Source organism: Mytilus californianus, unplaced genomic scaffold, assembly GCF_021869535.1.
Source record: "Mytilus californianus isolate M0D057914Y unplaced genomic scaffold, xbMytCali1.0.p SCAF_20, whole genome shotgun sequence".
In the NCBI taxonomy this organism is placed as follows: domain Eukaryota; kingdom Metazoa; phylum Mollusca; class Bivalvia; order Mytilida; family Mytilidae; genus Mytilus; species Mytilus californianus.
Window position 1 is genome coordinate 1927055 of NW_026262669.1, and position 121980 is coordinate 2049034.

Sequence of the window (121980 nt, forward strand, 5' to 3'; positions counted from 1 at the left end):
ACAAAAATGCAATTAAAACTTATTTACAAACAAATTAAATTGTTATATATACAATGTCACACTTTTGTGGATAATTTATTTACAAATAACGGTTAATTTAACTTATTTATGTTCACATTGTGGTTAAACTAAATACTTTGTTTTAATTGTAATAAATGACAACATTTGAACAAAGGTGATATTGGCTTTAGGTCGATTAGACATCGATGTTGGTTTATATACATTCAGACTTAAAAGTCCTCTACTATAACCAAACACTTAAAAGTCCTCTACTATAACCAAACACTTAAAAGTCCTCTACTATAACCAAACACTTAAAAGTCCTCTACTATAACCAAACACTTAAAAGTCCTCTACTATAACCAAACACTTAAAAGTCCTCTACTATAACCAAACATTACGTTCAGTTTATCCTGTATTGCATGGTCTTAATGGCTATTATATCTATGGTCTTACACATAGACTGAAATAAGATTGATAAAATATAGTTGTCGGTATATACCTGAGATGAATGTGTAATATACTCTTAAATATGGAGTTTTAAACATGTTTAAACTATTTGTACTTTAAAATTTATTATTTTTCTCTCTAAAATAAAGTCTAATAGTGTACGATGTCCCTTTGGTATCTATTGCTTCTTTTCTATTTATATTATCTTTTTCTCTTATGATAATGACAAAACATGTATCTTGTCTTTCCATAACTAATATACAATCCTTGTTTATTACTCCTCGATATATTCTAGTTTGCTATGAATGTCACGGTATCTGCTCGATAAAAAAGCATTTCAAGAAATCTTTGAGGGCTGGTCTTTAAATATCTGTTGGAAGGCAAAATTTCTGCCATTTCTGTAATCATTTTAGCATGAAGACAATTATGATAGAACAAAAGCAAATAGTGCAACTAATGCTCTTAGTTTTATTCGTATTGTTTGTATGTGAAACCCGTATGATGACCTGCAATTGTTTAATATCTTTTGACATAAAATTGAGAATGGAAATGGGGAATGTGTCAAAGAGACAACAACCCGACCATAGAGCAGACAACAGCCGAAGGCCACCAATGGGTCTTCAATGCAGCGAGAAACTCCCGCACCCGGAGGCGTCCTTCAGCTAGCCCCTAAACAAATATGTATACTAGTTCAGTGATAATGGACGTCATACTAAACTCCAAATTATACACAAGAAACTAAAATTAAAAATGATACAAGACTAACAAAGGCCAGAGGCTCCTGACTTGGGACAGGCGCAAAAATGCGGCGGGGTTAAACATGTTTTTTTGAGATCTCAACCCATATTTGTGTCATTGGTAATCATACCAAATCTGATCTGATTTATTTGATGTGAAGTGTTTTATAATAGTTTGGGAATTTGTAAATCATCGCGGCTATGGCCGCCATTTTTTTATTACCTGGTTGGCATTCTGCACAATTCTGTGATGAAATGCTTTCGATTTTAACAAATTTGAAGTGACAGAATACAAGTTTGATACACTAGCATCACTGTAAAACTAGTTTGAATGACATTTTATTGATAACATCAGAAATTATTAGGATAATAGCGAGTCCGTTTTTAACACATGTCCGTTTCTGTATCGTATCTTTATTAACTATGGCACGACGATAAAATCTACTACATTCAGGTAGTGTCAAGTCCCGTCAATATATATGTTCCTGATCATATGCAGGTTCTTGTAAGACGTCCTCTTCTAATCTTTGAACGGCAATATCAGTTGCGATGTTACAGTTGGCCAATCAAAAGCCTGCATGAAGTTAGAGGTCAAGGGTCATTAAACCTAACAATGTAAACATGAGCACATGTAATTGATAAATTACGAGGTTTATGGCAGGTCTTCATCACTCATGATGGTATCGTACGTTTTATAGGAAGAATTTATGTGATATAAACAATTGTAAAATTCTTCGATTTTAAAATCAGAACACATATTATTGATCATCAAAAATGGAAAGTAAGTCGGAATTTTTTATAATTTTTTCTTCAAATAGTAAGAATTTGTATAGTGACTTTCCCTATGTATTCTGTTTTCTGCTTGGGCGAACTATAATGAGAATTTAATTTAAAGAAAATGGGATTATGGCATCGATACACACTTTATAGGATATAGAACTGAATATTAAACAGGAAATAAACTACATGCACACTACCTCAGAATAATGCATACTTTTAACAACAAAAGTCCGGGTCTTTTATTATTCGTATGTTAATATTTTACTCAATTTTATGATAATTTTCACCAATGATAAAACCATAAGACATTTATATTTGATATAACACATGTTTTACTATAAATGTCAATATTTGACTATAAAGTTGTACAACATGTTACCACAGAAACAAGAAGACATCAATACCTTGTCATCGTCTGTTGTCCATCATGTTTATAAATCTTATTATTCCTTTGTTATTAGAGATGATAATAACTCCAGTTTATTGGGTATAAACATCATTATTTTTTTCTTCTTTTAAAGATATCAGAAGATTTTTTTTAATAGACATGTTTTTTTTTAATCAAAACGTTGTTTTGTATGGTCCAATATTTGACTTGTAATTAACCTAGTTCTGAAGGCACCACGAGAATGTCGGTACTACGATTTCACGAGAACCCCCAAAAACTGAATAAGACATACAAAATCGAATTTTTAAAGTGAAATTATTCTTATATTTTTTATAGTAAAAATGACTTATATTTCAAAATTAAATATTTTAATATCTATAAAAGCAGTATAAAACCATATAAAATAAAGTTTTCGGGTAACATTTATCGGTTCTCGGGTCATTATTCGGTTCTTGGGAGTTCTTGGGAAATCGTGGTACCCCTATTTTTTATGTGACTCGATGTTATATATCGTCTACTAAGTTAGTTCAGCATACAGAAACATATAACTAATTGCATTGCTGATGCATTGAAGCCTTAGTTGTTTGACTTTAAAATATAATCGCATGCAAGCTATTAAAGCATAGTCTTTGGAGACAGATTAAAATAAGAAATGTTGCTTGTTTCTGAATCCCATCGTTTATACTGTTCTATATAGCATGATTTCACTTATCGAATAAAATATTGTTTAAACCAAAGCATAATCATAGCGCGGAGTCGTTTAGTGTTTTGCCTTTAATTTTCTACCATTTGTCAGCTCTGTTATATTTTGGTTTGTTTGGCTAGTCTGATGAATGCTGGATGCTTTTAATAGTTCAATATTAAATAGAACGTGCATATTCGGGTCGAAAACATGTACCCTGCTTGTTTAAGGCCGATACCCGGCGAGTCGTATTTTTAACGTGCTAAGTCGCAAGGTTACACTTGTCCTGAACTCGGATGAAATATTTGCCATTGGACGTTAAGTCACCAACAATCAATCAAAATGTAAATTTCGCATGAAGATAAGTTACCCAAACCCGGACACATTGTACTGACTTTGACCGGAACAGTCTTATAAGTACCTATCGAGGTCAGAAGCACCATAAACTGTTTTAATTCTATGACTTAAAGCGAGCACGTTACCAAGATTCCAGCGATACAATTCATTTTAGTTAGGAGTTTGTACATTTTCATATGTTATAAATATATATATATTAGAATCACCTGAATTCTATGTGATAGTTTTGATAGTACAAGTTCCTACTATTGCCCTCAGCAATAAAATAATAATCTGTTATCACCAGTCATAAAATTTCAATAAAATAAAGATTACACACACAATAATGGACCCCATGCAATCTATTTGTTTAACATGTCCTGTTAGCCCTCAGGCTCCAATAAAATTATGTACCTTGAGAAGAAATAGTTCACCCTTCCTCGTCCTCCCTGTGTTTTATGGTTTTTTTATTTTGTTAATTTATGTATATAAATCATTTACACGGTATTTGTACATTTAAATCAAAACTGACATAAAATTTTGTAGTATCCATGAAAAACGAAAAATTGACTCATTTTTTGTGATGTCTTTCGTGTTTTTTATTTTGAACTTTATCACGAAAGGTCATTTAAAGGACATTGATAGATTGGGGAATTTATGATGATGATGAAGTAAATGCAATTCGTGTCCTAGAACTCATTGGACGTATGAATTTGGCGGGAAAGACTTCTTTTTATACTTACCAAACCCTAAAGCTATAAAAAATAATATAAACTAGACTAAATTGTTTAACATTTCATACCGATATAACATGTTACTTTTATTATTCTTCCCTTAGTTTATTTATTTTGTATTTACATTGTATCATAGGTCAAATTTATTTGTTCAGTGTTTGTTCACTGGTGTTAATATGTCCTTTGATTGAGTTAAGCTATTTCAGTTGATATTTTATAGTGTGTCTATCTATGTTGTGATGTTACACTATTGTTTCAGAAAAAGGGTGAAGGTTTGGTACCATTAAAACGTTAAAACCGCTGCATTTGTTTGCACCTGTCCTAAGTCAGGAATCTGATGTTTAGTAGTTGTCGTTTGCTGATGTGGTTCATAAGTGTTTCTCGTTTCTCGTTTTTTATATAGATTAAACCGTTGGTTTTCCCGTTTGAATGGTTTTACACTAGTAATTTTTGGGGCCCTTTATATATATATATATAGCTTACTGTTCGGTGTGAACCAAGGCTCCGTGTTAAAGACCGTACTGTGACCTATAATGGTTTACTTTTATAAATTTTGACTTGGATGGAGAGTTGTCTCATTGGCACTCATACCACATCTTCTTATATCTATAAACTAAGAAGTCACAAAATTCGTAAAATTCGTGTCTGACGTACGAGGAGGTAGGGAAAAGCAATAAAGTTAACCTTGCATTTTTATATTAATGTACCTATTCTTAATCAAGAAGTATTCTTCTCACAGCAATAACAATTTAAAAGAAAATATTATATAAACGGGCATAAAGTCACAGGACAGAAAGTCACAAAAGAACTATTAGAAACTGGATTTGGCTCACGAGCAATCCAGTCTTGGTATTTCCATGGAAGTAAAATGAGACAATATAATACTTAATTCCATGGTATTTCGAAGAGCATGTCTTGAATAGATATATCCATCAAAAGACAGTTGAGGCCATAAATGAAGATATCACAGACAGTGGACGTGAAGGAACTATAAATCGCATCAATTTGATAAGGAAATTGTAAGGTTTCAGTTTAGAGGGGAATTTTTATATTGTTATCGATTAATTTACTTCTGACTTACTACTAAGACCTAACGTCTCGTCAATTACAAAAACTAAATGTTTTAATTGCAGTTAGAGGGGGTAGATAAAATTGAGAACGGAAACGGGGAATGCGTCAAAGAGACAACAACCCGACCAAAGAGCAGAAAATATTTGTTGGCACAATGAAGCCATTTAAGTACCAAGCCACTTTGACAAATTGTTTACTTAACAATTATGTTATCATAATTGATTTTTTTTTGAAAAATTTTATTCACAAATTTGCTTTATATACAATAGTTCAAGAAAAAGGCAAAAATGTTTTTTTTTATAAAGAAGTGTTTTCTTATCCAAAGAAAAATAATCTTAAATCTGAACTGTGACTTTTTGTCAGTGACTTTTTGTCCTGTGGTTTTCAGTCCTACATTCTAAACAATGTAGTGTTTTCTGCTCTTTGGTAGGGTTGTTGTCTCTTTGACATTTGACACATTCCCTATTTCCATTCTCAATTTTAGTATTGCTTTTCAATACTTTGAAATTAATTTACCATTCCAGTACCACGAATTCATTGTATATACTGGATTTTATGTATAGTAAATTTTATGTACCAAGCTATTTTTTACCAGTTCAGTTCTTTAAAATTATTGCACTTTTGGCAAATGTTCCAAAATAGCAATAGAGAAGTACTACATATTATACAACGGAGTTAAAAACTAGTTCTTCAAACGTATAGTACAAATCTATTACTGTAAAATCATGGTACTAAATTGGTGCAATGGTTTGGAAGTACTACAATAACATCAATACTATATTATGTAGGTTCATTTTCAGTATTGTAAAATTGTAGTATTAAGAAGTACATATATAAGTAGATGTGTTGAGTTTTAGCATACATTAGCCTGTTGGTTTTCTCTGTCGACTTGTTTCTAATTTTGTAATGCCGAAGCCTTTGAAAGCGACTTTACGAGAAGCTGGGATTGGGCGAGGGGTATCAGGCTAGGGCCTTTTGTAGCTCACAATACGATGTAAGTTTTGTTCGTTGCTGTAGACCGCAGAATGCCCTATGGTTGTTGACCTCCACATCCTTCAGTTTGGTTTTCCGTTTGATAGTTGTCTCATTAGTTTATAACCTGTAATGGATGCTTTGAATACAAAAAAAAAATCAGAAACAATATTAGCTTCAGTCTGCTTTACTTCTTTTTCTAATTTTGTAGAAGATTTCATATAGCCTTGTATTTTGAAAGTGATGCCATCCATTTTCCCCATTCTCCGTAAAAAAATATAACATTGTATGACCAAGACGATTAACAACTTTTTTCTCAGATGCAAAACCTAATAAAATGTGTAAATTTGTCTTCTAGGGTTTCAAGTATGCCATTATAGATGATTTTTCGTCTGAATCAGAAATGTCACTTTATAATGGTCTAATCTCCCGCCCTCATTGTTAGAACTAATTGGTTGTTATTCATGTTCGATTTAAGCGGGATGTATAATTACCATCTGGCGAATTAGATGGAGCTAAGACCATTTTTCTTCAACAATGAAAATTTAAATGTCGATTGTATAGGGACAGATGATGTCATTGTCGCCTGCTGAAAAACCGCACGTGGCTGTCGCGTGAGCTCTCAACAATGCAGCTGGATATTCTGTGTTTTTTTTAATGTCAAATGAGTTGAACTTCAAGTTCAATTTATTTTTTGCAGAAATTTAGATTGTATAGTTGAAAGACTTTAAAAAATCTATATATAACTTATTTTAAACGTTGTAATGAAAGGTTGGTAGTGTATTGAATTGTCCTAGCTAACCAATTTTGCCCTTATAATAATGATTAACGACCCTTAGTTAATTAGCTACATACCGGTACATCTCTCTTTACCTTAATCAGAAATTATGAATGAAATGAATTTTACCTGTGATAATAAAATACCGTTACCTGGCCAGGTGTAATATCATTATCGTATTCCAACAGGTAGCAATATTTATCAGGTTTTGATTACAATAAAACAGCGATACCTGTTTATTGTCAATCACAATGGGAAGCCTTTCTGAAGTCTGATGTCGGATTACCCACGAATGACACAATTACGACCTGATATTAACTATGTAATCATATTGTATTAATTGATTACAATTATGACAGAGATGAAATATGATTGACAAGTAATTTAGATCGAGAAAAATATAGCGCACATGCAGTCCTCGTAAAAGAGCAACACAAATACGTGGATAGAAAAGTATTATTTTTCGTTGTGGTTTAATATTCTAATTTCTCCTAAACAGTAATCGACCTGAAATATTTTCTGCTGAACGTAAAGCAAACGGTAAACGGACAAAAAGTCCCAGGACAGAAAGTCACAAATTTGATGGGACAAAAAGTCAAAAATAATGGTTTGACAATTGTTAAAATATATGAGAGAAAGATCTTGAAATATTTTTGTTTTATTACACATTTTCATTTTACAGTTAGGAAATTATTCTTTAGCATTGATAAATGACAATTTATTAAATTTTTATCATGCAAATTATCTATTTCTTGGCACCATGAAGCCGTTTAAGTACCAAGCCACTTTAAAATTGACATTTTGTTTTCTTAACAATTATATGATCATTATTGATATCTATTACATAAATTTTAATTACAAAGTTGCTTTATATATAATATTTCAAGAAAAATACAAAAACTTTTTTTTAATAAGTATTTTCTTATTCAAAGAAAAATAGTCTCAAAACTGAATTGTGACTTTTTGTCCTGTGACTTTCTGTCCTACATTCAAAGCAAACAACCACTGGTCAATCTGTTATTCTATTATTTCCTACCAATTCTTTATTTTTTTAAATATTTGTACAAGCATGGACTTCCATGTTACAAGCACCCAGAGGTTTTACCAAGTTAATCTTTGAAATTGAAAACCAATTCTTCTACGGTCCTTTGTATATGACAGACAATTCCGTGGTGACAGCACGAACCTACAGCTTAAAGCAATGTAATAGATGGCCTTTTGAAATAATTTGTTATTATAAAATCTAATTATATTAGGTTTGAATTTCCACTGATATGCTTCCATGTTAGATATAATAAAGGATCGATAGAATGACAAAGATAGAACAAAGAAGAAATGAAAAGACAAACATCGACATGTTTAACAAATGTTACTGATACTCATAATTACAAAATTAAATTGACGGAAGAGAACACGTAAACTTGACCATCTGTATAGAAAGTTATTAGTCAGAATTTGTTGTTTGATAAATGAGGGGGTCCTTTAGTTTTATTGAAAATTGTTTGCACATCATGCAAAGTTTCATTATTTATTTATGCAATAAATTGCAAATTGTTCGATTCTTCACTTGTATGATGATTCATGATGACAACCTCCAAATTGTTCCTAAAAAAAGGGAATGAATTTCGCTAGAACTATAAGAAAAGGGAATGAGGTATTCACTTAATTGATTTTTAAATTCCGCTAGAACTATTTGAAAAAGTTATACCAAGAAATTTTGAGAAATTTTGACATGGAAAAATGTTCTGGAAAGAACTGGATAATGAATTTTTTCCCCATTGTTTTAAATGGAAATAATTCAATTTCACTCTTCCTTTCTTAAACGAACAATATTTTTTTTAAAAGAAATCTAAAATCGATTACACCAAAAAAAAGTTATTAGTCAATGTCTTAGTGGTGTTGTCAATCACAGTGAAGAACCTTGAAATGGAAATAAAATATAGGATGTTAAGAAAGTATCTTAAAGCAGACATGTATATTTACAAATAGAAGTGCTTTGATGTGTGTCCTGTAAGCACCATCACTCCCATGAGATTACTCTTTCATCGATAAGGCTGTGTAAATACCGGATCTCCCACAGGCCTCTGTTCCGGCTAAACAAGATCCCAAGAGGGAACACACGAATTATCATATCTGCATCAAATAAATCCGATTAGCATCCGTCAGTTGACATGCTGTGTACAATAGAAGTTGTTTATCTAATTAGAGGCGTGTAATATTTCCGCGAGTGAGTCGGGTAGATGATAAAATCAATAATCTGACTTCTTTAGAATTAGTATTATTTGATTTGCGAGAGGAGGAAGATGTGTGTAACATAATAAGGAGTTTATATTTTTACGTATTTTCGTATTTTTTCAACGACTGCTTTTGACATTACAAAAATGAAAGCTTTCACGGGTAAGAGTTTAATATTTACTTAATTGTATTAAGTTTAATGTTTCAAATGTAAATCAACTATATTGGTACTTTGTAATGAACATTACTGATTTATAAGTTAAACAGTTAATTTTATTGTATAGAAAACCTTAAAACACCATCTTCTAAACTATTTCCATGTTTATCTTGAAATTAAACAAATAATAAATAATAAAGAGGAAATAATTCACAAAGCCACGTCATTTGGACTGTGATGGACAGTTGTTTTATTGGCAATCATGAAACCACAAATTATTATTATATATAATAGACCATATAATCCTTTATGTAAGACATGTGTATTGTTATAATTTTATTAATATTTTAGAAGTGAAATTTGACTTATTACTTTATTTGGGAAAGACGTCCCTTTGAAACATTTTTTGACGGAATAACAGGGGGTTCTTGAGGGACAGTTGTCTTTATTTGGCCATTGCTATACAAAATTGGTAAAAGATAAGATTAGATGGACTCTTTTATGGCGAGTTGGTTTACTGTTCTATCTTCTCTATGTGTGAACTGTTACCGTAGTATACAATGAGACGTGTAGATTTACAGGTTCCTTTATCAGTATTATGTTTGATAACATTTTATTCTTCGAGCATTAGAAATCCTCGCTATCCATTCGTAGAAGCGATAACGTAATCCTAAGTCAATCTTAATGCCCTGGCCCCGAGCATTATTTAAGAAACATTAATTGTCGAAATGCGTATCTGGTGCAGAAAGATTGGCATGCCGTTAATGTTATTGGCTAGCCTATTCTCACTAACGGTTACCTTATTTTAACTACCTAACACCAAGTACCTAGTACAATCTAAGCAGGTATAAACACCAATTACCCAGTATAAGTAACCAGTATTTGTACTATGATATATTGTGTATCAAATTCACAACAATGGACTCGATTCTGTCTTTGACGTACTATCGCTAGCTTGATACACCTTATTGTTCGCTGGCTTATTGTTCGCTAGCTTGAGTCTGGTCACACGACCAGCAAATACGGGGAGGGGGCAATACCAGTTTTGTGCAGGCATTATTTTGTCCTGAAAAATATAGCTTATCACTATACATGCTATACTATTCAATAGTATAAACATAGTAATAATTCTGCATTCTGTATTTTGAGCAAAATTCAGAACATAAAATACTGAAATTCAAAAGTGAACCCAAGTCTATGTTATAGGATAAGACGACATTGCGACTATAACACGGTGGGAAAACATCAATAAAACCCATGTTTACAGGAATATACAACCGTGTCATAGTTATTCATTATGTCGGCCTATACTTACATTCTACATCCATTTGTCTTAAAAAAAATTTGTTACTTAAAATGTCAATTCAACACGACTCAGCTTAAAAATGATCTGAATTAATTGTCCTCGTGATTTTAATGTTTTTCTTTCTGAAAATGGCTGAAGACTAATGTAAGTACTACAATGCTCAATTTACCATAGAATGATTGATTGACTGTTGGCTTAGGGACGACATCAAAAGATCAATGTAGGATAAAAAACTTAAATCAAATAGTTTGGGGGTGGGGGTTAAAATTGCTGCAAGTTTTGTTTATCCAAAATCGATTTTACATATATCCATATTGGTCAATCAACTTTTCCCAAATTAAGTTAAGAGGGGGGTGGGGGGTCAGTGAAAAAACTACGTGAATTAAGTTTTTTATCCTACATTGAACTTTTGATGTCGTCCCTTAACGTCCAATGAATTTACCATAAACAAAAGACAAAATGCCTGCAACGCTTTAATAAAAAAAAGAAATTGTCAATGATGAATCAAATAGATCATTTTGCATAGCTTTTTGTCTTTTTTTGTAAAATAAATTGAAGGGAAATATAGTATTAAGTAACCTATTTGAGAGTGATTATTTTAGTGAGGGAAATGCTAGAATTTCTGCGAGAAACATGTACTCTATCAATATGATAAACCTGTCTGGTGATTTTGTAATATTTACATTAATAATTAAATACACTAATCATTTGAGTATGTTAACATGTTGGTCTGTGTAATCATGTTGATTTGTGTAATCAGGATTTATTGATGTAACATATGGGATAACGTGTATTGACGTTAGATATAGATTTCCTATGGATCGACAAAGATACGTATATGTTACCCACGACAAATCAAGGCTAAGATACATGTAAATCTTTCAACAACGTTCAATAAATATGTTCGAACAAGTTTTAAAATGTATTGAATCTGTACATGATGTAGAATAGAGATTGCATATATTTTCATATGTTAAATGCATGAACAATAAAGACAGTTTTGTATTAGGAAAATGTCGACTTAAGGAACAAATTATTGTAAAAAAGTTTTAGACAATCTAGTGAAAAAGTGTCTGATATAATTTTTAAAATTTTCATGAAGAAAAAATGTGCAAGAGGGAAATGATGGTTTAAAACTTAAAAAGCTCGCTACCATATATATGAAATAAAACAATTGAACAGGTGCCACACGTGGATCTAGAACTGCTAACCCTTAATTCCTAAGCATCTGAGCTCACCTTCGGTTTTACTCTGTTGTTTTGTATAACAAGTATTGTAGTTCGTCTTTAGGTCGATATTCGTTGTTTTGCCATGGCGTTGTCAGTTTATCGTCGACAGAGTTTTGAATATGTCCTCGGTATCTTCCGGCTCTAATTTGAAAAGTTTTGAATGTGTCCTCGGTATCTTCCGGCTCTAATTTGAAGAGTTTTGAATATGTCCTCGGTATCTTCCGCCTTTAATTTGAAGAGTTTTGAATGTGTCCTCGGTATCTTCCGGCTCTAATTTGAAGAGTTTTGAATGTGTCCTCGGTATCTTCCGGCTCTAATTTGAAGAGTTTTGAATGTGTCCTCGGTATCTTCCGCCTCTAAGTTGAAGAGTTTTGAATGTGTCCTCGGTATCTTCCGCCTCTAAGTTGAAGAGTTTTGAATGTGTCCTCGGTATCTTCCGCCTCTAATTTAAAGAGTTTTGAATGTGTCCTCGGTATCTTCTGCCTCTAATTTGTAACATATGTAAACCGCACTATAATGCAGTGATTTGTTATGAACTTCCGATATTTCGTGTTCATTTTCCCAAATTAAAATTACTCATTCAGAGGTACAGGAAAGATTTGAGGAGCTTTTGAGTCTCAAAATATATTCAATACATATCATACATAAAAATTTAAAATCTGTATTGCGACATATAGAAATGATTCACAGAAATTGATATTTATTAAAATGTTATTACTTTTGCTATGAATTTACGCATAATGGCGTCACACAAAAAAACATCGCACGATTAAAAAGTATTGCAATTAGTTGTCCTTATTTCAACCATCTGTCATATTTTTACAGACAACTTCTGTTCAAGCGAGAGATAAATGGCATAGTATGTATATTGCAGTTCCCTAAAAATGTCGGCGAGCATTGCGAGTTATTTGATTTCTATCGTGTTAATTAAATGCAATGTACATGTTTATAACTTATTCCGTAACCTTCAACCTAATTTGTGGTCTAATTTAAAATTATTAATGACAATAATTTGTGTTCTTAAGAAATGTAATGTGAAAACTATCATGGACATTAATTAGATTTTATCGACTGACCAATTTGTGGAAAGATTGGTGGAGATATCCATCTGGAGTGTGACAGATGGCGGATTGTACAGATGATTTTAAAATTATAAATTCAAACACGAGTATCTAAAAATGTAGTGGAAAATTAAATGTTATTAAACACATTTTCTGCGTCCAAAGCGCTTTTCTGGATTAACCTTCTTCAGAAACGCCCAAACTCCAAAAGTTGATACCCAAGGATGTTAAAATACCGAAACACGTCAAAAAATATATGACCAAAAGAAATTGTCAAATCAAACTTTTCAGAGGGAGTTAAAACCGTAGTTTCTTAACAATTTATAAATTTATTATCGAAGAATTTAGAAATAATTTTCTATATCAAAATAAATCATTCAAACTCCTCAAAATTTATTGCCGTGTTTAAACTGTCATCAGATCAACCCACTTAAAAATAGCCTGAGATAAATTATTTTTCATTGAAATATATCTGAACTTATTAATAAGTTTGCTAATTTTGCCTCGTTTTCATAACAATATTTGAACGCTTTGAGGCTAAAACATTGGTCTGATGTTGATTTATTATCAGTGTATAAACTCTTATGCAATATTATGATTTTAAACCGATTAAGGTACAGATAAAGGCCGACAAATTCCAGATGATCGAACGTTCGGACCCCTCCGGCTATTGAGGGTGTATACGATTTTAAACTTGATGACAGGATGATATGCGAGATTTATCTGTTTTTGTACAAATTCCCCAGGATCCAATCATAAAGTACATATTTTTTGTGCGGGAGGGTGCATTTTACTAAAGTTAAATTAGAACGGTCGGGTGTTGTTTTCAAAGCGACAGCTCGCCATATTTGAGGAAAAGGATATACTAATTTTTCATAGAGAAAAACCGTTTATCAGGTTTCTAAACATTACGGCACTATACATTGAACATAATGACTGTGTCCATCATATGACAAAACACGGCGTACCTTGAAAGTGAACTAAAAAACCACCTCTTTGCGACGACTACAGCTACTCGCTGTTAGGTTGATAAATATCTGCATATATATCGTTAAATCTTCAATACCAGTAGCTAGGTACATTTAATCATCTATTGGTATAAAAATACATCTATATAATACATGTGCTGAGGTTATTTCATATTCTCATCTGTGCTGATGTTCTATTAATGTGGGAAAATTAATTAAGAAAATGGCATCATTAAATGTTATAGGACTGACCACCACAATGTTGCCTAGCAACGGTACAGACATTATGGTAAACAAAGAGATGCAGGTTGAAACAGTGATCGTGATTCTTTGGATATCCGGTGGAGTATTACTGATAGCCCTGATTATACTGTTGGCATGTATCCTGAGGACAAACAAGAAAGGCAGAAGACGTTCTAATCCTCTAAGGTATGGATAACATATCTCTCTCTCTCTCTCCCTCTCCCTGATTATACTGTTGGCATGTATCCTGAGGACAAACAAGAAAGGCAGAAATCGTTCTAATCCTCTAAGGTATGGGTTAACTCTCTCTCTCTCTCTCTCTTTGAACTGTTATTACTGTTAGACTTTATACTGAAAACTATCAAGAAAGACGGAAACGTTTTAATTCACTAAGATATGGATACGATTTCTCTCTCTCACCCAAACCGTTTTACTCTCCAGCATTGCTGCAGGTGAATTAAAGTTTGGTAATGCTGTTAATGAAATATAAAAGTTGAAAATTACGAGATTATTTTCTAGTTCTAGTTTCTTGTAGCAAATTGCTTATGTTAGGATGCAATAATTTGCTGTCAAAATATTTTAAACGTTACGTTAAATGACAACCGCCAAGATAAGACCAATCGCCTTTTTAAAAATATTCACTTAATAGGGTTTATATGAAGTATGACATCCCGGATATTATTTCCCTTCCGGATACATTTATTTACTTCTTTTAAAATTTTGATGACACGCCGGTCTAAAGCAAACAAATGAGGTTCTGTTAGTAAAGGGGTTAACAAATCTTTGGCGAGTGACTTCCGCATGATGTCACTTCATAGCTATACTAGTTTTTAAGATGTTTCATAACTGATTTGACAACATTGGTATAATGACGCTAAAATTGACTTTTCATCATGTTTAGTCTTTCCGAATCCTCGGTCATTATATTAATGAAAGTTAAATGTGTTATATCCGAACTCCTTGTACGTTTCGTAATGATGACGGTCCATTTCCTGTTTAAAAGTCAAAAATTCTAGTAATCGTCTGTAGTTATTGTATATCATGTTTATTGGCTCCTGTTTAACTTCATCGCAATAATCACTGTTAGTTTTCCATGATGCCTTTTTTACGTTTGCTATAAGACCGTCGGCATAGATTCAACCACTTTATCCTGTCTGCCTGTAGCAAACGATCCTTCAATCAGATCAGGTTTCCCACATATAGTGTGATTTCATAATTTCAGAAGTCACATTTATTGTACGTCTAACCCGAATAATTCAGTCTCTCCCCGTAATAGATCTTTCCTACTTGCGAGAAAGTAATCGTAGATCAGCGCAATATAACGACTGAATTATTCGGGTTAGTCCTGCTGCTGGTGGAACGCGGTAAAATCCCATCACCCAATCAAGATGGAAAGCCGCTATCTCTGCATGGTGGCGTTCATAACCACTAAAATAATAATGGTCCGGGATCGTTTCGACATCCCTTGCACATCTCATAGGTTTAAATAATGCACTTCAGCCGTTTTGAAATGATAAAACAAGTTTAATCTGAGTCCCTTCGTATATGTAAGAGAATGATAATCCCTTTCTTCATGATTAAGTACGAGCGTCAGCGAGTACTTATCATGAAGTAAGGGATTATTATTCTCTTACAAACTTAGAATATTGTAAAGTGCTCAAGGCTTAAATGATCTCTTGATTGGTTGTATTTAAGAATTAGTTTCATTGTCAGTGCAATGTTTGAAATTAATGCATGACTTCCTTTTTAGGCATGATTTCATTTATGGATTAGTTTTAATGATGTAAGGACCTTCTGATAATTTTGGAAAATATAATAAATTATGTTTTATACATTAGATGACACAACAGTACAATGAAATAGTAAGAAATGTTTCCTGGTTGTGAGTATGAATGTAAATCATGTAATATTTTAGCGAGGAATTATCTTTTTGTTTATTTCCATTTCAAATCAATAAATTCAAAATTTGAGTTACAAATAAATTTTATTTTACAGCCAATATTTTAGTCCAGTCCTTTACATCAAATGCTACTTCATTATGTCAGGGAAATGTTCAAATACAATGCCTTTAGAATAGTTTGAAATATATTCAAAAGTTAAACTAAATTTCCTTTTTTAGAATTTTATCAGAATATTGGAAATTACTATTCTCACCAACCGCGGATCCAGTAACCAATGTTACTGCACCAGTAAACTTCATCTAATTTTGATTTTTTTGTTTTTGTTTCAAAATTCAACTTTTAGTCAGTTTTAATCACAAGTTCTTTCAAGCTGATAAATGTGCTTCGGAGCATTTGTAACTCATTTATAGAAACTCTTTGTTTTGAACTGTAAGTAGGCCTAAACAATAGGATAACCCCTTACTAAGAACATGATTTCATTCATTCTTCACAATTAAGAAACACCAAATCCTACAATTTTATTGGTCGAGAGCACTTTGCTATCTTCTAAGTTCTTTAATTTTGTCCCTACAGTACGTTTGTTTGATATCGTTCAGTAAACCTTTTATGTCCGTCTCCATGGGTTCATATAACGCCGTCTGGTGGATATTTCTTTGAAACTGTAGCCAATTCTTGTTTGAGTGTTTTTACATCACATTACTAAAATTGAATAGTTCGTTTAATAAATAGTCGACGTCAGGGGAGCTATAATAACCAAATTTGACGAGTAACTAGTTTTGACAGTAGGTTACACTTTCAAAGTAAAACTGTCTTTACTCACCGCTTACAAACCGCTCGCCCCGCTACTATAATTTCTTTCATTAAGGTTTGTCCGTCTCACAGACATATGAACACTTTGTGTTCCATTGTTTTTAACGTATTGTGTTCCATTGTTTTTGACGTATTGCGTTCCATTGTTTTTAACGTATTGCGTTCCTTTGTTTTTAACGTATTGTGTTCCATTGTTTTTGACGTATTGTGTTCCATTGTTTTTTGACGTATTGTGTTCCATTGTTTTTTGACGTATTGTGTTCCATTGTTTTTAACGTATTGCGTTTCATTGTTTTTAACGCATTGTGTTCCATTGATTTTTGCGTATTGTGTTCCATTGTTTTTAACGTATTGCGTTCCATTGTTTTCAACCTATACATACTTGTTAAAATAAAATTAACAATTTGCCTTGTAATATGGTAAAAATACTGTACAAAAATACTGTATGACTGAAAACACAAAAAAAACAACAGTACTTTTATACTGCTAACCGACAAACGAAAAAAATGTATAGTATAAAATTTGAAAATACTACTTGCGAGCGACAATGGTATTGTAGTTTGGACAAGTTAGGCCTTTAATGGCCTAATATTAACCGTATTTCGAGGATTAGTGGCCCTCAATGTCCTAATATTACCCGTAATCCGGGAGTTAGTGGCCTTTAATGTCCTAATATTACCCGTATTTCGGGATGCCTTATTGGTAAAGCCAAAGTTTGGGAGTGTATTTTAAGAACTTGTAGAGAAACTTATAATCTTTTTTGGGCTGCGTCAGGGCTGTACAAATCTGGAAGCTGAACTTTAAGACACTGGCAAAGTTTTACTAAATGTAACGAATCATTGTTGTGTGTTAGAGATAATAATAAAACTATTCAATGTATTATTTCAGGCCTGGTGTCTTTAGAGTACTGGAAAGTGCAAATGGTGGAGTCAATCCAAGCTACACGAGTTACGACGAGATTTGGACATGGATTCCAGTTGTCAGGGGCGACGAAGCTTCATGTCCTCCACGCCAGGAAACGTCACGTAACGTAACCATATCACCAGCATCTACGTCACTGGCGTCTAATCTAGAACCACCACCATATAGTGTGGCCATTTCAACGCCATCTAGACCTCACAGCATTCCACGCTATTCATCTGCAGCTATGGCTGTATCCACGGCAACTACCTCGTCATACGGAAATCCGGTTAGTAATATAGCATCTACAGTCTCGATAAGTGCTGATAGGTCAGGTCAAACAATTGTCAATTCATGCTCTCCGGTAATTAGCTCACATGCCCAAAGAGGTAGGCATCACACATCACACAATGCACAAATTACATCAACTTCCGGTCACATATTCACTAGCACTCCTATATCGAGTCCTCGAATTAACCAAAGAGTAATGGGAAGAAACGAACCAATCAGAAACCCTGTGATAAATTCAAACCATGGGAATTCCACTTGTTCTCAGTTTGAAAGAAACCAACGACCCCAAAGTTGTTATGAGCATCCTAACGATGATGTAAGGAGTCCCCTTCCTAACAGACGATCACTTTTTGGGGAAGACCCAACAAGATTATATAGCAATCGGGATAGAATACACAGAAATGATATACCAACTGCTTCCCCTTGCCAGGGAAATACTCAGGTTGAAACGCCACCTTTCACCTATGACCCCGAAGAGGGTGTTTACTCATACCTTGCAGGAAGCATTGGACGACGGATATGGTGTGATATTCCCCCGAGTCTGTTAGACGAGGACGGACCACCACCATACACCCGCAATGCAGATCTTCGTAGTAGGGAATACTACCAGAGAAGACCCCGAACAGATAGACCTGCGCCATTAGTTAGGTACAAGTGCATGCCAAATGTCTGTTGTATGCGCATGTCACAGTCTGAATGTAGCTCGCTGAGTAAATTGCACACCATGTCCTCGATTCTAAATAATTGTTCTGCTGCATGGTTGTTGTTTGTATGTTGATATATTTATGCTTCTTCAACTTCATCCCTAAACACATACCAACAAATCCCATTTGTGATTCTGAGTCCGGACCGATTTATCACCCACAGAATCCCTTATCAAGCCCTAATCTATAAATTCGATTTGGGAAAGTTTTTTGTCAACTACTGAGTTACTCATCTCGAACCGGCACCTTCACGTCTGCAGCAAAAATCCGTACACCGGAAGCAGAGAAAACATATATTTAGCAAAAATAATCCGTTTACAGTTTAAGATACCATACCTTAACGGTAGTATTATTATGTCACATGATTTACTTTAAAATCCGCCATGTAACCAACTTTTAAGTATTTTGTCACATGATGAGGTGTGGTAACTGGTAAAAAGTAAAATAACAAAAATACCGAACTCCAAGGAAAATTTAAAACAGAAAGTTCTTTATCAAACGGCAAAATCAAAAGGTCAAACACACCAAACGAACGGAAAACAACTTCAAGGGGGTACAGGCATTTCCTTATGTAGAAAATGGTGGATTAAACCTAGTTTTATAACTAGCTAAACCTCTCACTTATATGACAGTCGCATACAAAAGATTTCCCAATAAGGAATTATTTAAGAAAATTGATCCTAACTCAGAATCCCAAAAGGTGTTAACATACCAACTAGTCATTGTTTGATCCCATTTTTATTTGCAACAGAAAAAACGTACCACTTACACTCTTATATAGTTGTGTTGTTGGATTGCCGTCTCATTAACATCTTCTTTAATTATACCAACCAATAAAAACAGTATCACCGTAACTCCTGTTCTTTCACAACTAATAACTGTATGACTCTTCCCTGAATCTCACCTAATGAACAGTGAATCTATCTCTTAAGATTATAGTGTAAAGCACTAGCTGTAACGCACCTGTTGAGAGAGTCCAGTGATGGTGTGAATGTAATATTAACAGTTTTCATCCCTCTTTAATTTGCATGAAGCATTGAATTTGTATCATATGATATATTTACTTCAAATCAAACTACCTAGAAATGTTTGGCTTTTGCGTATAAAAGAAATGCGTGTCCTTCTATGTTGTAAAATTGACCCGAAAGTTTTACGAGAACGTAAAGTTAAACCTTAACTGCAGTCAACATCTTTTAAAGACTGAACAATGAAATACATGTACTATGAAATACTAAATTTGGTATTCAAAATTTAAATTAATCACGATTGAACGCATTACAGTGTAGGTCAAGTGTACAGCAAGTGGAAGGTAACCGCGTCATTCAAAATATAATATAAAAATAAGAAGATGTGGTGTGAATGCCAATGAGACAACTCTCCAAAAGAGACCAAATGACATAGGAATTAACAACTATAGGTCACCGTACGGCCGTCAACAATGAGCAAAGCCCATACCACATAATGTTTGTATTGCATACGTTGTTGTAGTATATCCTATTAACCATAAGGTGCCTTAATTGATACAATGCAATATGAAATTATTTATCCATTATTCGAATACTAGTATCATAATATGATATATCTGTTAAACGCATGATTAAACCCCTATTAGGGGCTTATTTAATTTGAACAAAAATATCATATGTTAATTATATATATAACCCTTCCTTTTCAGGCTTGAATATGATTACTTCTGACAACGACCGTATCACGTGACTTACGTGTGATGCATAACATCAGAAGACGCCATTAGTGCCAAAGAATTCCGAATGGTGCCCAGACTATGACACAATACTCAAATATATGTGTTCAGATATTGCTTTAGTGCCTTAAATCGTAGTGCAATTGTGTTTACATATATGTTTAAATGCTGTTTTAAGCTGTAATATGCTTTAGTAAGCTTATTGTTTAGGCTACTAATCGCAATCTTTTTTGTGTGCAATCTTGCCAGGACTATGATATTATATGTGTATAGACAGTGTCGAGAGGAGAAAAAAAATCAAGTCATGTGCCAATGGTATGTTTGTATGTGTTTGCGTATGTATGTGTGTGTGTGTATGGCAGAAAATGTTTGCGAGGCTGTAGCCACTTTACTAAGTGTATTATCCTAATAAAACAGTGATTGTGCATTCTCCTGTTTCGTCAATACTGGTAATGTTTGCAGTATAACTGAATAACTTGTGCCTGTATCTAAACAGTACACTAGAATATTAATCTATTTCTGTTGCTAAAAGGGTTTCTGGAAGGGACATGCATGCAAGTTGGTGTACCTTTTTTTTTGTATGTGAAAATCAAAGACTTCATTTTTTGTATTCATGTAAAAGGTAACTGTGAAATTTGTTAAAACTGATCAACGTCAGTATTTCTTTCTATCTATAATTGTAATTCACGCTTCATTAGATACGTCTAAAGAAGCAACCAGTATTTGACTTACACAGAATTTATACGTCATCCCACACTATACTGTATGGGTTTTTTTCATTGTCGAAGGCCGCACGATTGCCTTGAATTGCTTACTTTTACTTCATTTGAACTCTGGTGGATAATTGTCTCTTGGCAATCATACCACATCTTCTTAGTTTTATATTAACCGTTTATACATCTGTTATGGTCAGGATTATCTTCCGTTTCCCGTGTAATACATCTGTAATGGTCTGGATTATCTCTCGTTTCCCTCGTAATATATCTGTTATGGTCTGGATTATCTCTCGTTTCCCGCTTAATCCATCTGTAATGGCCAATGAAAAAAATTCGACGTTGATTATGTCCCATTTATTAGAACAAATCTTAACTTCAAACTTACTCAGAATGCTCCAGACTCAGAAATTACATGTTATAAATTCAATGGTAACCCATTACCATCTTCAGACAAGTTAGTTGTCCTAGACATTATCCCTATGGTGAATTGTAAGGAATGATTTGGCGAGCGTGGGAGAGACTGAGCGATACTGATTAGATGGTGCTGATTGTATATATAACATAACTGTTTAGTATGTATTTATTTTTATGTTTATTCTTATTAAGCTTGTTCAGAGAAACGTTCACCTGTTGTGATATTCGCGAATTTAGAATCCAAAGGACACTGGGTTAATGCATTGTTCGTGCTACAAAATGATAAAAACGTCATATATTTTGTTGAACTTTAATTGTGTATGACGTTGTTAGGTGGGGTACGCTTTTGGAAATAGTACCCATATTACAATAGATTCTGAAACGGTTGAGTGTGCAGAAAAGATAAAGCTATGTTTTTTAAAATAGTTACTATAGTAATGTTTTAGAAACAAATTCTCATCTTGTCAAATGTAATTTACTTGAATTATTTTATACTAGAAGGAAAATTGTAATCTCGGGGTAATGGATTATCTTGTAAAAATTCTGTTAATTAAAATTTTAAACTAGATGGAAAGTCCCAAAGTTTGGGGTAAGGGTTAATACAAATCTAGCCGAAATTTCTTAATCAAATTTTAAACTAAAACGAAAGTCGTAGATTGGGGTAATAACAAATCTAGTCAAATTTTTTTTGATAAACAAATTTTAAACTTGATGGGAAGTCGTAAGTTTGGGGTAATTGAAAATCTAGTCGATTGTTTTAACCAAATGTTGAAATACATGGAATGTCATTAGTTTTGGGGTAATTGGAAATTTCTTTTAATTAAAACATGTGATACGCATACATGACGTATGTTTTAAGACGCCATTACTGGCAAACTACAGTAAGAAAATACAGTGAGCAATATAAAGATACAAGTATCTAGTCAATTATATTTATAATAAAGCCGTGTCAGTATTAACCCTGTCCATAAAGGTCCACGCCTTGTTGTTATGAAAACTATAAAAAAACGTTTTGTTTTTTTTTATAAACAAAGATGAAGACCTCCCCACCTACCGAGACCCTCACGTTCATGCTATTTTGTTAGGTACATGTTTAGAGAGCATCGAAATAAGAACGTATAGTTTTAAACTATTTAACAACGAGAGATTTAAGTATCATTCTATACAATTAAATTCATGATTGCCTCTAAACAACCTGATTGTCGGTATTAAATTACTAATAAAAACCAATGGTTTTCTGGTAACAACTTGACGTGGATCACGTGATTATGTTGTGTGGATCACGTGACTATGTTCTGTGGATCACTTGACTATTATCAGTATTAGACAATAAGTTATCTATGTAAATATATATAAATTATGTTGCCATATTATGTAGTTTATAATGAATTTCTATGTTGCATTATTTAGCTGTTAGATAAGTTATATTATTTGTATCTGATTTGTGTTTTCGCGTTACTTATATGAATTTTGATATGTTATTGTATGCTGTATATTTTATTAGGGAACGACCAATTAACTTTGAAAAGGGGTAAATGTTTTTCTTTATCATTCTGAAAAAAATCAAACAGCAAATTGTTTATATTATTGTCGCGAATTGTTTTTACTGAACCTTAACTTGAATGGCAAATACTTTCAATCAATTTTTTACCCTTCTCCCTAGGCCTGATCAAAATATTTTATTCTTCAATGTTGGAAATCGGAATAGTTCTAAGAGAAAAAAAATAATCACAACCCCCAGTCTCAGTGGTTATTCCCTTACACCTGACAGAAATTTCAAAATGGAACCATTTCAATCTGTTATAATGTATGACATAATTAATCTTAATAGCCATTTTATAATACTGTTTTATATAATTTGTATTTTGCCAGGCATTTTGATAATTTGTATTTTGCCAGGCATTTTGCCTCAGTGCTTATTTAATAAAACAATTTTATTAATACTGTATTGTTCGAAATTACAATTGATTTGATAACAGAAATACACTTACAATACGCCATCTTTTTACCAACATGTACAAATCATATAAACATACTGCTATCATGTCCCACATACACATACAAAACCTAACAATATTTGTAAATATAGCACTTTGATAATAATTACAACATGCACAATGTGCACCAAGTATACATTATTTACGTTTCTTCCAGTGCTCTCATATGGTATCGCACCGTATATTCCGGCCGAAATATTTCATTTAAATAATAATTAATGCAAGCCATAGATTAGTTGGACATTTTCACATGGTCTGGACCGTTATATTTTAATTTTATCTCGAGCTGTAGAAAAATAACAAACAGCACTTTTGTTAATGGAAAAACAACAAATAAATAAACAACCAGAAAACGTAAAGATTAAGCATCTGAAAAATGCGAGAGAAGGTGAAGGGATGCTGCGGTATAGGGTAGACAGTTTCATCAATGCAGTCTTGTTAATTTTGTTTAAATTCGAAATCTAGTTAAAAAATCTTGTTTGACTCATACATCATAGCGGTTGGTACAAGGCATTTTGTTTATAACTCTGTATACCTGACAGAGTGTCTCAGTTGAACACAGCTTATCTGGACAAAAGATGGACAAGGATATCTGGACAAAAGATGGACAAGGCTATCTGGAAAAACGATGGACAAGGCTATCTGGAAAAACGATGGAAAAGGCTATCTGGACAAAAGATGGACAAGGCTATCTGGACAAAAGATAGACAAGGCTATCTGGAAAAACGATGGAAAAGGCTATCTGGACAAAAGATGGACAAGGCTATCTGGACAAAAGATGGACAAGGCTATTGTTGTTGTTTGTTGTTTGTACTTGTTTGTTCGTCTGTGTTTTCCCGAGAAGTCATGTGTTAGTGACGGCGGTGTATTCTTTCGTACTATCCACAACTTTCGGTACTAGTAACTTGTTTATCCTTTTTGAGTATTACTAAATAACTACACAAATACTGAAAAAAATGTAATATACAAAACACAATAAAAAAAGCAATACGAATACAACTAAACATTGGAATGAACTAGCAATCTAGAAGTTTACAACAACAAAAAAGGGGGGGAAGGAAGTATTCACTGAAAATGGACAATTGAGGATCTGGATGGGTCAATATTAATAAGAATAATGGACAAAAAATGAAATAAAGTAAGTGGGGTGGGATAATGTCAAGAATTGAGAGTAGATGGCCTAAAAATATTTAGAAAAGAGAAAGTAGCCTAACATACTTCATAACTGAATGGAAAGACCAAATCAATATATCTGAATATATAATTAAAGGGGTTTGCTTCCTGTCTTTAGGCAAGTTTTGAATAAAGTTAAACAAAACCATATCGAATAGCAGGGAAGCACAGATAACACTCATTGGAATACCGAGTAAGGGGAAACAAAACCATATCGAATAGCAGGGGAGCACAGGTAATACCCATTGGAATACCGAGTAAGGGGAAACAAAACCATATCGAATAGCAGGGGAGCACAGATAACACCCATAGGAATACCGAGTAATGAAAACAAAACCATATCGAATAGCAGGGGAGAACAGATAACACCCATTGGAATACCGAGTAATGGAAACAAAACTATATCGAATAGCAGGGGATCACAGATAACACCCATTGGAATACCGAGTAATGGAATATCAATCTTAAAAAATAACAAATATGTGCATAAGACTTGGATGGAGAGTTGTCTCACTGGCAATCATACCACATCTTCTTATTTATATAAGAGAAAAGGTTTAAATAAAAAAAAAAAGAAAAATGAATAGGATAGTACAATTAAGTTGAGCAACATTTCATAAATTCTATCCCTTTTTTCACAATAGGAAAACCAATATCATTTCCTGTGTTTCAACAGCTTCATAACAACAGCTTCTATTAACTCTTTAAATTACTTCTGAAACTAATATGGAAATAATATGAATTTGTTTACTGTTTCCTTGTGCTGAATACATGATCAAATGACAATCTGAAGTCTTTTACACTGAGGGTTGTAAAAAGGGAAGCAAATGCTAAGAGGGACATGACAGGTGAAAATAACCGACACCACCGTGAACCATGAGAAAAAACAAACAGACAGACACCAATCAACAAAACGCTACACGGAAAACTAATGTTTAAACAACTTCAATCTGAAAATAAACGGTGGATCAGGTCAGGTGCTCCGGAATGGTTATCAATTCATTCGTCAGACGTGTCAACCGCAATGTTGCTCGCGGCAAGCTAGAATCCATTCATAAGTCGCATTCAGTAAAACGTACGCAGAAGAACGGGATTGTGGCTAATGCTATTACAATGTATATTTTATCATTTGTAAAGCAGAATGAGATCAAAATTACATTAAACAAGAGATTTTTCATTTCAATGAAGTTAAAACCTGTAAATATAATAAATCTGTTGATATCACATGTACTTTTAAAATACATGTAGCAAAGGATTATGAAGAAAGAAAAAAAAAACACGCATTACATATAGGAAGTTGTAGAAAAGATATATATAATAAAATATAATGACCTTTCACACGTTAGTTGTGTACTGTATGTAAATGCTGCATAATACAATGTAATCCTATAATAGAAATGTTGAATACACAATACACGTGTAACAACATGATGTACACAGTGCACTGTACTAACTTGGAATTTTTCAGACGTAATGGTGTTGACTTCAATAGAAATTAAATTAACTACAGCGTAGATCAAGAATATTTACCGGACATGAATGCAAGGGTAACGTAAGCTTCAAAGTCCTGACACCCGAAACAAACAAATAAATAAAATGATAACATAAGTTCCAAATCCTGCCAACCGCGAGGAATACAAATAATTCGAAGGTTAACGTCAGCACGGGGGGGGGGGGGGGGGGGGGGGGGGTTACTTCGATATGTTTTTTGGTAGGGTTGTACCATCTTTGCCTCATGAAACGTACCCATTTTAATATAACATTCACTGAAATTCAGTACCTATAGTTATATAAATATTTAAGAAAGAATGACCTTTACTTATATACAATATTTAAAATATGACCCATGCTTATATAAGCACTAAATCTATATCATCACTCATAATTCATAAATATACAGCTACCCTTAAGTTTTTATATATGAATTGACATCCGGGTTCATTTGGGAACTTATTTGAAAGTTGAACTTTCAAATGAATTGATTTGATTTAATATAATAATTGACCATTAATAACGTAAGATTCTCAATAGCATATTCAAACTTATTCGTTTAGTTTATGTTTACTTGTTTTTGTTTTAATGTCTTTTTGATCGAGTTAAGCCATTTCAATTGATATTTTATAGTGCGTCTTTTTATGTTGTAATGTTATACTACTGTATCAGGTTAGGGCGAAGGTTGGCGCCTGTTAAAACGTTTAAACCCGCTGCATTGTTATTTACCTATCCTAAGTCAGGAGTCTGTTTTTCAGTGGTTGTTGTGTGTTGGTGTGGTTCATAGGTGTTTCTCGTTTCTCGTTTTTTTATATAGATTAGACCGTTGGTTTTCCTGTTTGAATAGTTTTACACTAGTCATTTTGGGGCCCTTTATAGCTTGCTGTTCGTTCGTTGTGAGCCAAGGCTCCGTGTTGAAGGCCGTACTTTAACCTATAATTGTTAACTTTTTTTATACATTGCGATTTGGATGGAGAGTTGTCTCATTGGCACTCATACAACATCTTCTTATTTATATTATATATGATATGTAGATCATACCCAAATCAATATACAGCTATCAAACGTAAATGCATTTTAACATAGGATGTCTTAAAAAGGAGGGTAATTTTTATATAAAATCGCGCAAAATTATGACCCATATTTTTGGCACATTCCCGTATACCAAATAATAGGAAGTAATCACTCCCCGTGAACGTGAGCTACAAATTCCTGACCCTCGCGGTTCAAACAAATAAAATTTAGGGTAATGTAAGCTTCAAAGCCCTGACCCATCGCGTGACAAAAATAAATAAAATGGTAAAGGAAGCTACAATGTCCTGACCCTCGCGGGACACACTAATAAATGAAATGGTAAAGTTAGCTAGAAAGTCCTGACCCTCGCGGGACACACTAATAAATGAAAAGGTAAAGTAACCTAGAAAGTCCTGACCCTCGCGGGACAAACTTATAAATGAAACGGTAAAGTAAGCTAAAAAGCCCTGACCCCCGCTGGACAAACTAATAATTGAAATGGTAAAGTAAGCTACAAAGCCCTGACCCCGCGGGACAAACTAATAATTGAAATGGTAAAGTAAGCTACAAAGCCCTGACTCCCGCGGGACAAACTAATAAATGAAATGATAAAGTAAGCTACAAAGCCCTTACCACCGCTGGACAAACTAATGAGTTAAATGGTCAAGTAAGCTACAAAGCCCTGACCCCCGCTGGACAAACTAATAAATGAAATGGTAAAGTAAGCTACAAAGCCCTGACCCTCGCGGGACAAACTAATAAATGAAATGGCAAAGTAAGCTACAAACCCCTGACCCATCGCGTGACAAAAATAAATAAAATGGTAAAGTAAGCTACAATGTCCTGACCCTCGCGGGACAAACTACTAAATGAAATGGTAAAGTAAGCTAGAAAGTCCTGACCCTTGCGGGACAAACTAATAAATGAAATGGTAAAGGAAGCTAGAAAGCCCTGACCCTCGCGGGACAAACTAATAAATGAAATGGTAAAGTAAGCTACAAAGCCCTGACCCCCGCGGGACAAACTAATAATTGAAATGGTAAAGTAAGCTACAAAGCCCTGACTCCCGCGGGACAAACTAATAAATGAAATGGTAAACTACAAAGCCCTGACCCTCGCGGGACAAACTAATAAATGAAATGGTAAAGTAAGCTACAAAGTCCTGACCCCCCCGGGACAAACTAATAAATGATATGGTAAAGTAAGCTATAAAGCCCTTACCCCTCAATGACAATCGATAACCCTCATTTATACATATATATATATATATATATTAGACCTGTTAGTCAAATGCGTTTTGTTAAAATATACTTTTTCTTTCACTTTTTTGGTCTTTTGGAAAATGTTGTTTGTGCTGTATTTAGACCCCTCTAACAAGAAATTTGTTTTGCATGTTCACGTATAAAAATTGCGGTTTTTATCCAACGCAATCATAGGTTTGAACGTTGTTTTCAATTTATACTTGTTTATATTTTTTCGTTTGGGCTTGTATTATATTTGCCTTCGGGTTTATATGATCCGTTCATCCTATTTTGACTCCTCAAAATTCAAGAATCTATCCTAAATTGAGGTAAATTGTATGGCTTTCCAAATACCGTTTCGATTCCTAACATCACTGAAGAGACATTAATTGTCGAAATCCGGATATGGTGTACAAAAACCTTTGCACCTTTTGTTTGCGGTATACCATCTTTTCCGCAAGTTTATTGTTTTCTGTTTAGTATTAAATTTATAATTAAGATCCATTTATTACATCAGTGATCCGTTTATTTGGCAATCGCCAATGGTAGTCAGCAGGGTTTAAGAACATTTGTTGTTCGACCTGTTAGTCAAATGCGTTTTGTTAAAATATACTTTTTCACTTTTTTGGTCTTTTGGAAAATGTTGTTTGTGCTGTATTTAGACCCCTCTAACAAGAAATTTGTTTTGCATGCACACGTATAAAAATTGCCGTTTTTATCCAACGCAATCATAGGTTTGAACGCTGTTTTCAATTTAGACTTGTTTATATTTTTTCGTTTGGGCTTGTATTATATTTGCCTTCGGGTTTATATGATCCGTTCATCCTATTTTGACTCCTCAAAATTCAAGAATCTATCCTAAATTGAGGTAAATTGTATGGCTTTCCAAATATATATATCAGAATTACACAAAGATTCAGAACATACAATTAAAATTCTGAATTCCTACTTTCTCACACTTCACTCTAGTCCAGTCCTTCCACGGTTTGTTTTGTTTATCATTCCCATTGTCCTACTGCACGATCAAGATTGATGGGGGTTTTCGATTGTCATTGAGGAAATCGTTGTCGATAGTCGATGATGGTTTTCGATTGTCATTGAGGAAATCGTTGTCGATAGTCAATGAGTAAATCGTTGTCGATAATCGATGAGTGTTTTCGATATTAATTGAGGAAATCGTTGTCAATAGTTGATGAGGGTTTTCGATTGTCATTGAAATCTTTGTCGATAGTCGATGATGGTTTTCGATTGTCATTGAGGAAATCAGTGTCGATAGTCGATGAGGGTTTTCGATAATCAATGAGGAAATCGTTGTCGATAGTCGATGAGTGTTTTCGATATAAATTGAGGAAATCGTTGTCGATAGTTGATGAGGTTTTTCGATAGTCGGTGAGGATTTTCGATAGTCGATGAGGGTTTTCGATAGTCGGTGAGGGTTTTTGATAGTAGATGAGGGTTTCAGATAGTCAATTACTTAGGGTTTTCGATAGTCGGATTAGGATCTTCGATAGTCGATGAGGATTGTCGAAAGTTGATGAGAGTTTTCGTTAGTTTTCTGTCACCGTTTTACGCAAACTCGGCGTATGCTCTTATATATAATCAGCGGTGTACGTAGAATAATTTAAAAGGAGAGCATGGACGGTCACACCGGAAATCTATGACTTAAAGGAGGCGTTAATTAAAACTTATATCACAAATATTCGGTCATAACGGATCCGCCCTTATTATATATATAACTAGCGCTTGTGTGTCTGTGTGTCTGTGTGTCTGTGTTTCTGTTTTTATATGTGTCTGATTATGCCTCGCCTATGGTAGTAAAGGGGGGGTATAAAGTTTTCCGGGCTTTGCGTCCGTCCGTCAATTAGCCTGTCCATCCCATACAAAGTAAAAGTTTTTTTTGATAGGGTGGTCAGATCAACTTAAAACGTAGCCCTCGTGTTCATAATGATTTGAACTGTTTAAGTTGTAAACCAATTAACGATATTGACCCGCTGTCATGGTTTACTGAACATAGCAAATTAGTTAATTCTTAGATTAACGTTTTTGGTTAAGGTAGTTCGCATTGAAGTTGTGGTCACATCGATTAGAAACCTATTACTCGTGTTAAACTTTTAAAATTTTATGTAAAATTTTGATTTTCACCCTGATGCCACTGTTCAGGGAACATGTGGACCTATAGACACCTATTCCTGTCTTTTTTGTTGATTTAGTTTGTTGCCAATAACACAATGTTATAGAAATATGATTGATTGATTGTTGATTGCTTGACGTCTAGTGGCAATTATAGAAATATGACATAGGTATAAATAATAGTAAATAATACACACATAATACCAGATTTCCAACTAATTTATTTCCCGGTTCGTCAAAGAACAGATGATGCTTCGTCGTTACGAGTGCGTATATCACGTGATCCCACATTGAACTTTTTACCAAACGGGAATCGTCCTGTTCTTTCTATCAGACGCTTAACTCTGATATGATTATCTGGTTCCAGTATATCAGTGAAGGCGATACCAGTCGGTGTCAAAGTAGCTGTTGTAGTCATTACATATTTATCTTTCTCTTCCCGTTCTTTTGAAACACATAGTTGTCTACTGGCGTCGCAGTATAAATCCTCACTGTTCATACAATCAGGACAAACAGGTCCATAACTATACTTTGTCAATGCTGCTAGCTCGTGGCCATATCCCTGGCGATTTGTCAAATGTTCTACATCCGGGAAAATTGGGACCCATATCATTTTGTGGTCCGGACCATGGTTTTTAATTGATTTTGTTGGATAATTTTCTGCTGGGTCGATGCCTTTTGAAATTAATTTTTGCCTATAAATTTCAAATATTTTATCGATAAACGCGTGAATTGGGAAGAAAATAGGATCAAAAGTAGTTGTATTTGAAGGTCCAATCGTACCACTTATCCAATCATGAATCCCTTTATGAAAACATTCCCAACTATATTGTGTCCTGTCTTCTTTAGTACACGGGGAAGATTCGGTGAATTCGTATAGTGTTGGCTTTTCTAACGCCATTTTGATGTCATCTTTGGATACAAGCCATGCGGCATTGTTTATGTTCCGAATGATCGGAAGTAAAGTGGGCAGGTTTTTCATAATTCCATTTTGAACTATGCCGTAACCATTGCCAAAGTACTTGTCTGACCAGACGACAGATTCCGTGGGATCGTTCATTGCATGGTCTGGTGTAGTATCCCAATATGGGATAGGACAACCTAAAGCAGTCTCCATTCTGAAATATATTTTTCGAATTATTTAGTAATCACGGGTTAAAACTTAAGTTTGTGAATGAATTCAAACATTGACGACCAACTTTCCATAAATGATCGAAGCTAGCTAATTCGGCTAAGTTCGGTGAGCAGCCGACGTTGCTTCGAAAGTTTTGAGACACGAATACGGATTTTGCAAGTTACCATGTTCCGAGTACACCTCTTTATTTTCCTGATCAGAAGCAGGACAAAAGATGTAATTCAAACAATAGTTAGAAAAGAGGTGGAAGATATATATGGGAAAATAATAAAAAAATCCTAATTCAAAAGAAAAAGCGACAATACAATAGCCAAAGGCAAAATGACAAAGACAAACTGCTGTTACAATATACAGAATATTATACAGAAAACTTAAGAATGAGCAACATGAACCCCACAAACAAACCGGGAACGGTCTCAGATAATCCGAAAGAGTGAGCAGATTCCGCTCAACTAGAGGCAATCGTCGAATGTACAGATGGCAAATTAAAACATCTGCATCCGTTAAATATGAAAGCATGCCTTCTTCTACTCAAATATTGCATATAATACGTGTTTATAGATTCCATATACACCAAGTCACACAAATATAATTTACATATTTTTACGTTGATTTGGCTTACCTTCTTAATTTAAACTTTCCAAATTTTCTTATTGAGAGAAACTATTATGCTTATATTCGTAAATATTCTCGGTGCCATACAAAGATACCTGGTCCCTCATGCGCTGTGGGAATGACATAATCTGCAGTGTGTAGACTTACTACACCATTATACTTACATTCGTAAATATTCTCGATGCCATGCAAAGAAACCCGGTCCGTCATGAGCTGTAGGAATGACCTTATCTGCAGTGTGTAGATTGGCTACGACGTCATATGTGTTCATGTCTGGTCTAATATCCTATAAAGTGGATGAAGACAATCAGATTTAATAAAAAAATTTCTAAATACAACTGGATATACTTTTCTTTAGTGTTTTATAAATAGGACATAATACCGACAAATTAAAAAAAGAGAATGTTACAGCAGTTTATACACGACATAATGATCAGTGTTTTAAAAATCAGCGAGCTAGACAAAATTATGTTTTTTCTATAAAAAGACAAGTGCCAACATAACACTGCAGGTAAGACACATGTCAGCATTGCACTACAGGTCAGACGAATATCAGCATTACAGTGATGGTAAAACACATATCAACATTATAGTGCTTGTAAGACACATATCGACATTACAGTGCGATGAGATACGTGTCAAAGCACACTGCTTGTAAGACACATGTCAACAATACACTAATTAGACACATGTCAACAATATACTGCCGGTAAGACAAATATCAGAAATACACTGCATTAAAACATGTCAACATTACACTGCTGGTAAGACTCGTGTCAACTGCTGGTAAGACACGTGTCAATATTACACTGCGGTAAGACATACGTCAACACCACAATGCGATAAGACACAAGGGAATAGTATAGGACAGATCAGACTCATTTGCATTTTACACTGCAGTAAATATACTGCCAACCTTATTATCTGTTGGTGTATGCTTTTGCATTGATACTTAATTATTTCCTTACAACTTCAGAGTTCACACTTGAAGCTGCCATACTTTTGGGGTAATTGACAATAACATACTTTTTTTTAAAATTCCGCTGGTCTGAAATTAATTCAGGTGAAATTATGTTTACCTCTTTTATCGAAGAAAGATTCATTATTGAGTTATATGTTTATACATGCAGAAATTTAATCTAATAAAAAGTGTTTTCAGCTTTTTATTGATATAATGGCAATAAACGTATTTGTTTTATAATTGTCTTTTTGATCTTTCAATTTGGTTTAATACATTTATTGATAAAGTTATTATTAAACTATTTATTGTTTTATTGTCGCGTCTAAATTGTTATTGTTTGACGATTAGTATAGATTATATAATACCCTTCCTTTATAGGAATTAAATGCAAAAATCTTAAAGAGGCATTTAATATAAAGTTTTATTTTTATTAGAATTCACACACATGATATCTCATAATGTGCTCATTAAGCATGGTAAAACTTTCAAATTTGACCAAAGTTTTTTTTGTTATTCTATGTCTGTTTGCTGTGTGTTTTTTCAATGAAGTTTTAGATGAAAAAAGAAAGACCAAAAACAGATTAAAAAATCAGTAGAAATTAATATTTTTAAGGGGACATTTGAACTTATAAATCAGTTTGTTCTAAATCAGATTATTAGGTTTAGAAAAATGCTTAATGATAATGTGTAGTTTTCTACATTTTTTTTGTATACATGTTTCAGAAAAATGGAATCAAATTATATGGCAGATTAAGTTGACGTGTGTCTTTATTTTGTTTGTCTTCTTCTTTGTGACTGGTTGGTAGGTTTTGAAAATAACATAAAGCAAAACATAGAAGAATCAGACATGCATGGCTTAAACAAATTCTCGCATGCAGTTCCAGGCAATATTTGTTAACTGTCCTATAATAAGGAATAAAAAAATTGAAAACAACATGTTTAATAATTTCATGCGTCCGAAGCGCTGCACCGAAGAAAGAATCTTTATGTAACTGCAAAACTTACATAGCTCTGTTTCAGACGTCTAACGGCTTTGACATACCGACCCCAGTTATCTTCATATGGGGGCTCTCTTATTTCCTTCCGGGTCAAAACTCCAATGCCAAATATACTCCTCTTCTTCCGCTTCTGGTAATCAGCTATCCCAGAATGCACTCCTCTTAATAAATGGCCGACATAGTTGGCTACGTTGTTGTCCTCCATATTAGTTTTCCATATTTGTGTCTGTTGTATAAATAAATCGTTACAGTTCTGACGGATTTCAGTTAAAGACAAATTTCTCATTTCTGCTTCTACTAAATCGTAAATAATACAGTCAGCGTAGTTACGTATCTGTGGCAAGTCGCCATTACTCTCCACAGAATTATTTCTTTTTAGCAAGTCATTATCCGTTTTCATAAACAATAATTTTTCATTTTTGGATATCCATACCAAATTCATTAAGAGGGTCCAACGTAGAAATAGGGTCCACATCGTCTAAAAGTATAAAAGTGATGTAGTAAGTTAGGCACCATACATTTAAGTTCCAAGGGGTTTAATTTTTTAGAGGAGACAGAAAGGCAGGGATGAAGGAATGAGGAGGCGGAAAGGCAGGGATAAAGGAATGAGGAGACGGAAAGGCAGGGATGAAGGAATGAGGAGGCGGAAAGGCAGGGATGAAGGAATGAGGAGGCGGAAAGGCAGGGATGAAGGAATGAGGAGGCGGAAAGGCAGGGATGAAGGAATGAAGAGACGGAATGAGGAGACGGAAAGGTGGGGATGAAGGAATGAGGGGACGGAAAGGCGGGGACGAAGGAATGAGGAGACGGAAAGGTGGGGATGAAGGAATGAGGAGACGGAAAAGCATGGAAGAAGGAATGAGGAGACGGAAAGGCAGGGATGAAGGAATGAGGAGACTGAAAATCAGGGATAAAGGAATGAGGAGACGGAAAGGCAGGGATGAAGGAATGAGGAGGCGGAAAGGCAGGGATGAAGGAATGAGGAGACTGAAAATCAGGGATAAAGGAATGAGAAGACGGAAAGGCAGGGATGAATGAATGAGGAGGCGGAAAGGCAGGGATGAAGGAATGAAGAGACGGAATGAGGAGATGGAAAGGTGGGGATGAAGGAAAATAGGGGACGGAAAGGCGGGGACAAAGGAATGAGGAGACGGAAAGGTGGGGATGAAGGAATGAGGAGACGGAAAAGCATGGAAGAAGGAATGAGGAGACGGAAAGGCATGGATGAATGAATGAGGAGACTGAAAATCAGGGATAAAGGAATGAGGAGACGGAAAGGCAGGGATGAAGGAATGAGGAGACGGAAAGGCAGGGATGAAGGAATGCCACATTCTCACTACTAGATTGTTTTTTTTTTTTTAAATCTATCAAAATGTATAAAGAGATTGTTCATAACGCTGATTCGTTTATTTTAGCCCACTGTCTGAGATCTGAGGTCTTTATTTTTGGGGGTATTTAACGCCACTTTCATGGAATTTTGCTAAATCAATGCGGCCAGTTTTTATTGGTGGTTAAAACAGCAGTACCCGGAGAAAATCATCTACCTTCAGCCGGAATACTGACAGTCCTTGTGAATTAAGTTTGGAGTCGAGCACAACTCGCTACTAGCATGGTTCGAACTCAAAACCTCAGAATTGACGGGCTAGTGATAACTGTAGATGAACTATTTAGACCACTCTGCCACCAATGTCTCTTGGGTTTTATCGCTTTTCAAGAATATTTCATAACTGCATTGTTAAGGTTTCGTGGTCCTCAACCCCCCAAAACACACACGCACACACATGCACAAACGTTTCTAGCACCTACCTAAAACTGAACTCTGGTTTGTCATCAAATTGTATTGGAATAGTGTTCAGGAACAACGGTAAACTTATCATAATTCTTATAATTAAATCCTTTCAATAGACATATTAAAAGTTGAACCAATACTTACACAAATCGCTTTCAATTATCCATGTCATGCGCACAAAAAAATCTTTTATTTATTGAGAAATGTATTATTATTTTAAAGGTAAATATTCGTTAAGACCAAAAATTATATGTCCCTTAACCAACATGCCAATATTTATGACACGAGGAAAAATTTGTATTCAATTGAAGTAATGTATGGGCAACTTCACTTAAATATTATTTACTAGTGTAACAGGTCGGTGAGGAAAAAAGGGGGGGGGGATAAGTGTTCGACATCTACATGACGTAACTTTGTTTACCTTCGTCGGTAATCGGGAGAGAGGTAAATCAATTATAAATGAACCATTATTATATATCGAATAATCAAGTAACAAGCCAAACATAATCAAATGACATCACGAACAAGAGTATTATCAAAAGAAGCGTTAAACAATGTAGGAATTCAGTAATTCGCGTTGTGTTTTATAATTTAGCAACTCGAGTGAACACTATAGTATTTCTACAAGAACACATGCACTTGTCTCTGAAAAAATATTCCTATATACCTTAATATAACAGGAAGTTTTTTTTATTTAAAGACATGTGCTTGTGTACAAGAAGTTTTTTTTTTTTATTGAAACTGAATATATTATGCATGAGAGTGTCAGCATATCAGTGGACTCATACATGTAGAGAGCATGCGCAGTAACATTAAAGTGGTGTAAGAGTCAAATACGTTAAAAGTTAAATCAACGGAGCTTCTTTACATTCTAATATGTTTAAATAAAATTAGACATAAAATGAACATTTTATTAAGAAAACAATGAACCGAATATAAAAAAGAGACTATATCCAGTTCACGTCCATTACAATTCTAACTACTTATTAACAAATGTTAATGAAGTTGATATATATATAAAGACCTAATAGTTTAACCAAACAATATATAAGTTGAAAGGCATTTTACAAAATGCCTGAAATTATTTTATAGAATGAAAATGTGCATAGCCGTTGAAAGTAGTGAACAACAGAGAAGTTTTATTTATAATAATTACTGAATTTTAATGCTTTCATTTTAAGAGTTTTAATAATAAAAAATAAACCCTTCTGAAATATTTAATATTCTCAAAAGAACTGAAATATTTATTATTCACAAAAGAACTGAATTATGTGTTATTTCATGAAATTTGTGGATGGCAAATCTAGTCTTAGCACTTTGTTTTCGGATTCTAAATGATCAACTGACGGGATGTTGTTGTTGTTCTGTATCTTTCCTCCACTGTCTGGAGAACTGTAGTGTTGTATATGGTTACACAACACTTCATAACATATATATGCACTGTCCCACTTTTACTACAATACTAAAGAGAAGTCTATGTACACATTAAGAGCGGGGTGGTCCCTACTATGTTTCAATCACTCAATCATGAAAGTATGATAAATGTCAAATGAGATTTAGCACATTATTACCCAGCAAACACAAAAACATCTTTAAAATGTTTTTAAAATGTTGTGTCTAATGTCATGAAAATATCACAAAAAAACGTGAGAAAAACATTAAATGTATGGTAGAATATATATCGCTAAAACGTTTTCTAATATATTTTCTAAAATATTTGCATAATATAATTAAAATGTTGTAAAGAAATATCATGATAATGTGAAAAACAATGGCGTATAAAACATTTTGATAATCTTTTAAAAAATATTTTCTACAAATATTTTCTGAACGTTTGAAAAACATCATGAACATCAAATAATGTTATAAAAATGTTTTTTGGATGTTTTCTTGCAAGTGAGACTGTGCCTAAAAAATGTTTTCAAAATGTTTTAAGGAGATGTTTTTGGTTGATATCTAGATTATATCAATATAAAATTTTCTCTCCTTTTGATTGAGTTTCCTGCTTTTTTAAATAACAAATCATTAGTTAAATTTATTTATACACAGTGATTAATTCTATATACAAACAAGAATAAATCAGTTGTTTTGCTAAGCATATGAAATTCACAATTCAAAGTCTCTAAAAACAAGAAGTATCTACAAATTTTGACACATCCAAAATGGCAGACACAACTCATCATGGTCAAGCCACTTACCAAATATGAAGTCATTCTGTTCATCAACATTACTAATTAAAGTAATGAAAAATTTGAGAACATTCAACATTTTGAAATACAATGTATAAGCGAACAGGAAACGGGTGCTAGATACAAAAATGTTCACACATCACAGTTCATCACTATCAAGCAGCTCATTAAATATGAACTCATCTTTATCAGCAGTTTTGGGAAAAACAGTGATGAAAATATTTGTTGGACAAAATCCGACAAATATAGGTGGACAGACAATTGACAGTGCAAGAATGCCCACATTCCAACCACAATGGTATAATGTTTAGTTTTTCACTCTCAACTTTTATTACCTATCTTATACACATCATGCATATGTCAACCTGAACATGCATGACATATATGCCATTGGACATTATGCAAACATTATACACATTTTTAAGTTCAAGTTACATTGACTAAAACTTGTGTCCCAAATTCAGATTTTTCAATACAACTTCTCTTTCTAAACTAAAACGCTACACTTCTAATAGGGTTACATCTTAAGTCAATAATCATTGATAATTGGCTGAAGAGATGAGAACAAAACACCATTTTACATCAACTACATGTATTTGATTTATTTAAGAATACATTGAAAAGTCAATCAATTGTGTTATTCAAAATCACTTGGAATGTCTTGTAGTGTCTTATATCTTTTTCTTGCTGTGCCATGCTTCTGAAAAAAAAATTAATCTTACATTCATATATAAACTTCTTACACATTCCTTTATCATAGAACGATTCACGTTGCCTGAAGGATATACATCCCCTCCCCTTTAAAGTTTTGAAACAAATAACGATGATAGTCTGTCGGAAGGGGAAAATAAATGGCTGACCGTGTTAAGAGAGAGCAATATGCCACGCTGAACTTCATTTAGTTATTTAAACAAGAGTGCACACGCTGAAATGTCTCGCCTTCTTTACTAATCATTGATATTATGTTGATAGTCTTAAATATAAAGCTTTACTACAACTATCACATACACTTAACATGATCCAAGAAAATGAGGTCAAGGTCATATAAACCAAACAAGAAATACATGTACACCTTACAATCATTCAATACACTAAATATAGTTGACCTATTGTCTATAGTTTCTAAGATACAGACTAAATCAAGAAAACTAAACATTGACCAATGAACCATGAAAATGAGGTCAAGGTCAGATGAACCATGCCAGGCAGACATGTACAGCTTGCAATCCTTCCATACAACAAATATAGTTGACCTATTGCTTATAGTATTAGAAAAACAGACCAAAACACAAAAACTTTACACTGAGCAATGAACCGTGAAAATGAGGTCAAGGTCAAATAAAACATGCAAGACTGACATGTACATCATAAAATATTTCCATACACCAAATATAGATGACCTATTGCATATAGTATTAGAAAAAAAGACCAAAACTCAAAAACTTAACTTTGACCACTGAACCATGAAAATGAGGTCAAGGTCAGAAGACACCTGCCAGCTAGACATGTACACCTTACAATCATTCCATACACTAAATATAGTAGACCTATTGCATACAGTATAAGAAAAACAGACCAAAACACAAAAACTTAACTATAACCACTGAACCATGAAAATGAGGTCAAGGTCAGATGACACCTGCCAGTTGGACATGTACACCTTACAGTCCTTCCATACACAGAATATGCTAGACCTATTGCTTTTAGTATCTGAGATATGGACTTGACCACCAAAACTTAACCTTGTTCACTGATCCATGAAACAAGGTCGAGGTCAAGTGAAAACTGTCTGACGGGCATGAGGACCTTGCAAGGTATGCACATACCAAATATAGTTATCCTATTACTCATAATAAGATAGAAATTAACATTACAAAAAATGTTAACTTTTTTTTCAAGTAGTCACTGAACCATGAAAATGAGGTCAAGGACAATGGACATGTGACAGATGGAAACTTCTTAACATAAGGCATCTATATACAAAGTATGAAGCATCCAGGTCTTCCACCTTCTAAAATATAAAGCTTTTAAGAAGTTAGCTAACGTCGCCGCCGCCGGATAACTATCCCTATGTCGAGCTTTCTGCGACAAAAGTCGCCGGCTCAACAAAAAAACCTCATAAAAAACTTTAGACTAGATATGTGTCCAGTCAAGAGTCTTATTTCATTATACTTGTTGATTGTTGTCTATCATATTTTTTTTCTTTTATTGTTTTGTATAAATCAGGCTGTTGATTTTCTTGTTTTTTTTTAGTTTTCATTAAATGCATTGTATCATGTAGGGGCCTTTAAAAGCCGTGCTACATAATGTCATTAAACATCTTATTTTAAGTGTTAAACTCTGTAGAGTGACATAGTTTATAACTTGTCATTTGAATCTACATGTAAGGGCATATGATACAGTCCTAGAAGTATACTATAGGCACATAACAACTTATCGAAGTGTTACGCATTGTTTTCGCAATGATGGCAAATTTAACTTAACTTCCGAGAAACACACAGATGTCATTAAATGAGTTGTTTATATGTATTTGAAATACTTCAAAGGAAAGCAAATATGTTGTTTATGAAAGCACACTGTTGGACTAAAAGATTGATTTAAACAAATAACTTGTTTCTATTTTGTCACAAAAAAAATAATTTATTCAAATATCCAGATATCTTTTCTGTATTGTATGCCCTTAATCTTGAATGTAATGCATTGTTTATGCTAAATATTTGAATTAAATATGGAATAACAGTAATTCTGTATGAAAATCTTACTTCAAAAAAAAAATCTCCTGAAAGGTTGTAGACATTCCAAAGAACCTGCGCCACTTCCAAATTGTAAACCTGCATATTGAACTTGTCCTTTGTGGCTTTTCTTTTAGCTCCTGTTAAAAAAATAAAAGATACATAGTATGTACATTGTGTGTATGAAGCAATAAATATAATTTTGAGCAACAGTTTATATTATCTTGCTTGTACTGAAGTCTTACATAGTCTTTGTAATGTTCATTAAGCTGTTAAGGGAAATTTAATTTACTGTTTTGCAAATACATACATACACTGATTTTACTAGAAAAAAAAAATCTCCATATTCAAATGGTGCTTATATTAGTGTTATTGTAACTTGTTTGTGTGCCTCGGAAACAAGGTATTGAGTCATGCTTATTGCAATAGTTGTTGTTGGTTTAAGTCTGTCTGTCAAATTTCTTTTTCATAATGTGTATTTAATGTAGGCAGTTAGTTGTTTTGTTTCAATTGTGTTGAGAAAAATTTAACAATTGTTTGTCAAGGCTTCAAAGTGGACTATATGGCATTGGTTTTCTCAGTTTTGAAAGCCGTACAGTGACCTATAATTTCTTTTATCCAAGTCATTTAAATTCTGGTGGATAGCTGTCTCATACACCTTATCGCTATTACAGTATTTGGAAATCTGTCCCGCTTGAACTTTTTACGTCAGCATACGTCATACAATAATACACCTTATCGCTATTCCCGCTTGACCCGAGAATCTATCCTGCTTGAACTTTTAACATAAAAAAACAATCACTTTTCCATTGTGGCATCAGATATTTTTTATGATGACGTCAAAATTTTAAGGGAACTTGTGACAGTTGTGTGATGTCCAATAATGGCGGACAAATAGCGATAAGGTGTATTACTTTCAATTGTGGTGCCAAATATTTTCTAATATGACGTCAACATTTTACGGGAACTTTTGTGATGTCCATGGCCAGTAATGGCAGACAAATAGTGATAAGGTGTATTGGCAATCAAACACACAAGCCACATATCCTTATAATTTTTTTATATCAATGAACAAATTCATATTTGGTGTATGTAGATGCTTGAACAGTGGCGGATTTAGGGGCCCCGACCCCCTTATGGAGCTACTTATAAGATAAATGTATAGACTATTTACAAGTATCACTCCAAACGTTTGCTTGCCTTGGGCAGGGGCCCCCCTTTTTTCAAAACCTTGATCCGCACCTCCAGAAACAGATGTAATTTGGTTCCAATTATGATTGAACACACACAATGAATGCACAAGTTTCATCTTAACAGATTAATCATTCTTACCGAGTGAGTATATATCGCGTAACAAACAATTTTCTTGGCTCTATTTGTTGATATCCTGTCTTCGTTTCAAAATTCAAATTTCAAAATCATTTCCGGTGATAAAACAAAAGTCGATTCCGGAAAAGGTCGGTTTTCCGTAAGGCATATAAACGATACGAAAATTGAACTTAGTACAGTTACAGTTTTCATTTCTTAATTTCTAAAATATACACGAACGAAATGAATAAACATTAAAGAAAGGTGATTGTTTATTAATACATTATTGCTTAATTTAATGTTGACTCTTTTGAATTTTAATATAAGGAATAAAATCTGACTTCAAGGATCTTCAAGATATCATTTAAGGATTTCAACCATAGTATCTTGCTTGTCATGATATTGATGAAATGTAGTACTATATCTTATCCTGAAAAAAAACGAGCTTATTCCACAAAACGTTGTTTGTGGGGTTTTGAATAAAGTTTAAATAAAATATTATTTTTATATCCGTAAAATGTTGAATAAAATATCAGTAAGACTATTAAATAATGTGTATGTCAGAATATTTTATAGAAAACATTTAGCTGATATTTTTCAGATGTTTTGTGTAAAACATTTTAATTTTACGTTATAAAACATTTTATGCAAATAGCAAAACTATATTTTCTGTAAAACATTTTTTTGCAGAATGTTTTTTGGATATTTGGAAAATATTTACTTTAAATGTTGCTAAAATATAAAATACCAATTGAAGAAAATATTATTTTTTTATATTATAAAATATCTACGGGATATTTTAGAACAATGTTTGAGAACATGAATCAAAGATATTAGCAAATAATATTTTGTTAATGTTGTAAAAACATTTTACTTAAATGTTAGAAATAAAACATTTCAAAAACAATAAAATAAACATTTTTTTTATGTTTAAATGATATCTTATTGAAATATTTTGTGATAGACGTCCATATGACATTTCAAAAATGTTTTTAAAATGTTGTGTGTTTGCTGGGTAAGCAGGTTACTTGTAATGATATTCCAGAGCTGTACTGCGTGCTATGTGGTTGCTAAACGGCGGAAACGGAATACGGAACGGAAACGGAAACGGAAAAACATATTTATATGGACCATTTTACTTCTTTGTAAATCATGTCTAAGCAGCCTTTCCTTTTATAAAATATCTAAACCAAAGAAATTGTTAGCCTGTACAATTGAAGAGATTTAATAAAAACCGGAAATGGCATAATTTTGTTACAAAATGTACCTTGATATAGTTGATTTATATCTTCCTTAACCTGTTTAGTGAATGAAAAATATGCTTCCGGTTTTGCAAGCTCATCCGTAACTTTGTATTCTTGAGAAAAATGTCAATGTCATATAAACTGATGATCATTACTGAACATCACATGCATCTACGACTTTTAATAGCTTTATCAATTTCATCAAACAACTACCTATTTTTTTTTTTTTTTATAAAGGTAACAATTCTCTCCAACATCCTTGCTCCGATTTTCAACATCGCCATCAGACTTATTAAATTGAGACTTCAACTTTTCAGCCTAATAGATGAGGGGTGGACAGGAAGTCCATGATTCCCACTTCGCTACCCCCTCAACCTCCATTTCCCATCACCTCTACTTCCAAATCTTTCCTCACTACTCCTACTCCCCCCTTACTCCCAGACGAAAATCGTTCAAAATTGTTTTCCCAGAATATCTCTATTTTTTCTCCCTCCCCCGGTTCCCACACCCTTATTACCATGTTCCCTCACCTCTGTCCCTCCCCTCATAGATATAATTATATACCATCACCTACAGTATCTGGATGCATGGAATGGACAAACCTACCCATTTCTGTTCTAATTAACCAATCAAAACTATGGCAAGCCGTTTGGCTATTTATTCTAACTTCAGGATATCTCACATAATATATAAGATATCTCATAAAATATATAAGATATCTTATATAATGTAGTTTTTATAAGATACATACTAAACTTTATAAGATATATTTTATACTTCATAAGATATCTTCTAAAGTTTAAAAGATATCTTATAAAGTTTATAAGATATCTTTAATATAAAGAAAATTGTATGATATATCTTATAATTTATATAAGATATCTCATATACTATATAAGATATTTCATATAATGTATAAGAAATCTTATATAATTTATAAGATATCTCATACAGTATATAATATATCTTATAAAGTTTATATATATATTATATAAGATATTTTATATACTTTATAAGATATCTCATATATTTTATAAGATATCTTTTATAGTTTATAAGATATCTCATATAGTTTATAAGATATCTCATATTATTTATAAGATATCTTATGAAGAAAATAATATGAGATATCTGATAAAGTTTATTGGATATCTTGAAGTTAGAATAAAAAGTAAAACGGCTTGTCATACAAAACATCGATAAAATGATATTGTAATTCATGAAACGGTTCAGGATATGAACTATGACACAAACGTTAAAAGTTGATGTCTAAAATCAATTTTAAATTCATACGGCACAAGTTTACAACCAATCAGCTCATATATATATATATAAGAAAGCATTGCTCTTCTGATGATTTAAACTAGACCGAATATTTTTGTCTCTATATAGTATATATATTTCCTGATCTTCATTTGCTAATTTTTTACTATTTTTTTTCTTTTTTTTTTTGCAATATAGAAAACAAAATTTGAAAAGAGCAAAAATAGTAAAAAGCAAATGAACAGGAAATATATACTTTATAGAGACAGAAGAATTCGGTCTAGATTTAAACGTGATAGTAAGACATTTTTGAAGAAAAAAAACTTTGTAACTGAGTAATAATAAGAGGGCTTAAAACAGTGCGTGCTTCTCCTCTTAAATATATGACTAGTGGACAAAACTTATGAATGTAGTGGACAAAAGTTATGACTAGTGGACAAAACTTTTGACTAGTGGACACAAATTATGACTAGTGGACAAAGCTTATGACTAGTGGACAAGGACTTTCAGATGAATAAGAATATTTATTGAATCCAATTAAAGGGCCCGTTTCCGAGCATATACATATATATATATATATAGTATTAATTATACAGTATACAGATGAGTTCCATTAATTTCACAGAATAACTGCATCAAACTGAATAAAATAATCTTGCACATTGACACTTACATCTTCAAGAGTATCACTATGAGGTTTCTTCTGGTCATTTTGAAAACAAAAATTAAACAAATTCGAAATAAATTAAACAAAGATATTCAAACAAACCTGAAGGATCAGTCACGTCCATTACACTAGAAACAATCCTCATAAATGGGGGTATGCATGGAGTTTACATAATAAGGGATTATAGTAAAAAAGTATAGAGAAAATGGACAACAAAAATAAAGAGTAAGGTAATAAACTGTAGAGAATTGAGAATAATGAGGAATTAAAATATAAAGAATTGAGTCATTAATGGGCAAAATAAATAAGGAATAGAGAAAAAGTCCAAACCATTATTTGATATAGAAATACAGACTTAACCTCCAGACCCTCAGAAATACACAACTTTAAAAAATAAATGATCGTTTAATTTTTTTCTTTGTAATTGAAGTGTAACACATGGCCGTGTGGCTTTATTATTTAAAGAAATGCTACAGTATACTGATCAATGCATATGTATTAGGTGAGAGAGAAAGTGATATTTAATAGAATTGAATGTTCACCTTAATACACCAGAATGACTGGGTTCATCCACCGACAATCAGTATGATTGATATATTGTACATTGGATGTTCACCTTAATACAACAGAACGAGTGAAAATAATTGATATATCGTACATTGAATGTTCACCATAATACACCGGAATGAGTGGGTTCATCCAACGACAAGCAGTATGATTGATATATCGTTTATTGGATGTTCACCTTGATACACCGGAATGAGTGGGTTCATCCACCGAGTCAGTATGATTGATATATCGTTTATTGGATGTTCACCTTAATAACCAGAATGAGTGGGTTCATCCACCGAGTCAGTATGATTGATATATCGTTTATTGAATGTTCACCTTAATAACCAGAATGAGTGGGTTCATCCACCGAGTCAGTATGATTGATATATCGTTTATTGAATGTTCACCTTAATAACCAGAATGAGTGGGTTCATCCACCGAGTCAGTATGATTGATATATCGTTCATTGAATGTTCACCTTAATACACCGGAATGAGTTGGTTCATCCACCGACAAGCAGTATGATTGAGATATCGTTTATTGGATGTTCACCTTAATAACCAGAATGGCTGGGTTCATCCACAGACAGTCAGTATATGATTGGTATATCATACATTGAATGTTCTCCTTAATACATCGGAATGAGTGGGTTCATCCACCGACAGGCAGTATGATTGCTTCGTAATCTTATAATCAAATAGAATAAGAACAGTAATCTTCAGTACACTATTAATTTTAAAAGGCATTTTTGCACGCGCTGTCAATGGATAATTTTATAAACTTGAAGTGTTAGGACAGCACTAAAATAAGGCAGCACCGAGTCTTTAGAAACATGATTTTGTTTATTATTTGTTAGTGGCTTTGAACTAGCTGTCAGTAACTGCGAGCACTCTCGGATCTGAACTTAGTGTTTTTTGTTGTTGTGGGGATGTATAAATACCCTGTGTTATGTTACTTGTTTTCTACTTTTCGTCGGTCTGACGAGTTAAGCCCTTTTAAAATGATTTTTATAATTTGTTCATATGTTGTGCTGGTACATCACTGTCCCAGGTTAGGGGAGGGTTAGGTGTCTGGCGTGTCGCATCGTAATTTGTTACGGTGATGTTGTTTATAGAGCCTATCAAATTTAGAAACGACCCATGTAAACTTATCGATACCTTGAAAAAATGTTCTACAAGGTGATCAATTTAACACTGTGATAATATCTTTGAATATTGTATTTACCGGTTCTAACATTGATTGTGTTATTAATAAATTAAAACATGGTGAACTATTTATTCCTCTATAGTTATGAACACTAACGGGCCTTCATCCCGTAGATATTTATATTTTAGCATTGCACCAGGTCAAGTTTTTCTCGAACTGTTTATGGCGTTTTTACACTAATTCCTTTGGATGTATACTGATTGAATTTAGTCTAGGAACAGTTGACTTTCAAATTGATCTAGCTTTCAGTAACTGCGAAACTACTCTAAGACCTGTACTTTGTGTCTTAAGTCTGTTTGACAATAAAAAGATAGGAAGATGTGGTATGATTGTCCATGAGGCAACTCTCAACCACAGACCAAAAGACGTAGAAGTCAATAACAATAGGTCGCCGTACCTTCTTAGTTGTTTTTTGTGCTTACGTGTTGATGTGATGAGTCAAACCTTTATCACGTGATTTTTATAGTTTGTTGTTATTGTGTGCTGTTACACTTCTGTCCTAATTTAAGGGAGGATTGAGCTCTCGCAAACATGTTTAACCCCGCCACATTCTGTATGTGCATGTTCTTAGTCGGAAACCTATAATATTTCAGTTGTACTCGACAGTCGCTGTCTATACTTTTTGTTTTTCATTTATTGTTTGTCCATAAATCAGATCGTTTTCTTTTGTATAATATCTTTTAAATTTTGTCATATCTGGATTTTCCTAGCTTACTATACGGTATGGGTTTTGTGATATTTTGGCCTTTCGTATAGCTTACTATACGGTATGGGTTTTGATCATTGTTGAAGGTCGTACGTTACCTGTAGTCGGTTACATTCGTCAGTTGAAATCGTTACATCCGTCAGTTGAAATCGTTACATCCGTCAGTTGAAATCCAGATGATAGTTAACTAAAATTCCTTTTATTAATTCTGTTTGGACGTAGGACAAATTCAGTCAGCTCACGATTGTGGGGTCTGGTAAAACTACCCTCTTCAATACCTACAGTTCCCCATTACTTATATTTTTAAATGTAATTTCTTTTAAATCATTTTTTTTAAGTAAAATATAATTTTCCAATTTGTTATATTCCTTGAAGTATCTGAATGTTCTCAATTTGTTTTCATATCTACAGATTTAACACATTTCCAAAAAGACGAAGGTCTGAATGGGGTTTACAGACTAGAGACTAAGGGATAAACCCATAAAGATACGAGATACTGTAAACGATTAAAAGTAAAGACGAAGGTCTGAATGGGGTTTACAGACTTGAGACTAAGGGATAAACCCATAAAGATACGAGATACTGTAAACGATTAAAAGTAAAGAACGAAGAATAAAAGGGTGCTAAAATATAAATAGAGGATACTGGGGGGAAACAAATAATAGAGGATACTGGGGGGAAAACAAATAATAGAGGATATTGGGGGGAAAACAAATAATAGAGGATACTGGGGGGGAAACAAATAATTGAGGAAAATGGTCAAACAAATTAACAAACAAAAAAGAATACAAAAAAATGGCATAAAACAAAGAATACAGAAACGAAACCCACCACTGGACCCTCACATACAGTTTAATAAAAATGAAAAATCAGATCATTTATTTGGATTCAAGATGAAACAGGCCTTATTTGTTTTTATTTGTTTTTTTTTTTTGGAAAGGGATGGATGTTGAAAAGTGTACTTATATGTGAATTGTTGTAAAGTTATATTACTAGTATACAATTCTCATTGATTATTTTTATATAAATTAAAAAAGAAACCTATCGCGAACAGAATTCAGTCAATTACTAGTATACATGTTCATGTAATATTGATGTATTATTTAAAATCAATACAACATGATGCGATGATGTACATAAGAACACTAATTTATGTAACGTCACAGTAACCAAATTGCTGAGTGCCCATATTGCTCCCAATTAGCAAAAATAGCAGTGGAAATCTTAGAAGTTTTCTAAGAGACTAAACAATTTGTATTTTTATGATTAGACATTATGCACGTCTTTCAACATAGCTAAATATATTTAAATATATACAAAATGTTCACAGTATATCATCAACAGATGAAGTATCCAGAGAAAAAAGTAAAATCTACAGAAACGTCGTCATGCGACGTCCACAAAAAGTCAAATCTTAAAAATGAGCAATTAAAATATGTTACAGACATCCATTTCAGAAAAATTAATACTAAGCATAGACTATTCTAATGCAATTAGTTTGTATCAGTTGTTCTGATTGGATGTCAGTAAACGTACAATTCTCTATCTCCTTGTCTGTAACTAAGGAAGCCGACATTTTGAATTGCGGAATGTATTGACATGCAATTTTTACAATGATAAGCAAAAAAACTCACATGTTGCACCTAGAAATCTTCTTTTTATCAAATTTAATTACATTCTGAAGCGGCCAAGAAGCCAGAAAACGCCCGGTGTTTACGTTTGACCACGGAAGCATACCTATGACGTCACCTAGTTTAGGGGCCAAAGAAGATAACATCTTTTCGCGGAATTTTCTTTAATGAGAATTTTACACTGAGATAATGATTGAAATTGAATTATGTACTTGTTTTTCATTAGAATAGAGATAACTGTATTGTATTTGAAGCTTTGCGGACGTCCATCGGTAGTTTTACTGTCGCAAATACCCGTTTACCTGTCTCCGCTACGCGTCGCCAGGTAAACTAAATTTGCGACAGTAAAACTACCGATGGACGTCCGCAAAGCTTCAAATACAATACAGTTATCTCTTAATTGTCACGTCGTTCTAAATATTTGGAGAAATAAAGCAAAACATAAATTATTCGATTTTTACGGATGTGAATTTGAATACTCCTCACTACAGAATCATAGATCGTTTCGAGGTCGGTTCAAACCCATTTTTCTATGATTCAATATGGATTCAAAATTAAATTGATGGAACTATATAGTAAATAAGAATACATCTACAAAATAAACACAGAATGGGAACTTTTGTCTGGATGATAAATAAACGTATTTGAAAAAAACCCGTGTCAAAATAGGAGCAATTTCGGTACCCTCAAGTTATATAAATTAGACATTAATGGGCATATTAACATAAACATATAAGCGAATATAAAAAATAAGAAGATGTGGTATGATTGCCAATGAAACAACTCTCCACAAGAGACCACAATGACACAGAATTTAACAACTATAGGTCACCGTACGGCCTTCAACAATGAGCACATTTTGTGCCGGTACTAAGTTAGGCTATCCGGACCATGTGTTGTTCGTTGTTATTTATCGTGGTTTGTACCCATATTTTCACGGAGGAATTGGATGTTCGGAGGAATTAATTGGATGTTTGGAGGAATTTGATGTTCGGAGGAATTGGATGTTCGCGGTGGGTGTGGTCTATTGTATTGTCCAATATGATTGGATAATTTCTGTTATATACCATTCATGTATGATTTTAATTTAATAAAAACTAAAGCGCTTTCTGAAGTAAAACCATGCAGTTGTAGCTATCGTAAGGTTATGTTTTGTCAACACATCTATAACAAGTTAAACCGAGTTTAAGTATGTAGAACTCAGTAGAAAGTTACATGGATAAAACAGAAATGTATTGTTGTCTCTCAAGGCATGTAGTATTAATGATGAGGATCTCTATGCAGTTTATAAAAATAGAGAATAATGGACCAAAAGTACAGAAAAAATGGATTTTTTTTTAAATGAGAAAAATAGGCAAAAAAGTAAATAAAAGATTAGAAATAATGGGGTGCTGCACCCTTTCCAGACCCTCATATATGGACGTTATATATGATGAAGCAAGATGTGTTCTGATTAAACAAGCTGCTTATAAATTTATTCAGAAACTGGCAGAGATCTGTCATCAAATCAAATTCTTAGAATAAAAAACGGTAATTAAGATAAAATTATGACAACAGACGACTACTAACTCTGCCTTCTGTATAAGTATTTTAATAACTGTAAGAAAGTCAATAGAAGAAAAATCAGTATACTAGTGGCTCTGAAATTTATACAGAAACTGGCAGAGAGATTTGCAATCAAAATCTAATTCTTAAAATAACAACAACGGCGGTAAGATATGACAACAGACGACTACTAACTCTGCCTTCTGTATAAGTATTTTAATAACTGTAAGAAAATCAATCAGAAGAAAAATCAATATACTGTAAATTCAGAAATTATTGCGAGGTTTTTATTATTGCGAATAATGCGACTGGGTGATTATCGCAATAATAAGAACTCGCATTTTGATATCTGGTACGCATGTCTTTATGCAGATCTTAAAATCGACGAAAAATAAATCTCGCATTTTTGTCGTTTCTTCAAAATTCGCAATAATAAATGCACGCAATAATTTCTAAATTTACAGTACTAGTGACTCTGAAATCGGTAACTTTTCTTTACAACATTTGCACTTGCGCATTACACTGTTGAAGGAGGCTGTCATGTTGTAAATATCTGATTACCAAAAAGTATTACGAAAATAGTACGGACTTTCACAAGTTACACGGGTCTCATATTACTTTAATTATAAAGAGAAGATGTGGTATGATTGCCAATGAGACAACTCTCAACAAGAGACCAAATGACACAGAAATTAACAATAAAAGAAATAGAACATTAATATAATGGAATATGTAGACAGCTCTCTCACAAGCAAAAAACCCTAACTGTAAAAATATAAGGGAATACACTACAGGCGCTCTGCTTCCTGGGTTATGTATTCCAATGTTATACAATAAATCTGAACATAACCATAACCACCAACTCTGCTTCAGAAGTATGTATTGTAATAACATTAACGGTACTAATTTTCCCCTTCCATGTGCGCATTTCGATAATAAATATCTCTTCAGTGATGATCGAGGCCAAAATATATGAAAATCCAAAATTTATCAGAAAATTGAATAGCTGATAAATCTAAATAAGACAAAAAATATATCCAAAGTCGGGCTAGGAATCAGAGCTTTGCATGAGGAAGATATATTTCTTAATTAAAAGTAATTTCCAAATTTATTTTTCAGCAAACTTAAATAACACAATATCCGTATTTTCATGCAGTGAATTTGAACATGATTATAACCACTAGCTTTGCTTCCTGTGTATGTATTTTAATGTGAAACAATGCATCTAAATATTATCATAGCCACTAACTCTGCTTCCTGTGTATGTATTATATTAAATGTGATACAATGTATCAAAACATTATCATAGCCACTAACTCTGCTTCCTGGGTATGTATTTTAATGTGAAACAATGCATCTAAATATTATCATAGCCACTAACTCTGCTTCCTGTGTATGTATTATATTAAATGTGATACAATGCATCAAAACATTATCATAGCCACTAACTCTGCTTCCTGGGTATGTATACTAATGTGATACAATGCATCTACACATTATCATAGCCACTAACACTACTTCCTTGGTATGTAATCTAATGTGAAACAATGCATCTAAATATTATCATAGCCACTAACTCTGCTTCCTGTGTATGTATACTAATGTGATACAATGCATCTACACATTATCATAGCCACTTACTCTGCTTCCTTGGTATGTATATTAATGTGATACAATGAATTTGAACACGATCATAGCCACTAACACTACTTTCTGGGTATGTATAATAGAGGATTTTCTCGCTGTGTTGAAGACCCATTGGTGGCCTTCGGCTGTTTTCTGTTCTTTGGTCGGGTTGTTGTCTCTTTGACACATTTCCCATTTCCATTCTCAATTGTATTAATATGATAGAATGCATCTAAACATCATCATAGTCACTAACTCTGCTTCCTGGGTTTGTGTACTATGTGATACAATGCATATAACCATTATCATAGCCACTTACTCTGCTTCCTTGGTATGTAACCTAATGTGATACAATGCATCTAAACATTATCATAGTAAATACAGTTCGTATTAATATTGTATGCAATGTACAATATGGTATTGTAAAAATTGAAAGACAACAGGACATGGTCAGAGCCTTTTTGGAAGACAACATCACGTGGTCGTAGCCTTATTTGGGGTTATAATTCTATATGAACCTAAACCAGAAAATACATGTACAACAAAAAACTTCATTATAAGACAAACTTGATTTAGAAACACTTACGAATCCGCTGTATAGAAATCTCGAAGAAACACAAAGATAAAACGAAAAATAAAAAAAACCAAAACTCACTTGTCAGGATTTCTTATTCAAAATTCTCCAAACGTTTCAAAATTCATAACTTTGCTTTATTAACTATATTTTTTAGCTATGTGTTTCATGTCTTATTCCACCGTGACTACATATTTCCGTACATGTCAATTTATGTACATATTTAAATAATTTGAGCACCTGTTACCAGTATACAAGATAAGTATACCAGTGGACAAAACATCTTGCTATTGTTTTATTGTTTACATACAGCTTAAGCTATTGTATTTTTTCATGAGTAAAGGTCATATGACATAAGGAATTTTTCAATATGATTTAAAAACAATTACAGGTCTTGACAACTACCGGTATGTCAATGAGACTTTAGGCAAATATACACTCCTGTCTAACTGAAACAATAGGGTAGGTAGGTAGGTAGGTAAAATAATTTTGAAATATTTTATTTTACATTAACTACAAGTATATAGGGAAATATTCTAGAATTCAACGATTATTATTTAAAACTCCCGTTAGCGCCTTGTGTCGCATAGGGCACAAACGGAATCCTTCCATGTGACAGTGTTAAGTTCAACGATCCTTAACCAAAAATGCCCGAACTTTAACAGCTCTTGACCAAAAATATTTTAAGGTAGGTCTGAAAATTAATGGTAATTATGTGACAGATCTACAGTTTATTTTGACCTTAGACAAATATAAGAAGAAACACAGGTAAAGATACCAATGGCAAATATCTGTTTTGATTTCTTGCTATTATCGTCTGATTGCTATTGAGGTTTTCTTAAAAAAAATATGCATCGTTTGCGGTTTCTGATGTTGGATGACAGGGATTGGCAGCTGCAATCTCCTTTTAAGTAATTCCTTTTTCAAATACCACTTTCCTTTGCAATGATCGTGGATTATTGAGTACATTATTAATTTGAACTTTATAGAATATGTTGTGTAATATATGACAATATTTGTGAAAAATTTTAAGACTTGAAATTCTTCTTTTTAATATTGAATATATTCCTGCAAACACAAAATATATATGTTACGGATGAACCCCAAACTGTGCCTCCCAAGGAGGCCCCCGAGAATAAATGTAAATATAGGGAGGCGTAATATAATGCCAACGAGACTACTATTCCTAAAGACCAAAGGTAAATGGTTTGTATACTTACAAGGCCAAGATACATCAATAGGAAATGCTGCAATACAGCCTTTGAAATATGCAAGGAAAGAGGTAACTTTTGGATTGGTACTTTAACTTTGTAATTTTTGTAGTCGTTCATTATTGCTTAGCACTGACCGATAAGTCTTTATAAAAAAGGAAAAGTGGTATGATTTTGTAACTGATTTTTATATCTGTAACCAAATTCCAAGTATACTGTATAATGCCGTACAGACATACATGGTCAATAACTTGACGGTCACGTTCAGCGTTAATGTTGCTAATAGCAAACCTATAATGCAGTAAATGATAACAGTATACCCTATGTATACTTAACCGACAGAAAATGATTTCTAGCTAGGGACATGCGCACAAATGTAATTTCTAGCTAAGGATATGCACTCAAGCGTGGTTTCTAGTTAGGGCCATGCCACAAACGTGATTTCTGGTATGGAATATACACACAAACTTGGTTTATTGTTAAGAACGTCTCACAAACGTGGCTTAATTTGGGTAGGGACATACACACAAATATGGTGTGTTACTTGGAACATGCACACAAACTTGGTTTCTAACTAGCGACATACACACAAACGAGGTTTCTGGCTAAGGACATGCCTACAAACGTGGTTTCTGGCTAGTGACATGCACACAAACGAGGATTATGCCAAAGGACATGCCCACAAACGTGATTCTGGCTAGGGACATGCACACAAACGTGGTTTCTGGCTAGGGACATGCCCACGAACGTGGTTTCTAGTTAGGGACATGCCCACAATCGTGGTTTCTGGTTAGGGACATGCCCACAAACGTGATTTCTTGCTAGGGACAAACATAAAAACGAGTTGTCTGGCTAAGGACATGCCCACAAATGTAACTTCTAGCTATGGACAGGAACATGAACGTGGTTTCTGGCTAAAGACATGCCCACAAATATGATTTCTAGCTAGGGACATGCACACGAACGTAGTTTCTGGTTAGGGCAATGCCCACAAACTTGATTTCTGGTTAGGAATATACACACAAACATTGTTTCTTGAAAGCAACATCACAGAAACGTGGTTTTTGGCTAATGACATACACACAGTTATGGTGTTTTTCTTGGGACATGCACACAAACGTGGTTTTGATTAGGGACATGAACGCAAACGTGGTTTCTGGCTAAGGACGTACATTCAAACTTAGTTTTTTGTTAGGGACATGCACAGACACACGGTTTCTGGCTAAGGACAAGCCCATAAACGTGATTTCTGGTACGGAACATTCACAAGTTTGGTTTCTGGTTTTGGACATCACACAAACGTGATTTCTGGTTTGGGACATCACACAAACGTGGTTTCTGTTTTGGGAAATTTCACAAACGTGGCTTAATTTGGCTAGGGACATACACACAAACATGGTGTGTTGCTTGGGACATCCACACACACTTGGCTTCTAACTAGGGACATACACATTAACTTGGTTTCTGGTAAGGGACATGCCTACAAACGTGGTTTCTGGATAAGGACATGAACACAAACTTGGTTTTGGCTAGAGACATGCACACAAACGTGGTTTCTGGTTAGGGACATACATAAAAACTAGGTTTATGGCTAATGACATGCCCACAAACGTGGTTTCTGACTAGGGACAGACACGCAAACGAGGTTTTTGGCTAAGGACATTCCCAAATGAAATTTATAGCTAGGGACATGAACACAAACGTTGTTTCTGGTTAGGGACACTGGTTAGGGACATGGCAAAACATATGTAATTTCTAACTAGGGACATGCACACGAACGTGGTTTCTGGTTAGGGCCATGTGATTTTTGGTTTCTGGTTTGGAACATCACACAAATTTGGTTTCTGGCTAAGGACATACACACAAGTATGGTGTTTTGCTTTGGACATGCACACACACATATTTTCTACCTAGGGATATGGACACAAAAGGCCTGATTTAAATATTTCGCACTAAGACTCGTTGATATTGAAATCACCTTAGGATTTATCTTCCTCTGTAAGAGGAACTAGTTCTGTGGACCAGATACCAACAAATACATGAAACAGAGGCTATGTAAGAGGAACCAGTTCAGTGGACCAGATACTAACAAATACAGGAGATAAAGGCTTAGCAGGAGAATCCAGTTCTGTGGACAAGATATCATCAAATACAAGAAACAAAGGCTATGCAAGAGGAACCAGTTCTGTGGACCAGATACCAACAAAGTACAGGTGACAAAGGCTATGCGAGAAAAACCAGTTATGTGGACCAGATACCAACAAATAGAGGGGATGCAAAAGAAACAAGTAATGCGGGCCAGATACCAACATATTCAAGGGACACAGGCAATACCTCTTTGATATTTTCTTGTTTCTTCTTGTCCTTTGTTTAAAAGAATTTCAAATATATTTTCCGAATTTTGTGCTTATAATATTTTTACTTTATTTATTTAATATTCATTATTTTATAATTACAAAACAATTAAGATATATTACCTGGTTTCCGACAAGTCAGATGTCAGAGAAGATCTTAATACACCAGAGTGTTGAAAGAAAATTCTCTTTTGTTCGATCACGATAAAAACAAAAATTGATATTTTCGCCTATAACACATTTTTTTTTATTTATCAAATTAGAGACCATCAAAATCTGATATAGTCATTATTATCAAATTACAGATAACATATGTCTAAAACATAAAACTTTGATTAGCACACATGTTTCGCACATAAACACTTTCTTTTAATGGAAATGTTGTATGCATACAATGTACAAAGAGCTACTAGCTACTGAAGCCTTTTAAAACTATTACAAAAAGTTTTTTGATGTCCTATCAATCCACTTAAGCCATTTAGAGCTGTTAATTCCTTTAAGGTCTTAACATATTGAACAATCTTTGATCAAAGCAATTGACATTGATTTATATAAATATATACACAAAATAAGATTGATTGATTGATTGATCGGTTGGTTTTTAATGTCGCTTTCAAAACTATTGGCTATTTCGTGGGGGTCAGTTATTATTAGCAGAGGAAGCAAAATGGCCAGGAGCCACGGTACCAACGACCAAGTCAGGTAAGAGCAAGCTAAAGAAGTAAAACCAAGCTTTCAATCGGTTTAATTTTGGGGGAAAATTACCTGGTTAATATTTTTTTTTCACTACAAAATCATCGGAAAACAGTAAACTTTCCCCTCAAATTACACCGATTATATGTTTGATTTTACTTATTTTGGCTGCTCTTACTTGACCGAGTACCATGATGTCCAAGGTAACCAGTCGACAAATTATATAATCCGGAGTCAAAAGTCGGTAATATGAAAATAGTCTATTAAGATATCGATCGAACGCACCTGCCACGTGCTAGATTCGAACTCAACTCAGGGTTGACAGGCTAGTGATACAGGGACGGCCCCAACTTGTCTGGCAAAACCGCCGTTGGACGTCAGAGCAATCTCGGACTCATGAACTACTTAGACCACTCGGCCACCGAGGTCCCCAATAAAATAAGGTGTTAGGGTATAATTGCTAATTGATGAGACAACTATCATTCAAAAACCAAAAGACAAGGATGTGAATTTGTGTTGGATAGACGAATTTCGAATTCGTGCACGTTCCCCTAAATGTCACAATGTCAAAATGCATAAATGTTATTACGTCAGACTGAGTAAGAACCGATTGTTCGATGAAGTCGTTTACACCGATTGACCCCGGGCCAACCGGTGCAATTCATTCATAATAAACAACTCGAGATATGGTTGCATTTCGTGTGCCAGAAAATACGACAGCTTGACGTCTGTGACGTCAGATACAACGTCATTCGATATATATGACGTCACGCCCTAATGACATTAGAATAAAGCCCCATTGAAAAAATATTATGTACACTGTTTAATTTCCGATATTTTTTTGGAAGAGATACAATACTGAACAGATGGCTGCCTACATTAAACATATGGACATATGTGTCCCTCAAGCACAGCCGGTGTGGTCACATGTGTCCCTCCGGCAGCAAGAGGATTAATTTATGGAATAATTTAGATTCAATAATGGATAGCTTACTTTGTATTAATAAAGCTATGTAATATTTGGTATACTAAAAAGACGGTAACTTGAATTGTTATTTTTGATAATCAATTATACTCAGAGTTTTACATAAATGTATTAAAACATACATTATAAGCATTTTTATATACTCTAGAAACCGCCTGTTTGCCCCAAACACAGTTTATAGATATACCCAATGAAAAGGACAGAATAATGCAATATATATCCTTAAAATTCTTCATCACCTCTCAACATTAAAAACTCACCACAGTGTAGATATGTAAAACATTATTCTTATCATTTCATTTCTGTTTTATTTAAGCTTATTTTCTTTGATTCACATGGTTTATTGTAGTCGAGTGAATATCATTTAAATCCATAAAAAATCGGTTCTCGATTGGGACGCCTGAAATCCCTTCATTTTGATTGGGACGCCTGTAATACCCAAGTTTTTGTTTCAGACGTCTGAAACCGCTGCATTTGATTGGGACCGCCTGTAATACCTGTCTTTTGATTTGGACGCCTGCTATCCTTAGTGTTGTTTAGAACGCTTGTTACCCTTAGTATTAGATTGAGACGCCTTTAACCCTTATTATCAGATTGAGATGCCTGCATTGTGTTTTGACACCTGTAACCCATAGCGTTGTATTGTAATGTCTATAAATCTAAGTATTTGATTGGGACCCCTTAAACCTTTAGTACTAGATTCGACATGCCTGTAACCCAATCACATAAATCTCGTTTCAAATATCAGCTTGATAATTGAATACCATTACACCGGATTAGTCCAGCTAGTGCAACCACTAAAACTGCTTGGTCTGGTTGTCACTTCTATCCGGAATTGCCTTATAGTTATATCTATATATGACTTTTATACAGCTAAGATTTAAACCATTCCAGTAGAACTGCAAGACATTCATTAACTGTATTTGTGAATAAAGAGCATCCGTTGGAAATGAGTTGATAAAATATAACAAGGATATAGTTATTCCTTATTAATGGACTATACAAAGTGTGAATTACAACAAACGTTGCATTGCTATGTGTTACAGAACGTGTTCTTTACATACCTGGACCATTTTTCCTAAACACAAAGATCCCTACGATGACGAAAAGAAGAAATTAAATAGATTGAAGGGGACAAAAAGATATTATAACATATTTTCCACTGCAAACGAGGAATCGATAACTATTATAAAAGATATGTTTGAGTGAAGTAAATCCTGTTAATTTGACCAATAATGGATTTGAACATTTACCTACATGTCTATTTGCTGACCAGATGAATGATATGTACTGCTGATCAGCTTCTGATCGTTGATCTGTGCACAGATATTATATGACCCCTTAATTTACCTGAAAATTTTGATAACGTTTCACGGTTATATCGAAGATGATCGATTCAACCAGAAACAACATCACCGTATTACCCAAACAAGACATAGCAAAGCTTAAATCATTTTTTTTGCAATTCAGACAGGGTAAAGTGAACATCAGAAACAATCCACTCCAATGCTCATGTAGTCAGAAGGCATTGCAAGATTTCATTAGTGAAATTGATAATATGACCAAAAAACATGGAGTAGTATATGTATATGACAAAACATCAATGTTCAGATGTATCTGAAAGTGAGCATGTAGCCATTATTACTACTACATAATTTAAGGAGTGTCCTTTGTTTATGAAACATGAATATTTTATAAATATAAGACGCAAATATCGAATTCGTCAAAACTACCAACTCGTTTCACTAACCCAATCTAAAAAGGTCGACGTTTTCATTTCAAACAGCTCATTGCAATGACATGGAAACTTGGTTTATGACGTATTATGATCCCGTCTCCAAGCAATGCTTCCAAATATAAGTCTATGCCTACATCATAAACATTTTATACCCGGTGTCAGCACTACATATAAAATGACCAAAAGCGTCGGAAATTGTAGATTTACTTTACTTGTTCTATCCATTAATTTTGTCAAATTTTTTTTCAAAGATAGTTTTCCGTTTTAACTTTAAACGATGTAACGGAAAGAATCATTTTTTAAATAAACCCTGAATATGTTAATAAAAGTTTAAATTGTTTTGAATCCGATAAACTGATTGAAGACACATCCTAATCAACAGAAGTTTTGGATAGAAATTGTTATTCTATTCTAGTGTTCATTTATTCAAATGTTGATTAGGAAATAGAGATGTGGGATAAATGTTCACTTGGACTTAGTATAACATGTTATAAAGATCCCAGATATACACGAGGCTAGACGATGCTGCAAATTGAAATTTTGTTGTTTCAAAAGGCAAAATAAGTTAGAGAAAAAAAGTTGAAAGTGGCGAAAAAAAATCTTGTTTTGGCAAAAGGGGTGACGAATATTGAATTATACTTATTGATAATACCAAAACCCGACTTATGATCGTGTAACTGCTGAAAGTTTGACAAATTACACACTGTAAGAACCTTCTTAACTATTTGCACATTTTGAATGTCGATTCCTTTCGTAAGACTTTCTCCATACTTGAAGTGAAAAACCATTGCCAAACCTTCACTGTTTACGTCACCAGAGAGGGTTTTAACGGGATTTAATTCTTTATTATTCATAGTTATTGTTTGGGCGAACTAGGTTGTATTATTTCGCTTTACCGATTTTTAATTTTCTAATTACAATCCAGACCCTCACAAAGTGTATCAAGGATCCATGTAAAACTGTTAAGGTACTTTCAGATTAAGTACATTAGCTTGGTATATAAAAAAAAACTCGGGTGCGGGATTTTCTCGCTGTGTTGAAAACCCATTGGTGGCCTTCGGTCGGGTTGTTGTCTCTTTGACACATTCCCTATTTCCACTCTCAATTTTATCATCATAGATACCAGGATTGAAATTTTGTATTTGCGCCAGACGCGCGTATCATCTACAAAAGACTCATCAGTGACGCTCGAAAAAAAGTAGTTAAAAAGGCCAAATAAAGTACGAAGTTGAAGAGCATTGAGGACCAAAAATTCCTAAAAGTTTTGGCAAATACAGCTAAGGTTACCTTCCTTATTATGATTCATTCGCAATATTGAGTTTAAGGATTAAATGAAAAGAAAATTTCTTCTAGGTTTAGCTTAGTATTATTGTTCTGTATGTGTGTTTTCCTAGTATCACATGGACACGATTTAGCTGTCAATGATGTCTATACTATATATAAACTCATCATAGATACCAGGATTGAAATTTTGTATACGCGAAACGCGCATTACCTAAATTTCTGAAAGGTTTTTTTTAAAGATAGCTGAGGTAATCTATTCCTGGGATAGAAATTTAAAAAATGCAAAGTTTTGTAAACAGTCAATTTATAATTATAACCATATCAATGGTATTCATGTCAATACAGAAGTGCTGACTACTGTGCTGGTGTTACCCTCGGGGAGGCAACTTCCACAAACAGTGGCATCGACCCAGTGGTTGTAAATAAACTCATCATACCAGGAATAATATGTGTACGCCTAAAGTTCGTTTCGTCTACAAAAGATTCATCAATGAGGCTCGAATCAAAAATTAAAAAGAGCCCAAATAAAGTACGAAATTGAAGAGCATTGAAGACACAAAATTCTGAAAGGTTTTTCCAAATACAGCTAATATATCAAATGATGAATCTATTGTTACTTGTGATGTTGAGATTACATGATCCCTTTATGATTTCCGAAAAACCTTCAGCTAATCACATTTGTCTAGTTTCAAAGACGTTAATTCAGCTTAATAATTGAATGCCATGACACTGGCTCGGTCCACCGAATGCCGCCACTAAAACTTCTCTATATTGTGGCCATTATTGTTCGGAATCGCTTCATAGTTGATGATTTCAATTTAACTTCTCACCTTAGATGATAGCCATCCCAGTTGAACTGCAGAATACTACAATCATCAACAGCATTTTGGAATACTGTTTGAACGAATTGACTATTAAAAATATGGATATATCAATGGAATATACACAGTGGTAATTACACCATAATTTACAGCTGTATGATTTACAATGCTGACCTTTGATTTGACCTTTCTTATGTAAAGGTATCTTAAATGCACGTTCAGTCATTGTACTTAACATATGTGTCATTTGATCTACATATTTATTATTCATTAGGAATAGTAGCACTTTTCTGCCTTTTTGCATGTAATAGCAAAGATGAACGACCGACAACAAATCACTAGAGATGTTCGATTGGTATTTAAATTATCAAAATGAATGTTGCACTAGTTTTGAAGAAACATAATGGTAAAGGTATTGTCTGTAATAATAAAAAACGACCATGACATACGCCATGCTTTATCACAGCCAAGTTCAACCAATTAGTAAATAGTACACGGAGACAACCAAAGATTTGAATAAACATAGTCATCACCAACCCCTTACCGGATTTCTGACTTGAGACGGGAACATAAATATAACTAGATTTGAGTATGTCAAAATCTGTCGGAATTACACTAACGAACATTAAAATTTTTTGATAATATAAGAGTGTAAGAGCATGATATATATTTCAATAGATCAAGTACTTTGAACATTCAGTCTGCAGCCATACATAAGGATGTGCTTAGGTCAGGGTTAGGAATTTTTGTCAGATGTTCGGACTCCTTGGTTTTTTTCCTACGATACAGGGTAAAATATTTTGCCCCATAACACCCAATTTTCTTTTCATATTAGACTTCAATAGCTCATAATAGGTCATTTACCAAAATGTAAGCAGATTCTAGATTTCTTTTTTTTCGATTTGAGACTCAAATAATACCAATGCAAATATAAGGTAGAAGTCCGAGTCAGCCTTTTCCCGTTATTTAAAAAAGAAAAAAATCTCGGAAAGGAGCTCCATAACCTATCAATATTTTGAGCTTATTTCGTTCTTTAACTAATGCTCTTCTGACTTATAGTATCAATTTTAAATTCTAGATCTTTTTAACGTCACCTAAGTACATCCTTATGTAATGTTTGACAGTGCGTTATTGTCTCATGTAATAATTTTGTGACAGGATTTATTTGAATGGTGTTATTTTTAATTTCTGAAGAGTTTAAATGTTTTGTAGTCTCGGATATCCAAATGTGTGTTCCTTTGAGGGTTAGTTGATTTCAGTTAACATTTGTAATTTCTCTATTCTGTTTAAATAAAACCCATCAAATGTACCTGGCTAATACTTTTTACCCAGACGCGCGTTTCGCCTACAACAGACTCACCAGTGACGCTCGCTTCAAAAAGTTAAATTGCCAAAAAAATATACAATTGATACTTATCTACTCTGTATACGATATTACCACCAAATTTTATCAAACAGGGAGTATTCCTTTCTAAAAGACGATCCTCCGATAAAAGTTTGTGCACATATATATATTAGTTGCTAAGCTTACTCAGTATTATGACAGTTGGTGTTTTCCATTCGTTCCGTTTGTTGATAACGTTTGATTTTGTTAGTTTTTAAGGACTTCCCCTTTTTTATTTCACCTTGGAGTTCGATATTTTTGTTCCTCTTTTTTTCAGTCATTGCACTTCATTTTTTAATCATAAAACTGTAAATAATATAAAAATTAGATGTGGTATGATCGCCAATGAGACTATTTACCAGAGTTAAATTTGAATGCACTTGGAAATGGAAAAAATACTTAAACATTTTTGTGGGATAATATTTATGTTCGTTTTAGAGATTAAATATAACATCAAGTAGTTATTTCAATTGGAATTTACTATGCTGCTTACATTGCTGATGTTTTGTTTACTGTTGTGCGTCATAAATACACGATGAAAAACTTCTTGATTGTTTGTTGTTGGAAGTAGTCAGCACTTCTGTGTTGACATGAGTTATCATTGATATGGTCATAATTATGAATTAACGGTTTACAAACTTTGCATTTTACGAAATTAATACTAGGGATTTTCTACCCTAGGAATGAAGTACCTTACCTGTATTTGGCAAAACCTTTCGGAAATTTGGTCCCAAATGCTCTTCAACTTCGTACTTTATTTGTCCTTTTTTATTCGAGCATCACTGATGAGACTTTTGTAGACGAAAAGCGCGTTTGGCGTACAAAATTTTAATCCTGGCATATATGATGGATTTATCGCTGACGAGGAGGTTATGTTGGATATGGGCATACATTCTATATTGCACCAGGATACCTATGGGCGAATGAAAGAGTTGTTGCTAGGGTTCTTCAATATGTAGAGATACATGCTCACAGGGAAACAACTTTAAAAACAAATTTAAATGCTAACCGATGTATAGACTCATTGGAGTGTTATTTGGAAAGCAGTTCTGTGAGCGTCCATTGTTGAGGCTGCCACAGCCTAAGCTTGAAAGTTGTTCCATGGTCTTATGGTAGATGGAAAGTTGTTCCATGGTCTTATGGTAGATGGTAAGTTGTTCCATGGTCTTATGGTAGATGCTAAGAACGACCGTTGTTGGCACAGGATCCTGGAATACGGAAGTTGGTATTTTGTGGCATGGTCACTCGTTGCTGAGGTTACCCCTTGTGCTTGAGGTTTTGTTAGGTTCATACAGCCACTACCTGGTGATTTATTCTGTAATGCATGATGACTTTTGCTCTATTTCTTCGCTCTAATGTTGACCATACAAGGTCCTAAAGCATGAATGTGATGCTGCTTGTTGCTTGTTAGAAATTTAGCAAGGGCGTTGTTGTTCTGTTGTCATCCATGGCAATTTAACAGGTGCGTTTCGCGGTAGTTCTATTTGAGCGTTTGATTTTGTCGGGTATTGTATAATGGAGTTGGCTATTATTTTCAAGTCATTTTGGCCATTAAGGATGTATTTAGGTGAAATTAAAAAAATCTAGAATTTAAAATTGATACTATAAGTCAGAAGAGCATTAGTTAAGGAACAAAATAAGCTAAAAATATTGATAGGTTATGGAGCTCTTTATCGAGATATTTAGTTTTTAAAAATTGGCGAGAAATGGCTGACTCGGACTTTTATTTATCTTATATATGAATTGGTATTATTTGGATTTCAAATCGAAAGAAAAGAAATCTAGAATCTGCTTAAATCTTGGTAAATGACATTTCATGAGCTATTAAAGTCTTATATGAAAAGAAAAATGGGTGTTATGGGGCAAAATATTTTACCCTGTATCATAGGAAAAAAAAACAAGGAATCCGAACTTCTGACAAAAATTCCTAAACCTGAAATAAGTACATCCTTAAGCTCTTCAGCTGTTTCGGTTCTTATACATCACATGCTTTCAATTACTAGTATTCGGCTTTGAGAGTTACTTATGAAGATAAATCCAGAAATGAGCTTCGGATGAATGAAACTTATAAAGTGGTTTCATTTTTATAGCACTAGGTCGATACTGCTGCAGGTTGACTATCAGTCCCCGAGGGTATCATTCGCTCAGTAGTCAGTACTTCGGTACTGACATGAGTTACAACAAACCTTTGTAAAATTGTCAGAGTTTAAATTTATAAATTGTTAAGCAACTGAGGTTTCAACTCCCTAAGGCAAAGTTGACCAAGATGGATTTTACTATCATTTTAGATCCCTTAGGTCATATAGCTCTTCAACTGTTTCGGTTCTCATACATCCTTGGCATTCAAATATTCGGCTTCGAACGTTCCTGATGAAAATATATCAATTAAAGAGCTTCGGACGCATGAAATTTATAAAGTGTTGTTTTAATTTTTGCGGATTTCCTCCTTTAAATTCACCTTAGAGTTCGGTATTTTTGTGAATACTTTTTCATCTCTAATTTGCTGTTCATTGATGTCTTTATTAGTTATCGGGTCCAAATCCACGTGAAGGATGCAGGATATATAAGCGGGATGGTGAGATACTTTTGACTTATGTATGATTCTTTTGCCATTAGAAGAATACTGTTGAAATTGTAAAATGTTCGTGACATTAGTTGCATGTGGTTCGTATAGGTATGATATGGTTGACATTGGAAGAGTTAGGTTGACATTGGTAGAATGATAGTGGTATTAGAATGGTACTGTTGAAATTGAAAGGAGGCTATTGACATTAGCAGGATGGTGTTGATATTGTTAGGAGATTGTTGACATTGACAGGATGGTGTTGATAGTAATAGGAGGTTGTTGACATTAACAGGATGGTGTTGATAGTAATAGGAGGTTGTTGACATTAGTAGGATGTGGTTGGCATTGTTCGGAGATTGTTGACAGTTGTAAGATGCGGTTGACATGATTAGGATACGGTTGACATTAGAATTGTGTTGAAATTAGTAGGATGCAGTTGATATTGGTAGGATGATAGTGGCATTAGCTGCATGTGGATAACATTGATAGTATACTGTTGACATTGGTAGGGTCTGGTTGACATTAGTAAGATATGGATGACATAAGAAGTATGTTGTTCACAAAGGTATTAGGTTGTTTCCATTAGTGGAATGTCGACATAAGTAGGATGAGGTTGCAATTGATAAGATGAAATTAGTAGAATATTGTGGACATTCTTAGGATGAGATTGACCTTTATTATGATGTGGTCGACATTGGTAGGATAGAGGTTTCTGATTATTACCCCATTATAAATTAATATAAGAACAAAAATAAATTTGATAAACATTTGTAATCACTAAAATTGCACCATGGCATGGTAACAACTTAAAAAGCATCCCATACAATGAACAGGCTCTCCTGAAATGAACACAACATTGAAAAGAAACAATAAATATGTCTGTAACAATATATAAAAAATTATTAAGTGAAAACTTGTGAGACTTGCAGAGGTTTATCTTTGAATATAAGTCTCTCAGGAAATTACATTGATATTCTAATGAAATGTACATATAAATAAGCCAGAAATGTTCCTATCTCATAGGAAATCCAACTGATCACTATCCCATAATACATTAATATGATAATCAGTATGATAAATGACTAGAAAGAACAAAAAAAGTTTCATTTTTAAGCATAAAACAGAAATTAAATCTCTGACCTTGTCAATCATGTTGATGTTTTAGATTTCATGTAAATGATGTCTCAACCAATAATAAACTTTAACCCTCTCCAAAAGAAAAGAAAAGAAAAGAAAAACAAACAAACAAACAAACAAACAAACAAACAAACAAACAAAACAGTGATTTTCCCACTACAATAAATTGTTCCATTTGACAAAATATGCAAACATCTGTAATTTTTTCTAATTCATGGTTGCAGACTTTGTACATATATAAAAAAATCAGTTTGCTTGGCAAACAAATTAGTCCTTTTTGACTTACCACATAGTCCATATATAATATATTATGGATAATAGAAAAGTAAAAATATATGCAGAAAGGGGTAGATTAATTCAGAGTTTGTAACATAGGAGAGGAAATACATGTTAATTTAAAAATGGAATAACCCCATTATTGCTACATAAATAATACATGTAATAATTATCAAAATGACATGAGTTGTTGTAATAAGCATACCCCCACTTGTCATTCAAAGTATCGGAAAACAAGAAGTAGAGGTCTGACTGATCTGAAAAGTGCTCAAACTTTAAAACTCATCACATTCAATTTTCAAACACAATATGAAGTCATTCTGCTCAAAAGAAAAGTGTAACACATTTTTAATATAAGTTCTTTCTAAACATAGAAAAATTCGAAGAATCGACAAAAAGGAAGAAAGTGCCTGGCAGATCCGAAATATTCAACTTCTTAATGTCCCTGACCAAAGATTAAGCCATTCTGTTCAGTAGTACCTGAGAAAAGTGTGACAGACATATTTGTTAGACTAAGGTCCAGACAAAAATACAGAGAGTCAAATGGACAAACAGACAGACTGAAATATGGACAAGGTGAATGCAATATAAACTCATAGAGTGGGGTATTATACACTTTTAAGTTCATATTCAATTGTAATATTACTAAGAAAAGACTTTTTCTTTCTATTTCAGAAACTTTGAATGCATTTTCTGACCAATTATAGCAGATTGTCCAGTCCAAAATTATAATGCACACCTTTTCTTGATACTGTACAGAAGATATACATGATATAAAAACATATAAAATACATAATTTCATAAATGGGAACTTCAAAATCATATTAAATTTTACACAACTAATATAACACAAAAATAATCAATAATGACATAACATGCATAATATTTAAAAAAAACAGATAGAAGAATATCATAACTATTAGACAACAGTCTCAACACTAGGACCTCTCAAATAACATCCCTCTATAAATAGACCACTCTATAAATAGACCATCTATAAATAGACCATCCTATAAATAGACCATCCTCTTACATAAGATCCTTTTACAGGCATGTGTATGCACATCAAAATTAAATGTTCTATCTTAAATACTCCACCACCAAATGTTAAAACCCTCACAAAAGCTACCCTTTCAATAGCATTATTAAACTGATGTCATTCAAATTAATTCTGTTTCCAGAACCTTAAGTGTTGTAATTGTCAATTAGACACCAAATCTGTCCAATGAATAAATAAGACAGAAACCCAACAACACATTTTGAGGAATTAGATGTTCATTGATTAAAGATCATTAGATTTATGAATTGATTGTTGGTTGCTTAATGTCAAGTCAAGGCAAGATAATAAGCAGTCTCTTAAATTTATCAATATTGGTGCTGTTGGGTTGCTGTTAAATTCTTCAAGGCAGACAACATTAACCATGGAAAATAATTAAACCATAAAACAGTAAGTTTCAGGTTTTTTTTTGTGTAAAGAGTATTTTAAAATGCACTGAACTATCAATAATTTATAAATGATACTCCTATCACTTCTCTTCAGTTAAAACAGCTACATTGTACCATAAAACATTAATTTGAATGATCTTTAAACCAAAGTGATCTATACAAACACAAACAGGTAATTAGGGACGACATTGTTTATCAGACATTTCCTCTTTTCTCTATCCAAACATGCCAAATTCCAAAGTATAATATCCTTTCCTGGTAAATGAATATGAAGGTATAACAATGCTATAACTATGTATGTGAATTTTGTTACACATGTCTTATTCTGGAAAATGACAAAATCACCTTATAAGAGTCAAAACTGATCATGCTCCCAAATTCATAAAAAAAGGTTAATATCAATATCAACAATGGTATCCTTTTTCAAGATACAGACTTTAGAAAGTTCATTTTTAGAAAGAAACCTTGCTAGTATAAAAGAAAAACTATTGGGACAGTATATTTTAGTCCCAAAAAAATAGGTTATTGTTGCTTTTCATAACGTAATTTGTACTTATCTTCTTTGAGCACTTAAAAAACATATGTCTCATCACAGCGTAGAAAAGACTACTCAGTTCCGTTAAGACTAAGGAAAATATTATATTTTGCCTTTGGTATATAAATGCAGAGAGGACAAAGTATCTAGCAATAAAAAATAACAGCTGCACACAACAACCAATCAGGATTAACCATACTCTTAATTCTGAATACCATGTTATCTTCATAAAATGGCTGCACCCATAATATCTAATGGTTGATTGTTACCTTAATATGTATTTCAAACCCATTATGTGTTTATCTATATTATCTTAGAAATAATTCAAATTTGGATTGGGAAAGCAAACGAGAAAAAATAATGCCAAGTATGTTCACCATTGCTCAACCAACAAACTTGAATAATAACTAAAGTCTATACCGTGCATATAATTACTATATGGAAGCTTTGTTTTAAATAATAAAAAGATACCAAACTGGAATTTAATGGTGAGCTGCCTGGGAAACTATCATCATTTTCTTTGTGATGTTTTTCAGATTTAGCAAAACAGTAACATTACCAAGCATTTATCTTAAATCACTAAGAAATACACAACCATTTCTTAAACATGTGAACAGTTCTCAGCTTCTTAATATCGGCTGAATTGCAGTTTTTATCATCCTTCAAATCTCCAATATCTTCCATGACTCCTTTCTTCATATAAACATAACAATAACTCCATATTCAAATTCTCTTCACCTTTATTCAGTTTTGACGTCTTTTCTTTTTGCACAGAGAACAACAACAAGGGAGACAATAAATGCTATTACAGCCAGGACAATCGCTATTATTATCAGGAACTGGTTCCTCTTTGGACTGTTCATTTTCTCCTACAAAAAAAGTTTGTAGATAGGAACACTACAGTGGATTCATTATTCTTCATGGGAGACAACTCTCCACCAGAAACAAAATGATATAGAAATTAACAACTATAGGTTACGTAAGGCCTTCAACAGTGAGAAAAACCCATACCGTATAGGCAGCAATAAAAGGCCACAAAATGACAGATGTAAAACAAATCAAACGAGAAAACTAACAACCTGATTTATGTACAAAACAATAAACAAATAACAAATATGATATACCATGGATACCCATTTTTATGGATTTTGTGGGTATATGTAAACAATGATTGCAAATGTTAAAGGAAGTACAATTTTTCTATTTGCTTGTAAGTAGACTTTGGTAAAACAACAAAATCAAATAATTATGAAAACATTATATTTCCTTGAACCATTACCCACAAAAATAAAAGATTGAACGTTTCTTGTGGTACTAATATTTTATGGATATTTAGGGTATTGCCGAACCAGGAATTAGATTGTTTAGCAAAATACAAATTAACAACAGGCTTGTTTTGTAGCATTTTTCAAAACCATTAAAAAACAAATATCCACAAAATACAAAATCCAAGAAAATTAATGCCTATGAATTAAAAGTATGAGACAAGATAATGTCAGTCAAAAAAGGCAGCCTCATAACTATATTGTTGAAAAAACGTTACAAAATTCTGAGCAAAAAGTTTTTCACAGGTTGTATAGACATGCAATCTAAAGAGTGATTGAAAAACCCATCTGAATCAAACAAGCAGAGAAAAATCTGTTGGGAGAATGGAGTTGTTGACTGCACCACTACAAAAAATTATATTTACCTTCAAACTCATGGCTATTGATTCTGTCAGTTTCTCACTGTAAAATAAAACAGACATGGTTAAAACACAGTGCAGATTCAGGGAAGTAAAGAGCGCATACACGCCTCCACCCTTTTATTGGAAAAGATATAATTAAATTGTCCAAAATATATTTAATATATATTCCTTTTTCGTTTCAGGAATTACACCCCTCTTTTAAAAATGCTGCATCCATCCCTAAAACAAATAAGATATGTCAGCTCTTGAGATGTTACATTATATAAAGCATCGTAACTATTGTATTGGCTGAATGTTGTTTTAATGTCCGATGATTAAAATAATCTATCCAAACAACGGGGAATAACTTCTTGCTATGCTAGGATTCTAGAAAAAGTAAACATATATATTACACCTTCTTTATCTTTAAGAGATGATGGGAAGATCTTTTAAATCGCTGTTAAATTAATTATCAGGGGTGGATCCAGCCATTTTTAAAAGGAGTGGTTCAAACCATATGTCCCCTTTCAAAAGTATTGATAGTAAAAAAAAAGGGGGGTTCCGACAAGATGTCTTCTGTTTTTCTTTGTGAATGTCTTGCTGTATCATTGATGTTCAAACCATATCTCTTTAAATTCTGTTTATTCAAATATTTGAGATTAAGGGATCCTTTATTGTAACCAGGGTTACAAAATAAATGCCATGGAACTTGACTTTTATATTTTCATAACAACTGAACAAAAGCACAGTGATTTAGACATTCCTTTATAGTGATTAACACATTCCATGTAGAAGCCATGGTGACAAATTGAATAAAACAAGAATGTGCCCATAGTACATGGATGCCCCACTCGCACTATCATTTTCTATGTTCAGTGGACCGTGAAATTGGGTTCAAAACTCTAAAAAATTAGAAAGATCATATCATAGGGAACATGTGTACTAACTTTCAAGCTGATTGGACTTCAACTTCATCAAAAACTACCTTGACCAAAAACTTTAACCTGAAGCAGGACAGACGGACTGATGGATGGACGGACGGATAGACGAACTGACGAATAGACGCACAGACCAAAAAACATAATGCCCCTAGGTGGGGCATAAAAACAAGTAAGCAGCTGTTCATCATGAATTTTGACAGAGATTTTATATGGTAATCATGGTGACAAGATAAAGATACTTTACATTTATATGGGTATACTAGAATCTTTTTACAAATTTTTATGCCTGCTGGTTTAATATATACAATCAGAGATTTTGTTTGGTCACAATGGTGACTAGATAATCATACTTACAAGTAAGTTGGTATACTAGGAACTTTGACAGCCTTCACATTTTTATACCAGCTGGTGGCAAACAATTTTAGAGATTTGATATCATAACCATGGTGACTAGATAATCATACTTACAAGTATGTAGGTATACTAGGAACTTTGACAGCCTTCACATTTTTGTACCAGCTGGTGGCAAACAATCTTAAAGATTTGATATCATAGTGGTTTTTGTCATCAGAAAAATACAGGTACATTTTGCCTTGTCTGAAACTAGATAACAAACTATCCATTAAGTAAATAAATCAAACTTAATCATTTTTAAGGTTGAAAACCGTAATGCCCAAACTAAAATATATTTGAAAAAAAAACGGATTAATTCAAGTTGATAGAAAGTCAATCATCTTCTTCTAAAGTATTGGTTAAATAATAAAAGAAGAATGTGTCTGAGGGCATGACACTGCTAGTTTTAAACGAGGCAAACTTAACTTGATTGTGGAAATGAATAAAATTGTAATTTTCCAAGTTATAAAGGGGCATAACTCTAGAATGGTAAGTGACTCACTGACTTAATTCTAACTCTATCTGCAAGTTTTGGTTCTTGGCATTGTGTATGAGTTTCATAAAATTTGCATGATGGCAAACTTAAGTGAGAATGTGTAAACGAAAAAATTTGCAATTTTCCAAGTTATAAAGGGCCATAACTCTAGAATGGTAAGTGACTCACTGCTTTAATTCGAAATCTGTCTGAGAGTTTTGGTTTTTAGTATTTCATAACTTTTGGATGAGGAAAACTTAAGTTCTGAGTGCGGAAACGAACATGGGAGGGATGCAAGGACAGACCGGCTAACAGTAAATGGTAACACTTAATGCCCCCTTAGCCCTTTGGCAGGGCAAGAAAAACTTTTTTGCATCAGAAAACTAACCTTTTTTTCATTTCAGTTAAGCTTTAAAAGTATGTACGTTATCTTCAATTCCTTGAGCTGGGATATTCTCAATATGATGTTCTACTTTCCTGAAATGCTTTCACATTATCTTTTTCACTATCAAGTTAACCAAAAAGAGCTATTTCCCCTTGTCTCATATTGAAAAATCACAATGAAATTCCCTGGAAATTTGGTTATTTGCATCCAACAGCTGTTACATTTTAATCATTTGGTCCACTCATTTTTAAACATTCCAAATGCTTAAGTTCAGTCAATTCTTTACAATACCAACATGTGCAAATATAAAAACATGCATTCATTATTTTAGTATTTTCTTTTACAAAATTTTGCAAATACATTTATTAGATCTCACATTTTTATATATAATCAGTGATTCACAATAATAGATGCACACATTAATTTCTGATTTAACAGTAAATTAGCAGGTGCCCTTTTACAAAGGTTTTATTTTTGTTTATAATTAAAACTCCCCTGTACTCACAAATAAGTAGTAGGACACTCCTTGATACCAAATCTTGTGGCTAGTACTGGGTTTATATCTGTATCAACTTTAGCTACATTCATTCTTTGTTTTAATCTGAAAGATATTTTATATAAATAAGCTTCAAAGATGAGGGTTATCACTTTATTTCAGTTAATTCTACAATTACAATCTATTTTTATTTTTGCAAGTGAATATTATAAGGTTATTGCAACTATAAGCACTGTAATTACTCAATATCTGAAATATTCTGCTGATATGGTAAGATAAAAGAAGAATGTGTCCATGGAGACAGATGCCCTCGCTTGTAAAGATGCAAGAGTCAATGTTCTTATTCAAACCTATTGATGTTTTTAATATGGAAACGGCAAATTCAGCATTTTTTCCATTTATAAGGGACACAACTCTAGAATGGTTAAATTGACGATACCCATATTCAATCTTGATCTTTGTTTGGTGGTTATAAACACTTTTTAAGTTGCATAGCATTTGGTTGAGGCAAACTAAAGATAAATAATGGAAACTAGTTTTGGGACTTACATACGTACAGACGGACAAGCATAAACATTAGGCAACGGGGGCATATAAACCAAGGTAATTTGAATACCATGCATTGCTCATGAGAAATATTGTTGGCATAGAGACATATGTTATTTTCAATCATGATAGTAGTGTAATGCCAATATTGAAATTTAAGACAAAACAGTAACATGTTAGCAATGCAAAAATGAAAAATGGACAAAACTGAGAATACATGGCAAAAAAAAAAAAAATCCTTTATAGAGTAAAACAAGTTAAATTGAAATCCCCAATGCTAATCCCTAATCATAATCCTTAATGATACTCCCTAATGACACTCCCTAAATGATAATCCCTAATGATACTCCCTAATGCTAATCCCTAATGATAATCCCTAATGATACTCCCTAATGATACTCCCTAATGATACTCCCTAAATGATAATCCCTAATGATACTCCCTAATGATACTCCCTAATGATACTCCCTAATGATAATCCCTAAATGATAGTCCCTAAATGATAATCCCTAATGATACTCCCTAATGATACTCCCTAATGATAGTCCCTAAATGATAATCCCTAATGATACTCCCTAATGATACTCCCTAAATGATAATCCCTAAATGATAATCCCTAATGATACTCCCTAATGATACTCCCTAAATGAAACTCCCTAATGATACTCCCTACATGATACTCCCTAAATGATAATCCCTAATGATACTCCCTAATGATACTCCCTAAATGATAATCCCTAATGATACTCCCTAATGATACTCCCTAAATGATAATCCCTAATGATACTCCCTAATGATACTCCCTAAATGATAATCCCTAATGATAATCCCTAATGATACTCCCTAATGATAATCCCTAATGCTAGTCCCTAAATGATAATCCCTAATGTTACTCCCCAATGATAATCCCTAATGATACTCCCTAATGATACTGCCTAATGATAATCCCTAATGATACTCCCTAATGATACTACCTAATGATACTCCCTAATGATAATCCCTAAATGATACTCCCTAATGATAATCCCTAATGATAGTCCCTAAATGATACTCCCTAATGATACTCCCTAATGATACTCCCTAAATGATAATCCCTAATGATACTCCCTAAATGATAATCCCTAATGATACTCCCTAATGATACTCCCTAAATGATAATCCCTAATGATAATCCCTAATGATACTCCCTAATGATACTCCCTAATGATAATCCCTAAATGATAATCTCTAATGATACTCCCTAAATGATAATTCCTAATGATACTCCCTAATGATACTCCCTAAATGAAAATCCCTAAATGATAATCCCTAATGATACTCCCTAATGATAATCCCTAATGATAATCCCTAATGATAGTCCCTAAATGATAATCCCTAATGATACTCCCTAATGATAATTCCTAATGATACTCCCTAATGATACTCCCTAAATGATAACCCCTAATGATACTCCCTCATGATTATTCTTGACTTACTCTATGGCTGCTCCTTCTATTGCAGACAGGTAGCTCTGACAAGCTGAATTGTAACTGGAAAATAAATAAATACAATTACATTACATTTTGGTATCTGAACATAATTTGTTCTCTATAGTAATACATGTGTAGTAGCACTCTTGGTTGGTTAGTATAGAGTCATACGACATACTTCTCAAATCAATACATATACATATTTTGTTCTTTATAAAATTGAGAATAAAAGCGGGGAATGTGTCAAAGAGATAGCAACCCGACCAAAGAGCAGAGAACAGCCCAAGGCCACCAATGGGTAGTAATAGCAGCACTCTTAATTGGTTGGTATAGAGTCAAACAACATACTTCTCAAATCAATAAGATTACAACAATATGAACATATTTTTTTTCCATAGTAATAGCATCACTCTTGATTGGTTGGTGTAGAGTCATATGACATACTTCTCAAACCAATAGGATTACAACAGTATGAACATATTTGTTTCTCTATAGTAATAGCAGCACTCTTGATTGGTTGATGTAGAGTCATATGACATACTTCTCAAATCAATAAGATTACAACAATATGAACATATTTTTTCTCTTTAGTAATAGCAACACTCTTGAGTGGTTGGTGTAGAGTCATATGACATACAACACCAGGGATGTTTCATCTTTCTAGTTCATTCTGGGTAATATTAAAGCAAGAGTGCACACGCTGAAATGTCTCGCCTTCTTTACTAACCATTGATTGTATGTTGATAGTCCTAAATATAAAGCTTTACTACAAGTAACACATAAACTTAACATGATCCAAGAAAATGAGGTCAAGTCAAGGTCAGATAAACCAAACGAGAAATACATGTACACATTACAATCATTCAATAATCCAAACATACTTGACCTATTGCTTATAGTTTCTAAGAAACAGTCTTAACCAAGAAAACTTAACATTGACCAATGAACCATGAAAATGAGGTCAAGGTCAGATGAACCATGCCAGACAGACATGTACACCGTACTATCAATTTATGCATTAAATATAGTTGACCTATTGCTTATAGTATCTAAGAAACAAACTTAACCATGAAAACTTAACATTGACCAATGAACCATGAAAATGAGGTCAAGGTCAGATGATACCTGCCAGACAGACATATACACCTTACAATCCTTCCATACAACAAATATAGTTGATTATAGTTGAAGAAAAACAGACCAAAACACAAAAATTTAACACTGAGAAATGAACCGTGAAAATGAGGTCAAGGTCAAATAAAAACTGCGAGACTGACATGTACATCATAAAATATTTCCATACACCAAATATAGTTGACCTATTGCATATAGTATTAGAAAAAAAGACCAAAACTCAAAAACTTAACTTTGACTACCGAACCATGAAAATGAGGTCAAGGTCAGATGACACCTACCAGTTGGACATGTACACCTTACAATCATTCCATATACCAAATATAGTAGACCTACTGCTTATAGTATCTGATATATGGACTTGACCACGAAAACTTAACCTTGTTCACTGATCCATGAAATGAGGTCGAGGTCAAATGAAAATTGTCTGACGGGCATGAGGACCTTGCAAGGTATGCACATACTAAATATAGTTATCCTATTACTCATAATAAGAAAGAAATTAACATTACAAAAAATGTGGACTTTTTTTTCAAGTAGTCACTGAACCATGAAAATGAGGTCAAGGACAAAGGATGTATGACAGATGGAAACTTCGTAACATAAGGCATCTATATACAAAGTATGAAGCCTCCAGGTCTTCTAGCTTCTAAAAAATGAAGCTTTTAAGAAGTAAGCTAACGCCACCGCCGCCGGATCACTATCCCTATGTCAAGCTTTCTGCGACAAAAACCAGCAAAATGTTGACTGATTTACAATGTCATAAACAATGAATATCAAACAACAGAAAAATGTTGACTGATTTACAATGTCATAAGCAATGAATATCAAACAACAGATAAATGTTGACTGATATACAATGTCATAAACAATGAATATCAAACAACAGATTGATTGATTGATTGTTGGTTGCTTAACGTCCAGTGGCAAATATTTCATGCATGTTCAGGACGAGTACAAATAAACAATAAATACAATAGGTAGGTCCTGTTAAAGAGGCCGTCAGGGATGAAGGTCGGGCAAATTTAGACTGCCACTGGAAAATGAGGGAAAATTGGATAAAGACAGAAATTTTGCCTTGCAACAGGCCACCTACGGACCCCTCCAAGAGTTGTTGCAAGGGTTCTTAACGTACAGAGAGTGTGGCACTCTCTCTACACGAGACATTGGATTTAACGTCCCCATTCTGACAGGACTTGGCTGCCTACTTGATACATCCCGCACAGCCAAACGGACACCCCACTTTGGCAAGGGTATTACTGCTGGTTGGAAGAAGACCTGTAGTGACCATATTTCTATTCCCCAGTCACCCTTGGGGGTTCAAACAACAGAAAAATGTTGACTGATTTACAATGTCATAAACAATGAATTATGATCAAACAACAGAAAAATTTTGACTAATTTACAATGTCATAAACAATGAATATCAAACAGCATAAAAATGTTGACTGATTTATAATGTCATAAACAATGAATATCAAACAACAGAAAATGTCAACTGTTTTACAATGTCATAAACAATGAATATCAAACAACAGAAAAATGTTGACTGATTTACAATGTCATAAACAATGAATATCAAACAACAGAAAAATGTTGACTGATTTATGATGTCCTAAAGAATGAATATCAAACAACAGAAAAATGTTGACTGATTTATAATGTCCTAAAGAATGAATATCAAACAACAGAAAAATGTTGAATTTACCCACAAGTCTTTATATTCTGGTCTAAATTGGTAACAGCTTTTTTAAAAGTGAACTGATAAGGAATGACCAATAAGGAAAGACCAATAAGGAATGACCAATAAGGAATGACCAATAAGGAATGACCAATAAGGAATGACCAATAAGGAAAGACAAGAAGTAGGCTACTACTGACTAAATAATGAAGATAACAACACTGACTGACCCCTTGGATAGAGAGATATGGTAATATAAAGAAGAAAATATTAACTTTAACTGACAGAGTCCATTCAATAATTGGTTTTAAATATCGCAATGGTTAAACTCATAAAATCCAAGAAGAAATTAAGCAGTGGTAAACTGATTAGAGATCCATTTTGATTTTATTGAGAGTTACATCCCTTGATTTATTTTCTTCACTTTCAGCCATTGTTCTGAAATTTTTCACAACATAAAAGATGCAAAAAGACCATCATACAACACTTACAATATAACAAGCCAGTCCCATGTTGTAGCCCAAGTAGACAATCATAAAGTACTTACAATATAACAAGCCAGTCCCCTGTTGTAGCCCCAGCAGACCATCATAAAACTCTTACAATATAACAAGCCAGTCCCCTGTTGTAGCCCCAGCAGACCATCATAAAACATTTACAATATAACAAGCCAGTCCCCTGTTGTAGCCCCAGTAGACCATAATAAAACATTTACAATATAACAAGCCAGTCCCCTGTTGTAGCCCCAGCAGACCATCATAAAACTCTTACAATATAACAAGCCAGTCCCCTGTTGTAGCCCCAGCAGACCATCATAAAACTCTTTATACAATATAACAAGCCAGTCTCCTGTTGTAGCCCCAGTAGACCATCATAAAACTCTTACAATATAACAAGCCAGTCCCCTGTTGTAGCCCCAGCAGACCATCATAAAACTCTTACAATATAACAAGCCAGTCCCCTGTTGTAGCCCCAGCAGACCATCATAAAACTCTTACAATATAACAAGCCAGTCCCCTGTTGTAGCCCCAGTAGACCATCATAAAACACTTACAATATAACAAGCCAGTCTCTTGTTGCAGCCCTAGATGACCATCACAAACCACTTACAATATAACAAGCCAGTCCCCTGTTGTAGCCCCAGCAGACCATCATAAAACTCTTACAATATAACAAGCCAGTCCCCTGTTGTAGCCCCAGTAGACCATCATAAAACACTTACAATATAACAAGCCAGTCTCCTGTTGCAGCCCCAGTAGACCATCATACAATACTTACAATATAACAAGCCAGTCCCCTGTTGAAGCCCCAGCAGACCATCATAAAACACTTACAATATAACAAGCCAGTCCCCTGTTGTAGCCCCAGTAGACCATCATAAAACTCTTACAATATAACAAGCCAGTCCCCTGTTGTAGCCCAAGTAGACCATCATAAAACACTTACAATATAAAAAGCCAGTCTCTTGTTGCAGCCCTAGATGACCATCACAAACCACTTACATTATAACAAGCCAGTCTCTTGTTGCAGCCCCAGTTGACCATCATAAAAACACTTCCAATATAACAAGCCAGTCTCCTGTTGTAGCCCAGTAGACCATCATAAAACATTTACAATATAACAAGCCAGTCCCCTGTTGTAGCCCCAGTAGACCACCATACAATACTTACAATATAACAAGCCAGTCCCCTATTGTAGCCCCAGTAGACCATCATAAATTACTTACAATATATCATTTCAGTCCCCTGTTGTAGCCCCAGTAGACCATCATAAAATACTTACAATATATCAAGTAAGTCCCCTGTTGTAGCCCTAGTAGACCATAATAAAACACTTACAATATAACAAGCCAGTCCCCTGTTGTAGCACCAGTAGAAGCCTGTGTCAGATGCTCAAATGAGTCCTCATACAGGGTCTGTGTGGCAATAGTTTTAGCATTATCCAACCAGACTGTTACATCTTCCCACAGTATAACTCTTGTGTCCTCAGGAACTAAAATAATACAATGTATTCAAGGATGTGTGAAAATATACTTGTTCTTTTGTAACATTCATTTCTAGCCATGCATTTCATTAATTTCAAATGGAAAAATTTGAGACAATTTTCCCCCAAAATTCTTTTTTTTTTTATTTATTTATAATCAATGCAAGTTTTTTTGTAAATCTATTTTTACTCTTTTGACACTTACAACCATGTCACATTTAAATGTGTCTGAACCAAGTAAGGAACCTCCTATATCTCACATCTTCGCTAGCCAATGGTTACTATCCAGTCCCCTCCTCTCCACCCTTGGCGGATTAAAATAGAATTTCGGATCCAAGAGGTAATGATATTCATTGGTCGCAGTTGTAACTGGCTGCATCCAATCAAAAAGCACCTTTAAGATGATCACGTACAAATGTAGAAAATGTAAATAACCAATTGCCACGTGCTGATTGTGCAACAAGTCTTTACCCCCAAAACATAGGACAATATTTAGTGACAATTTTAAAGTTCTTAACCAACTAATTGGAGTTCCTTGGTATGTTTCTAGTGCAAATGTTGGAATGTCAACGTATATTTTCGGTTTCTGCTTCACGAAATTTGTAAAAACTAGACACAATCATTTTTACACCTCCACACTGAAGACAGTTCAAGTGCTGCCATTGGTTAAGAATGATGTAGTCGGAATGGGTATGACTTTTATCTACCGTAGATGGCGCAGCATTGTAATCACAAATGTTGGCTTAATCTGTCAAGGGTTTAGAGGAGGGGACTTGATCGTAACCCTTGGCTAGCAAAGATGATATCTCAATGTTTTTCTCAATGAACAATATTTGGTAATGATGGCAGATCTTTTACAGTTTCCTGCTGTTCACATCTTGTCTAAAATCACCAGTACTTTTACAGCTTGATATGTGGCTGTTTCATTGAAAAGCTGCCTGTGTCAACACAACTGTCTCACTACTTAAATCATGTTAATGATGGAGTTCACACGATTCCCATTGGTTTATATTTGGTTTGTATATGTATTCAAAATGGATTTACAAGATTTGAACATCTGTGAACTACTTTTTGTCTTTTATTCATTAATATATAAGCCAGATAACTCCGACTCATAACCTACTTTCATACAATACTGGACTGGCCTTTCTAAAGAATATAAGTTGTGGGATTGTATGTACACCATACTTAACTGCAGTACCAGGATCGTCACATTTCACTTTTACTATATCTGTAATAGAAGAAAAAAATTCAGGGATGTAACTTTCTAAGGTTGCAGTAAGTAACCACTACTAAAAAGGGCTGTACTAGGGTCGCCACATTTCACTTTTACTATATCTGTAATAGAATAAAAAACATTCAGATGTGTCACATTCTAACTAAGGTTGCAGTAAGTAACCACTGCAAAAAAGGCCTGTACTAGAATCATCACAGTTAACTTTTACTGCATCTGCGTGAACACAGAAATAACTGCATTTCATTGTCTTATTATTGCTGATCTTGATTGTCTCCCTTAAAAAAAGTTCAAAATTTGGAGACAACACATTTTTATTATACATTTTCACAAAATTTTGTTTTATGGTTGTTTTTATGATCACGTTTATACCATTGGGACTAGAGGTCAAAATGATGAAGTGACTAGTTGGTAGGTATGATGTTGACTTGACTTTTTTTATCTTTGGTTATTTCTGTCTCATTGACTTATACAATTTATTCACAATACATGTAATATGAGGGACTGGAATAACAACAACACCCAAAGATTAATTAAGGTGGTACCTAACACTACAGGGAGATAACTCTTTAAAATCAGCTAAACGTTTTAATTACGTTGTATTGTTAAGGAAATATTAAGCTTCTCAATGATTAAAATTAGTGTTTGTCAAACTGCTATATATCCAATGAAATTTTTCCGAGAAAGTGATAGGTTCAAGTTCTTTGAAATTTTTATATTTTTTTCAAAGGGTCAAAGTAAGTATTTTGTAAACATTTTATGAAAATTAAACGAGCCAAATTAATTTTAGTCAAGGTGTTGGGTACCACCTTAAATTATATAAATAGGATAAACAAAACTACAGGTCCATAGGACACCATGGGGCCCCTCTAATACTATCTTGGATAAACAAAACTACAGGTCCATAGGACACCATGCCCCTCTAATACTATCTTGGATAAACAAAGATACAGGTCCATAGGACACCATGCCCCTCTAATACTATCTTGGATAAACAAAACTACAGGTCCATAGGACACCATGCCCCTCTAATACTATCTTGGATAAACAAAACTACAGGTCCATAGGACACCATGCCCCTCTAATACTATCTTGGATAAACAAAACTACAGGTCCATAGGACACCATGCCCCTCTAATACTATCTTACTTTACTGTTCATTGAACCATGAAATGTTGGACAAATTCCTCAAAACCCAAACCTAAACCTAATTCAGGATGGACGGATTGAGGGACCAACAGACAGACAGACAGACAGAAGCACAGATTGGTAAAACATCATTGCCTTTACTATCATATCCAGAGTATAAAAATAAATTGCAGTAAATTATATTTGATGATTTGTTCCTGGCTTCGTGGAAATGACACTGTCACAAGTATATTTATCATAAATTAATTTCCATTTCTTATGTATAAGACCAGGGTACAGTTATTTTGTTTGAAAGACAAAACAGAAAGACAAATATTCTTACTGTGACCATAATTGCTAACATCCATGTCATAAATAGTTTTCTCATTGTCAATCATACCACATCTTCTTATTTCAAATTATGTATATATAATATAACTTACCCTGACCAGTCTCATTGTCAATCATACCACATTTCCTTATTTCATATTATGTATCATATAACTAACCCTGACCAGACATTTCTAATGTATGTATCATATAACATACCCTGATCAAACATTTCTGGTGTTTGTACTTTTTCTATTTCTTTTTCAGCATCAGCACATCTTGTACAAGTATCTGTATCATAATCTGAAAAAAAAGATTGAATTCATAAGACAGAGTAACAGGTAGATCACTAGACTTAAAGTCATTACTTTATATTCAGCAGCAAGCCTGGAACTTCTATAGATTGATTGGTACTCCGGCCCGTAGCAAGGAATTTCAAGGGGGGTTGTTACATCGACTCGCAACAAACAAACTTCGGCCTGGTATTTAACACCACTTTCAGCACTATTAGCTTTTTCTTGGCAGTCAGTTTTTATTTGTGGATGAAGCTAAAGTGACCACAGAGAACCACTGTCCTTTGGCATGAAAAACTGACAATCCTAGTCAATTAAGATTGGAGTTGAGTGCACCTGCCATGTGCAAGATAGTGTTGACAGGCTAGTGATACAGTAGTTTAACTACTTAGACCCCTTGGTCAAAGGGCCCTGAAACCTACTATGACATCAGAGATTTATTAAGAAATAAAGTGTCCAAAACTAGATGATATCAGACACCTGAGGGTAAGTTTTTCTGTCTCTTAAAATGCTACTTAGAAATAATAAGAATTTGGCCTTACTGTCATAAAAATTTCAGGTACCATTATCGTGCACAAATTTTGTACTCTGAGTACTGAGTAAAGTTTTATGACCGAGAACCCTGACCTCAGGATGTTTGAGATTTTAAAGTCTTGATTGTTTTTTTGTTTTTTTTCACCTTTAAAAAACAATAATATATGATTTCAAAGAGGCCACAGATTCAAAAAGTTAAAATCTCATGGAAAAAAGGCATGTACACTGTCTCGTTCTGATATTTGGCTGAGACAGAAATCTTTCAGTCCACAGCAAAAGATAATTACAGACCAGGCAATGACGGGGGTAAGAAAAATAGTAAAAAACAAATATTGATGGTGAGAAAAATTATTGTTGAAAACTCCATACTTCATGGCCACAGATAATGCTGGAAGAATAATAGAAATCAACGTGACCATAGAAAAAAAAATAACTATACAATCAACAGTTTACTACAGTTTACTGCATGTAGAAAACTAAAGATAGAGCAGTACAAACCATGCCATAAACCAAAAGGGAGAAGAAATAAAGTTCATAATAAACAAAACCAAAGTTTACTGCATGCAGAAAACTAAAGATAGAGCAGTACAAACCCTACCAAAAACCAAAAGGGAGAACAATTAAAGTTCATAATAAACAAAACCAAACACAATTTTTTATTCTATCCATAAAGCACTTTAACCATGTACATACTTGACAATGAAGAACAAATGTAAATCATGACTGTCTCAAGTGACCAACACTAGTCTACTAACTAAACATATTAACAATTTTGTTTTTAGTCAGTTTTAATCATACTGGCCAGAATTTTCAACATGTTGAATTATAGGGTGCCTCTATATATAAAGTGCAAAAAAAAAACCTAAAACAAACAAACCAAAACAAAACTAGACAAAACAAAACAAAAAAAAATCAAACCAAAAACAAAAACAAAAACAAAAACAAAACAAAAAACAAAACAAAAAGGAATGGAAGAAAAAACTAAATGAAAAGGAATCAGCGAAATGAAAAGAAATAAAACAAAATTGTTAAAAGGGGCAAAAGCAAATACAAATTAATCAAAATATTAGTTTTATGATAATGACATATTATTTTACTTTCAACAGTGTTGACTTTACCTTGGAATACCAGGTCAACGTCAATAAACATAACCTAGATTTGCTTCATTCATGTAAAATACATCAGACTAACTGATGCGAAGTGATGCCAGGGTCTGAATTCAAAAGGTTTTTGAAAATCAAAGACCACCTTTCTTGATCAGGTCATGTTTTTATACTATATATGAATCAAATGAGGATTGTTCTATAAAGGATCTTCCTTGCTTTATTAATAATTGCAGAATTATATAGGTTCACTGTGTGGTTTCAAAAGAGGAAAATTTGGAAAATAAGCCAATTAGAATAAAAATGTATGTGTCTGGCATGGCCGTGTGTTTCATTAGATCAAAATAAATGAAAACTGCTTGTCAAAACAATCATGTGTTTTGTGAGTTTGGTAATTATTGGCTGAAACAAGTTTCCAGAGATGAAAGTGTGTAACATCTTCCCCATACAGACAGACAGATGGGGGGGGGGGTCGTCAGAAGTCAAGTTATTACAATAGCTCATATAGCCCTTATGGCCAAATTCACTAATAAAATTTGAAACAGTTATATATGAAATCCTTAGATGACAGCATAATTTAATAGGACAACCACATCACCATAATACACAATGATGCACAAAGATTTGTTTTTCAAAATCTTAGTTTCTTATATATATGGTTTAGCACTTTATATACATGATATAAGCATGCTGCTTTAAGGATCGAGTATTGCCTGCAAGAAGAAGCAAACAGCAAAAATTTAAACCTACATACAAGCTGCAGAACCATAGCGCTTAGGATCCTTATTATACTTTTTCGACAATTTGCTGACCAGATCTATAATTGCAAATTGTAAAAAAATATTACAAGGACCAGGAGAGTACAGGCACTTGTTTCTATCCATGGGAAGTTTGACTATCCATATATATAATAGAAGATATTGGTAGTCGACCTTCCCATGGAAAGAAACAAGTGCCTGTGCATGAGAGCTACTGTTTCGCAACTATCTACATACCAGAACACCTATTTATAATTTAGGCTATTAAGGTTCATCATAACAAATGGACAAAAATGGCCGTATTTACACCCCAAAAACTACTCCGAGTACAGACTTACCTGTCCAGTTGGAAAAATTTTAAGGCCTGGAATCCAATAGATATATATAAAAGGTAAATGCATTTTGTGTTTCAGAAAGATATAATCTTTTTTGGATTTTGATGGGCATTTTTTTTCCTTTCTGCAAAAGGTGTAAAAATAAACAAACACCTGAATTGCTTTGATACTGTCCACTCAGTTAAACCCTTTAACTCACCTATAGTTGTGTAGATATCTATTGTTTGTCTATTGTCTATGTCAATCAAGGACAATCAATACTTTTTACCTGAGAGGGAGCATCTCAAAGTTGTATCCGCAGGAATGAAAAAAATGCCCATCAAAATCCAAAAAAGATTTTATCTTTCTGACACTCAAAATGCATTTAACTTTTATATATCTAGTGGATGCCAGGCATTAAAACTTTTCCAACTGCACAGGTTAGTCTGCACTCAGAGCAATTTTTGAGGTGGAAATACAGCCATTTTTGTCCATTTGTTATGATGAACCTTAACACTAACAGTTAAAGCCAATAAAGGGGGAAATCAGATATTGACAGCCACTAATTTTTTGGTGATTTGAGATAGAAAGAAGGAAATCTGTTTTCTGTCGTTACAGTTTTCTTTAATCAATGGTTTTAAAAGATATATCAAATAGTGTGTAATGTAAAGAAATCATGTTGAACACTGACACCAGTATGGGAAATTTTTATGTCTTACAGAACAGAACTAGGACATATTTTTCCTTTTCTATCGTTTCACGGAACTCTTCTGTAGTAACTTGTTTCACTTGAGAAGAATAAATGACATGACAAAGTGAAGCAACAAAAAATAACAGCAAAAGACTTCTAAACGTGTCACACATTGTCTGAATTGGAGGTAAGCGACACCGGCCTTTTTTCTGTGTACTAAGCGGCAAATGGGAAGTCGTCGTTTTCGTCAACACGTGAAAGGGAAGTAATTTTCACTGCATGAGTGTTGTTTCCGGGTACTTGTGTTGTGTGAAGAAACTTCAGAAGTATATTGCATTCATAGGTTTGTAAATTATTTTTTTCTCAATTTTCTCCTGTTTCTGTTACTATTTTAACACAGTTTTCGATGTAAAACCCCTATGATGATATTTAGTCAACATTTTCAGAGTCCTGTGTGTGGTGACAGGGTGTGTAAACAAAAATGGTCAACTAAATTTTTTATTATTATTATTTTTTTACAAATTTGATTATTCAAAATCGTACATGTGTGTGCTATGCGATCCTAAGAAAACTATGCCAAATGTTAATCACTGCTTGGCTGTGATATAAAGGTAGTCTAACTGGTCGAGTCAAGAAGATCTTTTTTGCCTTTGGCTCAGTTGGTTAGAGTGCTGCCTTGAGATCTCAAAATTGAGGGTTTTGAATTCCGCTGGTACCATCCATGCATGTTCAGAGCTGTTTACTTTTACTTATTGTCCATATTTTTTTACTGAATTTAGAGTTAAAACACGCATTACGGTAAGCAGACAAAAATCCAAGGGTTACCTCCAATCCTTAATATAAACATGTTTTTTTCCTCACGAAATTGGTCTAAATTTGAGTTAATTAGGTTGAAAAGCAGAATTGAATAAAATTTTGTTTCTTATTGTAAATAAAAAATATACTTGGATGAAGTTCAAGATCGAACTTTTCAAGACAAGTGTTTGAATAAAATACCAATATAAGTTAAGATTGAAGATTCTCTTGATTTAATTGTTGAAGGTATTTTCTCTTTACCTACATGTAACTGTCCCAAGTGAATAAATTTGTTACATAGATATAAGAAGATGTGGTATGAGTGCCAATGAGACAACTCTCCATCCAAGTCACAATTTGTAAAAGTAAACATGGTTAACCATTATAGGTCAGATACATGTACATGGCAGTTTTATATTTGCACAACAAATTCACACCTACATGTACTCTCTGCTCTTTGGTCAGGTTGTTGTCTCTTTGACACACTCCCTGTTTCCATTCTATATTCTTTTGTGAGTCATGTGAGTACTGGGATAGAATCGTAACCCTGTTAGGAGAGAAGCAGACACAGGGTTATATTATCGGATCTAGCCAGAGATGTACATGTACATAAAGGTCCTTTGTCTCTTGTTTAAACTATTTAGCTTCAGTACTGTCAAAGTCATACATGTACATGTACATGTACCTCCAATCTGATCCATATGGTGATTCCATATCAGAGTTGTTTTTATCACCTTTGGCTCACCAGATGAAACCTAATACAATTTAACATTCTATCATATGAAGGGAATTCCTGCTAGGGTCCTCAGGGATCTGCTTAAAATCAAAAGTCCTAAGCGGTTCAAGGGTGCATTCTTTTAATTTTGACACAGATGTTTTCCCCAAATTATTTTTTAGAATCATAAATCAGTTTTATCTACAATAATTTCATCTTTATGTCCAATTGCCCTTGGCTCAATTCTCAGCAGCTGAATAAATTTTTTTGTCACATCAATTTCTCACTTATTAAAAATGAATGCTAGCTATATAGAATCACTAAATTTGTTATGTAGGATCCTTGCATGTTCTATATCTCTGAAAAACAGGGTTCACCTGACTTTGACCTCATTTTATAGTCCAGTGATCAAGGTTAAAGTTTCCTGGTCAAATTCCATCTCAGATAGTATAAGCAAAATTAGGATAACTAGATTTGATGTATTGAATGATTGTAAGGTGAGTCATTGGCACTCATTGGTCAATGTTACATTTTTCATGGTTTTTTTTTTTAAGCTAAAGAGCAACTATATTTGGTGTATTGAATGATTGTAAATTATTCATGTCTGTCTGGCATGGTTCATCTGACCTTGACCTAATTTTCATAGTTCATTGATTAATGGTTAGTTTTTTGGTTAAGTCTGATTCTAAGACACTTTAAGCAATATGTCAACTATATTTGCTTTATGGAAAGATTAATGCGTGTACCTTGTAATGTTAGTCTGGCTGGGAACATCTCACCTTGACCTCATGTAAATTTAAAAAAAATTGTTTATGTGTCAGATAAATACTTGCTTAGTTTCTTTTGTTACCTATTCTGACATCAGACTTGGACTTCTTTTAAACTGAGTTTTACTGTGCGTATTGTTGTGTGTTTCTTTATTCTACATTGGCTAGAGGTATAGGGGGAGGGTTGAGATCTCACAAAACATGTTTAACCCAGCCACATTTTGCGCCTGTCCCAAGTCAGGAGCCTCTGGCCTTTGTAAGTCTTGTATGTTTTTATGCCCCCGCTGTAGCGGAGGGGGCATTAAGTTTTACCCTTGTCCGTCTGTACGTACGTACATACGTCCCAAAGTTGGTTTCCGTTCTCTTACTTTATTTTGCCTCAACCAAATGTTATGAAACTTATACACAATGCTTATTACCACAAAACACAGACCAAGTTTGAATTTTGGTGGTGACACTATAACCGTTCTAGAGTTATGCCCCTTTACAAATGGAAAAAATTCCTTAATTTTTCTTTTCTGTTCTCTCACTTAAGTTAGCCTCAACCAAATGTTATGAAACTTATACACAATGCTTATTACCACAAAACACAGATCAAGTTTGAATTTTAGTGACGTCACTTTAACTGTTCTATTGTTATGCCCCTTTACAAATGGAAAAATTGCTGAATTTTTTGTTTCCGTTCTATGACTTAAGTTAGCCTCAACCAAATGTTATGACACTTATACACAATGCTTATTACCACAAAATACAGATCAAGTTTGAATTTTGATGATGTCACTTTTACTGTTCTAGAGTTATGCCCCTTTACAAATGGAAAAATTGCTGAATTTTTCGTTTCAGTTGTCCCACTTAAGTTTGCCTCAACCAAATGTTATGAAACTTATAAACAATACTTATTACCACAAAACTCAGATCAAGTACAAATTTGGGTATTGTCACTTTTATCGTTCTTTAGTTATGTCTCTTTATAACTTTATATGATATGCAAGTGGTGGCATCATCTGTGTCCCATGGACACATTCCCCATTTATCTAATTTTAGTTCAGTTATATGTTTTGGAGTTTAGTATGGCGTCCATTTTCACTGAACTAGTACACATTTTAGTTTAGGGGCCAGCTGAGGCTCACCACCGGGTGCGGGATTATCTCGCTGTGTTGAAGACCCATTGGTGGCCTTCGGCTGTTATCTCCTCTTTGGTCGGGTTGTTGTCTCTTTAACATATTCCCCATTTCCATTCTCAATTTTATTGTGTGAAAACTTTTATCTTAATTGTGATTAAGACTCAAGGTCAGTAAAGCAGGTGATACATTACAGCATGTGCTTACTTATTCATGACTGTACTTCTATAACCATGCAAGGCCAGTACTATACCAATTCCTGACCTGGTTCATCATAATGTTAGTTGGGGAACTAGCTGGTTTCTTCATTATGAACTGATGCTAACACAACACAGATTCAAAGTTCTATATATGTTGATTAAATCAGTATTAAGCTATAACAATAATATATAACTATCACATAGGTTCATGAGAAATATACAAAACAACATGTCTACCAACTATCCAATAACTAACGGTCCTTAACTTGTACATGGGTCAACTAATACATGTATATATTGTGTTTTTCAATACTCAATCTCTCATATACTGGTTATATCCCTTGTCAATGCTAGTAAATAATTTGTTTCTGAATGTAACATATAAAATAGATACATAGGCTCAGCACTTTATTGCTTTTACAGACTTCTATACATATCATTCAAACTCATATAGTTGCATGGATTGCATTTTTCATCAACATGCTTGTTTTTAACCAGGCCAGGTCAACAGTTTAAATATTTCAAGTTGAAATAAACCCCAATAGAAAAGATCATATCAAATAATTTGGCAAATATAAATCACATGGATGTTTCCATTCTCTATTCTTTTATTGTATATGTATATAAATAGTTTTGCTCATTGTTGAAGGTCGTACAGTGATCCATAGTTGCTAACCTTCTTACTCATTTGTTCTCTGGTAGAGAGTTGTCTCATTGGCAATCATACAACATTCTTTTGTTGAATCACTGCTCAAGGTTCTAAAATTTTAAAAATAGGGGAAATTTAAAAGGTGAAAAAGGCCCATGGTTGTAAAAATAAGAGGAAATACCCATTTCAGATGCAGATAAATTAACCATAAGATGGAAAGTCTGAGGGATAAATTTCTACCTATACTGTGAAGTGTTATCTCAATTGATTTTTTGAATTGTTATTTTTCTGTTATATCTCTGTGCCCTTTTAACAATCACCTGCCTTAGAATTACACTGTTACATGTACATGTTATTATTATATGAGTATAGACAGATTATACATGTATGATCATATCTAACAGTATACAATCAATAAGTTGTTCATCATCAGATAATTATCACTTAAAATACAAGTACTGATAGGTCACACAAATAAACAAGGCAATCAATAAATAAACAATTGTAGGGAGATGAAGTTACTGACTGTGTAATAATAATGATACATGGAATCATATGATGCAAACAAATAAATCTTTGTTCTATTATGTAGAGAGAGAAATCAAGAAAGTTGTAGAATCAGGGGCTGATCACTCCAATTTTTAAAAGGGGGGGTCCAAATATATGACCCCATTCAAATGCATTGATCATCAAAAAAAAGGGGGGTTCCAACCCCTGGATCCGCCACTGAGAATTTATATGGTTCTATATCATTTAGAGTTATCACATGTCTGCTAGGTGATATACACTTTTGAAAATGTTACCAGAATGCATTTAAGTCTAAGACCCTTAAAAAAAATGATTCAGATGTTTGGGGTTTTCAAGAAATTGTCATAATAATGAAGCAATGTTTGTACCAATAATTTAGATTAAATAGTGTGATGTGGTTGAAATTTAAGCTATTTTTAACACCAATAAGTTTAAGCTTGTCTTATTTCCTTTATTGTACATGTTGTAGTGTTCATTATAGATTTTATCTGAAAAGGAAACTGCAAACTACATGTACATGTACCTTGATATTAAGATATTTTATTTACAAAAAATAAGGAAAAATTTAAGGAAATAGTTTCCTGTTTGTGAATGTACAAATGTAGATATCTAATTTTGAATTTATCTTAACAATATTGTAAGTACTGTAAGATCATTTCCAATTTGTATATTTATTATATGCATATATATATTGTAAAAGATTTAAGAGTTCTGAAATTTGACAAAGCAAAGTTGGGCTACAATTAAGTCAACTAGTAGCCTAAGATTGCACTGACTTCAGACTGCCTACATACCAGAAGAATGATGTAAAAGGTCATCAGAAATCAAAGCAATCCCAGGCTAGTCAGCTGGTTGACCAAATGTTGGAACTCAATTTATTAAAATGTACGGTAAACAGTTTTAAATTAAAATAAATTTTCATGTTTTTCTAAGTACAATACCCCAACTTAAACCTTACTCATCTCTTTACTTTTGTACTACAATTAAAATTAATGTATCTTGACTGAAATTAAGTACACAATTATAAAGGTGCCAAAGTATTCAAACTTTTTCTCTTGTTGACTTTAATATCATTAATTAGTTTTGGCATAGAACCTACATGCCTTAATGCTGAATCATGGCTAAAAGAGACTTTTCTGCTTTTTCTTGTATTTTTGGATTGTTGTCTTATTGTTTATTTCCATCACCTCCATTTTTGAATTTTCAAAATCCACAATAAGGAAAAGAAATACCTGTAAATTCAGAAATAATTGCGTGCATTTATTATTGCGAATTTTGTAGAATAGACCAAAATGCGAGATTAATTATTGCGATTTCAGGAAAATCTGTATACAATTATACGTATAAGATATAAGAATGCGAGTTCTTATTATTGCGATACTCATTCAGTCGCATTATTCGCATTAATAAAAACCTCGCAATAATTTCTGAATTTACAGTACCTGTAATTCTTTGTTTAGATAGTGGCTAATATAAACACCAACTTGGTGGTGATTAACTTGAGTGTGGTACACAATGTATGTTGTAGGCTCAATCTCCTACTGCTGTATCAAACAAAACACTGCTGTTCATTGAGTCTCATCATGGGGTATCTTTAGGAGTAAGAGTAAAGACTGGTTGACTCACCAGTAAAATAATGTCCCTAGTTGGATGTCATCCTGTGGACTGTTACCTTGTGTACTACATGTAGAATTAATAAAATTGAGAATGGAAATGGGGAATATGTCAAAGAGACAACAACCCTACCAAAGAGCAGACAACAGCCGAAGGCCACCAATGGGTCTTCAACGCAGCGAGAAAATCCCACACCCGGAGGTGGTCCTCAGCTGGCCCCTAAATAAAATTGTGTACTAGTTAAGTCAAAATGGACGTCATACTAAACTCCAAAACATATAAATGAACTAAAATTAAAAAAACATACAAGACTAACAAATACCAGAGGCTCCTGACTTGGGACAGGGGCAAAAATGCGGCGGGATTAAACATGTTTTGTGAGATCTCAACCCCCCCCTATACCTCTAGCCAATATAGAATAAAGAAACACATAGCAATACGCACAGTAAAACTCAGTTTAAAAGAAGTCCGAGTACGATGTCAGAATAGGTAACAAAAGAAACTAAGCAAAATGACAATGATACATAAATGAACAAAGGACTACTAGCAGTTAACATGCCAGCTCCAGACCTCAATAAAACTGATTGAAAGATTATGTCTCCATCATATGAAAACCAAGTACAATCCCTCCTGTTAGGGGTTTAGTATCATACCATCATAAAATATATGAGAAGAACATAACCCGTATCATGCCAACAACTGGTTTTAGAATAACTGTGTTTATTTCCGACGCAAAGACCCTATGAGTGAATCAATATTAATACCAAAATATGCAATCCTTAATGACTTGACAACAGTATCGTAACTATATCCTTTCCGAAAAAGTCTGTTTAAAGGTTTGGTTAGCTTTTGAGGTGAATGCCGACATTTTTGTGCTTTGTAAAGAATATTACCATAAAATATTGAATAAGAAATTCCTGTAGCTTATTATAAAATCAACTCAACATGTTAGTCTAGTACAAAGTAGGGTTCATAATTCATATCACGTTAACTTATTATGGTATGTTCTAGTCCAGATACTAGTAGTTAATATTTGCCACCGGACATTAAACACCAATCCATCCATCATATCCAATGGAATAAGTAGAATCCATCTTGAAGTGGATTTAAATCTATACTGTGGATTCATTATTTTTGTGGGATACTAATTTTCGTGGATTTCCTGGGTAATGGTGAACCACGAATTCAAATATTTAACGAAGTACAAATTTTCTATAGTATTGATTGCAAACCACGAAATCAAATATCCACGAAAATACATTTTAAATGAAACCAAAGTATAGACACGTTCTGATTGTCCCTAGCATATATATATCATGTATATTGAGAAAACTAATTTATTCGTAATTTGCTGCTATTAAGGAAAATAATAAGCCATTCTTAAATAATAAGATTCTTATTTAAAAGTTTATGAAACCTTTTGTGTAAAAACTTGTTGAAGTACTTTGTGGCCAACAATCATTTTGTTAATTGTACATTTAGTTATATATAATTAGCCTTTGTGAACTTGAAGGAAAACAACAGTTGATTTATAAAGAAATCTATAATTACACATCTTAAAGTAAACAATTTACAGGTAAATAACAGGTAAACAGGTGGTAATAATCCAATACACAACAAAACATCAAAAGATTTGTCAGTGAGTGATAGATTTCCCACAGATTTATGAATGAACAGATCAGTATACAGCTACTGGCATTGTTTTATTATCATTATTATGATCTAGGTTGGACTTTCACTTGTGCTTTATTTAGAATGTATGTAATCCCTCAAATAGTTTGGTGAGTTTCATTTTGTTTGTTAAAACAGCATGTCTATCAGAAATCAATTAAACATAAAAAATGATCATGATTATAAATGCACATCACAATCACAGCAGTGTGTACAACAGATCACAAACAATTATCTCTTTTTACAATAATACGATATATAGTTAGTTACATGTAGATTAAACAACTTTCCACCAGAAATCATTAAAGGAAGAGGATGTATAACTACAGCTGAACATAATGCCTTCAACAATGAACAAAAACCAAACTGCATCTAGTGTTCATAGTAAGATATATAAAAGGTCCAGCATGATGGATTTATGTTTTAAGTTCAGATTATTTATAATTAAAGCTAGGGATGTTTTCAGTGAAGAAAGATATGATTTGATGTTTCAGTATATGATTTGATGCTTCAGTATATGATTTGATGTTTGATGTTTCTGTATATGATTTGATGTTTCAGTATATCATTTGATGTTTCAGTTTCTGTATATGATTTGATGTTTCAGTATATGATTTGATGTTTCTCACAGTATATGATTTGATGTTTCTGTATATGATTTGATGTTTCTCACAGTATATGATTTGATGTTTCAGTATATGATTGTGACTTTTCTCGAGGATCAATTCATTGTTTTTATGTAAATTTGGGTGTGACCATAAGACTGCATGTGATCAGTTAAACATGTACTTAAAGTAGGCCTAGAAATATATAACTTTTTTACTTTTTAGTCATATTTAAATATTTTAGTAACTTTTGGACTTTAATTGTTTATATTTATTTAATACAACATTTAGCATCAGTACATCTTTTATTTACAAAAACTGAAGCTTAAAACATGCCAATGACACTGAATATATATGATAAATAATATGACACAGATCTCAATAATTGATTAATTTACAACCAACAAAAATGTCCCATATGTACTGGCATACATAATATCACACAATGGCCAAATATTTTACTAATTTCCTTTGAATATTTCAATCATCACAGTTACAACTGTAGATTATATCAACCTTTGATCCCACATATTGAAGGATTCATTTTAAAAGTTATGGCATCAATGAAAATGTGGGATGTTCTTATAAACTGGGTTCTCAGTTTAAAAATAATATAAAAAAAAAAATTTTCCTATTGCAAATAGATGGAATACTTTTTACTATTTTATATCCATTCAAAAGATAAGGGCAAAAATTTGATAATGACTTCATTCTTTTAGCGAATTGGTTGTTATTCTTTCTCAAATTAAACTGGCTTCTACAAATTGAATTGCCATGATTACACAACAGGATTATAAGAATGATTGAATATTGCTGCCTCTTAAAAATAACTGATAAAGGCCACCCCTGAAATATTTGTATGTATCAGGTATTACAAGGATTATTATAGTGAGACACCAGGGGTGGGGGGGGGGGGGGGTATGGGGGGTGTTCCGGGGGTTGGAACCCCTTTTTTTTGACGATCAATGCTTTTGAATGGGGACATATGGTTGGAACCCCCCCCTTTATCCTAGATTGGAACCCCCTTTTAAAAATGGCTGTAGGGATCCGCCCCTGGAGACACTTATACAAATCCTTGGTTATTATGAATTAGATTGATTGATTGTTGGTGTTTAAAGCTACTTCATCATTATTGGCTATACTGTGGAGGTCAGTTTTTATTGGTTGAGGAAGTCACGACCTTTCGGCAAGAATTATGAAGTTGAACAAAAAATCAAACCTGCATATATAAATAAAATTAATTTCCAGTCCACAAAGTTGATTCTGTGTTTTACAATATGCCACAGAATGTGAAGCAGCTGTGTTCTGGAATAATATAGATCATCACCCAAGTGAAAATAACAGATGTTTTATAAAACATTGTAAAATGTCTTTGTTATCAGAGAGAAATATTTTATTAATAAACTCTTGACTGAATATTTTGAACTCTTAATCTTGCAGAAAAATGTCAGTTTGAAAGATTATTACCCTGAACTTATGCATTTCCTCCTGTGGTATAAAATGTCTATGATTTTAATATTTACGATTATGTGGAGAATTGACACTTATGGCTGTGTTATTGTAACTATTACAAACATTCACTTTGGAAAATTTGACAGATATTCAAATAATCAAAACATTTTATTTCAACTCTCTAGACATATAACTAGAAGTTTGTAACAACAGAGGACTCCAAATATTTTTTTACAAATTTTATAATTTGAAATTGAATGTGAAAGTTTTGTTAACATTGACTAAAAAATATGCATGATTTATAGACAAAATATGACAAAAAAAAATTGTTTTAATCTCTCTTGATACATGTATTTTTTAAGAAGGAAATCATTTGAGAGTTTGGAAAGTTGGACACCTTGTATAACAATGTATAATAGAATTTGTGTATATGGTACTCCTAATTAAGTGGTGCACCTCTTACTTTATTTTTTGGTTGACACTGATTTCTTGTGGTTCCAATTTCCAAATAGGGATTCTCTATATGAGGTTTAGAATCTGCATTATGACTGTACTTAATTCTTTGAGAGAAGCCAACCATGAGAATCTTACATTCTGAATTTGATCAAATTAATGTCTTGATTATTTTTATTTAAAAGAAAGAATAAGAATAAGAATTTTATTAGTTTAAAATCCAAACAATAGGATTGTTACTAAAGAAAAACATATAAATAACAAAACGATAGACAGAAATCAATACAAACTACATCATCATATGTAAGCCCCACAAAACAGTTTGAATGAATTATTTCCTCCTCGATACCTTCATGACAATAAATTCTTGGAAAAAACATGTCACATTTTAAGAAGCAAAATTACTATGTAAAGTCTGAGAAGTGAATTCAAATAAGATAAATCCAATATTGTATGCACAATGATACCAATAGATTTCAAACATTGCAAATAATAATCCAAAATAGAAATCTTGAAGGGATATGTGAAGAAATGAACAACATATCCATCTGAAAATCAAACTGTAAACACCTGAACAGCTATTTCTTGTTCACTGGCAGCTGGACAATATTATGTATAAGGGTTAAAATTTTAAAGAAGCATTTATTATGTAAAAAAAGTTTAAATTTTCAAACATATTAACACATAGTTGATTTAATCTTTTACTGATTTAGAATTTTAGGTAAAAATTAGATAAATCATATATATTGGGGATTTAAAACAATGAAATCCAAAAATATTTTCTTCCCTATCAATTTTTAAAAAGAATAATCCTAGGTAAAGAAAAACTTCAGGAAAAAAGCATGCTGTAAGGTTGGAATAGGTAAATAAAAAACAGTACAGGTAGCATCAAGGTAGATTTAAATCTAACAATACCAACTGGTCAATTTAAATGTCCCTATTGTATTGTCAATTTTAAAATATGGTTGAGCTATAGGTAAAGTATACAGTAACACCCATAGTCAAGTCACTGTAATCTATTCCATTTATTAAACAATATTACACTTTTATTGAATGAAGAAAATATTTTTGTATATGAATTAATATGAGGGGGATTTTTCTCTATGTTTAAAATTCTACTTCTCTGGAGATATCATGGTTTTATTTTCCCTGTGGTGATCACAAGTTTTATATTTCAATGTTCATAGTATACCGCTATTTATCTGATTAATATGAGGGGGATTTTACTCTAGAATGTTTTGATAATTCTACTTATAACGCTGTGTGGAGTGATACTGGTTATTTCCCCTAATCACAAGTTTTATATATCAATGTTCACAGTATACTACCATTTATCTGATTAAAAAATTGATTATTATCAAATATGAATTTGTAGGATTGGAATATATATCTGTTAGAAGTCAATTTGTAGATAATTGAGTGTATTGATGAATAATGCATGTGGTTTTATAACAACAATTACATAATATACCAATGCATATTCATGTGGTATTAATGAAAAAAGATGCTTCATGTATAGGCCCATAGCCAGGATGTCTCTAAGGGGGTTATTTGGGGTCATGACGCTCTTACTTTTATAGTAAAAACTTCTATCTTAATCTCAACTTTAGAAAAGTTAAACTTTAATTTGAATCTTGACTAAAAAATAGTTAAACTTTAATTTGAATCTTTGACTAGAAAATAGTTAAACTTTAATTTGAATCTTTGACTAGAAAATAGTTAAACTTTTATTTAAATCTTGACTAAAAAATAGTTAAACTTTAATTTGAATTTTGAACTTGAAACTTTAATTTGAGTCTCAACTTTAATGGTATTTTTGGTTTCGTTCCAGTCATCTGTACCACCCTGGTTATTGGTGTGTCATGTAAATTAATTGATATGTATGAAAGTAAATGAAAAAACCTCCAAAAAACAAATGTTATATCCACAACCAATTTTATAGATTTATTAGCAGTTCTTTAGGAATGTAATTTGGTCATTGTGGGATTTGGATTATGTTATAAGATTTGTGGTCCAACTGATCAAAAACCACAAATTTTTTATTATCAATATAACTCAGATCATTAGTTCTTGAAAGAAAAATTTGCTGGTCCTCACTTTTATTTCTATTGCAAAATACCAAAATAGTGTCGGTCCTTTGCAAAATTTTGGTGGTCAAAACCTTGGGATCATCAGTTTTCGAAAACTGTGTTAGATTATTGCCTAATAAACTTCTGAAAATGACTCCAAAAGGATCATTCCAAAAATAAAAAAATAGTTCCCCAAATTTTTTATTTCATAGATATTAGAATTAAAATTTACATAGGATTTTAAGAAAGAAGGACTGGATAATAATTAATAATAGATAAATGAATATAATGATTTTCTGATTCAGAGTCAGATGCAAATGTGGTTATAAATCGTGTGGCAAGGAACATTGTAGGAGTAATTACACACGATACAAGTACGTGTAATATATAGACACATGTACATGTAGTTTAAGATAATTATTTGTCCTAAATTAATAATAAATGTACACATTGGCCAGGAAATACTTATATATTCATGATATTAGTAAACTATATTTATAACAGTATAAATATTATTAAAATTAGAAAACAAGACAATTGAAATCCGATATTTAAAAGTAGAGAAAAGTGTTCAGCTACAAAGTTTAAGAAATTCGTCATGTTTATCAAAATAAGAAATCTGAAAGCTATAGATTGCCCTTAGTCTACGAAGTCTTTAGTTGACATGTTATCAGCACTGAACTCTTCAAATAAAGGACTAGGTCTCCCACATTTTTTACCTCTCAACCATCCCATATTTTAAAATTTCATCAGTGGACTTTTTTTTTGCTTTATTTAGAAATGGACAAATTTAGTTTTTTTTTATAACATGCTTATGATTGATGAATAAAGTTGAGACCAAAGGTCAATCAGTATATTTTGTATAAGTCATTGCTGTATTAAACTGACATCTTCTAGAATAATATATGTTTACACGTTTATAAATAAAAATAACGACAATTTGTAAAAATAACTGAGGACTTTTCTGAAATATCTTATAAGTATAAGAAGAACGTAGATAATCAGATATAACATTTTACAACATTGACAGTAAGATGTAAGTACTTAGATAATTTTTGTCGTATTTATAAGTTAATGTATGAAAACTGAGATTTTAATATTAGGGTAAAGGGAAATGAGACAGAAACTCAATAACATACGTTGGGTTTCTGTCCCAAGTCAGGAGTCTATAATTCATTGGTTGTCGTTTGTTGCTGTATATCATATTTGTTTTTCGTTCAATATTTTGTACATAAATCAGGCCATGTGTTTTCTTGTTTGAATTGTTTTATATTTGTCATTTTGGGACCTTCTGTAGCTGACTATGCAGTATGGGTTTTGCTCATTGTTGAAGACCGTAAGTGACCTATAGTTGTTAACTTCTATGTTATTTGGTCTCTTGTGGAGAGTTGTCTCATTGGAAATCATACCACATCTTCTCATTTTTATACTTACCAAAAAGGATGATTTAAAGGCCAATTAAAATTAATTGATAGATTTCATCCCTGCCCGCCCCTCTAAAATCATCAAGCCCCGATTATTTTTATTTTTAAAAGTTTACATTTTCAGATTTTGCTGATTTCCTTACCAGTAACTGCCGCTATTATCTTCTGAAATAAGAGATTGATTATGGGAAGGGCATGGAAAATTTGGGTTGCAAGTAATAGGCGGTGTCCAAGAACACAAATCGCAGTTTGTCACAAATTTCAGTGATTAGAAAACCGTGGATTTTTCTATTTATACAATGACTTTGTGTCAGGAGATTTGGACTGTGAATGATATTCAAAGTGCAAGAAATGTGGAACTCATTGGTACAAAAAACATGACTGGAATGTAGAAATTGATGCAAGCACAAACTTGTGCGATTTATGATCGAATGAGTACAAAAAGTCTGCCAACGTGTACAATGTATTATAGCAATCCCTTAGATTTACCCCATACAACGAACACATTAAGGTTTCGGAGGAAATAATAATTAAAAAATAAAATTCTCCCACCCACCCCATTTTTTTCAAAAACTTGGATGAAAATCTACTAATTAATTTTAGTTGGCCTAATAGGTCATTATCTGAGGTTTTCAACAGTTAGCCTGTACACCGTAAGTTTTGAAATCCTATACTTTCATGACTTTTAAACAAAGTATCGAGATTACTTTTGACAGTTCAATGTATTATTATGATTTGTACATGTTGCATATTACATATATTGTTTTTACGAAATGTACCTCTTTAACTGTTTTATCTTTTATAATGATGCATTGAATAATAGGATAGTAAATAAACAATGTACAAATATCTGTTTTTTTATTGTATTTTAATTTGTATGTGAGGACCTCAGAGAAGATTAAGGTTTGTTGTAACTATGTTTACCCTGTTTGAATAAAGAATTTATGATTATTATTTCTATGCCCCTGCTGTAGCGGAGGGGGCATTAAGTTTTACCCTTGTCCGTCTGTATGTACGTAAGTATGTACGTACAAACGAACGTACGTACGTCCCAAAATTGGTTTCAGTTCTGTAACTTAAGTTTGCCTCAACCAAATGTTATGAAACTTATACACAATGCTTATTACCACAAAACACAGATCAAGTTTGAATTTTGGTGGCATCACTTTTATCATTCTAGAGTTATGTCCCTTTACAAATGGAAAAATTGCTGAATTTTTCGTTTCTGTTCTATAGTTTTAGTTTGCCTCAACCAAATGTTATGAAACTTATACACAATGCTTATTACCACAAAACACAGATCAATTTTGAATTTTGGTGACGTCACTTTAACTGTTCTAGATATATGCCCCTTTAGCATGTTTAGAAATGGAAAATTACAAAATTTTTATTTTCTTCTAAATATCAAGTAATTTTTATTAAAAATTGAGTGATCTTCCTTTGTCCATGATTATAGTTGAATCAACTACAATCAATGCTTTATACAATGCAATGTTTAATTTTGACTTCCGCTGATAAAACACAAATCAAGTTGAATTTGGGTATTGTCACTTTAACCCTTATTGAGTTATGCCCTTTATAAATCAAAAGATTGCAAAATTTTTAGTTTCCATTATGTAACTTAAGTTTTGCCTCAACCAAACATTATGAAACCTATACACAATATTCATTACCACAAAACTAAGATCAAGTACAAATTTTTTGTTTCCTTTTTCTTACTTTAGTTTGCCTTAACCAAATGTTATGAAACTTATACACAATGCTTATTACTACATAATACAGATTAAGTACGAAATTTGGTGGCAACAGTTTTACCATTCTTGAGCTATGTCCCTTTATAAACATAAAAATTGCTGAATTTTTCGTTTCCATTCTCTAACTTTAGTTTGTCTCAGCTAAATGTTATAAAACTTATACACAACCGTTCTAGAGTTATGCGTGTTTACAAATAGAATAATTGCTGAATTTTTAGTTTCTGTTCTCTACTTAAGTTAGCCTCAACCAAATGTTATGAGACTTGCACACAATGCTTATTACCACAAAACTCAGATCAAGTTCAAATTTGGGTAGCGTCACTTTTACCATTCTTCAGTTATTTCCCTTTATAACTATATGATATGCAAGCGGGGGCATCATCTGTGGACACATGTGGACACTATCCACATTTATTTTTGTTATTTTTGTAATACTGAGCACTGATCATTAAAATAATTTGTTTGTTTGTTGGTTTTTTACCCCATTTACATAGTTCTTGGTTATATCTTGGTGGTCACTTTTTATTGATGGTGGGAGATTAGGAGTACTCTGAGAGATCGGCGACTGTCAGCAGTAAGACTGGCAATACATGTCAAATAAAGATCAGAGTTGAACACACATCACCATGATTACCCCGAACTGGTTTTGAACTAACAACCTGAGAGAACTTTATATAAGCAAGTGACCACTCAGATGAACTACATCTAGACCACTCAGCAACAGAGCCCCTTATCAATAGAATAGTAACAATACATATATATTAAACTTCCTGTTTAACTCCCATTTGTTGATTGGTTAATACATGTATGAGGAGGAAATATTCTACTCTTAACACATGGCTCAATGGGTAACAGTTTGTTTTTATTTTACCCTCTCTTTTTAAACAATAAAAACACTGGCAAAACTATTTTGAAAGAGATAATGACAGAAAAGTACGATAAACTAAACATTTCGCCAGAGTCTTTTTTATTGTTGACTAGACTGTTTGGGTTTTGCTGATTGTTCAATGATGTACGACATGATGTACGGTGACCTATAGTTGCTCACATAAACATCATTAGGACTCTATATATATAGCTAGTGTATTGTTGTCTCATAGCAATCATACCACATCTCCTTATATTTATGAATAACCTATAGCTGAGATAGTTGACACAATGTTTTTTTTGTAGATAAAAATCAGACTATCACCCTCTTGGCGATGTGTTATTCATACAGAGTTATTTTATTCTTAAACAATTTTTGTTTACATTGTACATGTTCAATTAATTTTTTTTTTTTTTTTTTCAGAAAAGTAGAGAGGGACAGAACAGAAATACGGTACAAAATCAGGGGGAGATAATTCATTAGTTAAAACATTCCAAACAGGATATTCCAAAGTAGTTCTCCCCCTTTGTGTTTGAAAATAAATTAGTATTCATTCCAAGAATATTGAATTTGGAATTTGCGAACACAACGACTACTTCATTGATACCTCAAATTTGTTTGAACTACAGAAGAAGGATATATATATCTATCTGTGAGAGTTATTTCTGATCTCATCATAACCAAGAGATAACCGTATCCATAATCCACTTGTGTACCTCTTGTGATCTCAGCATATCCAGGCTTTATTTCAGGAATCTCGGCTCTGTTTATAAACCAATCTGTGATTTCGTATATAACATACAGACTTTGAGTACCCCTCTGCAAAGTTGAATTTCCTTATCGTTTTTAGTGTACCATCCTGTGGTGTTTTGTGACTTCTGTTGACAGACTGTGATATTGTGAAGCATCACTAGATATTGTTCTGTAATGATGGGGGATGGTTTATTTTGTTTTACCTGCTGCATAGCTGAACAGCCTCAACCTGTAAGTATAACCTTGACATTCAGACAAATTGCAATAAAAAGTATAACTTTCACATTTAGACAAATTACAAACATGACAAAAAAAAAGTATGACCTTGACATTCAGGCAAATTACAAACATGGCAAAAAACAGTATAACCTTGACATTCAGACAAATTAAGAACATAACAAAAAAAAAAGCATCACCTTGACATTCAGACAAATTACCAGAAAAAAGTAAAACTTTGAAATTCAGACAAATTACAAACATGACAATAAAAGTACAGCCTTGACATTCATACAAATTAGAAGAAAAAATTATAACCTAGACATTCAGACAAATTATGAACATGACAAAAAAATAGTACAACCTTGACTTTCAGACAAACATGACAAGAAAAAATTATTGCTGTCAGTTTTATTCTTGCATAATTTCATTGCAGTCTTTTTAGCATTACATTTTGAAAAGTCAAGTTAACCATGTTTACTTTGGCTTATTCCAATAGAAAATGGTTTTCCCTAGATAAAAAATCAGTCCAAAAAAACCTGTATATTCCACACTTCATTTTCACATCAATTATCAAATGATTATGTGAATGAACTGTTCAATAGAAATAGGTATAGATTGCACCACAATATAATTGTTTATCCACTTAATGGTAAGTTTCCTACAATGTTTTAAGTACTTTAGAATTGAAAATTTAACAATGAGCAATGTTGAGAGTCTAGAGAAATATCATAAGGAAATGTAATGGGTTAAAGTAGTAGGCATTGTTTCTCTAAGTTTTCTAATGACTGAATGAAAAACTATGGAATGAAGTGTTCTCCCACAGGCCTTGCACCACCATGCGACCTATCTGAATAGATGGTATAATAGAATGTATTACAAGTGTGGTACTATTTTTAAAGGAAATTTTCAATGAGAACACTGAGAACACACACATTTTTATGAGGATTTCATTGGTACAGATGAACCAGGAATTTAAACGTTCAACGATGTACACATTTTCTGTAGGTGTGTATGCAGATGCTCAACCATGAAATAGAATATCAATAAAAAATTAATGTTTTCTCAATCCATGAAAATTGGAACCTACGAAAATGAATGAATCCACAGTATACATAATAAAAGACCTGACAGAAATGTGAAGAAACACTGTCATCTAATCACAAACATAGTAAAGAAACACTGTCATCTAATCACAAACATAGTAAAGAAACACTTTCATCTAATCACAAACATAGTAAAGAAACACTGTCATCTAATCACAAACATAGTAAAGAAACACTGTCATCTAATCACAAACATGGTAAAGAAATACTGTCATCTAATCACAAACATAGTAAAGAAACACTTTCATCTAATCACAAACATAGTAAAGAAACACTTTCATCTAATCACAAACATAGTAAAGATGGTAAAGAAACACTTTCATCTAATCACAAACATAGTAAAGAAACACATTCATCTAATCACAAACATAGTAAAGAAACACTTTCATCTAATCACAAACATAGTAAGGAAACACTTTCATCAAATCACAAACATAGTAAAGAAACACTTTCATCTAATCACAAACATAGTAAGGAAACACTTTCATCAAATCACAAACATAGTAAAGAAACACTTTCATCTAATCACAAACATAGTAAAGAAACACTTTCATCATGTTCATGACTTTCATCTAATCACAAACATAGTAAAGAAACACTTTCATCTAATCACAAACATAGTAAAGAAACACTGTCATCTAATCACAAACATAGTAAAGAAACACTTTCATCTAATCACAAACATAGTAAAGAAATACTGTCATCTTATCACAATATAGTTAAGAAACACTCTCATCTAATCACAAACATAGTAAGGAAACACTTTCATCAAATCACAAACATAGTCAAATGATAGTAGAGAAACACTGTCATCTAATCACAAACATAGTAAAGAAACACTGTCATCTAATCACAAACATAGTAAAGAAACACTTTCATCTAATCACAAACATAGTAAAGAAACACTTTCATCTAATCACAAACATAGTAAAGAAACACTTTCATCTAATCACAAACATAGTAAAGAAACACTGTCATCTAATCACAAACATAGTAAAGAAACACTGTCATCTAATCACAGACATAAACGGTCTTATAAAGTCAAATTCCTAGAAATCACAAACATAGTAAAGAAACACTTTCATCAAATCACAAACATAGTAAAGAAACACTTTCATCATGTTCATGACTTTCATCTAATCACAAACATAGTAAAGAAACACTTTCATCATGTTCATGACTTTCATCTAATCACAAACATAGTAAAGAAACACTTTCATCTAATCACAAACATAGTAAAGAAACAATGTCATCTAATCGCAAACATAGTAAAGAAACAATGTCATCTAATCACAGACATAAACGGTCTTATAAAGTCAAATTCCTATCTTTTTTTTTATAAGCAAGAAATGTTTCCTTACAAAAGTAACACCTGAACATATAGGGTGGAATGAGTCTTTGTTAATTATTTATTTCTTCTATTTGCCCCAGAAGAGGCGGCGACGACTAGATCCCAGTATGATAGGCGAGCCTACTGAATTCCGACACACTGCTCACATAGGATCAGGAGAAGCTAGAAATTCATTAAATGTAAGTGTTGTCATGGTTATTAAGTTATGAGGTGAACTTTAGCCAAGAATAACTTTATTTCTATTTAGTCTACATTTTCATGTTTCATGTGTAGATGGTATTAACATTTTTTTCCACATAATCATTTTTGCTTGTGTGATGAATCTCTTGATTCAGACAAAAGCCTTCAAACTATCATAACTATTTGGTATGCAAACTTTTTATAATAAACTACCTGTACAAATTTTGTACATATTGAACAAACCTAGGCAAGGTGCTTTCTTTAAAAAAAAAAAGAAATGCAATTATGGACCTAAATACCTTTTTGGTTTGAAACATCAGATAATGTTATATAAAGATGCATGATATTTTTTATGTAAGATGTAGGAAATTGACATGGGTTCTTAATGTAACTGCTGTTCAATGTTGGGCATACTATTCTTGTTAAAGAAATCTTTTCTGAAAGATAACAGTGCAACATGGAGAGTAGGAGGCAGCCACTGAATATTCCATTATTAGGTGCTGTTTTGGAAATTAGAGGTAGCTTCCTGGCTTAAGTCAAAATGAAAAAAAGGAAAAGAGTTTTTGTTTTGAAAAAATTTAATGAAATGAATCATGATCATGATGATTGTTCAAAACCCTAAGCAGTATTCTGTTTTGTTAATTCTGAATTAAAACCATTTTTGAAAAACAATATATGGTTTAGTCATTGGCTATCATATTTATTCAAGATATGGTGGATCTCAATGTTGGATCTCAATTATACCCCAGGCAACAAGCTCCAATTGCAATCAGGTCAATAAGAATAGAAACAGTTTGTAACCTTAACTTTATACTTAAATCAGTTTGTTCAAACAAATCTCAAGTCTTCATTTCATAACTTATCCTTTTGTAAATCAACAAGAATATAATGTTGTTTTTATACGACTGTGTGATAGGCAGAAGAAAGCAGGAATAACAAGGCCAATTCAGTAAGTATAACTCATGTCCTATATGCAATATTTTGCAAATGCCTGTCCAATATACCGATATTTGTTTTAAGAAAAATCGATATCAGTAAATAATTTGGTACTAATTTGTGCTATTTTTTGCTTATAAATACAAATACAAACGGTAATTTGTTACGCTATTGTCCATTTTATCACCAAAAATACTCTACGAGCTCTGTCAAATAGACCCTGTAGATGTGCTTATGAATACAGATTGCCTCTACTCCTGGACAATGAATTGACATAATTCCAAGAAACTTGCACTGATTCTTCTTTAGATGGGACATGATGTTATGCACTTGCTACTTAAACTTTTAATCTGATTTATTTTTGTAGGGTTTCACATACCAATTAAAAACAAGAGAATTGACCATGTAATTTTAATTTACAAAAGAATCATTTTTAGATTATAAATATTAACTTTTTTTTCTTTACGAAATTTCATCTTTATTGAAATTTATTGTTTGTAGCTAGTATAGCTACAGCTTCGTATTTCATGTATTTCATGAAAAAAAAAAAAATATTTATCATCGCATTGTCTTTTTATTGCATTTGTTTCCTTATTTATATTTTGAAAAAATGTAAAGCCTTATAGTTACCATGATTACTATAAATAGAAATTCATTATTATATCTCTGACTGTATCTATCATCACCATGATCACTCAGCATGGTCAGTGTCTATAATAGACATTCACTTTTTAATCTCCGACCCTGTATTATTACTTGTCCACTGCCTGACTGCTAGAGCATATACATATATCACCCCCCAAACATTTCATTATTTCAGAATCATCTTCATACTGCAAAAATTAATTTTTATAACTCGAATGTTGAGTACTCGTTGCAGCATCTTATATCTGTATTTTACATATCTCAACAGTTCTGTAAGGATCAAATGGGAATTTTTCAAAGAGAATTGAGAGTACAGTTTATTTTTCTTTAATTTATTTTCTATTTATCATGTTTATTTTAGTTTGTATTTTGATAACTATAAAGGATGTTTTGTTCCAATATTTATCGAATTAAATAATATATGAGTATAATAATACCATTTTTGCAATTTTAATTTACATAGGAACAATTTAATAAACTCCTTGTTTGTTTGTATCTTTTCTGGACGTATAATTTTAATTGCTGCTTAAATAGAATTTGCTAAAATGGCTCAGTTTTAAAATCTTAAAAACGGCCTATCCATTGAATTGACGGTTGCTTTTTTCGCTTAAAATCTAATCTCCAATGTGAACAAAGCTTGTATTTCAGAACTTAACATTTGTGACTCCAATTTAATTAACTACTGATGTTGGATATCAATCAGCCTCGATTAAAACATATCTCTATAGCAACTGTAAAATGCTAATGCATATTCATTAGATCAATTAACTACTATAATGCAGGTGAACACTTAAGGAAGCTGTATTCGTAATGTCCCAAGTCCAAGAAAAGATGTATTTCTAAAAACAGTAACTAGAGATTTCTGTTATTCAGAAAGACTACAAGAGCAGTTAATGTATATGTGAGAACCCTCAGGGTTCACAGAAACAAATAATCACATGATTAGACTTTTTTGTTGGTTATAGGCAGAGTGAAAATCTTCCTCCTTGAGGCTAACAAATTTTTCAGATGACCTGTGGGTTATTCTGTCAGACACATGCTTCCTGTTTTCCTAGTAAATTGAATTAAAAGTGGGGGTATGTTAAGCACAACACTGTTGCATTCTTGTTAATTCTAGTAAATTTGAATTCCCAATGAATTTACAATTCTGTCAGTATTTTTATTCATGTTTATTTTTTATTGCAGTTAACCACTGTACAGAATCAGATGTCCAGTAAAGGAGGGTATGAACATGTTTGTCCTCATGATGTCAAGTTAAATGTTATAGATCTGCCTCAATCACAAAGATGAGTAAGTATTCTGTTGGCTCCAAAATATTTTTTTTAAGGTAGATTGGGTGTCTTTTTCTGAGCATCTCTTCTGGGCATGTTGCAAAAATACTTTATTGGTTGGAAGACATTATACCAAGTATTGTTCAATATACAACAGAAAAATCTAAAACTTGAAATTTTAAGATTAGACTATCAAAAAATTAAATGTCGTAAAGTGTATTTAAAATTTTCAGAAAAAATCTTTTTAAAATCAAAGGCAGATAATTATTTTGAATTTGATAAGACAATTTATATTTTTTTGAACTTTTTAAGAAAACAAGGCCTGTGACCACCTATTTGTATTTGACATTCAGAAGTATTTATAAAAAGCATTTCTCTTTGTGAATTTTAACCAGTTCTATCGTTTAATGTTTTCTCAATAAGGAAAAATTAAGTTTCCCTTACAAATGTATGTAACCCATATAAAATAAAGTGTGATTTTGTTAATTTTAATGTATATTAACAAAAAAAAACAAGGTGTTTAATCCCAAGTTTTTATATTGAAATTTGAAAGTACATTCACCCAGAAGTCTTTTAGAGAAGTTTAAGAAAAATCTATTTGCGAACATTTAATGTTCCTAAATGCTCTTCAACTTCGTACTGTATTTGGCCTTTTTAACTTTTTTTGATTCGAGCGTCACTGATGAGTCTTTTGTAGACGAAACGCGCGTCTGGTACAAATACAAAATTTCAATCCTGGTATCTATGATGAGTTTATTTAGGTACTCCAGCTCAGCCTTAAACAAATTTTGATTTGGTTTTGTATTTTGACGACAATAATTGTTCTACTTGACAATTTTTTTTTTCAATTTAAACACAATATTATTGACCATAATATAAAAGTTTGATTTTGGACAGAGTGGAATGTTCCAAAATCATTCAAAGTCTTATACATGTATATGTATACGTGCACTTGCATAAGGTCGATTTCTATCTGATGCAGCTCATATAACAATGATATTCTAATCACTGTTTTATTTTTACTTTTCAGAATTAACGAGAGTAGCGTAGTTTATCACAGGACTCCTGTCTGATCAACAGAAATGTATATATTTCACAGATAGTGCTTTAGTTGGATGTTACCATGGTTATGAAGCTCTTAATGTATCTATGCTTCTGATTGGATGAAAGACATAAAAGGATGTTTGTTGTTTCCATGGTTATACAGTTCTTTCATTATCATGTTACTATATATAGTTTTGTTACTGTAATGTATCATAATGAAATATATGTACGTCAATATAATTTATTTTTCTTTTCCTATAGAAAGATTTCATCATGATCATAGTTATATTTCTACACAACTTGTATAAAAATACTGAATTGACATAAAGGACAATAGGTCATTTAGTTAGAGGGTAAACTGAGTTACAGAAATGTAACCACTTTTATGTCAAAATGTATGTAATTGAGAGTTGTCAAGTTGCATTTGGGAAAATAGCATGGACTACACACCTATCATCCTTGAAATTTTTGAAATTATTTTATAAAAGATGATGTTTTTATGGTGTTAGATATACATGCTAAAATGCCAAAAATTTGTGATTGCCAGGCTTAGCAAAAATTTCTCAGTGTTTCACTATAGGAAGATAATTATAATTAAGTGAAGAGTGGTAAAAAAAATCTTGTTGAACTTTCACATTTTTAGAATGAAGGACAAATCTCAATCTGATTCATTCCTGGTAATATTTTTAAATAAACATGTTTAAATGTTGTGATTGGTGAAAAAGGTTCTTAAGGATGTTTGTTACTCTGTTTCAAAATAACAAGCTTTTTGAAAGACTGTTATAAATTGATAGTATATAAATAAAGAAACTAGAAAAGCAGAAAAAAATGAAGGGTCGGTGAGCTTGTTTTCGAGATATAAGCCATTGAAAATTTGGCTGGAAATAATTCTCTCTTGATTTTTCATACATTTAACATTGGCACCTTTTTTTTCTTTCAAAAACAATGAAAAAATAAGAAGGATTTTATTAGATTTTCCAAGATGACATTTTAAACTACATGTAATCAAATTATGGAAAGAAATGTAGGGGTTAGTGGGCAAAATGTTTAATGGCACTACATGGATAAAACCAGAGGATTCGGAATATCTAGCATAAATTCAAAAACAAGAGGAGCGAACATCCTTAACAGTGAATATTTGATCACATGTGTGACAGTTTACCCATAATACCTTACATTCTGAAACTGCAAGCCACTGGTAAGGTTTAATGCCTCCTGACACAAAGGCCTGATACTACTATTGCTTAAGTTTGATTGGATACAATGTTAATGTTGAAATATACAAATATAGATTAATTACACCTCTGTAAAAAACTATACATTTTTAAGCATTGTGTAGAGACTGAAATTTGCATCTATAAATTTTGTATTTTATACAAGAATTTTGTCAGTTTTTTTTTCAAGGTTGTTGATCTCTTCTAGATGTTTGTAAAAGGTCAGAGGTCGTGGCAATATGTGATCTTTATCCTAACAAATTTTTGTATAGACCATGAAGCTGCTAGTTGGTGATTTTTTTTAACCATACTGATGTTATTATTTTGATGGCAAATTAAAAAAAAAAAACAGCTACATCCAATCCTCATACATAAATTCTGAAAATATTCTGTAAAAATTAAGGTTTATCAAAAAGTCTTGCTGGCATGAGTCTTATAGCCTAAATATCAATCTTAGTGTTAATTGACTTTTATCACATATGTATCACTAATGGATGAAAAGTAAATATATCTGTTTAGTTAATGTCAATTTTATTCTTTTGTTTTATTGCATCATGGAATGTTCTGTAAAAACTACAGCAGTTTTTTGTAGGAACTAAATTTTTTTGTTAAAAACAGCAATTTATGAATTTTATATTTAAGAATACTTGTCATCCCCCCTTTTTTTTATAATGTCAGACAATTCATTCATTAATGACAGATATATATTAACAGTTCAATATCTTATGTGTTCAGACGTAATGGTTGACCTTTTGACAGGTACATTAGGTTATGCAATGAAAAATATAAATGAAGATGTAATTTCATAATGTTTTTAATCCATAATTTCATTGTTACAATGGCAATTTCAAATTGCCATTTAACTTGTGAAGCCAATTAGAACTTGCCATATCTGTGAATCCTTGAACAAATACATTGACAGTTTTTTTTTCTTTTGAAACCTTTGTATTTCCTTTTGTTCTTTTGAAGAGACATTTACAACATACATTTGGAAATTATTTTAAATTATATGTTTAAAATTAAATTCAGATAATTTAAGGAAAATTTTAATTAATTATTTGTCACTTAAACTTGATTTTGTAAAATCTTTTAGAAATGATTTGTAAATCTATTAATCACTTTACATAATTACTCTGACTAATAATACCGCTTATTACTATTAAGCATTGAGATTTCAAATTTACAATTTTTTCACCATTTGTATTTTTATTTTATATCAAGTGATTCATTAAGCTTTAAATTCATGGTTTTCTGGATAACAAAAGAATCTTTAAAGTTTGATGGAAACTGATTCCAACCATAAGAAAGATAACTCTTACATTTTTGTATAGATCAATTTTATAGCTTTTGTTTAAGTTTGGAAAAATTCTTAAATAGCAGAACTATTCTTCCCTTTTAAAGTTCAACACTCTACTTATATTTGTTCACAATGAGAATATTTAGCTATGCATAATAAATATTCATTTTCACACCTTGAATACAGTGCATCAGTGAAATTAATTGTATAGTATAACTTTACACAGCAGGTTTAGGGGAGACAACTCACAATTTACCACACCACTTGCTATTTGTTGTAAAGAAAAAAAACTTAACAAATGTTCAAAATTATATTATAAAAGAAACATTGACACTCCATTCTTAGTTTTGTTGGAGTTTTAGGGATTGAAATGTCTGATTCTTAATGATGTAAAATTTACATTTCAAATCCTATATTAACACATTTGCAGGTTTGCCTGTCTATACAATGATAAAAAAATGTGGTTATTTACATAAGGAGATGTATAAATTTCAATTTAATAAACAACTGGCATTTACTCCTGTACCTGCATGACAATTCCTGAATTTTTAATTTTAGATTCAACAGATTTGATAATTGCTATGTAAAATATAGTATTTTGCTTTTATGTGTTATGAAGGCTGTTGACAGCAACACATGACCTGGTTATTAACCAATAGAATATAAGAAAATTCTATATATTGTTGAAATTACTTTTTTCCTGTTATCCAGAAAACTTTTTTTCATGTTTGAATGTGTTATCTACCCATATTACACAGCTGAGGGATTTTTATACAAAATTTATATTTATATGTATATACTTGGGTGTTACAATCCTTAAAATAAATTTATAATCCTGTTTATATATAGAATGGGTGTCATAATCCTAAAAATAGATTTATAGTATTGTTTATTTATAGAATTGGTGTCATAATCCGTATAATAGATTTATAATATTGTTTATTTATAGAATGCCTTATATCTGCGTTGACAAATAGTTTATCGTCACTGACAGGAAGTGAGATTTGTTAAATATGTTAAATGGAAAAATTTACTTTTCTAGATTTAACCTGTATCTTTTGGTTTTTTGTGTTGTTGGGTTTCTGTTTCATTGACATATACCTCACATCTACTTGTATTTAAACATGTATGAACTTAAAAATAGAAGGGGTCTTGATATTTTTTGAATGCATCTCAAAACTTGATTTGTATTTAATTAAATGCCTTTTTGGCTTCTGTTTCATTTCACCTTTTCTTCAAATAAAGAAACTTGTTTAAAAAGAAAAAGAAAATTTAAAATAGTATCAGAAAATGTAAAAAATCAATCTTAGTAAGTTAGAATCAGTTTTTGTTGTAAGACTTTTTATGAAATGATGTATAGACCTGCTTAAATCTGATACTTTAAAACTTATGTTTAAAGCAGTAATTCCGCACACATAAATAACTTTGAGACAATTTTTTTTCTTTCATTATTTTGTTTTGGCAAGTTGACATAAAAGCTGTGTTGAATTCATTGAGTGAAGTACACATTTTACTTTCCCCAAATTTTGACACAATGGTTCTGTCAGGAATTTTGTTACCATGTTTTAACCACTGATGATAAACCATTGACGAGTTGGTTATTTTGCTATGTAATTTAACACAGGAGGATAGTTTGGGGAATAGAGTTCTCAATTTTTTGTAAAGATACTTAAAGATTTGTCTAACTAAGGTCATAAATTTTTTTCTCCTATTCAATGAATTCTTTTTACAAATTTGTCAGGTACCAATATGAAAAAGTCAAATACACACTAAGGGAGATAAGTCAAATACACGCAAAGGGAGATAATAAAATCATGGATTAAGATATTTAAGCTGTACATGTGGTCCTGACTCATCTTGGATACAATATATGTCATAACAGCTGCACTGTAAAGTTTTATTTTGGGGCGTTTAAAATTAACAATTTCTAAAAGCAAAACTTTGCCCAAGGTTTCAATTTAAAGAAGTTTAGATTAAGCAATTTAAAGGCCCAAAACTTTTCCTAGAAATTTTACTTTCGGGTTAATTTTGTTCTTGACTGATTTTAAGGGTAAATAGATGCAAGGTATATATAAATAATGTTGTCCTAATTAGGAAATAAGCAAAAATAAAACCTCTCACGAATATTGATCACTTTATACTAGAAAGTCTGTTAAATTACTTGAGAGCTGTTGATTTCATTGTGATAAAGCCTTTAGCTGTAGTATGATATAGTTCATGTTATTTGTATATATTGTTAAACAGCATGTATATAATTTGTATATATATTAAAATTCCAATCATTTTCCTTACAGAATATGTGTGCTTTATATATCAACTTTTATTTTGCATGTTAAATTGCATTCCTGTACCTGTTAAATACTTTTTTCAAGGATTTAATTTTTCAGTATGGAAATGCAATTGCTGATAATTTAATATTTTTTTATAAATTTGTGTCATAATGAATAATGCATGATGTTTGGTAAATATACCTTTCAAGCTTGTATGTGAAAGGAAGAAAATAATTATATTTGGATAGATATGAAAAAAATATCCTAAATATGAATTTATTTTAATAACACTGTGTATCTGGCTTTTAATTTGTTCTTTTCTTTTTCTTCTTACATAGACTGTGAGAGAAAAATGGAATTTGGAGATAATATGAAAGAGAAAAAACTGAAAAAAATAAAGAATTGGAAATTTGTACACTAACTTTATCTGTTCTTATCTTTTTATGTTCTGTTCTGTAATGTTTCTAGTCATATGTTGTCTTAAGTCTTTTCCTGACATTTTTTTGTTTTGCTTATAGGCTACTGTAAATTCAGAAATTCTTGCGTGCATTTATTATTGCGATTTTGTCATTTTAGACTAAAATGCGATTTTAATTTTTGCGATATTGAGAAAAATCCTGTTTAATTCATATAAAAAATTTCAAAATGCGAGTTTAAATTATTGCGATTTTAACCCTGTCGCATTTTTCGCAATAATAAAAACATCGCAATAATTTCTGAATTTACAGTATTTTCTGTATTTGTTAACACACATATGTATTTTAAGGTCACACCAAATTGTTACTTATTCTGATATAGATGAGGGTATTTATTTGCATAAAAAATCCTAAGTGAGTCATGTTTTTATTTTATAAATGGTAGAAAACAGTCAAAGCATCCTTTTTTTTAGACATCAATTTCAATTTTGAGCGTTTTTCAAGTAATGGCGCTTTCATTGAGCAATGATTACTGGTATTTGGTTTGTCAAAAACTTGTAATTTAGATTAAAGTAAACTGTGTTTAGAAACTTGAAAAAATGTAATTATCATGATGTACTCAACAATTAAGTCTTGAAAGTATGCTACTTCTAGAATATTATATATAATCAAATCAAAATGACTATCACAACGGTACAATTTCTGGTAATTTGTTAATAGTTTTGGAAATATTAAAACTTCCAAGGAAACATGGAATAAACTAAATAAATATAAATCTTTTTTTCATTGAATACATTTCCACTACAAAGTTTCCTACAGAGCTAAGATATGGTGACCAATTGGAAACATTCAGCATTTAAAAAACTTAAGCATCTAAATCCTTTAATAATGTAAGAAGAAGAACATTGATATTGTTTTAGATATTTAATGGAATTTAAAAAAGTTTTCATTGAATTTTATTTTTCTTCACGCATAAAAATGTACTGCCCTGTAAGTCCTGTCTGTGTCATTATGTTAACTTCAAAATGGTGTGCCCTTAAAATACAGAATGTTACTGATGATCTCTTATATTCACCCTGTCTATGTTTAGTTGAAAATTTTTAGCCAATCAATGTCAACAGTACATGTTCAAATTGTAATGCAACTGAAAGTCAGCACTGAATTCTTTTAAGGTTCTAAATACAAATTAGATACTTCTAAATGGACTACCTATTTAAAATTTTTTTTTTTTTTAATAAATATAAAACTGAAAATATATTTGATATCTTGTAAGTATAAAACAAATCTATACAATTTGGATATTGAATATGTGTAAATTGTTTAAGTGCAATAGATGTAGAATAGAAATATTTGATTAAAACACTGTCATAAGACTTTAGTTCAACCATTGCTTTCAATAGAAATCAGTTGTAAATTTTGCATAAGATTTTCAATTGTTGTTTAGTTACCTGCTACACATGCTCAACACAATGCTCAGATTCCCCTGAAATTTTGTAGCTTGGCAATAGATGACAAATAAAATGTTACATTGTTTTTTTTTTTATGTTTTATTATTTATTATCTCCCCTTAGTAACCATGCTTTAATTTGGTTTTATTCACAAACCATTTTGAAATTTTGTAACAACATATATAACAGGGAATTTCAGTTCACCCTACCCAAATTACATCATCAGGAAACCATCTTACGATGGATTGAGCTGACAAATGAAATAAATAATTGTATTGGCCATGAGAAATTGCAGATATATATATAATAGATATGATCTATTTGACTTGCAGCTGACAAAATAACAGCTTTTTCACATATTAAATCTCATGAAAACTACTTTGTTCATGTCCTTGGATATATTTAGCTTATATATGGCACATAGTTACTGACTGTGTTCTGTTTGTATTTGGTATGCAGTTTTATAAGCATTGGCATTTCTCATTTCCATTGGGTTATTTGGTACTGCACTATTGATCATGGTTCATTCAACTTCATTGACTTTGAATGTTAGGCATAGTTTACATGTTTAGATAGTGCCATTAGGATTCAATATTTGAATTATACTATCAACATTACAAAAAGGTGAGACATATCTCTGTGTCAACAGTTTATTGATTTATAAAATACTAAAACATCTACCCAAATTACAAAAAGTCCTTAAGAGAAAAAAATGCATGGAATCGTTATAATGTATCAGCATTTCATGTGTATTTTAGACTAGATGCTATCCAACTTTTTTTGTTGGAAACCTATTTCAATTGTGTTAAAATAAATATTCCAAAATATGTCACTGAATGTGCAGTCGTGTCTTTTCCTCCACTCTACAAAGGGGTTTCTCTGTGAATTGAGCATGCTTGAAATATTTGTTCTTTGAACTTACGCAATCAACAACCCATTATTGTGAATACATGTCATATTGGTTTTGAAAACAAGCAGCCGCGGTATATATCGAACAAGATTTGCACTTATCACCTGAAGAATGTCACTTAAAGTATAGTAAATTTTCATTGGTCAGTATTTTAAAACCTTTGACACAAGTCATCGCCAATTATTATTGCAAACCATATATTGCCCCTTTCATTTACATATTTAATCCATTCAAAGTTTCACTTTTCATGCATTAAATAAGTAAAGTCTTGGATGAAACGACTACAGACAGCACATCCCCTAGGTCTAAATGACAATATCATGGGCCAAGGGAACATATCTAAACTTCCTCTATTGATATCATGACTATTGTTGATAAAAGACAACACAATTATAGGTCTCATGGCAAATGCATTAACTGCAATTAACAAAATAAACGTCGTTCCAATATTACACTTGATGATTATTTTATCTATATTTAAAAAAAAATGGCAAACATCAAGTATTTTGTCTAGTCTAGTAATTTTAGCTCACCGGGACCCGAAGGGCCCCATGTGAGCTTATGCCATCACTTGGCGTCCGTCGTCAGCTGTCGTCGTAAACTATTTCAAAAATCTTCTCCTCTGAAACTACTGGGCCAAATACCTTCAAACTTTAACTAAATGTTCCTTAGGGTATCTAGTTTATAAATTGTATCCGAAGTTTTGATCCATCGACAAACATGGCCGCCATGGCTAAAAATAGAACATAGGGGTCAAATGCAGTTTTTGGCTTATATCTCAAAAACTAAAGCTTTTAGAGCAAATCTGACATGGGGTAAAGTTGTTCAATTGGTCAAGATCTATCAGCTCTGAAATTTTCAGACGCATTGAACAACCCATTGTTGGGTTGCTGCCACCGAATTGGTAGTTTTAACAAAATTTTGCAGTTTTTTGTTATTATTTGGAATATTATTATAGATATATATAAACTGTAAGCAGCAATAATGTTCAGCAAAGTAAGATCTACAAAAAAGTTAATATGACCATAATTGTCAATTGACCCCTTAAATTGCCCTTTAAAGACAATTTTACACAATTTGTTCAAGTTTGCTAACATTAAAAAATCTTCTCCTCTGAAATACAGGTGAGCGATTCAGGCTCTTGAGAGCCTCTTGTTTCATGACTCTACCGTTCAAAACTTTAAACCTCCATATTTTGATAACACAGAGCCACCTATAATTTTTTATTAGTATGAAAAACCCAGTAGAAGTTTAAATTTTAATTATACGTCAGTTATATCAGTTGTCAGTATAGCAAATAATGCTCCTTCAACATGAGACTGTGAAACATCAAAGTTTAGATATGATCCATATGGGCATGTTATTACAGGGGACCTCAATATCGTCCAAGACTGAGAGGTTATAAACTTTCTGAAAAAAAGACCAAAATATCGTCCACCGTCGTAAATAAATTGGGAAGAGTGTTGTCAGGTTATTAAAGATGCTCTTTCATCCTATTGTAAAAAATGGTGTAAACGGGAGAAATCTGACAAACAGTCACTTGATTCCTATTTAAATAAATGTCTCAATATTGTTGATATTCGCATATCACATTTCGAAAATAATTAAGAAATAAATAAAAGAATAAGTAATAATACCATTTATAGGATTAAAAACAAAATTCAAGTACTCACAAAGCGTTTTGTTTTCATACCGGCCGACAAAGCAGCCAACAAAGTGGTGATGGTATGACGTAAATGCTACACGGAAGTCCTTAAGAATGAAATTATACATTCAACTACATTCAAGGCTGTACGTACCCTCCACAGCGAGTCATATAGTAAATATTCATGTCACAACCACAGCTCAGCTTAAGGCCTCTTCTGAACATTTGAAGGTCCCCACTGTGTATTGGTTACCTAAACTACATAAAAAACCCGTAAAATATCGTTTTCATCTGGCCTCTAGTAAGTGTTCTACTACTAGAATTTCAATGCTTTTAACGAGTTCCTTAACTACTATCAAATAACTGATAATTAATTTTTGTAATAAAACATATGAAATAGTGGAATTAACCATTTTTGGGGTTGAATACAAAAATCTGTGGATGTTTTTTGATAAATTACATGCTTTTGATGGTCCTTTTGATTCGGTTGACAGTTTTGACTTTTCCACTCATTACACTACACTTCCACACAATCTTATCAAACAAAAGTTTTCCTATTTAATTAAATGGTCGTTCGATAAATATCTAATTGCAAGTTTATTTGCTGCAACTCATATAAAGCCTTTTTCTCAAATGAAAAAGAAAATATGCTAGATATACCTACTGGAGGTATGATGAGATGATTACAACCATAAATTTTTCTCCTTGACAACATTTATGTACGTTTCGGCAATAAAGTTTATCGACAGATTGTAGGTATTCCCATGGGCACCAATTGTGCCCCTTTAATAGCAGACTTGTTCCTGTACTGTTATGAATCACACTTTATGGCCAAACTCAGTAAAGACCCATCTAAATTCCATTTAATTGATAAATTCAACAAAACTTCCCGTTATCTTGATGATATTTGTTAAATAAACAAGAATTCCCTAAACATACTGCCGAAATTTACCCGCAACAAGTTACTTTAAACAAATCAAATATTAACAGCAATAAGTGTCCTTTCCTAGATTTAGATATTTCATTTTAACACCAGAAACTCTACACAAAAATTTACGACAAAAGGGACGATGTTTCTTTCTCTATTGGTAATTTTCCTTTTTTGGACGGTGATGTTCCTCTGGCACCATCTTACGGTGTTTATATATCCCAACTCGCTCGTTATGCCCGTGTCTGTAGTGACGTTTTGGAATTCAATGAGCGTGATCTATGTATTACTGGTAAATTATTAAGTCAGGGATTTCGTTACTACAAATT

General features: G+C 32.8%; 4 protein-coding genes across 6 annotated transcripts; 2 read left to right on the forward strand and 2 right to left on the reverse strand.

Moving 5' to 3' along the window:
- The first annotated feature begins 9228 nt into the window (after positions 1 to 9228).
- On the forward strand, positions 9229 to 23508 carry LOC127731689 (uncharacterized). Of its 3 annotated transcripts, XM_052240474.1 has the most exons (4): positions 9229 to 9325; positions 14130 to 14313; positions 17727 to 18677; positions 20409 to 23508. In XM_052240474.1, exons 1-4 carry the CDS (start codon positions 9310 to 9312, stop codon positions 20428 to 20430), a joined length of 1173 nt encoding a protein of 390 aa, XP_052096434.1. In that variant the 5' UTR covers positions 9229 to 9309; the 3' UTR covers positions 20431 to 23508. The 3 variants fall into 3 exon arrangements, with proteins under 3 accessions (XP_052096434.1, XP_052096432.1, XP_052096435.1); XM_052240472.1 differs by lacking the exon at positions 9229 to 9325 and having other exon boundaries at positions 14015 to 14313; XM_052240475.1 differs by lacking the exon at positions 9229 to 9325 and having other exon boundaries at positions 14015 to 14313; positions 17727 to 18027.
- Positions 23509 to 30820: 7312 nt separating this feature from the next.
- Positions 30821 to 53547, reverse strand: LOC127731690 (tyrosinase-like protein 1). The gene is made up of 4 exons (XM_052240476.1): positions 53434 to 53547; positions 34328 to 34798; positions 32526 to 32647; positions 30821 to 31729 (listed from the first exon to the last, which is right to left on the reverse strand). The coding sequence occupies exons 2-4, from the start codon at positions 34793 to 34795 to the stop codon at positions 30847 to 30849; spliced, it is 1473 nt and encodes a 490-aa protein (XP_052096436.1). The 5' UTR covers positions 34796 to 34798; positions 53434 to 53547; the 3' UTR covers positions 30821 to 30846.
- Positions 53548 to 67144: 13597 nt separating this feature from the next.
- Positions 67145 to 87563, reverse strand: LOC127731691 (uncharacterized). Its single transcript, XM_052240477.1, has 9 exons — positions 87365 to 87563; positions 83863 to 83946; positions 82075 to 82182; positions 80807 to 80960; positions 76160 to 76213; positions 74148 to 74243; positions 72858 to 72992; positions 71473 to 71509; positions 67145 to 70651 (listed from the first exon to the last, which is right to left on the reverse strand). The coding sequence occupies exons 1-9, from the start codon at positions 87507 to 87509 to the stop codon at positions 70523 to 70525; spliced, it is 942 nt and encodes a 313-aa protein (XP_052096437.1). The 5' UTR covers positions 87510 to 87563; the 3' UTR covers positions 67145 to 70522.
- A 4-nt stretch (positions 87564 to 87567) lies between these two features.
- On the forward strand, positions 87568 to 115344 carry LOC127731692 (CDC42 small effector protein 2-like). The gene is made up of 6 exons (XM_052240478.1): positions 87568 to 87679; positions 104445 to 105005; positions 107528 to 107626; positions 108544 to 108576; positions 110394 to 110498; positions 111510 to 115344. The coding sequence occupies exons 2-5, from the start codon at positions 104949 to 104951 to the stop codon at positions 110496 to 110498; spliced, it is 294 nt and encodes a 97-aa protein (XP_052096438.1). The 5' UTR covers positions 87568 to 87679; positions 104445 to 104948; the 3' UTR covers positions 111510 to 115344.
- Positions 115345 to 121980: the final 6636 nt, after the last annotated feature.

What these genes read in the sequence shown, in the direction of transcription:
- LOC127731689 (XM_052240472.1), top strand. Translation starts at nt 14,108, where the DNA reads ATGGCATCATTAAATGTTATAGGACTGACCACCACAATGTTGCCTAGC. An exon ending in AGACGTTCTAATCCTCTAAG is followed by an intron (nt 14,314 to 17,726) that starts GTATGGATAACA and finishes GTATTATTTCAG; the next exon opens with GCCTGGTGTCTTTAGAGTAC. An exon ending in AGACCTGCGCCATTAGTTAG is followed by an intron (nt 18,678 to 20,408) that starts GTACAAGTGCAT and finishes CTTCCTTTTCAG; the next exon opens with GCTTGAATATGATTACTTCT.
- LOC127731691 (XM_052240477.1), bottom strand. Translation starts at nt 87,509, where the DNA reads ATGTGTGACACGTTTAGAAGTCTTTTGCTGTTATTTTTTGTTGCTTCA. An exon ending in ATAGAAGGAGCAGCCATAGA is followed by an intron (nt 74,244 to 76,159) that starts GTAAGTCAAGAA and finishes AATATCTTTCAG; the next exon opens with ATTAAAACAAAGAATGAATG. An exon ending in CAATAGCCATGAGTTTGAAG is followed by an intron (nt 70,652 to 71,472) that starts GTAAATATAATT and finishes CTTTTTTTGTAG; the next exon opens with GAGAAAATGAACAGTCCAAA.
- LOC127731690 (XM_052240476.1), bottom strand. Translation starts at nt 34,795, where the DNA reads ATGTGGACCCTATTTCTACGTTGGACCCTCTTAATGAATTTGGTATGG. An exon ending in GACGTCTGAAACAGAGCTAT is followed by an intron (nt 32,648 to 34,327) that starts GTAAGTTTTGCA and finishes TCCACTTTATAG; the next exon opens with GATATTAGACCAGACATGAA. An exon ending in CATCGAGAATATTTACGAAT is followed by an intron (nt 31,730 to 32,525) that starts GTAAGTATAATG and finishes AATATATTTCAG; the next exon opens with AATGGAGACTGCTTTAGGTT.
- LOC127731692 (XM_052240478.1), top strand. Translation starts at nt 104,949, where the DNA reads ATGATGGGGGATGGTTTATTTTGTTTTACCTGCTGCATAGCTGAACAG. An exon ending in TAGCTGAACAGCCTCAACCT is followed by an intron (nt 105,006 to 107,527) that starts GTAAGTATAACC and finishes TATTTGCCCCAG; the next exon opens with AAGAGGCGGCGACGACTAGA. An exon ending in GGAATAACAAGGCCAATTCA is followed by an intron (nt 108,577 to 110,393) that starts GTAAGTATAACT and finishes TTTTTATTGCAG; the next exon opens with TTAACCACTGTACAGAATCA.